Genomic DNA, 108,884 nt, shown 5'->3' with positions numbered 1-108,884 from the left:
TTACAGAATAAAGAATTAAGAACAGAATTAATTTATATATGTTTATAAAAATTTATAACATTATATAGGAAATAAATATTGGTACAGGGGGACAATCTTTTTTATTGTTGATTTTCCTCTTCTTTTCTTTCTTTTTTTATACAGAGCTTTCAATTACATGCAGTTTTTTTTTAATAAAACATAAACAGAAAATGTGAGGAAAGGAACCTTGTAAACTTTAGATTTTTCCACTGAGTCCTGGAAATAATAAATTTTTAATTATAATATGATTGAATAATTCCTATCTCTCTGATTGGCTGAGATCCAACAATATTAGAAAAATACTACGTTATATTTACCTGCACATGACCTTCCAGGTAAATTCTCTATATTGCTCTAAAAAAAAAAAAGATCGGGAAATTCCAAATTGATACAAAGCTATTTCACTTGTTACCAACTTCCACTCAGTGAATATAACATTAGGGAATATATAATTGGGGTGCTGGGATGGTTGGGGGTCTTAATAAGAGTTAATGGAATAATTCTTAACAATATTTGACCGTTTTGTTAACAAAATAGTTTACTTTGTTTTGACATATGGGGCCTAATCCAGCTGCAAAGCAGATTTCAGTCATCTCATTAGTGCTGGTTTGAAATAAAAATTATGCTTTTGGTGTAACTGAGAGGTTACTAGTAGGATTTTTTTTATTAAAATTACTGTACAATATATTGCAAAAGAAAATACATTAAAAATGTAAGAAATGTGCAAAATTAAAAGTGAAAAAAAATGGTGAAATATGTGTTTCTAAATATCCCTCCCCCTTGCCTGAGATCCCATTTTATTATGCTGTAGAAAAAGAGGGGGGGGGATATATTTGTGCTCTAATGATACTAAAAAATGAAGGAAAAGTTTTTTAATGTAGCATATTTGAATAACAAAACTAATTCTTATATGCAGTATTTTTTTTAAAATTTCTTGAGCATTTTTTTTTAATTTTATAATCTGAGTAAATTTTATAAAACATTATTATTTTTAAGCTATCACATAATAAATGCTTATAAAAAAAATTCAAAAGATGGTGTAAATAAGAATTTATTATAATATAAATTACTACATGCATGTATCAGTATGTTTTAATAAAATGTATTTCAGCTATGCATCATCAAGTAGGAGAAGTTTAATGAACCCTCCCCTCTTACAATGAACAACATATGGACACTCCCAGGATGAATACTTTGCATTCATTAAGAGTTCCCAGGTATGGTTTTCTTAGCAAATCTAGTTAATCTCTTAATATTTAAGTTATTTAGAACTTTTTAAAAATTATAAGAATATAAACTTCCTCAGAACTGCAGTTATTTAAGCATTTTGCTTACAATTGAGCCCTGTATTCAGACAGACAACATGATTTATCTGCCCTTGGCATTTATTCAATTTAATAATTATGTCAATAATTAGAAATGATATGCAAATAAATATATTTGCCTTTCATGAGAATATACATATTTAACATTTATTACATGAAATTTCCTATAACAATGGCTAAAATGTAGGTCACCCCCTTCAGAATGACAAAATTTTCAGTGGGGGTGTATTTGATTCTCTGATGCCAGCAACCTTTTCCTGATATATTTTTAAAAAAATCTATTCTTTTAAATCAAACATAATTCTCTTTCTTTTCATTGATTATTTTACCTACATTAGCTTTTCCTCTTTCCATAACTGAGCATTTTCTTACAAAAACCTGCTGATTTTTTTTCATTTTTTCATTTATATCGGGTACCTGATACCCTTATTGATTAACATGATCTGTCTTAAGAGATTATGAGAGATGAGAAGAAAAACAGGCAAAACATATGCTAGATTAATCATTTTATTTCAAAATTTTGAAAGAAAAGTGGAAAAATGCTTCAATTTATAGACATATTTTCTATTTCACAGGTATAGGTCTGATTGACTGGGGTGTGAAATGTAACAGCCAGTGGTGTACTTCAGCTAAGACTGTCAGTCTCTATATTCATGAGGTTAGATAACCTATGGATATGTGTTCTAAATGTACTAAACTGACCACTTTTTACAAGTGTTTTCTATTTCTCTATAAGAAAAACACCTTATACATGGGCGCAGACATTGTAGACACCCAAAGTTGTGCGGCGAAGAAAATGCTACACGGCACATGATTGGTCAGTTAGAGAAAAGACTTGTTATGTAATTGACAAGTGAAATAAAGGTGATAAAAATCTCATATCAAGACTTAAGCTTCTTTGAGATATATAGGAGTTACAGGTAAAAATTTGAAGGGAGGGGTGTACTTTGGATAGAGATTTTCATTTGGTGCTGAACGCACCTAGTTGTAAACAAATGGAATTTGAAAGTAAAAGTGCAACGGCACTGTATATTTTTTCTGGCATGTTTTGTTTTGCAAGATCTTCAACTTTCACAGCAAAAAATCATTTGCCCAAAATTGAATATATGAATCAGTGACAGGGGCTCAACTTTGTATGGAAGTTCATGGGCAAAACATTTGGTGGTGTTTGTCCTATTATGACAAATTTATCCAAATTCTATCAGTTCATCTGAGCTGTTTTCTTCATTAATGAGAAACTAGATATATATCCATAGGACATGAATGCCCCACCGAGGGTATATTAGAAATGCAATATTTTAACACAAATTGAGAAAAGTAAGGTCAAGGTCAAAGGAAAGGTCAAGGTGAAAAAGTATTGCAGTTGAATAGCTTACGTCAGTATGTATCAGCATATAAATTTTGACTATAATTTAAGAAAAGTGAGGTCAAAGTCAAGGTCAAAAAATGTTGATGCAGTTTAATAGCTCTCATCAGTGTATCAGCATATGAAGTTTGATAACACTATCTTGAATGGTATCTTTAAAACTGAGCTAAACACTAATTAAGGAAAAGTGAGGTCAAGGTCAAAGGAAAGGTCAAGGTCAAAAAATATTGATGCAGTTGAATAGCTCTCATCAGTATGTATCAGCATATGAAGTTTGACATTAATTTAAGTCATAAAAATACGATTTGTTTTATTTTTATTGTATATTAAGCAACTGGAATTCGGTGTCACAGACTCACAGCGCTGAAATGAATGGAACTTTGAAAGTCGGACTTGGTCCTGGAGAACCCAGCTGCCTAAATCACAATGCCAGTGGAAGTGGAACACAAAACAGGTATTAAAAAACAAACAAAATGTAAACAATACTCACAGTAAATGTAATGAGAAGATTTACATGCCCCCCCCCCCCCCCCCCAATTACTTTTTAATGTTTTTAATTATGTTGACGTATAGAAACATTTTATTAGCATTATTAGAGTTAGATTTTAACAGAGAGTTACCAAACTTATATTCTCTTCTTTTTTACAGAATAATGCAGATGAGATGTACAAGACATGGATAAAAGAGCAGCTTACAGTCCGTTCTTCCATCCTTCGTCTGTCTTTCCGTCGCACTTTGCGTTTAGCTCTGTTTAAAGTTCAATTTCAAAGAAACTATCCAAGATTTTTTTTTTATAAAACTTCAATGCTGATAGATATTGATGAGAGCTATGCAACTGCATCAACATTTTTTTTACCTTGACCTTTCCTTTGACCTAGACTTCACCTTTCTTAAATTGGTGTTTAGCTCAGATTTAAAGATTTGTTTGTTTGTTTGTATGTTGTTTAACATCCCTCTCGAGAATTTTTCACTCATATGGAGATGCCACCACTTGCCGGTGGAGAGCTGCAAATTTTGTCCTATACTCGGCACTTACGGCCATTGAGCAGTGAGGGATCTTTTTCGTGCCAACACCGGCTGCGACACGGGACCTCGAAGGACCGGTCTCCACTGCACCAGGCGGGCGACCAGATTTAAAGATAGCATTCAAGATAATGTAATCAAACTTCATATGTTGATACACACTGATGTAAGCTATTCAACTGCATCAACATTTTTGACTCTGACCTTTCCTTTGACCTTGAACTCACTTTTCTGAAATTAGTGTTTAGCTCAGTTTTAAAGATACCATTCAAGATAGTGTAATCAAACTTCACATGTTGATACATACTAATGTAAGCTATTCAACTGCATCAACATTTTTTGACCTTGACCTTTCCTTTGACCTTGACCTCACTTTTCTTAAATTAGTGTTTAGCTCAGTTTTGAAGATACCATTCAAGATAGTGTAATCAAACTTCATATGTTGATACATACTGACATAAGGATTTTAACTGCATCAACAATTTTTGACCTTGACCTTTCCTTTGACCTTGACCTCACTTTTCTTAAATTAATGTTTAGCTCAGTTTTGAAGATACCATTCAAGATAGTGTAATCAAACTTTATATGTTGATACATACTGATGTAAGGAATTTAACTGCATTAACATTTTTTGACCTTGACCTTTCCTTTGACCTTGACCTCACTTCTCTTAAATTAATGTTTAGCTCAGTTTTAATGAAACATTCAAGATATTTTTATCAAACTTCATATGCTGATACATACTGATGAGAGCTATTCAACTGCCTCAATATTTTTTGACCTTGACCCTTCTTTTGACCTTGACCTCACTTTTCTTAAATTAGTATCAAACTTCATATGCTGATACACATTGATCATGTAAGCTATTCAACTGGATCAATATTTTTTTACCTTGATCTTTCCTTTGACCTTAACCTCACTTTTCTGTGTTTAACTCACTTTAAAAGAAACCATTATTAATATTTTTATCAAACCTCATATGCTATTACATATTGATGTAACCTTTTCAACTGCATCAACATTTTTTGACCTTGACCTTTCCTTTGACCTTAACTTCATTTATTTTAAATTATTGTTTAGCTCAGTTTTTAAATAAACCACTCAAAATATTTATCAAACTTAATATGCTGATACTTATTTGTGAGAACTATTCAACTGCATAAAAAATGTTTAACCTTGAACTTTCCTGTGACCTTGACCTCACTTTTCTTAAATTTGCATTTTGCTTAATTTAAAAAAAAAACCATTTAAGATATAATTATGACAGCTTATGCACTTATACATCATTTGGTGAGAATTTATCGTCTGTATCCAACTTTTTAGATTTCAATAATTTTAAAGAAACTATTCAGGATATTCTCATCAAATTTTATACACTAATACAAATTTTCATGTTGCATTACTAATATACCCTCGGCGGGGCATTCATGTCCTATGGACATATTTCTAGTTTCAGTACCTTTTAGATACCTTCAGGTTGTAATGTGTTGCCTATGTTTTAAAGTATTTTGTTTTCAATTAATTGTGGTAATACATGTATTTGCCTTTTTCTATATCAAGTTGGGAAAAGAAAGAAGATTTAAAAATTAGCATTATATTGAAGATGCCTGATCAAAAGCATTCATTTTTTAAATGATGTTTCCTTTTTTATTCAGACAGTTTGAAATTGGAGGCAATGTCAGAATTAGGGTAATAAATCTGAAGGTTTTGTTGAAAGAGCTGATGGTGCCCAATGACATCCATTTGGATATATTCATACCGTAAATCTGGAAATTTTTGCTGTAGATAATTTTTTAGCAAATATGCGCATGCATTGCTTTCGCAAAAATATTTTTCTTAAAAATAAATCAACAACAAAAAATGTTTTTATTTAAAGATTACTAAAAGATTACATCGTTATATATATTTTATGTACATGTGTGATTTATGAAAATGTTATGAAAACTTTCAACACTTTGGATGATTTATCTTTTCTAATATTTTTATCTGATTATTGAACATTGGCGTAGTTTAATATTGTATGTTTATTCGTAATTTATTGTATGTACATGCATAACTTACAAATGTTTAAGAAAATTTTAAGAGCTTTTTATATTTTAGTTCAAATTACGATTCGCAAAAATTTTAAACGTAAAAATTAATCAACAGACATTTGACCCAGATTCGCAAAAATAAATCGACGTAAAAATTTCCAGATTTACGGTACTGAGAAAAAAGTTTTACACCTGGGATAAAGTCAACATGCAAGCTTAGCTTGCTACAGTGCTTGAAGGAAAAATGCAAAATTGTTAAGTGAGCTTTTGAGGTAGCTTTAGAGGAACAATGATGAGTACATGTACTTAATCATTTAAGCTACTGCTGTTGAGCAATTACATGTACTTTTCTGGAAGAAAAGTTTCAGGAAAACCCCAAATACATGCACATAATTTTATGCATTTTAATGTTAAATAGGTGTGAACTAATTAATGTTAATTTAACATTAAAATAACATTAGTTTAATGTTAAATATTTAAACGTTAAAATTCATGTATAAGCTCGACTGATGTTAATTTAACGTTGAATATTTAATGTTAAATTAATGTTATTTTAATGTTAATTAACGTTAGGCACAGTAAGGCACGTTAGGCTGTGTATCTACACCACCTGAGGATGCTTGGATATAAAAATTACCAATCATGGCTTTGCTGTTCTTGAAAAGATTTTTGATGAAATTTCCAATATACTCCTATGTAAAACTTTGATCATCCATTGTGGCCCCAACCTACCCATGGGGGTCATGATTTGAACAAATTTGAACCTACACCCCCCTGAGGATGCTTCCATATAAATATGACCAATCATGGCTTTTCTGTTTTTGAGAAGATGTTATAAGATTTTTCCTTTATACTCGTATGTAAAACTTTGATTGTCCATTGTGGCCCCACCTACCCCTGAGGGTCATGAATTGAACAAACTTGAATACATACCACTTGAGGATGCTTTTATATAAATATGACCAATCATGTCTTACCTGTTCTTGAGAAGAAGATCTTTCAAATTTTTCCTATATACCCCTATGTAAAACTTTGATCATCCATTGTGGCCCCACCCTACCCCCCTGGGTCATGATTTGAAGAAACTTGAATATACACTACCTGAGGATGATTCTACATGTGTTTCATCTTTCCTGGCCCAGTGGTTCTTAAAATAAGATTTTTAAAAGATGCCATACATTTTTCATTAATTTGTAATTATTTCCCCTTGGAAGAGGACGGGGCCCTTCATTTAAAAAAATTTGAATCCCCTTTTCCCATGGATACTCTGTGCCAAGTTTGGTTGAAATTGGCCTTGTGGTTCTGGAGCAGAAGATGAAATTGTGAAAAGTTACGAAGACAATGACAAATTTTAATCAGAAAAGCTCACTTGAGCTTTCAGCTCAGGTGAGCTATAAACTCATGGATTCAATAGTTGGAATGGGATGAGGTGTGATTTCATTATCACTTTCATTTTTGATATAAAAAATATTTGGGATTAATAAGGGCATTGTTTTTCTCTTACTACACTATATGGAATGGTTTGAACCACAGATTCATCATTTTTAGGTCACCTGAGGTGAAAGCTCAAGTGACTTTTCTGATCACATTTTGTCTGGCGTCCGTCCGTCTGTCTGTCTCTCTCTCTGTAAACTTTCCACATTTTCGACTTCTCCTCAAGAACCACTGTGCCAATTTTGAACAAACTTGCCTCAAAGCATTCTTGGGTGAAGAGGATTCAAGTTTGTTCAAATAAAGGGCCATGCCCTCTTTCAAGAGGAGATAATTAAGAATTAGTGAAAATTTGGTGTCATCTTTCAAATATCTTCGTCTCAAGAACCATTAGGCCAGAAAAATTGAAACTTATGTGAAACCTTCATTACATAGTGTAGATTTAAGTTTGTTCAATTCAAGACCCTGGGGTTAGGGTGGGGTCAAAATAGGGGATCAAAGTTTTACATAGCAAAGACATTATTAGTCATTTTGATATGGAAGCATAGTCATGTAAAGTAGATTCAAGTTTGTTCAAATGATGACCCCCAGGGGTTGGGTGGGGCCACAATTTGGCCAAAATTTTCTGTTCAAGAACAGCAAAGCCTTTTGTTATACTAATATGGAATCATCCTCAGGTAGTTTAAAATTCAAGCCCCCCCCCCCCTTTTGCAAATTTTTCAATACTGCACTGATTTGTGCTTTTTCCTAGCCAACTCACATAAGCAATGTGGCCCATGGGCCTCTTGTTTGATATTGAAACATCCCCATGTTGTATGGAATCAAATTTGGATAAGACATGTTCTTTTGGCCCTAGGGTGGGATGGGTGGGGACACAATATTGGGGCATATTGTTTTCTTGAGAATAGAGGGGGATAAATATAAAGAAACCAAGGCTAAGAAAGCTTGAATGGACTTTGTGGGCCAGTGGCCTCCTGTTTTATTTGCACACTATCATTCCCCATACAGTATTTTAACATTTCATTAGGCACTGTTTTTAAAGGAGAAAAATGCTAGCATTAATTTCCCTGTGTTGTGTACACCATGGAGTAAATACTTTTGATGTGCATAAGCTTCCATATAAAAAGCCATTTTTAGAACAACAGTGAGTCTCTAATTATATTTAATACACTGGCAAGTGGTTGGGACTACTCTCATGACTAACACATTCTTGTTAAACTGACAAGTATGCATTTAAGGAGGCTGGGGGGGGGGGGGGGGGGGGTCAACAAATTAACCACAAATTAACCACCAGATTTAACTTAATTTTTTAGATATGATATCTTAAGCTGTCAACTATCATTTGGCAAAGAAAAATTTCAAAAATTTTAGTTTTAAAATTTGATCATTTTCTATATCTTCATATGGAGCTCTTCTTCTAAAGGAGATCAATATAGTCTAAAAATGGCCACAACCCCCCAGCCTCTTTAAAGAATTGTACTTGTTACAGTGAGTTTACATTTAAACTTAATGTTCTTCAAAAATAATTGTAGCCACTTAATTGATTTTACTATTTCATAATTTTTTGGAATTTTTGGTGCACTACTAAAGCCTGTGACTGCACAGTCCTGCAGGGGATTTATGCACTTTATAGCAGCAAACTACTACAAGAGACAATTTTAAGGTGGTTTCCATTAGGAAGATGACATGGGTCAGTTTTCAAGTGTTTGCAAGATTTATAAATGAAGATAGTAAGGTTTTTATTTTTGGTGAGTCTCTCATGACTGCACACAAAAACAAACCCTTAAAAATTTTTTTGAAATTGCCACCAAATGTTCACTAGTTCCTTGAAAGTGAGCATAGCACTTTCTGTGAACAAAGTTAATATCCCTTTTACTCATTAATACTTTGTGGCAAGTATGATTGAAATTGGCCCAGTGGTTCTTGCGAGAAGTCAAAAATGTGAAAAGTTTACAGAAGGAGGAACAGACAGACCCAACACACAATGTAATCAGAATATCTGACTTGAGGTTTCAGCAACTAACAGAACTAACAAGAGACCCAGAGACCACAACTTTCATCTGAGTAATTATAGTCTTCATAAGCAGACTCTTTTCCCTACATAATCTAATGCAAGTTTCCAGACACCAAAAGACAGACAGACAGATATCAAACATTTTTTATCATTAAAGCAAAACTGAGCCTTTGGGTCAGGCAAGCTAATAAACATAGTTTTAGAACCTTTTTTTAATTTCTGAAACATGTTTGTAGAAATTGGCCTTTACGACATAATTAACTGCTGAGACTTCTTGTCTTAAAACTAGTTACTACGGTATGAATTTGTTTAAAATGCATCAAAATGATCTCACCATGCAAACTTGTCTAGTTCTTTTTCTCTTTTTGGGTCCACTGGAATATCCAGGAGAACTGGGCAATACAGACACATTTATTTATATATGACCTACCCTGATTGACACTTTTGTCTCCATGTGCAAAATCTGTTTTTACAGATAAAATATTCATTCATATGCTTTTGCTCTCTCATTCTGTCCTGCAAAGTATCAAACTTCATTCATCACAATTATCCTCATCATAACCCCCCCCCCCCCCCACCTTCTGCAAATGACATCTTTGTCTAAGAGTCTTTACCAAGTCACGCTTACGTTATATAATCTGTAGCAAGTTTTTGTGGTACTTGCTTCTTCCAGTGTAAGTCTGCTTACCAATAATGAATTTTTAAATCTAAAACTTTTCATGCATTCACCAAATTTAAAAACACAAGACATTTTGCAGATCTGATATGTTTGATTATTTCATGTAGATCATTGACACTCTAGGCATGAGTCCCCCAGCAGCAAGAGACAAGAAGCTGACACTTTCTGTATGGGTGGGGAAAGATAACATCACAGCAATATCTTAATACAGTAAAATTCGTTTAGTAAGAACACGGATATAGCGAATTCACGAATACAGTGAAGTTTTTTGGAATCCCTGGCTGAATTCTTAAAAAATACTAGGAAAATATTACATTTTTAACGAACTCTGATATAACAAATTAACGGATATAGCTAACTGATTTTTTTGTCCTGTAGAACTTATAAATAATGAAAATTGCATCTTTTATGAAAAATTTTCAATATCTTAAAATTCAAAATATTATACAGACATTATTTTTTATAAAAATTTTGATTTGGAATTTCATTCATCAGAAATATTTAGTACCTTAAGTAAAATTTTGTATTTAATATCTCCCACAACATACTTGATGGTCATACTTGAAGGATGCATATTGCGAATTCGTTATATATACTTTAATGAATTCATTATACGGAGTTTTACTGTATATATATATATCCGCATGGTCTATTGTTCTGAGAAGAACTTGGTCAAATAATTTTTCTTTGTGCTGCGGCAGTTATTTTTCCAGCACCAGCTGTTCATATGCGAAGTTGTTCTAGAAAATCTTCATTTACTTTGTAAAAACTGTAGCTTAAATATCTAATATGTTTTTCTTTCTTCCATAGTGAAACACCATCACTGTTAAGCTTTAGAACTTTTTATTCAATTTATTTTATTTAAGTGAATACATAGCTTATTAAAACGTTCATCAATTTCTTTACTGAAAAAAAAATATTCTGACACAGTGAAAGGATAACAAAATGGTATTCTCACAGCAAAAGAATATCAGAATTGTGCCACAACTTACGATTTTCCTTCCCTTAACGAATAGTGTCCTGGCCTGTTATAAAATAGAGTAAATGAGCCATCCTGACAGAGACTAATAGTTATACTGCCAAAGTTTTTCCAAATATGTTGTTAAAAATCCATGTTTACAACGTTTTTCAATCTCGCAATCACTTAGCTATGACGTCTCAACTGCTCAACTATGACATCACAGCCTATGACACTGTATGTGTTACGAAAAGACAGAGGCGAAGGGAAAATCTAAGAAAATGTAATAAACAGAAAATTCAATGTTTTGCAGATAAATATTGAATTTATTTCTCTTGTGAGATAGTTTTTTTTTAATATTTCCACTCATGCTTCGCACTCGTGAAAATATTAAAAAAATCCTGTCCCACTCGTGAAATAAATTCCATATTCATCTACAAAACATTGAATATCCTCTATTTATCCATTTTGATAATCAGTTCTTTTTACGCTGCACTGTATGCAATTCAGTTCTGCAGAGTGATCTCTGAAGAAACTAAAAATCAAGTGTCAGTTCAAGTTTCCATCAACTGTATTATCTGCTCGAAGGCAGGGGTATCGTCTGGGCCCCCAGACTCATTGTTGCTCAGTTCAGAAGTGTCCATGTTGCCCTACTAGATTTTTATTACATGGATGCACTTACAATGAGCAAAAATGTCTGTGCTGTATTAAAATGGGAAAGTTTGACAGTGAATAGATTTACTGTAATTGGTTTTTCATTTAGATTGATGATAGTTTAAATAATTGATTCAAAATCTTTCAAAAATTTTAGACAACAGCCAAAAAGGCTGAAATTCACAAAAATTTCAAAATAAATAAATACATGTATATATATAAATATATATCTATATATTTTGAAGTATGTCTAATATGATGCAGATGTGAACTTTAACATTAATTTCATCTGATTGGAATACAATGTATTTCACATTTTAATATAGAACAGACATATTTGAACTATCAGACTGTTGCTCTATAATGGTTTGTGCTGTAAATAAAAGAAACGTAGCACGTGAACTTTAAATACTTTTAAGTTTTACTTTTAAATATTTTTGCAAATCTTGCTTGAAAGTGTACACTACAACTGAAATAGTGATGCACTGAGTGATGACACTACTGAATCTGACTAAAATACAAAGATTGTATCTTGGTGAAATACAATTGGAAATTGCTACAAGAAATCTAATTTATAGGTCAGCCTACATATTGCTGAAAATGTGGAAATTTTCCAAAATGGCAAAAAGTTGTGTTTACTGACACAGAGAAAAGTACTGACTTTCAGTCAACAAACCAGATAATACAAGTATTTAACAAGGTATTTACCTTGTTAAATATTTTTGACAGGTGTGGCAAAAACCAGTAAACTTTTGAATAATTCTGATGTTTCACATTTCATAGACTATGATTTTTTTTTAATTACAAGTACTCCAGTATCAGCTTGGTATGCTTTTCAATAATACCTGTGTTTTAAATTTGCTTGAGTTTGCCTACCTAGTGTAATAAAATACTTGTTTACAAACACTTGGGACTAAAACATTAAAAATTTAAGTATGATGAAAATTTGCACAGATTAATCAATTAAAAAAAGACTGAAAATGGAAAATGCAGTCAATTTTTTGCAGAGAAAATCAGCAAAATGTGTATCGTACTATTAGGGTAAACAGTGTGTACTATTTAAATATATACATATACTGTCCGTGAAAAGAATAAGACCTGCAGAAATTAGATTTTATGTTGATGATTTTTAAATTCAAAGTCATAGTCAACCACAGTTAATGGCTAGGACACTTTCCAACTATATATATATGTAATTTTTACTACACAAGATTGGGCGTGCAAAAATCAACAAATTAAAATGCACGTTCTATAAAACCCGTAATTCAATTTGTTCAGTTATCAAATTTAATAGTGTCATCACTCAATGCAGTTATTTTGGTCAAAGCATATACTTTTTAAGCGAGATTTACAATAATCTTGTTCCTGATTTTTTCTAAACTTTATAACTAGAACTATACAACAAATAGGAATTTGAAGGTATTTCCAAATAATTGCTTTTTTCAATAACCAATGCAAATTCATTTACTGTAACCAAAGGACTGATCCAAAGAACTATCTTAGTAAAGTTTACTGAATGATAAATTGTTCATCTAATTTTAAGTACTTATGAAACCAGATTAAAAAGAGAAGCATTTTGGATGACAAACATCTTACCAATGCATAGGCTTTTCCAGTCTTTGACCACTAGAGCCAATAAATCTACAAGCAGCAAGCAAATATAAAGATATATTTCCATTTCTATTTGTTTTCTCTGTGATAACTCTTTGAAAGTTAGGAGAGTTGATTTCTTGATAATTCTAACGGAATGCAAATTTTGCCAAGTGAAAGGTCAGTAGCTAAGAAGGCCTAATATGCATGTAATTCTCGTGTGGCTGTAGGCCTAATATGCATGTAATTCTCGTGCAGCTGTCTTTGCGTTTGACGTCAGTGGGCGGGGACTATTGAAATTGACATGTGAGGCCTCGTGTAATTTAAATCTATTAGTCAACATTTTTAAAATCTAAATTTACAATTTCATTTCAAAATGAAATGGAAATATAAGGAATCACTGTCTAGTGAGTAGAGTATGCCAGGGACATCAACGATAGTTGAAAACGTGGGATAATTTATGCATAACGGGCTTCGCCCGTTATGCAAATTATCCCACCTTTCCAACTATCGTTGATGCCCTGGCATATTCTACTCACTAGACAGTGATTCCTTAAACAAGATAAGTCTTAAAAGAATACCAACAATTTTCAGTTTCATTCCTTTGATGTTCATGGTTTAATTGATGGTTAGTTATATCCTCTGTGTCCACTTCAGAGAGCATGGTTGGTTGCTAAAAAAAATTAAACATTTAGAATGAAGATAAATTCTAATAAACACATCATAATTTTCTCTGTATGTTAAACGTTTTCTTTTACAAGCAAGAGGCCTATGGACCACAATGTTCAACAGTCACTTGGGCCCTGCTGTATTTCATCAAGAAATTTCTCCCTAATCCTGGGGGTCATGATTCAAACAAATTTGAATCTAAACTAGCTGAGATTCCTTCTGTATTAATACAACTTATCATAGCTTTGTTGTGCTTGATAAATTCTACATATTCAGTGTAAATTCTGATTACTATTGTAGCCCCACCACACCCCAAAGTTCCATAATTTGATCTAGAATTCACATTACCTCTGGAAACTTCAACCTACATATCCATTGGTTCTTGAGAAAGAAAGATTTTTCCTTTCATTTCAAAATAGAAAACTTTGATTAACTACTGTATTTTGGTCACATCCTACCCCTGGGGCCATGATTTGAACAGTCAATAAAGAATCTAATTTACCTCAGGAAGAGTTCCACCTTTTCTGGCACTGTTGTTCTTAAAAAGAATATTTTAATTACCCCATCCTTCTTTTTGCCTTTTCTTCCTTACATCCTTTTGAAAGGGGCTTTAACCTACATTTTAAAAATTCAGAGTCCAATTTACTAAAGGATGGTCTGTGCTATTTCTTGTTAACAAGAGGTCAAAGGACCTCAACGGTCACCTCAGTATAAAGTAACACTGTAAAGGAAACCATTTCTTGAATATATATGTTTACTCTGGTAACAAAAAATTCCACTGATAAGAATGAGTAACCACCAACTGTATATTATGATTGTAGTGTTATAATTCACTTTCAAATTCCTAGGTCATTGGCCTTCTGTTCATGCTAGCCGCCCCTGAGTATTTCTTAGAAATACCTCACTTTTCCACACTATATCCTCTAACGTTGACACTGAATTCCTACAAAAATGAACCTCACCATATGGCATGCCTTAATTCATAATCTATGAAAAAAATCCTAACATGTGGCATACCCAAACAAGGAGTGTTCTCAAATTTCAAGCATCAGTGATGAGAAGTTCTTGAGAAAACTGCAACTGCAACAAAAATAAGGTACGGACAAATGCAGGGATAAACAGGAAGTTGATATCAAATTCAGACAAAAATAAATCCCACCATTTGGCATGCTTAAACAATGAGTGTGCTTAAATTTTAAGCATTTGTGATAAGCAGTTAGTGAGAAAACTGCAAAATAATTCCTTTAGACAGACACACACACAGACAAACAGAGAAAATCACAAGAGTAAAACAGTATACTCCCCTCTCCTTTGGACTTTGGGTAAAATTAGATCAAACCTTTCACAGTTCATTACAAACCTAATTGGATTACAAATTGACAATAAAATTATTTCACAATTCTCCCAATAAAGAAATCTTACTGCGGGAAATGATGTGTCGTTCAAATGACCTCAAAGCCTCTAGATTGTGGATTGGTGAAAGTTCCACTCTCTGTTGCAAGGGCCTTCTATCTCGAGGAGTCTTGTAGGGTTTCAAAAAGACATTCACTGACAACAATGGAAGTGCATAATTTCAGGGTCTGAAATCAAATAAAACATACATTTCAACAAACAGTACAAAACCACACAAATGCTATCAATAAACATTTAAACTTTTTCACACTCCTAAGACTAAAGAAATCTTACTGCGAGAAATTATGTGTTGTTCAAGTGACCTCAAAGCCTCCAGATTGTGGGTTGACGTAAGTTCCACTCTCTGTTGCAAAGGGCCTTCTTTCTCAAGCAGGAGCTTTACACAAGTATTCACCGACAGCAACAGCAGTACATCATTTCATGGGTCTGGAAAAAAATAGAACATACATTTCAACATACATTACAAACCCAAACGTGCCATCAATTAATATTTTTATTTTTTCCATTCCTAAAAGTCAAGAAATCTTACAGCGGGAAATGATGTGTCGTTCAAGTGACCTCAAAGCCGCCAGATTGTGGGTTGGCGTAGGTTCCACTCTCTGTCGCAAAGGGCCTTCTCTCTCGAGCAGTCAAGCAGGAGGTTTCAACTAGTGTTCCTGACAGAATAGCAGTACATCATTTCATGGGTCTGAAAAACAATAGAAAATACATTTTAACATACATTACAAACCCACCAGTGCCTGGGAAGGTCAAGCAACAGGTGGGGCCAATGGCCCCAATGTTCATAAAATGATGGGGCCATTTTGAAATTTAAGGGGCCGAGGGGAAATATATTGGGGCCATTTTAAAATAAATCGTAGTATGATGTTATAGGATAATGCAAATATCTCAGACAACAAAATTTGAAAAATTAAAAAGAAAAATGCGATAGGAATTGACAAGTCATATGACATTGACTAGTGCAAATGATTTTTCCGTTTCTAAGAACTTCAGTCAATCGTCATCTAAATTCTAACCAACTAGTACTTAGAAAAATTATATTTAAACCAAAAGCACCATTTTTTAATGATGCCAATTTAGAGATCACGGGACAGGCTAAAATAAGTGGACTTCGTTGTAAAGGGTTTTTGATTGTAAGGTATATATTTTCCATGTGCGTGACTTTTGTAAAGCTGTGGTCAACCATCGAAAATGACTTGACACTTACGAATCGAACAACATGAAAAAAAAACTGTTTCTTTGCCAGTGGATGTCAGTATGCTGAATGATGGTTCCGATTTTATTATATAATACATCACAGATTCCATCTAACTTCGACGAAGAATACAGATAGAGCGGACTGTGATAAACTTACAAAGTAATAAAACATGCATACCCGCAATTTACGGGGCGCGCCGCATGGCACTGCGCACCATTATTATTTTAATGCGCCATTTTTCGACAATATGCGCATATGGCGCATGGCTCGGCCCCTTCCCAGGCCCTGACCCACACATGCTATCAATAAACATTTTAACTTTTTCCATTCCTAAAAGTCAAGAAATCTTACTGCGGGAAATGACGTGTCATTCAAGTGACCTCAAAGCTTCCAGATTGTGGGTTGGCGTAAGTTCCACGTTCTGTTGCAAAGGGCCTTCTTACTCAAGCAGGAGCTTTCAACAAGTATTCACTGACATCAACAGAAGTACATCATTTCATGGGTCTGAAAAATTAGAACATACATTTCAACATACATTATAAACCTACACATGCTATTAATAAACATTTTAACTTTTTCATTCCTAAAAGTCAAGAAATCTTACTACGGGTAATGATGTGTCATTCAAGTGACCTCAAAGCCTCCAGATTGTGGGTTGGCGTAAGTTCCACTCTCTGTTGCAAAGGGCCTTCTCTCTCAAGCAGTCAAGCAGGAGGTTTCAACAAGAATTCTTGACAGCACAGCAGTACATCATTTCATGGGTCTGAAAAAAATAGAACATACATTTAGACATACATTACAAACCCACACGTGCTATCAATAATCAATATGACTTTTTCACACTCCTCAGACTAAAGAAATCTTACTGCGGGAAATGATGTGTCGTTCAAATGACCTCAAAGCCTCCAGATTGTGGGTTGACGTAAGTTCCACTCTCTGTTGCAAAGGGCCTTCTTTCTCAAGCAGTCAAGCAGCAGGTTTCAACAAGTATTCTTGACAGCAACAGCAGTACATCATTTCATGGGTCTGAAAAAAAAATTTAGAACATTTATTTTAACAAACATTACAAACCCAAACGTATCATCAATAAACATTTTAACTTTTTCCATTCCTAAAAGTAAAGAAATCTCACTGCGGGAAATGATGTGTCGTTCAAGTGACCTCAAAGCCTCCAGACTGTGGGTTGACGTAAGTTCCACTCTCTGTTGCAAAGGGCCTTCTTTCTCAAGCAGTCAAGCAGCAGGTTTCAACAAGTATTCTTGACAGCAAAGCATTACATCATTTCATGGGTCTGAAAACAAGAGGCCAATGGGCCACATCGCTCACCTGAGCACACTGCCTAGGTAAAAGCACAAATCAGTTTAGTATTGAAAAGATTACCGGGGGGAATGGGGGGGGGGGGGCTTGAATTTACAACTACCTGATGATGCTTCCATGTCAATAAAACAAATGGCTTTGTTGTACTTGAGAAGATTTTAGGAATTTTTTCCCATATATTACTTTCTAAAAATTTGATCCCCCATTGTGGCTCCTCCCTATCCCAGGGGTCATCATTTGAACAAACTTGAATCTACACTACCTGAGGATGTTTCCATATCAATATGACTAAAATTAGCTTTTCTATTCTTGAGAAGAAATATTTTTTCTATATGTTCTTATGTAAAACTTTCATTCCCCCATTGGGCCCCACCTTCCCCCGGGGGTCATCATTTGAACAAAATTGAATTTACACTACCTGAGGATGCTTCCATATCAAAATGAATAAACATGATTTTCAGTTATTGAGAAGTTATTTTCTTATATCTTTCTATGTAAAATTTTCGATCCCCCATTGTGGCCCTACCCTATCCCGGGGGTCATCATTTCAACAAACTTGAATCTACACTACCTGAGGATGCTTCAATATCAAAATGACTAATCATGGCTTTGCAGTTCTTCAAAAGAAGATATTTTCCTATACATTTCTATTTAAGACTTTGATCCTCCATTGTGGCCCCACCCTACCCCAAAGGGTCATGATTTGAACAAAATAGGATCTACACTACCTGAGGATGCTTCCACATAAATATGATCAGTCAGGGCTTTGCTGTTCCTGAGAAGAAGATTTTTAAAGATTTTTCCTATATATTTGTATGTAAAAACTTTGATCCTCCATTGTGGCTCCGCCCTACCCCAGGGGGTCATGATTTGAACAAACTTGAATCTACACTACCTAAGGATGCTTCCATATAAATATGACTCATAATGGCTTTGCTGTTCTTGAGAAGAGGATTTTTTTAAAGATTTTTCCTATATATTTCTATGTAAAAACTTTGATCCTCCATTGTGGCTCTGCCCTACCCCAGGGGTCATGATTTGAACAAACTTAATCAACACTACCTGAGGATGCTTCCATATCAATATGATTCATCATGGCTTTGCTGTTCTTGAGAAGATTTTAAAGGTTTTTTCTTATATATTTCTATGTAAAACTTTGATCGTCCATTGTGGCACCGCCCTACCCCTGGGGTCATGATTTGAACAAACTTGAATCTACACTACCTGAGGATGCTTCCACATGAGTTTCATCTTTCCTGGCGCTGTGGTTCTTGAGAAGAAGATTTTTAAAAGATGCTATTAATTTTTCACTAATTATTTATTATCTCCCCTTGAAAGAGGTTGTGACCCTTCCTTTGAACAAACTTGAACCTCTTCACCCAGGATACTATGTGGCAAGTTTGGTTGAAACTGGCCCAGTGGTTCTTGAGAAGATGTCGAAAATGTTAAAAGTTTACAGACAGACGGACAGCTTAACAGATGGACAGACAGACGGACGCCGGAAAAAAAGTTATCAGAAAAGCTCACTTGAGCCTTCGGCTCAGGTGAGCTAAAAATTAGAACATACATTCCATCTTATTTAAATATGAATTTCAGGATGCATTGATAGGCACATAACTTCACATATTTAAACTTAGTACATGTACATTATGAAGAATATTGATTATGTCATTATATTTCAACAATATGCAATTAAGTTTATTTCTATAAACTGATTCAGAAGTTAATTTAGAAATCTTAAGTTTTTAACAAAAATAGCAATTCAACTGTGTAAAAGCTCCCTTAAGCAATTGAACTGATAAACAAATTTTAATATATGCTTGAATTTAAAACAGCTAATTTATAATATCTTGAACCATCATTTCATAAAAGATATTTTGATATAAAAAAAACATTTTTCAACTCAAATGTACAGTGCAGGGAACTAATTTTGTTACATAAACTAGCATCAGCATAAGCATTAGTAGCATCAGGATCGAGCTAGCATCAGCATCAGCATTTAAAAAACAGCATTACCAGGATCAGCATCAGCAAGCAAAAGATAAAACCAGCATTGACCTACATAAAATCAGCATTATCCTACTAGCATCAGAAAATCAATGAGTTTTAATTCAGTAAAAAATTAAAAAAGAAAGAAAGAATATTGGTTAAAGTATTCACATTATTGATACAAAGTGAGATATTATGATCAAATAATTGTAAAAGGCACTTTTATTGCTTTAAACGGCAATGCTGAAATTCATTATCTACTTCCGGTAGCATGATGCTAATTCCGGTAGCATTGACCTAATTATAAAACAGCATCAGGATAAGGATTACTAGCATTAAATCAGCAAGCAAAGGAAGCATTCAAATCAGCAAGCAAAGGAAGCATTCAAATCAGCATCGATGCTGTAACAAAATTAGTTTCCTGCACTGTATTTAAATATTTTATTCTTTATCAATAATGTTAACTAAAGGCTTATTTTTACATGAAATATTAATTCACTCCTTATATGTACTATTATGTCCTAAGACTGATTTTAGGCAATAATGTGTAAGACTTTAATAATCAACAAAAGCTATCACTGCAAGTAACAATTTATTGATTCCCTGCACAGCCTTATTTTGATTATCGCAGCTAATACATTATCTTGTCTACCTAATTTATGTTTGCACTGAAGCAACACAAAATTTCCTGTGATATTCATGTTGACTGACACAACACAGTCTGTCTGAACAAGAGGTGCAAGGCCTTGAATGGCTCTTCTGATAAACTGTACAACCTATCACTTCTATTAGATGCCTCTGAGTATCCTGTATATATTTAGATAAAGCCTTGAAATTCGAAAGGTAGGTCATCATGACCTACATTTTAGATAAAACACTCTGAGAACCCAAGATGATTCTAAGCCAATTAATACCTGAGAGTAGGTCATGGTGACCTACTTATCACATGTCATTCTCTGAGGACCCAAGATGCATCAACTACCTAAGTTTGATGATTCTAAGCCAAATAGTACCTGAAATATTTATAACAAGCCATAAAATTTTATAAGTAGGTCATTTTGACTTACTTTTCAATTGATGTACTCCAAGGACCCAAGATGCAACAACTGACAAGGTTTGATGATTCTAAGCCAATTAATACCTAAAATATTTAATCATAACCATAAAATTTCAGAAGTAGGACACTGTGATCCTACTTTTCATTTGACATATTTTCAGGACCCAAGATCAACTGACAAAGTTTGATGATTCTAAGCCAATTAATACCCGAAATATTTAATTATAATCAAATAAATTAGAAAGTATGTCACAGTGACCTATTTTTCAGTCGACCTACTCTGAGGACCCAAGATACATCAACTGACAAAGTTTGATGATTCCAAGCCAAAGAGTACCAAAAATATTTAAATATAGGCATAAAATTTCAAAAGTATGTCACAGTGACCTACTTTTCAGTTTACATTTTTCGAGGATTTCAGATGCATCAACTTACAAAGTTTTATGATCATAGGCCTTAAAATGTCCAAAATATTCCTCTAAACATTTTGAAATTGAATGCTTGCAAAGTTTTAAAAGTAGGTCACTGTGACCTACTTTTTAATAAATATGTTTTATGGCCCAAAGATGCATCATCTTAAAAGATTTAATGATTCTAAACCTCTCAGTATTCGAATTAATGACCTTAAATGTTTTGAAAAAGATAAGCCATAAAACTCAAAAAAGTAGGTCACTGTGACCTACTTTTTAGTTGACGTACTTCAAGGACTCAAGATGCATCAACTGACAAAGTTTGATGATCATAGGCCTTAAATTGTTTAAAATATGCCTCTAAAACATTTTGAAAAAGAATGGCCACAAAATCTAAAGAGTAGGTCATGTTGACATACTTTTGAGTCAACGATATGAGGTCCTTAGATGCATCAACTGACAAGATTTGATGATGCTAGTCTAATAGTATGTAAAATATCAATATGTTAAAGGGTTTTTATCACGTCTCAAAATTTTTTGATATGACAAAATTTATATGCTTTTTAAATCATATATTTAAAATTCTTTCCTAGGAAATTAATATTTTTGATGTTTCAGTGATTCAAAGTTTGAATGTCTCAGTATACATATTTTGATCGCCAATGTTATGCACCATTGCTCTGATGTCATAGGTGTCAATCCTGGTCAAGCGAAGTACTTATTATGTATACAAAATGTCTCATTTGTTGCATCTATTAAACCTGTTAGAAAATAATTAAGTGATAATTGGATAACTGACAGCTAAGAAGGCATAATTTGTGGCTTTAGGATGCACAAATGTGCACAAGAAAGGTTTTAGGAAGATTTTTCTACATTTCCTGGACTTGGAGATGAAAGGGGGGTCCCTTTCCGCAAACTCGACGAGGTTTATCTCCATTCAGAACAATCGTGTATGCTCGATCACAAATTTTCTGTACTATAAAATATTTTAAGGAAAAGATACCTTTCTTGAAAAAAAAAGATAAATTTCCAACATGCATTTTTAAAAGTCACACAGAATCTAGTAGAAATGTTGTGAACTTCGTAATGGCGCATGGCGCCATTGAAGAAGTGTCACTTCTAGTATATGATGATCACTGCTGGAACAGATACAAGATAATCAGGATTTATTTATATATAAATAATTGAAATAATGAAGAAGGAGAATTTAAAATTCCCATATTTATAAATATTTACGAAGTTAAACTATAGTAATTTGTTCTATTCAGTAGAAGTCCTGAGATGTCAATGGCTTCATCTTCGGTGTCCCCTCCTATTGACGGCATATTTTCTTGGTTATTTCTCTGGATCTGCTAGACATTCATAAATAAAATATTGACCGTCCATAACCAAAGGAATATGGCTGATGTCAAAATTTAAAACAGCCATATTGTGTAGTGTATTTATTTAACGTAAAAATCTATTCAATATATTTTTTCTTACAATAAGCTTTATGAGTTCTAACTGACCATTGACACCTATGTCCTTTAAGTACCATGTGACCCCTATCTAATTAGTGGAGATTTTTACTTTAGAATTTATTTATATTATGAATTTACATTTATACAGGCATTTTCTGGTCTGATTATATGACTGTTTTCAAAATTATTTCTTATTAAACGATAATCATGTGTTTCAGGAATACAATAGTGTTTCATTTGAAAGAAATTTAAATACGTGACAAAAACCCTTTCAAAAAATGTAATTTTTTGTCAACTTTGAAGTGACCTCACCCTTTGCCCCAGGGTAAATCCCCGTGCAAATTTTAATCTACAACATATCCTCATCCTTTTGTGCAAGTTTGATTATCTGCCCAGAAGAAGATTTTTTAGCAACCAGTACTTTTGTTTTCTTTTTTACCTTATTATCTCCCCTTGTTTAAGTGTCACAACCCTTGATTTCGTATAAACATAAACGGGAGCCCTTGGGCCAAGGATACCCTGTGACAAATTTCACAATAATTGGCCAAAGGGTTCTCGAGTTTTGGCCCATATTCTAACAAGAGGCCCAAGGGCCTTAGCGGTCACCTGAGTACAATACAACAATTTTGAGGATCCATAAACTGATAAATGAAGCTCTGTTGCCCAAAAGCAAGAAATATAGTATGATTAGCATCAACAAAATAATTGATCTAGTATCTATCTGTCCCCCATTTATTACTATTACCATGCAGACTAATTAACAAAATGTCTATTTTTAACCCTACATTATTACTTCTCACATTGGCCTCTCTTGGCCTTTGAAGAACATTTAAAAAGATAAGTCATTTTTGTCTCATTTTTATTCATTTATTATTTCCAAGTCTACCTGATCATTAAAACTGTGAAAGTACTTTTTGTATTTCACAATAAATATTCTTGCATAATTCTCATATTCTATTAACCTTTCAAATAAATTGTTTACAGTGATTAATTATCAAAGGTGAATGGCAAAGGGGAATAACTTTGCTCAGCAGAATACAAGTTAATAGAGCACTGGGCAGGACCAGAACACTTGACTAAATGGTCCAGGTGTTCAAAATTCTGGTAAAAATACCTTTGCATATTAAAACTTCTACTCTGTTTGCCTCGAATATGCCCAGAAGCATAGAAGATTTTCAAAGAAATGCATTTTCACTATATTATTAAATAAATAAAGCCAATCCCTTACACCAGAACATCTGACGCATGGGCCTTGAACTCATAATTCTGGAAGAAGCACCGTTGCTCATCATAACTATACACTTCTTTCTTTGCTTTATAACCAGTAATAGAAAAAAAAAATTTGAAAGAAATTATGCATTTTCAATATACAGGGTGTCCCAGAATATATGATACCATTTCAAGATTCTGTAAAACCTAATTTAATGAATACTGAATTACAACAAATGCATTATAAACATTGCATATACTGTCCAATTTTATTCGCATAACTAGATAGTCATTAAAAAGAAAACAGCAAAATGAGTTCACTTTGAAAAATGCTATGGTTTTTAAATGATTCCCTCTAAATGACGTTCTATCTGTGTAATGATAATGTCTAGACATAGCACAAAGTTCCTTAACTTGAGACAACAGTGTCTGTCTCGGTAGTAACATCTGGGTTTTCATCAGAGGTAAACCTTTTATATATGTTAGGATTCTGGTTTGGGTTTAGCAGCAGTAACTTAAGACTAGGATTGATAATATTACAGTTTCAAAATAAGGGTAGCTAGCCCTTTTGATAATCCATTTTCATTGAAATTTCAGTTTTTTGTAAAAGTTTGATGTAAATTTGATGCGTTGCAATCTCATAAGAGTGAGAATTTTTTTTAAGAATATTTTGTTGCTAAAAAATTGTACTTATTCAAATATTTTTAGAGACATATATCAAAGAAATTGGCCAAGGGATGTGTTTGTGGTAGGTATTTCAAATGGTATCATATATTTTGGGACACCCTGTATAATCAATAGAGTCCCCCCCCCCCCCCCCTTTCACCTAACCCCTGAGCCAGGGGCCATGAATTTCACTGTTTGGAAGAGGCATTCTTCCTTATCATAACCATGCACCTCCTTTGTTTGAATAATTTCCAGGGAGCAGAGAAGAAGATTTTGAAAGAATTTATGCATTTTCCTTATATAATCAATAGAGCCCCGACCCAACACCAGAACCCTTGACCCAGGGACCATAAAATTCATAATTTTGGAAGAGGCAACCATGCTCGTCATAACTCATTGTCACTATGTACTTAGTTTATATTTAATATCCAGGAGCGTAAAAGAAGATTTTCAAAGAATTAATGCAATTTTACTATATAATCAATAGAGCACTGCCCTAACCAGACCTGGGGTCAATTACTTTGAAATGTAATGAATTAAATTACAATTACTTTGGAATTTTTACCATTACAATTACCACTAAAATTACTCTCATTCAGAAAAGTAATTAATTAAACTACAATTACTTCGTTAAAGTAATCAATTACACTACAGATTATGTTTTATAAGAGAAAAACACAATGATTATTAATGACTACACAATTTAAATCCATAAATTAACTTTCTCACAATTTGTGCTCGGTTAATATGCTTTCCCTCAGGTCTATAAGTCAGGGTGGTATTTGGATTTAGGATTCATTTATCATGTTCATGTAGTTTACCAATCTACAGTTGACAAAGAAAATAGATCAGCTAGAACACTTTCAGTGTTGTAGTTTTCTTCAGACTCTGATGTAAGTTCCTCTTAAGCTATCAAAACTGAATGATGGACAATATCAATATTTACATTTGGCCTTAGTTTCCATTTGTGTCTTCAAGTAGATCATACTAATTATTTTAGCAGAATGGACTTTGTGAAAAGAAAAAAAAAATCAATTTGAAAAATATAGTCTGTATCATAATTTGTTGTCACAGTATAGTACATGTATTAATTAATGTCACTTGTTTTGTGGCTATCATTGAAACCTAAAGTTTTCTTTTAATATTTTTTTTCTGACTCTTTTCAATTGATTTTGATTTTCTCAAACAATATACATTTAATATATTTACGATAATAAGAAATATTCTGTAATTATGCCAAGTAAATGAACCTTTCACCTTAATTACCTCTTTAATTCAATATAAAATTTATAGAACAGAAAAATATGAATTTGTAAAATGTTCCAGTAATTCATTATCTTGTCTGTAATACTGTTTTTTCCTATTTCAAAGGAGTAACTGTCATGGTGTATAAGATGTGCGATGGGTCTATCATTTTTTTTAAATAGGTACTTGTTTTTAATTAATTTACAATCTAAGAAGTTATTTTAAAAATCTTCTTTATAAAACGTGTTCTTAATCAAAATCTTTCTAAATTCACAAAGTTACAGCATTCGTGTGTAACTTGCCTTTTTGTCAGAACAGGATACGAAATGCGCTCTATAAACATCGAACCGTATAAAGTATACATCCGCTATACGGAAAAAAATAAATGTGGATTATTTTTTTCTCTTATTTCATTCAGGAAGAATGTACATTAAAATTATTTTTTAAGAGATTTGTGTATCTAAACTAACGTAGTGATGTTACAGATGCATGGATTACGACTGATTTGGTCAATTGTGTCGTTAATTGGATTGTTTCCTGTTGAATACATTTTATCTACAAAAAATCATTAAAACATCTTTTTATTCCTTAGTTTGAATTGTTCAGTGTGTTTGTTATTCATTGTAATTTAGTTACCTTTTTCTAATTTAAAAGTTATGGTAGGTTTCGATATAAATAACCATCTGTACATTTACGCAGAATCATGTAGATTTAGCAATGATATTACCCAAGCTGAACATTAACCAATTAACTTCTCAAAGATGCCGAGGAGGCTTGGGATTCACCCACAAACACAGTTTATAGAATTAATTAAGCAGCAAGCAGTCAAAACATGGGTGTGAAAGGTGTGAAATTTTGACGTCAAGATACCCGGAGTCATCTGTGCGTGACGAGCGACCCTACCTGACAAACACGTAGGTTCAGTAGAGCAGAAAATTGCTGATGTCAACATATACGGGGTAAATCTTGCTCTTGGGACTGTGAATATACGTCGAGATAACCCGGGTTGTCGACATTATTGAGGTCGACGTATCAGAGTTTTTGCAAATCATTTATATAGTAAATACTGCAGGGACCGCGGAAGGACATTGACATATTCCAGGTTGTCGACAAATCCGATGTCGAGATACTGAAGTTTACCTGTATTATTTATTAATTGTTAAATTTTCAAAAGGGCCGTAGAATGCAGTGGGGCCAGGTGTAGTACACATATTTTGCTATATTAAATTTTCCATAAGATACTGGTTGCCCCCCCCCCCCCCTTTCTTGTCGCTGTAAGGTCGAGCACTGGCAAATTCCATTATTCCATGACTTGGACAGTTGATTAGCTTGTGGACTTGGCAAATAACATGACTTGGACAGTTACTTAGGTTTTTAACATGGACAGTTAATGAAGTTTTTTTCACACATTAATTTGGGAAGTTGCTCCTCCATTTTTGAAGTTTAGGTTTTTTTTTTTGGGGGGGGGGGGGAAGTTGCCCCCCTCCACTTTTTAAACTGTTGCAACGAGCCTCTTCCAGCCCTTTGCCACTACCTTATGTGTATTTAGAATAAGTGAAAGGCAATATGGCTTATATTTAAAGGAAAAATTCTTACAATTCTCCATGCTTAATTTATTCAAATTTTTCGCAAGTACTTGTACTACATCGTTTGGGTTTTAATGTACGATTCTATATCGAAATATCACTATCGTGTACACGTTTATGTTTTTCTAATGTAATTCGTACCCATCAAGACTTTTTTTATCTGAGCATACAAAAATAGTAATTAAATTTTAATGCTTTGACCTTGAAATTACAGATGGGTTTGCGTAATATATCTGTTTAAAAGATGGTGAAGAAAGAAAACATAAAATTGCGCTAATGCTCTCTGTGCCTTACCTCTGTATTTAGGTTTTAGTTTGATATTAATTTGATCCGCCAAATGTAATTGTAGTCTCTAAACCAAACAGAATACAATCTGCGCATGCTTAGTACTCATCGGAGAGGTCTTAGTCTTAGGCCCAGCCTTATGCCGCTTTTTGAAACGGCATAAATTAGTGATGCAAAAACCCACATTAGGTAAATGCACCAATGTTTAAATACTATAAACTTTTTCACATAATCAAGAGTAAAGAAATCTTACTGCGGGAAATGATGCGTCGTTCAAATGACCTCAAAGCCTCCAGATTGTGGGTTGGCGTAAGTTCCACGCTCTGTCGCAAAGGGCCTTCTTTCTCAGGGAAGAGATTTACACTAGTATTCACTGACAGCAACAGCAGTACATCATTTCATGGGTCTGAATAAAAAAATTCAACATACATTTTAACATGCATTACAAACTTACACATGCTATCAATAAACAGTCAAAGTTTTTCACATAACCAAGAATAAAGAAATCTTACTGCGGGAAATGATGTGTCGTTCAAATGACCTCAAAGCCTCCAGATTGTGGGTTGGCGTAAGTTCCACGCTCTGTCGCAAAGGGCCTTCTTTCTCAAGCAGGAGCTTTACACTAGTATTCACTGACAGCAACAGCAGTACATCATTTCATGGGTCTGAAAAATAAATTTCAACATACATTTGGACATGCATTACAAACTTGCACATACTACCAATAAACAGTCAAAGTTTTTCACATAACCAAGAGTAAAGAAATCTTACTGCGGGAAATGATGTGTCGTTCAAATGACCTCAAAGCCTCCAGATTGTGGGTTGGCGTAAGTTCCACGCTCTGTCGCAAAGGGCCTTCTTTCTCAGGCAGGAGCTTTCAACAAATATTCACTGACAGCAACAGCTGTACATCATTTCATGGGTCTGAAAAATAAATTTCAACATACATTTGGACATGCATTACAAACTTACACATCCTACCAATAAACAGTCAAACTTTTTCACATAACCAAGAGTAAAGAAATCTTACTGCGGGAAATGATGTGTCGTTCAAATGACCTCAAAGCCTCCAGATTGTGGGTTGGCGTAAGTTCCACGCTCTGTCGCAAAGGGCCTTCTTTCTCAGGCAGGAGCTTTCAACAAATATTCACTGACAGCAACAGCAGTACATCATTTCATGGGTCTGAATAAAAAAATTCAACATACATTTTAACATGCATTACAAACTTACACATGCTATCAATAAACAGTCAAAGTTTTTCACATAACCAAGAGTAAAGAAATCTTACTGCGGGAAATGATGTGTCGTTCAAATGACCTCAAAGCCTCCAGATTGTGGGTTGGCGTAAGTTCCACGCTCTGTCGCAAAGGGCCTTCTTTCTCAAGCAGGGTCTTCTTTCTCAAGCAGGAGCTTTCAACAAGTATCCACTGACAGCAACAGCTGTACATCATTTCATGGGTCTGAAAAATAAATTTCAACATACATTTGGACATGCATTACAAACTTACACATACTACCAATAAACAGTCAATCTTTTTCACATAACCAAGAGTAAAGAAATCTTACTGCGGGAAATGATGTGTCGTTCAAATGACCTCAAAGCCTCCAGATTGTGGGTTGGCGTAAGTTCCACGCTCTGTCGCAAAGGGCCTTCTTTCTCAGGGAAGAGATTTACACTAGTATTCACTGACAGCAACAGCAGTACATCATTTCATGGGTCTGAATAAAAAAATTCAACATACATTTTAACATGCATTACAAACTTACACATGCTATCAATAAACAGTCAATCTTTTTCACATAACCAAGAATAAAGAAATCTTACTGCGGGAAATGATGTGTCGTTCAAATGACCTCAAAGCCTCCAGACTGTGGGTTGGCGTAAGTTCCACGCTCTGTCGCAAAGGGCCTTCTTTCTCAAGCAGGAGCTTTACACTAGTATTCACTGACAGCAACAGCAGTACATCATTTCATGGGTCTGAAAAATAAATTTCAACATACATTTGGACATGCATTACAAACTTACACATACTACCAATAAACAGTCAAAGTTTTTCACATAACCAAGAGTAAAGAAATCTTACTGCGGGAAATGATGTGTCGTTCAAATGACCTCAAAGCCTCCAGATTGTGGGTTGGCGTAAGTTCCACGCTCTGTCGCAAAGGGCCTTCTTTCTCAGGCAGGAGCTTTCAACAAATATTCTTTGACAGCAACAGCAGTACATCATTTCATGGGTCTGAAAAATAAATTTCAACATACATTTGGACATGCATTACAAACTTACACATGCTATCAATAAACAGTCAAACTTTTTCACATAACCAAGAGTAAAGAAATCTTACTGCGGGAAATGATGTGTCGTTCAAATGACCTCAAAGCCTCCAGATTGTGGGTTGGCGTAAGTTCCACGCTCTGTCGCAAAGGGCCTTCTTTCTCAAGCAGGGTCTTCTTTCTCAAGCAGGAGCTTTCAACAAGTATCCACTGACAGCAACAGCTGTACATCATTTCATGGGTCTGAAAAATAAATTTCAACATACATTTGGACATGCATTACAAACTTACACATACTACCAATAAACAGTCAATCTTTTTCACATAACCAAGAGTAAAGAAATCTTACTGCGGGAAATGATGTGTCGTTCAAATGACCTCAAAGCCTCCAGATTGTGGGTTGGCGTAAGTTCCACGCTCTGTCGCAAAGGGCCTTCTTTCTCAGGCAGGAGCTTTCAACAAATATTCACTGACAGCAACAGCAGTACATCATTTCATGGGTCTGAATAAAAAAATTCAACATACATTTTAACATCCATTATAAACTTACACATGCTATCAATAAACAGTCAAACTTTTTCACATACCCAAGAGTAAAGAAATCTTACTGCGGGAAATGATGTGTCGTTCAAATGACCTCAAAGCCTCCAGATTGTGGGTTGGCGTAAGTTCCACGCTCTGTCGCAAAGGGCCTTCTTTCTCAGGCAGGAGCTTTCAACAAGTATTCACTGACAGCAACAGCTGTACATCATTTCATGGGTCTGAAAAATAAATTTCAACATACATTTGGACATGCATTACAAACTTACACATGCTACCAATAAACAGTCAAAGTTTTTCACATAACCAAGAGTAAAGAAATCTTACTGCGGGAAATGATGTGTCGTTCAAATGACCTCAAAGCCTCCAGATTGTGGGTTGGCGTAAGTTCCACGCTCTGTCGCAAAGGGCCTTCTTTCTCAGGCAGGAGCTTTCAACAAGTATTTACTGACAGCAACAGCTGTACATCATTTCATGGGTCTGAAAAATAAATTTCAACATACATTTGGACATGCATTACAAACTTACACATACTACCAATAAACAGTCAAACTTTTTCACATAACCAAGAGTAAAGAAATCTTACTGCGGGAAATGATGTGTCGTTCAAATGACCTCAAAGCCTCCAGATTGTGGGTTGGCGTAAGTTCCACGCTCTGTCACAAAGGGCCTTCTTTCTCAGGGAAGAGCTTTAAACAAGTATTCACTGACAGCAACAGCAGTACATCATTTCATGGGTCTGAATAAAAAAATTCAACATACATTTTGACATGCATTACAAACATACACATGCTATCAATAAACAGTCAAACTTTTTCACATAACCAAGAATAAAGAAATCTTACTGCGGGAAATGATGTGTCGTTCAAATGACCTCAAAGCCTCCAGATTGTGGGTTGGCGTAAGTTCCACGCTCTGTCGCAAAGGGCCTTCTTTCTCAGGCAGGAACTTTACACAAGTATTCACTGACAGCAACAGCAGTACATCATTTCATGGATCTGAAAAATAAATTTCAACATACATTTTAACATGCATTAGAATCTTACACATACTACCAATAAACAGTCAAAGTTTTTCACATAACCAAGAGTAAAGAAATCTTACTGCGGGAAATGATGTGTCGTTCAAATGACCTCAAAGCCTCCAGATTGTGGGTTGGCGTAAGTTCCACGCTCTGTCGCAAAGGGCCTTCTTTCTCAGGCAGGAGCTTTCAACAAGTATTCACTGACAGCAACAGCTGTACATCATTTCATGGGTCTGAAAAATAAATTTCAACATACATTTGGACATGCATTACAAACTTATACATGCTATCAATAAACAGTCAAACTTTTTCACATAACCAAGAGTAAAGAAATCTTACTGCGGGAAATGATGTGTCGTTCAAATGACCTCAAAGCCTCCAGATTGTGGGTTGGCGTAAGTTCCACGCTCTGTCGCAAAGGGCCTTCTTTCTCAGGGAAGAGCTTTAAACAAGTATTCACTGACAGCAACAGCAGTACATCATTTCATGGGTCTGAATAAAAAAATTCAACATACATTTTGACATGCATTACAAACATACACATGCTATCAATAAACAGTCAAACTTTTTCACATAACCAAGAGTAAAGAAATCTTACTGCGGGAAATGATGTGTCGTTCAAATGACCTCAAAGCCTCCAGATTGTGGGTTGGCGTAAGTTCCACGCTCTGTCGCAAAGGGCCTTCTTTCTCAGGGAAGAGCTTTAAACAAGTATTCACTGACAGCAACAGCAGTACATCATTTCATGGGTCTGAATAAAAAAATTCAACATACATTTTGACATGCATTACAAACATACACATGCTATCAATAAACAGTCAAACTTTTTCACATAACCAAGAATAAAGAAATCTTACTGCGGGAAATGATGTGTCGTTCAAATGACCTCAAAGCCTCCAGATTGTGGGTTGGCGTAAGTTCCACGCTCTGTCGCAAAGGGCCTTCTTTCTCAGGCAGGAACTTTACACAAGTATTCACTGACAGCAACAGCAGTACATCATTTCATGGATCTGAAAAATAAATTTCAACATACATTTTAACATGCATTAGAATCTTACACATACTACCAATAAACAGTCAAAGTTTTTCACATAACCAAGAGTAAAGAAATCTTACTGCGGGAAATGATGTGTCGTTCAAATGACCTCAAAGCCTCCAGATTGTGGGTTGGCGTAAGTTCCACGCTCTGTCGCAAAGGGCCTTCTTTCTCAGGGAAGAGCTTTAAACAAGTATTCACTGACAGCAACAGCAGTACATCATTTCATGGGTCTGAATAAAAAAATTCAACATACATTTTGACATGCATTACAAACATACACATGCTATCAATAAACAGTCAAACTTTTTCACATAACCAAGAATAAAGAAATCTTACTGCGGGAAATGATGTGTCGTTCAAATGACCTCAAAGCCTCCAGATTGTGGGTTGGCGTAAGTTCCACGCTCTGTCGCAAAGGGCCTTCTTTCTCAGGCAGGAGCTTTCAACAAGTATTCACTGACAGCAACAGCAGTACATCATTTCATGGATCTGAAAAATAAATTTCAACATACATTTTAACATGCATTAGAATCTTACACATACTATTAATTAACAGTCAAACTTTTTTATGTAACCAAGAGTAAAGAAATCTTACTGCGGGAAATGATGTGTCATTCAAATGACCTCAAAGCCTCCAGATTGTGGGTTGGCGTAAGTTCCACGCTTTGTTGCAAAGCCCTTCTTTCTCAAGTATTCCATTTTTTAATGCGGACACTGCTAAACCACTAGGACACATTTTCACACAACAATGGTTGAAGAGACTGTTGCATTTGGATTTGTTTTGGATAGAAAAAGCTTGAGCATGATTGATAAAAAATAGGTTTAACTTAATTTTTTTAGTTTATTTCCCTACGTTTTGATCAATAGCAACGATGTGAATTCACAAAATTTGGAGTCATAAAACCTAATATGTGCCATTTTGACCCAAAGTCATGAAAGTAAATTGATGCCAAAATTTCCAGATTTACAGTAGTGTTCCTGAATTTTTTTACAGACAGATGTCAACAAACAAATGATTAACATACACTTTACCTCTGAACTTGAAGCTCTTCATTTACAAACAGTGAAAATTAAAGTGACAAGTAGTTTTTGTCTTTCTTACCTTTTTAATGAAGATCAATAGAGATGTTGGGGAATTATACTCTTCTTTTAATTATGTTGTAACTCCTTCATGTACTTGTAGTATCTCTGCCTGTTCTGCCTTCTGAGATTTATCACTTTAGTGCGAATCTTTTTTACTTTTTCTTTATAGTCATAGTCTTTCAAAACCACTGGGTATTCAGATATGAATGTATGTATTTTCTTAGTCACTATAAAGAAAATAAACTAAATCTGTAGCTCTCTGGTTCCAAATTTTCTCAACCAGAGAGCTACATTTCTCCAGCTTTGAAAATTAGTGATGCAAAAACACATCAGGTAAATGCACCAATGTTTAAATACCTGGTACTATATTGATTATGAAAACCTTTACAGTCATCGTGACAGTGCCTTTTATGGTAAATTAGGATAAGGCTGATATTCCAAAATGTGCAAAAAAAAAAAATTCCAAGCTTTTCTTTATTTTCTCAACAAGATAGACCCAAACCCTATACAACATCCATGAAAGTTTAGTCCAGGTTACTAGTGAATGGACTAAAACCAAAAACTTACATATGGTCATTCATCTACAAAATATAGTAACTTGTAGGATTCATTTATCCACAGATCCATTATCCATGCTAGTTTGGTTCAGGCATAGCTATAATAATTACTTGTGAATTGGTGCTCCATATCTTTTAAAATTGAAAAAAAAGAGCTGAATCTAATGTCAGAATACAGAGTGAAGTTAACCACATGGACTTCAAGGAAATGCGCTAAAAAATACCTTGTAGTTTTCCCTTGTTCCCTAAATTGGAAACATCATTTATTTCACATTTGAAAAAGTTCCGTATTGCCTCATCCTCTTCTAGAAGCCACACATGCCTTGGTCTTTTGACTGCTAAATGGTTAATAATTTACAAGATTATATGAGTCTGTTATATAAATGCTAGTTATTTTGTTAATCATATAAAACACTACAAAAGAGATTCAAATTTAAACAAGAAGTCAATGGGACCTTGATTGTCTCCTTAGTAACTGAATTTCAAAGGTTACATTTGATTTACCCCACATAAAATAGAACGATGACTTCATGTGACAAAATATTGCCTGCTATTGATGTATGTGAGTAATATGGAATACATGTATTGTATATAAGAAATATGACTAAATGTAAAACAAGAGGCCCAAGGGCCTTAGCGGTCACCTGAGTATAATACAACAATTTAGAAGTTAAATACACTGATAGATGAAGCTTTGTTGCCCTTAAGCAAGAGAAGTAGGAAGATCAGGATCAACAAAATAATTAGTCTAGTATTCAGTATCAACTCATAAATTAAGTTCTAATCTGTCCCCCACTTAACACTATCACCATGCAGATTATTAACAAACTATTAGTGCTTCAGTACTATTTTTAAACCCATATTAAGACCTCTAGCATTGACCTCTCTTATGGTCTTTGAAGAACTTTTAATAAGATAAGTTATTTTTGTCTCATTTTTATTTATCTATTACTTACAGGTCAACCTGATTATTAAAACTAAGAAAATACTTTTTGAATTATATGATAAACATTCTTGCATAATTATCTTATTCTATCAACCTTTCAAATACATTATTTACAGTGATTAATTATCAAAGGTGAACGGAAAAGGGGAATAACTTCTCTCAGTAGAATACAAATTAATAGAGCCCTGCCCAGGACTAGAATGCTTAGACAAATGGTCCAGATGTTCAAAAATCTGGTAGAAATACGCTTACTTATATCATTTAAACTTTTACTCAGTTTTCTTCCAATATGCCAAGAAGCAGAGAAGAATTTCACAGGTACAATGCATTTTCACTACAGATTCAACAAAGCCTTACCCTAACACCAGAACCCAAGACCAAGGGTCAAGAAATTTACAAATTTGGAAGAGTTACCCTCATCATCATACCTATGGACTTCAAAGAATTAACACTTTTCCACTATATTATCAAAAGCCTCCCCCCCCCCCCCCTTAGTTATGCCAGAACCCCTGACCCTAGGACCACAAGATTTAAAAATTCTGTTCGAAGCTCACATTTTCATCATAGCTAAGCAATTTATTTATCAGCTCAACGCTAAGGAGCAGAAAGGATTAATTAATGATTAATTAATAGAATTAATGCTTTTTCACTATATAATCAATAGAGCCCCCCCCCCCTCCTTCCTCAAGAACCCCAAAAACTGAGGCCATATATTTGAAAATTTTGGAAGAGGCATCCTTGCCTATCATAATCATGCACTTAGTTTGTTTAAATAATCTCCAGTAGCAGAGAAGAAGATTTTCAAAGAATCAATGCATTTTCACTATATAATCAATAGAGCCCCGTCCTAACACCAGAACCCCTGACCCTGGGGCCATGAAATTCAAAATTTTTGAAAAGGCATCTTTATGCATCATAACCATGCACTTAGTTTGTTTAAATAATCTCCAGTAGCAGAGAAGACGATTTTCAAAGAATCAATGCATTTTCACTATATAATCAATAGAGCCCCGCCCTAACACCAGAACCCCTGACCCTGGGGCCATGAAATTCAAAATTTTCGAAAAGGCACTTTTGCTCATCATAACTCTGTACTTAGTTACTTTATTTAATACCCAGGAGCAGAGAAGAAGATTTTCAAAGAATTAATGCATTTTCACTAGATAATCAATAGAGCCCTGCCCTAACACTAGAACCCCAGATCCTGGGGCCATGAATTTCAAAATTTTTGTAGAAGCACTCTTGCTCATCATAACTATGTACCTAGAATTAATGCATTTTCATTATATAATCAATAGAACCCTGCCCTTACACCAGAACCCCTGACCCTGGGGCCATGAATTTCACACTTTTGGAAGAGGCACTCTTGCTCTTCATAACTATGTACTTAGTTACTTTATTTAATACCCAGGAGCAGAGAAGAAGATTTTCAAAGAAATAATGCACTTTCACTATATGATCTATAAAGCCCCACCCTGGGGCCAGAACCCCTGACCCTGGGGCCATGAATTTCACAATTTCGGAAGAGGCACTCTTGCTCATCATAACTATGTACTTAGTTACTTTATTTAATACCCAGGAGCAGAGAAGATTTTCAAAGAATTAATGCATTTTCACTATATAATCAATAGAGCCCCGCCCTAACACCAGAACCCCTGACCCTGGGGCCATGAATTTCACAATTTTGGAAGAGGCACTATTCCTATTCATAACTATGTACTTAGTTACTTTATTTAATACCCAGGAGCAGAGAAGAAGATTTTCAAAGAAATAATGCACTTTCACTATATGATCTATATAGCCCCACCCTGGGGCCAGAACCCCTGACCCAGGGGCCATGAATTTCACAATTTTGGTAGAGGGCTCACTGCTTATTACAATGATGCCAACAGTTTGACTGCTTGATGTCCTGGAGTAAAGAAGAAGATTTTTAAAGATTGCATTATTTTTGGTGGTTTTAGCCCCACCCCTCAGGCCCCAGGGGGGCAGGGACCATGAAATTCACAATTTTTGTTCCCCTTCACCCATAGATGCTATATGCCAAATTTGGTTGAAATTGGTTAAGCGGTTTCAGAGAAGAAGCTAAAAATGTTCAAATGTTAACACACGACGCACGCCGACGGACGAGAACGGATAGCAATAGGTCACCTGAGTGACTCAGGTGACCTAATAAGGGGGAAGGAGCAGACAAACAGGAATTGTTTTTTCTTAATCTGATTGAAAATAGATTTCAGAAACAATAGTCAGAATCACGAAATGTCTTGATTTAAGTTTGTAGACATATGCATTTAGACTATAGTAAAAATTAGTTATTTCTTTATTGACTTATTTTAACATAAAGTTTGTTCTTTGAGTATGCATAACTTTTTTTTTGAATTTCACATATCCTGAGTATGATGTATAGAATAACCCTTACATGTAGCTACCAAAAGATTTAAACTGAAGAACAAATTTTCACTAGACAATGATTGTTATAAAGAGTAGTATGAACATTCATACTACTTTATAATAACCCCATCCCTTTGAAAAGCAATAAGTATAAAGTGATGGGGGTGTCTGTCCTTATGTACATTTTTCTGTATGTCAGTATTACTTCCGGGAACTCGTTTATTATCCACAACTCCTCTTATACCACTGGATAAAATTTAATGAGATTTTCATTGATTCAATCTTTTTTACATAATGTGATTGTGCCACTCCTATATTCTATTTTTTGATTGGGTGGATAAATAATGTTTCACAATGTGAAACAGAATCTGCCATTCTTTCTATAACAGGGAGTACCCATCTCTTTTCCATAACTCATCCTACACCACGAATAAACCCCCCAAACTTTTGTCTTTATAAGAACACATGACCCTTCACCCAAGGATGCTATATGGTAAGTTTGGTGAAATGTTTAACTAAAGTGGTTTTTGAGAAGATGTCAAAAATGTGAATCATTAATAAATGTAGATGAAAAGACAACTAGACATACAGTCAAACAGTCATACAGAAAAAACAATGGATGACAGGTGATCAGAAAAGCTCACTCAAACTTTAACAATTAGGGAACAAAATACCTGTCAATGATTCAGTTTCTCCATTCTCCGATTCTAGATCATCAGACATTTCATCTTCACTTGAAAATTCCTGTAAATCAGCCACAAACTCAGCTTCTCCCCTTCTTAATACATTGTCATCAATTTTCGAACTAACCACTCTTGGAATTTTCAGATTACTAGGCCCTGGCACCTTTAAACCCAAAATATGCTGAAATTCAGTTCTTTCTTTACATAATTTATCTAAGAAAATTGTATAAATTAGGGATAGCAATCGAATTTAAAACTGCCACTCGGTTAACGGCAACATGTTCCAACTGATTAATTGGCTAATTGTATAAAATTACTTAATGCAGTGATATTCCTATACACGTAGGTTTTTTTAAGTAAAGCTTATTCATCTACACAAATAAAAATGAAGGACCTCAGTAATATCCTCTTTATGTTTAACCAAATTCATTTCAATGTAAAAAAAAAAAAAAAAAGGATACATCACTGATATATCAGAGATAAAAATAATTTCAATGGGTCAGTCGAATCCTAAGCCCAAAAAAAAAACAAAAACAAAAAAAACTGTGACTTCAACTTTTCAATCCTGAACTTCCCTTACTTATGTAGCAACATATCCTTATCACCTGCATATGGGGTTTACGTCTTTCAGTTGATTTGATACGCAAGAGCATGCTTTTCTTATGTACAATTTCTAAAACAAGGCAAACTATTGACATACAAGTTGATGAAACAAGGACACCAACAGTCTGGTTTGAAGTCATCATTTCAAAAGTTTTTTGGTCGATACAATGACCTTGTCAGCGAATACTATCTATCATTGAGTAAAATGCTTACTGATGTTTTTCATATTAATTGTTAGGTTTTTCGCAATCATGAAAAGGAGCACACAGTGTGTGTGACCGGTCAGCAGGGAATGCTCACTCCTTCATGGCACCTGATCCCACCTCTGACGTTTTAGCGCTCTATGATAATTTGCTCTGCTCCTCATCTCTATTGTTTGAATGGACTTTTGAGCTTGAATACTGTTCATTTTCTCCATATATATTCCGTGAAGACAAACCATATAAGACAATTTTTTGTGGCATAGGGACAAAGCAAATTTTCCTACACTTATATATATCAAATTAAAAATACATGCCGCAACACAGGTCAATTCATATCATTTCTTTCCTCCTTGAATGTTAATCTCAAATACCATTTTTACATAAGATGTGATTTCTTTAAGATTTATAAGGAAAAAAAATTCCTAAGAACTGCAACTGAATGAAATAGTGAATGTTGGAAGAAGATATTATGTGGGTATTTCAGTTTTGACCATTTATGAAGAAAGGACCGATATACTTGTACTGCACATATAAACATACTTTTTAGATTCGTGATCATTTACAAAGCATAAATTAATACCAATTTGAAAAAGTACTTTTACAGCATTCAATTTCATCAATTCCCGACATCAGTTTTGATTTTCACCTGGCATATTTCATGCTTTGATGAACTTTCAAAACTGAAATACACTTCTTAGATATATTCTTCTAGTGCATATTAAAATTTACCTCTCCTGCTGAAGCATCAATCTCCATATTTCTTTTTAATCCTTGACCTGAAACATGTTTTAACGTTATACATAGAATTACAAAATATAGCAAACATATTGTGTAATAATTTAAATAAACAATGCATTTTAAGTGAAAAAGGTGAAGATAACAAACAGTGACCGATCTAAACCTTAAAGAGTATTATAACAGGCATATAAATATTCAGATAGGTCCTAGTATCCTATTTTAAAAAGATTTTTCCTCTTTACTTCCTTTGAAATATTTTGAATCCATATTGCTACCAACCCATACAAGCTGCAAGGTACCTTACTAATGCAATAGCTTTTCTGGAATCTGACCATGAGTACAGCTAAAAATGATAAAAACGACCTGGTTTTTCTCAACTCAAGCTTCTTTTCTTCTTTAAAGACCTAGGCTGGTTTAATCAGTTTGTTTTTTTGTTATTTATCGTCCCTCTCGAGAATTTTTCACTCATATGGAGACGCCACCACTTGCCAGTGGAGAGCTGAAAATTTTGACCTTTACTCGGCACTCAAGGCCATTGAGCAGTGAGGGATCTTTTTCGTGCCAGCATCTACTGCGACACAGGACCTCAGTTTATACGGTCTCATCCGAAGGACCGGTCTATATGTCCCACAGTGGGATTCGCACATAACATAAGGATCAATTCCTTACTCTGCGACTCTAGAGCAGACGCTCTACCACTGCCCCACGCGGCGACAGTTTAATCAGTATATATATATACATGTTTACACAGCTAATTGTGCCGCGTATGTGTAACATACAGTAGCACATACCATATGTTACACATACGTAACACATACAAAGTACAGATAACGTGGATGTACATAAAGTACGTGAAATTTGCAGTTAAAATATTTGGATGTGTTACGTATGTTTCACGTATATGTAACATATGGTATGTACTACCACATGTTACACGTACGTTAATAAATGCATGGTTTACATGTGTATTGTCAACCACATATTCACTCACACATTTGAACACTTCTCAGTTTCTCTAAAACTGCTGACGCAGCAGTTGTGGGTGAATGGGAACAAAAATAGTGAATTTCATGGTCCCTGCTCCCCCTGGGGCCTAAGGGATGAAGCTAAAACCAACAAAATTAATGCTTTCTGTAAACCTGGACATCAAGCAAACTGCTAGCATGATTTTAATGAGCATTGAGTCTTCTACTAAAATTATGAAATTTCTTTGCCCCAGGGTAAGTGATTCAGGAGTTAGGACAGGGCTTTATTGATCATATAGTGAAAAGCAAACAAGTCATGGATATGATGAACAAGTTTTAATTTTCTGAGTTCACTCACAATACTTCTATTTTAAATTTGTCATGTAAAGAATTATAAGGCAGATATTTGAGAATAGTGAAAAGTCTAGTTTAAAACATAGGTAATCAAAGATGATGAAGCTCACCTCAACGAATGTTATCTACAAGTAAGAAATTTCACATACTTTTATTTTCTAGTTAGTGTACATGCCAAGATAAATCTCCATGCAAGTTTGGTTTAAGTAGGACTTATAGTTACTTGGAAATAGACCTTTTCAAAAAAACTTTTTACCTGTTTACTATTCAAGAAAATTTTGGTCAGTTCCAACATCCAAAGCAAGTTTGGAAGTTTTCATCCTTAGATGCACCATCTACGCAAGTTTAATCATAATAGGCCATAATATTGTATAGCAACTCCAAAAAAATACCCTGGTCACTCATCTGGAAAATGTACATTAGATTCAGAATCCAAAGTATGTCTGAAAGTGTCCATCCCTAGATACATCATCCATGTTAATTTTGTGAAAATATGGCTAAAATTCAGTCATGTGAAAAATATAGGTCAAATCCAGCATCCGAAGCAGGTTGGTAAGTGTACATCCCTAGATGAATCATCCATGTTAGGTCCAGGTACATGTAGGTTTTATAGTTACTTGGAAATGGACCTGCTCCAAAGTCTTAACCTGGAAACTCTTGTGGAAAATCTAGCTCACATCCAGCATCCAAAGCAAGTATGGTATGTCCATCCCTAGATGCATCATCCATGCAAGTTTGGTCCAGGTAGGGCTTATAGTGACTTGGGAATGGACCTGCTTCAAAAAGTTTAACCTGCTCACTCATCTGAAAAATTTGGTCAGATCTAGCATCCAAAGCAAGTATGGTAGTGTCCATCCCTAGCTGCATCATCCATGCAAGTTTGGTCCAGGTAGGGCTTATAGTGACTTGGGAATGGATCTGCTTCAAAAACTTTAACCAGGTCACTCATACGGAAAATCTATCTCACATCCAGCATCCAAAGCCAGTGTGGAAGTGTCCATCTCTAGATGCATCATCCACGTAAGTTTGGTCCAAGTGGGATTATAGTTACTTGGGAATGGACTTGCTCCTAACATTTAATTGGACACCGACGCTAACGCTGACACCGATGCCAGGGGTTTAGTATAAGCTCATCTCAACTTTGTCGAGGTGAGCTAAAAATCAAGGATATTAATAATAAAAAAAACTGTAGTTATCCGACACCATATTTTAGTTCTACAGGGAATCAACCAGGAGTTTTATGTGGAAAGTAATAATGTTAAAACAAGAAGTCTGTGAGCCAATGCTCACTAGTAATACCCCCGCTTTGATGTGAATATACACTCTGATGTGAATGTACATAAGTTCAGTTATGGACAGACAAAGGGATGAACAAGAAGTTGACATCAGATTCTTACAAAAGTGAATTCCACCATATTGCAGGCCTATACAGAGAGTGTTCTATAATTTCAAGCATCTGCAATCAGTAGTTGCTGAGAAAACTGTGACCAAAAATTGTATGGTATGGACAAATGCATTGAAAAACTGGAAGTTGACATCTGATTTGTACAACAAGAAGCCCAGGGGCCACATCGCTCACCTCAGCACTGTGGCTACGAAAAAAGGAAAAATCAGTTTAGTATTGAAAAGCTTAAATGCATAAGTGGTCCCAACCTACCCCTAAAAGGGAGTGGGGGGTATGATTTGAAAAAAAATTAAATCTACTCAAAGGATGCTTACATAATTTTTTGACTGTGACTTTTTTCTCTACAAGTTTGAACTTTCATTGTGGCCCCACCCTACCACTGGAGGTCATGATTTGAACAAACTTGAATCTACACTGTCTGAGGATGCTTCTGCATAAATATGACCAATCATGACTTTACTGTTCTTGAGAAGAAGATTTTGAAGACTTTTCCTTTATATTCCTATGTAAAACTTTGAACATCCATTGTGGCCCCACCCTACCCCTGGGGGTCATGATTTGAACAACTTCAATCTACACCACCTGAGGATGCTTCCAAATAAATATGACCAATCATAGCTTTGCTGTTCTTGAGAAGAAGATTTTTCCTATATATTCCTATGTAAAACTTTGATCATCCATTGTGGCCCCACCCTATCCCAGGGGGTCATGATTTGAACAAACTTGAATCTACACCACCTGAGGATGCTTCCATATAAATTTAACCAATTATGGCTTTGCTGTTTTTGAGAAGAAGATTTTTGAAGATTTTTCCTATGTACACCTAATTTGTTAACTTTGATCGTCCATTTTGGCCCCACCCTACCCCTGGGGGTCATGATTTGAACAATTTGAATCTATACCACCTGAGGATGCTTCCATATAAATATGACCAATCATAGCCTTGCTGTTCTTGAGAAGAAGATTTTTCCTATATATTCCTATGTAAAACTTTGATCATCCATTGTGGCCCCACCCTATCCCAGGGGGTCATGATTTGAACAAACTTGAATCTACACCACCTGAGGATGCTTCCATATAAATATGACCAATCATAGCTTTGCTGTTCTTGAGAAGAAGATTTTTTAAGATTTTTCCTATATATTCCTATGTAAAACTTTGATCGTCCATTGTGGACCCACCCTATCCCTGGGGGTCATGATTTGTACAAACTTGAATCTACACTACCTGACAATAATTCCACATGAATTTCATCTTTCCTGGCCCATTGCTTCTTGAGAAGATTTTTCAATAATGCCATTAATTTTTTGCTATTTCATAATTATCTCTTGAATAACTTGAATCCCCTTCACCCAAGGAAATTGGCCCAGTAGTTCTGGAGAAGAAGATGAAAATGTAAAAAGTTTACGACAACAACGACAACGACGCCGACAGACAACGGACAAATTTCGATCAGAAAAGCTACTCGAGCCTTCGGCTCAGGTGAGCTAAGAAATAAATCCCACCATAAGGCATGCCTAAACAAAGAGTGTGCTAAAATTTCAAGCATCTGCAATGAGAAGATGCTGAGAAAACTGTGACAAAAATTTGTTACGTATGGTATGGACAGATGCACGGATAAACAGGAAGTTGATATTGGATTGGTACAAAAATAAATCAAACTATATGGCATGCCTAAACAAAAAGTGTGCTAAAATTTCAAGCATCTGCAATCAGTAGTTGCTGAGAAAACTGCAACAAAAATTTGTTATGTATGGTACGGACAGACATACAGATAAACAGGAAGATGACATCGGATTCATACAAAAATTGATCCCACCATATGGCATGCCTCAACAAAGTATGTGCTAATATTTCAAGCATCTGCAATCAGTAGTTGCTGAGAAAACTGTGATGAAAAAGGATGACTGCACTTAACGCCTGTTTTGGGGTCTTTTTCAATTGCTTCTGTTGCTTTTATATCTAAACCTTATTTCACTTTTGTTTGTTTATGAAAGAATCCTGACAATTTGGAACCAAATTTCAATCTTAAAATGATTTTAGACTGTGATACAATAAAATGATTAAATGTTTTTTTGTCCTTACTGCTTTCCAAATATAGTGAATTTACACTTGCCTGCCCTTGATTGAACATTAGATATGCATGAGAGGTGGAGCTATGAGCTATGAGAATGGGTCTAAAATAAGACTTGATAAATAACAATGACATGTTTGAAAAAAAAAGAATGTGATCACTCTTTCCAATCTCCCTCTCCATTCTGTATACACTTCTGACAAAGGTTTCAAAACGAAATTAACAATATGAGCACGTCAATATAATTAAAGCAGACTTTATATCAATGCCAGATAACTTAACGTGTTCGAACACAATGTCCTAGTTAGCACAAAACATGCTACCTTTCAAGTCACGTGATGGAATTTAGTATTCACAAAGTTACCTGAGGTACAAAATCACGTGGTGAATTATAATATTCAACATGTCACAATCCTTGGTTACAACACAGAGAGTGAATGTAAGAAGAAGCAGTTTTTTCTCTTTTTAACCATGAGCGCATGTTTGTCTATTAATCTCCTTTTGACACATTATTATATATGCAAATATACAACTACTGTTAAACGTAGAACAACAGACAAACATGCGCTGACTATGTATAAAGTCAGTAAAAAAAGTGGGCGTCCTCATTATTGAACGGAGATTCAAGAAACTGTATGACCCCTGCCTTTGAAAACAGATTCGAACTTCGCAAATAAACACTTTTATTAAACGTAATTACATAAAGTTGTAGATTAGATGTTGACCATTCATGCAATGAAAAGAAAAATGCTTGTTTTGAAAGTTTATTTTGTCGCAAATTTCGCATGTCCTTAAATGCAGTCATCCTTTGTTACAGACAGACCGACAGACAGACACACAAGGGTAAAACAGTATACCCCCTTCTCCTTCGGACAGGGGTATAAAAAAGCCAGATAAAAGGGAATTACAGAAGAAAGATGTTAAAAAAAAACCGCAACATTAAATTTGGCTTAAATATGAATGTCTTTTGTTGTGATTGCCAAAAGAGCAATTAAGATCAGGAAATTTGAGGTGAAGGATATCCAGATATGTACCTTCAAAATGTGGATCATTCAACAGATGAAAAGAAAATAAGCCTTTGAAGAAAATTATGTCAAATACATCAATTAAATATTTCAATTGCACATCATTTTTGTTTCACCTATCTTTACAATATGTGAAAAAATTTTTCAAAACATATGTTTAACCATGGTTTGGCACATGTATGGTATCATATGAGCAGTGCATTTAACAAACATGTTAAATGCATGTTTCTCAAAATGTGCGTTACAAATATGTTGCAACGTACGTTATTCATACGTGATCTGTATGAATAATGTATGTGTGCAACATATGGTAGTCAATATGTATGTTTAACATATGTGTCACGCATGACATTCATACCTGTGATTAAGAAGGATTAAAGTACATGGTGTTTTTTTCATGTGATACGTACTTGAAGTCACATACGAATTACATACGTTTAACGTACGTGGCACATTCTGCTGTGATATATTGCTTTAGTTTTGTATCATTTTCATATTACATTACATTATAATGTTTATAATATGATTAGTTGTGTAAAGAAATCAATTCATTGTAATTCACAGCTAATATAAATTAAGCATTCTAAGGAATCTACCTCCAAGCATTTGCAGTGTTGTCTTAACAGCAAGCCAGGCATCTTCTGTAAAGAATTGTTTGGCACAATCTTGCAATTTCTTATTCAAAAGTAGACTTTTGCTTTGCATCAAAGTTTCTGGCCTTACAGCTACATCCTCCTCCTGTATCTGCTTTGAAAAATCCAGCAACTGACAAAATGGAATGTCCTCTGCTACTAGGCCTATAAATTCTGTAATATTAGATATGTATATACCAAAAGCTAATTTACATACCAGTTACATACCATTTGTTCATAAAAATGTGACTGATATAAAATGGTTTTTTTTTTCAAGTTTAAAAGTTTATTTCTGAAGATTTCTGTACACTCATATACAGTTCATTATTTTCACACATTTATAATTTATCTCTTATATGAACATGATGAATTACAATAAGTAGTATTAAGAAGAAAAATTAATACCATCACTCCTTAAAAAATCACTTGTCAATTACTTTTTTTTTTTACTCAATCATTTAAAATAACTTTTTTATCCTGTGCATACCTTCTAGAGCATCAAGATCAACATCAGTGATATTTTGATCCTGCAAATTTAAGGTACCTGAAAGATTAAAAAAAAATTATTACATGTATATGAGAACAACATATCAATACAATTTACTTTAAATTAAATCTTGTTCATTTTTAAATTGGATTTCTTTTTCTACATCAATAAAAGTGCATAATTGCATACTGTGGAATTGTGGAATCATCACTGTTTGTGGTAGACTAATGTTTGTGAATTTACATTCACATGAACATTTATTTTACAAACATATTGACTCATTGTAGCAACCATATAAACCAGTAACCCTTGAAATTACATTCGTACGAACAAGTAAAATTTTGCTTGCCCATGAACATTGCCCCCCCCCCCCCCCCCAGATTAAAATGTTCCATAGTATTTTAAATCCTGATTTCTTTGATTGCTTTTGATAACCACCATTTGCCAATTCTTTTAACTTCATTGCAACTAAAATGCTCATCTGTAGATGTTAAGTATACTGTTTCATTTTTATTTGTCAATTTTAAGCACAGAGATAATATCATATGATAATACAGTAAAACTTGTCTAATCCAGACACCACTGGTTCCATAGAAATTGGCCGGATTAGACAATGTCCCAGATTAAACAACATTTTTTTTTAACAATTGAATTTATTCAAAGGAACTTGAAATTGACAAAATATTAGGCTAGATTTCAGAATACACAACATTAGGATTAGATAAGTTTCACTGATTTAGTAAATAATGAAATACCTTCACAATCCTCCATCATATCCACTTGTTGAAGAACCCGTCCAACATGTGTAATTTCCCTCAGTGCTGGGGGGCATTGATAAATATTTTCATTAATTTTTTCGGAGTGTCCCATATGTTTGTAGAATATCTCTCGATCTCTTGGGGCAACATCCAATGCAGCATACTCTGTTGCAATAAAGTGACGCATCCCAGTGGCATTAAGGCTGCGTTGAAGTCCTGCCTCTTGACACATTCTGTGCACGCAATCCCATCCTATCACATGACTCATAGAGGTTTTTGTATTTGGAAAAACAAACTCATTCCTTTGATTGACTCCTGCTGTTTTTCTAACTTCATCATCTGTTATGATATTTAAAGCCTTCCAGCAATCTTTAGGGATTATAACAGGTACAAGTCTTGCAACTTTTGAGGCATGAATGTATGCAATTTTTGTTTCACCAAAAAGCTGTCTTTCAGTTTCAAACTGCAAATTTTCTTTCTTGTACTGGTCAATCCATTTGTCATTCATGGCATCAGATAACTCTGATAACAGCATCCTGCTTGGTTCTCCTCCTCTCCGTGCATTAAATATAGTAAGTCTGCAAACAAGTGCATCCCTCAGTTTGCAAAACTCCGCATTCTCATACAAAGAATATCCATCACCAGTCAATTTTTTAATTAACTGCTTTGTGTAATCCCTGAGCTTAAAAAGATCATGTCTAACAGGAAGGTTAATAGGTGCTCTTAATTCAGCCTGACGTTGTGTTGCAACTGATTCCTCTGCATTTTTGAAAAATGAAGGCCAAAGTTGACGAGAAATCACAACAAATTTTCCCAATTCTGCTGCCAAATCATCTTCCCCTTCAATTAGATAACTTGCCTGCATCACCTCACAGACATCATTTAAAAGATATTTAAGATTCACTTTCAATGAATTTTTTACTTTTTTTGCATTTTCATCCACAGTCATCTTCAGTATTGCTTCTTGTAGCTCAACAATATGGTTTCTACTGAACATCTCACTGCAGCTTTTAACTTGTCTCTTTCTTTTCTCTTCAAAAATCTTTTTAAATGCCAAGAAAAGATGAGCCAGCCTTCTCAACTTTGAATTCAAAGATAATCTTTTCTCCACTTTCTTAATGCTCCCTTTAATATTTTGATACAAATGGAAACCATATCTTTTTATCCAATCATCCTTTCGTATTAATGCCCCATAGTCAGTATCTCTAAAGCTCTCCAAAATCTCTTGTGTATATTCTTTAGGATATTTATCATCTTCAGTCAAGCATCTCATAGAGAGTGATAATGGTGAAACTGCTGAACCTTCAGCTGCCACACAAGTTCTTTTGTGCTTATATATGACTTTAGCGTTGAAAAATCCTTTACACACTGAGCACATTTTCAATGAGGATGGATTACCTTGATTTCTTTCTCTAATAAGTTTTGATACCTCAAGATCCCCACTTTTTATCATTTCACTGTTAGCCTTGAAAATACCCTCTTTTTTCATTTCATCAAATGCTTTATTCCTCAAGTGTTTAGGTAATTGTAATGCATTTTTAACTTGTTCTTCATTTTTATGCTTAGCTTTCAGATGATCAGTTAATCGGCCTTTCATCTCACCACAGAAAGGACAAGGTCTTCTGGGTTTGGCACTTTTAGCAGAATTGTTTTTAGCTGGTTCTAAATATGTTCAAAAGAAATTGCATCTTTTAATTTATTTACGTTTTTTTTACTTTCATTTGATTTTGATTAAATATACAAGCAAAGTCAGAGAATTGTGTTAGGGTCTTTTGAAAAGTTGGTCAAAAGTAGCTTAGGTGAGTTAAATAGTTCTTGAGAATTCGGTACATGTATATAAAATAGAAGCTTGCATTATAATTATTTCAAATCAAGGTTCAACATATTTTATAAAAAAAACAGAAGACTTTTGAAATTCTAACCTTTCTGCAAAGGTGTCACTGGAGCAGGAATTTCAGAATCATGGTCACTTTCACCTGGTGAGTAATCTTTGGCAGGTGGAATGTTCACTATTTATTAAACAAAAAAAGCCATTGAAAATATTGAAAATATATATACATGTAAAACAAATATTTAGCAAAGCATTTATCACTGAACAGGTTTGTGGATGAAATATATCTTTGTAAAATCTTGTCCCTGTAACAAGAGACTCTTAATAACCTGAAGTCCATGGGACCTTTGTAAAACAGTACAACAAATTTTGGTTGCTTGACTGACTGAAAAATTCATTTATTCTTAATTATACACATGATTTTTGACAATGACACTCCTTTGAATTATTTGAGTAAAACAGGGTTCTTTTTAGGAATATGTATAATCCCTATTCTGCCTATTGTGGTCACACCCTAACCCCCAGGGACCATAGTCTGATCAATTTAGAATATACACTACTTCATTTAACTGTCACATAGGTTTCAGCTTTTCTTGACCAATGGTTCTCCATGGCCTTAGGGGCATGCCCTCCCCCCCCCCCCCCCATCATTTTGCCGATAAATAGAATACTATAGAAAACACTCTACTATATGCTTGTGCCCACTCAATAATAATGTCTGAAGACCTTTTTTTCTCCTTGTCAAGGATATTTTGGTAGTTGATAGTGGCCCCAACTGAAAATATATGGCTGTGCCCCCCAAACTGAAATTGCTTCCTACAGGCCTGTTCTCAACATGCTCAAGATGAAGATTCTTAAGGATTTTTCCCTTACATTTCAATGTAAAATTTTGGATCCCTATTGTGGCCTCACTCTAACCCTTGGGGTCATGATTTGAACAATTTAGAATCTACACTACCTCAGGAAGCTTCAATTAAGTTTTTAGCTTTTCTGGCCAAATTAATCTTGAGAAGATTTTTTCATGGCCCAACACTTTTTTTTTTATTATCTCCCCTTTAGAAAAGACTTGGCACTATTATTTATAAATTCAGAATCCCATTTACACAAGGATGCTAGGTATCAAATTTGATTAAAATTGGCCCTGTAGTTCTTGAAAAGAAGTTACAGATGGATGGATGAATAGACAGACAGACAAACAATGGGTAATCAGAAAAGCTCACTTGAACTTTCAGCTCAAAAGAGCTAAAAATATATTGCTCTCCTAAAGCGATGCAGCCATTCAATAATACAGGGTGTTTCAAAATGTCTATCCCCATTACAAACTGGAATAGAATTCAGCATATTATTTTATTTACTTAGGTTTCAATATTCATCAATTATTTTCTTTTTCTTAGATTTTTTCATTATATATTATTTTTAAGTTTTATTTTAGAGGAACTGAGATTCAATTCTACAAGTGATAATCCAACTTTGTCCATAACTCCCTTTCTAAAGAGGAAATTCTTCAAAATCAAATGTCAGTTTTGAATATTTTCAATATTCCCAACAACCAAAAAGAATTTGAATTACCATATCTATATTGGATTCCAAAACTTCATAAAAATCCTTACAAAAAAAAATACATAGCAGGTTCCAGTAAATTTTCCAACAAGCCTCTTTCTTTACTCTTTACTAAAATATTAACAGTAGTGATGGAGAAACTTCAGGAGTACTGTGCAACAATATATTCAAGAAGTGGTGTAAATCAGATGTGGATACTTAAAAATTCTAAGGAAGTTGTAAATTTGTTGAAGTTTTGCTTCATTTAAACTTGGGTTGAAATATTTTTACCCGACCAGTCGGGCTACCAAGAAGCAAATTAAACTAGACCGGACCTAATGTTTACTATTCTGAGTCGTTCGGACATGCCTAAATGTTGAGCCCTGAATGGCCGACAACTTTTGACAAAGGTATTTCTTACGATGTGACTACACAAACATTGAAAAGTTGTACCAAAACTATGTCCCTGTATTAAAAATCATCTGTCTTACCATCAGTAAGCATCTTAGTGAATAAATATGAATAAAAGTTAAGTCCCATGAAGAAAAAGTTGTGTTTTTACAATATATTCGTTTTACCTGTAAATTACCTATTTGTTTACACATAAAATGAAAACTGGCCATCAAAGTATTGAAGTCCTATCTCTGCAGAACATTTTGATGCATGATATGTCTATGTTTTTTTCAATAAATCTGAATTAAATTGATTAAACAAATGCACCCCAACTCAGGCAAAAATATTCAGCTCAGAGCACTAACACTGTGTATTTTATATAGCACTACTAGGGTTAACAATGGTTATTACCATTATCATGCCAATACGATATTTCCTGGTGAGCTTGAAATAAAAGATACCACAGAGTCTGACACATCCCATATCTGTTTCATATTTGGATATTTACTACAAAAAGACATTAATGATAATCTAAAAACCAAGCTTTAAGATAAACGTGATGACTTCGATCATAAACTTCCCTTACTTATGCAGCAATATACCTTCATCACCTGCATACAGGGTTTATATCTCTCAGTTGATTCGATACTCTAGAGCATGCTCTACATATGTACAAAATGAGGTAAATTATTAAATTGACAAACAAGTTGATGAAACAAGAAAATCAGCAGTCTATTTAAAGTTATAATTTCGTAAGTTCTATGGTCGATACAATGACCTTGTCAACAAATATCTATCTTTAAGTCAAATGCTGACTGATGTTTTTCATACTAATTGTTAGGCCATTATTTACCACTGAATTGTCAACAAATTTTTCCATTATTTCCCGATCATGACAAGGAACACACGGCGGGTGTGACCAGTTGGCTGGGGAAGCTCACTCCCCCATGACACCTGATCCCACCTCTGATGTTTTAGAGGTCCATGTTTGCTCTGCTCCAAAATTTGTATTGTTTAATGGACTTTTGAACTTGAATACTGTTTGTTATCTTCATATATTTCATTTCACAATGCATTAATTATAGTAACCATATTAAACTATAAGCATATGGGCCACAATGCTTGCTTGAATCACTTTAACCCTGCTGTTCTTTATCAGATTTGTTTCTCCATATATACATGTATCATCATGAAAAAAAAATGCCTTTGGTAGTCCCACCCTCTAAACAAAGGCCATAATTTTTAACAAAATTGAATCTACACTGCCAGACGATACTATTATATAAATATGACTAACCATCCCTCTGCTGTTCTTGATTGATTGCATGTAGTTTTACGTCCCATTCGAGAATTTTCACTCATATAGAGACGTCACCATATACCGGTGAAGGGCTTCAAATTTAGACCTTTACTCGGCACTCAGGGCCATTGAGCAGTGAGGGATCTTTATTGTGTCAACATCTGCCATGACACTGGGCCTTGGTTTTTATGGTCTCATCCAAAGGACCTGCAACTTTCACTTCAAAGTGCCAAGCGCATGGTGAAGGAACAGTTGCTACCCATTTTTTATCGACTAAGGTCAGTCGCGGCTGAGATTGGAAATCACGACCTCCCAATCAAGGAGCGATTGCTCTACCGACAGAGCTACCATGAACGGTCTGCTGTTCTTGAAAAGAAGGTTGTTATAATATATTCCTATGTAAAACCATGATAAACTAAAATGGCCCAACCCTGATCCTGGCAACCATGATTTGAACAAACTTGAATCTACACTACCTAAGGATATATATAAATGTTTTGCTGTTTTTGTGGAGATTTGAAAAGTTTTCCCCTACATATTTCTTTGACAATTTTAAAATTGCCAAATGAACCCCATCCTATCCAAGGGAAATGAGTGGGTGGGGTCATGTTTAAGTTTTAAATGGCAATAGTAATAGGGACAAATAATATGAAACATCCTGTACACAGATTAGAAAGGATGAAAGAAAGACTTACATAAATCTTCTGAGGTTTCCTGTCTCTCATCATGCATATCTGTTGGTGTAGAACATGTGACCTCAGGAACAGTGGAGTCTTCAGCATAATTCATCAAACTTTTCCATAATATATTTACTAATATTGGGTAAATATCAATTTGTTCATTCCTGCCTGCAGAGATATGCTTAAGATAAGCTACCATCTCTGAGGAATCTCTAAAATGAAAAAGACCTGCAAGTCCGTTTGCATCAATGAAGCCATTTTGGTTTCGTGCATGTGGGTCGAAAATAGAATACTTTTGATGCCCAGTGCATAAGATTGCTATGCTTGAGCCAAACATTCTGAGAATAAAACTTTGGTTTGGTTTGTTAACCAAAGCAGATGTTACCAAAGTGTCAATATATGAAGAATATCCAAATGAACCTTCTTCAAGAACTCCAACACTTGCTTTTATACCAGTCATGCCAATTCGACATTGAATTGTATCCGGTATCTCATCAATATCAAGCCTTGATTCATATCTGTTGAATGGCCAGCCTTTCTTCTGAAGAATATCTAAATGAAGTTGATCACCTCCAACAAGAACTTCGTCTATGAAATCAGAGTTCCAGTCATTTACAGCTCTCAGGGCTGCTGCTACAATAGCTGTAACGCAGATGCTAGTGCACTGACTGCCAGCAGCTGCATGTTTAAACTGTTGTGGTGTACATTGGTGAAAATGTCCCATCACAGCCACCATATTTCTAGTTTCATCTTCCTGTCTACTCTGTTGAAATGTTATAAAATACTATTATATTATTATTGATACTATTTTGAATTGTTTTTTATTACTTTAAATTCAATTGATCATACCTTCAAAATTATAAATTATAAACTAGAAGTGTCAGGTTGTCAACATAAATGCTCCTACTTACATGTACATTTTATTTATGTACAAGGGAGTTCAACATTACTGCTTTATTGCAAAAAATTCTTACTCATTACCAATACTTTTCTTCTAAATTATGGGAGCTCATTACCACTACATCTTATCAAAAACACAACTCATTACCTCTACATACTGGAATCTGCCAGCGATGGCACACTTATACGAGTTCTATTCAATGTATTAAGTCATTTAGCTTGTAGTCGAATTACTAAGACTTCTAAATATTCTAAAGTGTTGACATGTGTAGAAAAAAACACAATTTTTTTTTACAAAATGGCTAGGGATTTGAAATAGTGAAAAAATTCCTGCTCAAGGTCCTACTTTCACCCCCCTGCTGTGATCTGGGGAAATAAATCACATGCATAAACATGTTGTACTTTATATCTTTACCAAGAATGTGAAAATAACAATGGATGAAAATGACAGAAAAATAAAACATCATACTGTTCCTTTTTTTTGATTTCTGGAATAAGATGTCTACATCACAACATACTTAAGCTACATAAATTTGTGACCCCTTACAAGTAAAATAATACTTAAGTCCAAAAACAATGCAAAATAAAAAAAATTAAGGGTCATAACTTCTGTAAGAATTGGACAATTAACATGAAAATCATAGTTGTTATGCAAGTCTTCAATACAGAGAGATTGATTGATTGTTTGCCTCTTGAGAATTTTTCACTCATACAGAGACGACACCACTTGCAGGTGGGGGGCTACAAATTTTTGACCTATACTTGGCACTCTGGGCCATTGAGCATTGAGGGATCTTTTTCGTGCCAGCACCTACTGCAAGACGGGACCTCAGTTTACATAGTCTCATCCGAAGGACTGGTCTCCACGTCCTGCAGTGGGATTCCAACCCGGATGTAAGGATCAACTCCTTACTCCGTGACTCTAGAGCAGACGCTCTAACCACTGTGCCAAGTGGGCTACCAAAGAGACAAATCAAGGATTATTACCTACAAGCATGACCAAGAAAGATCTACAAAATTAGGTATTTAAAAGGTCCCAGGGCATTATAACCCCCAAAATAGGTCAATCATGACAAAACTCTAACTTGATGGGTAGGTTGTCATAATCAAGAGACTTAAGATCAGAAGTCTCTGATGAGACTGTAGCTCTACTGGTCTGTACATATAACAAAGAAGAACTTGGATTTGGGACTTTGCTACATGCAACAATAAATAGAATTGTGTATTTTAATGTAGTCTTCTTCTGTGCCAAGTTATACTGAAATCAAACGAAAACTGTAGGAGGAGTAGCTTTTGAAAGTATTTCACAGAAATTTCTATTTTAAGTAACCATGGCAACACCATTTACTGACATCAAAACCGAAATACATATTATGTATCGTAGTGTATTCTAATTGAGTGTCAAATTAGACTAAACTCAGACCAAAACTGTAGGAGGAGTAACGTTTTAAAGGAATTTCACAGACATTAAAATATTTAGTAACCATGGCAACAGCGTTCATCAAAATCAAAAATCGATATAACAAATAATGTATCTTAGTATAGTCTTTTTGTATGCCAAGTTATATTAAAATCAGAACAAAACTGAAGGAGGAGAAGTATTTTTATTGAATTTCACAGAAATTTCTATTTTTAGTAACCATGGCAACACCGTTCATTAAAATACAAAGATCGATGCATTTAATTATGTTTCTTAGTGTAGTCTACTTGTGTGACAAGTTATATTGAAATCAGACCAAAACTGTAGGAGGAGTATTGTTTAAAAGGAATTTCACAGAAATTTCTATTTTTAGTAACCATGGCAACACCACTCACCCAAATCAAGAACCGATGCACTAGATTATGTAACTTAGTGTAGTCTACTTTTGTGCCAAATCATATTGAAATCAGACCAAAACTGTGGGAGCAGTAGCGTTTTAAAGGAATTTCACAGAAATTTCTATTTTTAGTAACCATGGTAACATCGTTCATTGAAATCAAAAACCGATGCACTAAATTATGTATCTTAGTGTAGTCTACTTGTGTGCCAAGTTAGATTGAAATCAGACCAAAACTGTAGGAGGAGTAGCATTTTGAAAAATTGTTTACAGACAGATGGACAAACTGACAGCTAGACAGACAGACGGACAGACACCGGACACCTTACCATCACATAAGGCTTTCTGGTCTCTGACCAGTAGAGCTAAAAACCAGAGCCCCACCCAAGCACCAGAATCCCTGACCCTGGGGCCATGAATTTCACAATTTAGGCAAAGGGCTCAATGCTTTTTACAATCATGCCAACAGTTTGTTTGATGTCCAGGAGTAGAGAAGATTTTTAAAGATTGCATTAATTTTATTAGTTTTGGCCCCAACCCTCAGGTCCAAGGGGGCAGGAGCCACGAGTTTCATAATTTTGTTCCCCTTCACACATAGGTGCTATATGCCAAATTTGGTTGAAATTGGTTCACTGATTCCAGACGAAAAGTTGAAAATGTTCAAAAGTTTACGACCGACGAATGAGAACTGACGAAAAGAGATAGCAATAAGTCACCTGAATGACATAGGTGACCTAAAAAGATTTAAATTATTGAATTAATAAAAGTCATGGTTTTGCTAAAAGTTTCGGAAAACTGCATCAAACTTCAAGGTCAAAGTGACGAGGTCTAATATGAAAAAAATATTGAATTTCAGAAACCTCTTGCAAAAAATTAATGCTCTTAAAACCAGAAGTCTCTGATGAGACTGTAGCTCTACTGGTTTGTACTTATAACAAAGGAAAAGAAAAGTAGCACTTGGATTTGAAACTCTGCAAAAACAATAAATGGAATTATGTATCTTAGCATAGTCTACTTGTGTACCAAGTTATTGAAATCAGACCAAAACTGTAGGAGGAGTAGCATTTTGAAAGTATTTCACAGAAAGAGCTAAAGCCACGAACCATCATATTTGGCCCTGTGTTTTTCACGAAAATAAAGTTTCGGTTCAAGAAGAGTACTATACGTTAAATATTAGAGGACAACATTCTTCTTTTCCATACATAACTTATATCATTATATAATGCGCCATTAAACACGTGCGACGGTTGGAAAATGCGACGGTTTCATAAAAACGTTAAAAAATGATGTTTTTTCGACAGATTTTCCCAAAGTTAGATGTGGCCACAGTCAAGAGCAACTTTTATACTTCCCATAGATATAGATATTACCGATACAAATCTTTATGTTTAATATTGTTATTGTTCGTGGCTGTGGCCAATATAAAATTTGATTTTATATTTAAATTTTGATGGATCAAATAATCATTAATTTGTAGATCAATCGTTTACATTCAATTCATGTAATAATAAAAAAATATAAATTTCACAAAATATGCTAGAAAATCAGTAAATTGTTCATTTAAAACGCTAAATGTGAAAAATAGTCAACTACATACATTTTCTGAAATAAATGTCTGGAAAAACTTTGTGGTTTTTACTATGACTAGGTCATTATGTATGACGTTACTAGTAATACGTCAGTTGTGATGTCATAAAGGCTGTAAATTATTTGGGATGTTGCTGAAAAGCTTTTAACGCTCTAGATAGTGCCCCTACATGTATTTACATGTATATGATTTAATTACATGTAAACTCAACTGGATTATACCATCAAATTATAAGTTATCAGAAATTCCCACCACGGTGTCTTTCTTTACTACCCCTCCCCCCTCCCCTCCCTGAAATAATTCAAAATACTGTTGTTAATAGTGTTATCAGGCATGACTTAAATGGTAAACAAATTAATAGAGAGTGTAGCAAAGATATCACGCTATACCTTTTTAAAACAAGCGAAATAATAATGATATGGGTTGCTGTCCAAAGTGAAAATAAAAAAAAAATGACAAAAAAGGAATGAAAAAAATACGCATTAAGATAATCCTCTGCATTTCCGCACCGAAATCCACCTTTTTTATGTACATGCAGAAGAATCATCTCAGTTGATTAACAAAATTCAGTTATATCCATGGCTTATACATGCTGATACAAAATAATGTATAGTTATAGTATACAGTTATGTGAGCACCGATATCGGGTTTCTTCAAAACACTTGCACATGACGATCCCGCACCCGTGATCAAAAACAGAAGAATATATCGGTATATTTTTAATATGTCTGTATTTATTAAAATCGAAGTGAGGCTATTAATGCATATGTACATAAAACATATACCCGATCTTGTCATCCATTGTGAAACATAATTCAAATATACCCCCAGTGAGTAAAATTGCATTAAATGCATGTCGTATGTCTTAGACATCAGTATAAAATGTTTATGCATTTTTTGTACTGTGCTCCAAATATTTCATTGTAACTAACACAATTTAATTATTAGTATACAGTGCAGGAAACTAATTTTGTTACAGCATCGATGCTGATTTGAATGCTTCCTTTGCTTGCTGATTTGAATGCTTCCTTTGCTTGCTGATTTAATGCTAGTAATCCTTATCCTGATGCTGTTTTATAATTAGGTCAATGCTACCGGAATTAGCATCATGCTACCGGAAGTAGATAATGAATTTCAGCATTGCCGTTTAAAGCAATAAAAGTGCCTTTTACAATTATTTGATCATAATATCTCACTTTGTATCAATAATGTGAATACTTTAACCAATATTCTTTCTTTCTTTTTTAATTTTTTACTGAATTAAAACTCATTGATTTTCTGATGCTAGTAGGATAATGCTGATTTTATGTAGGTCAATGCTGGTTTTATCTTTTGCTTGCTGATGCTGATCCTGGTAATGCTGTTTTTTAAATGCTGATGCTGATGCTAGCTCGATCCTGATGCTACTAATGCTTATGCTGATGCTAGTTTATGTAACAAAATTAGTTCCCTGCACTGTAGTTATGCTTCAGATCGTCAGTCATTGAAAGGGTAGTGATTATAGGTCTATTTAGACAAAACATAAATTAAATAAATAAGTACACTTCATATAATTTACCCAAAGTTTTTATCCGTCATCATTTCTTCATAATACATTGCAACTTTATTAGTATACAGTTTTATCTAAGAACCCTCAGGTCCAAGGGGGCAGGAGCCACGAGTTTCATAATTTTGTTCCCCTTCACACATAGGTGCTATATGCCAAATTTGGTTGAAATTGGTTCACTGATTCCAGACGAAAAGTTGAAAATGTTCAAAAGTTTACGACCGACGAATGAGAACTGACGAAAAGAGATAGCAATAAGTCACCTGAATGACATAGGTGACCTAAAAAGATTTAAATTATTGAATTAATAAAAGTCATGGTTTTGCTAAAAGTTTCGGAAAACTGCATCAAACTTCAAGGTCAAAGTGACGAGGTCTAATATGAAAAAAATATTGAATTTCAGAAACCTCTTGCAAAAAATTAATGCTCTTAAAACCAGAAGTCTCTGATGAGACTGTAGCTCTACTGGTTTGTACTTATAACAAAGGAAAAGAAAAGTAGCACTTGGATTTGAAACTCTGCAAAAACAATAAATGGAATTATGTATCTTAGCATAGTCTACTTGTGTACCAAGTTATTGAAATCAGACCAAAACTGTAGGAGGAGTAGCATTTTGAAAGTATTTCACAGAAAGAGCTAAAGCCACGAACCATCATATTTGGCCCTGTGTTTTTCACGAAAATAAAGTTTCGGTTCAAGAAGAGTACTATACGTTAAATATTAGAGGACAACATTCTTCTTTTCCATACATAACTTATATCATTATATAATGCGCCATTAAACACGTGCGACGGTTGGAAAATGCGACGGTTTCATAAAAACGTTAAAAAATGATGTTTTTTCGACAGATTTTCCCAAAGTTAGATGTGGCCACAGTCAAGAGCAACTTTTATACTTCCCATAGATATAGATATTACCGATACAAATCTTTATGTTTAATATTGTTATTGTTCGTGGCTGTGGCCAATATAAAATTTGATTTTATATTTAAATTTTGATGGATCAAATAATCATTAATTTGTAGATCAATCGTTTACATTCAATTCATGTAATAATAAAAAAATATAAATTTCACAAAATATGCTAGAAAATCAGTAAATTGTTCATTTAAAACGCTAAATGTGAAAAATAGTCAACTACATACATTTTCTGAAATAAATGTCTGGAAAAACTTTGTGGTTTTTACTATGACTAGGTCATTATGTATGACGTTACTAGTAATACGTCAGTTGTGATGTCATAAAGGCTGTAAATTATTTGGGATGTTGCTGAAAAGCTTTTAACGCTCTAGATAGTGCCCCTACATGTATTTACATGTATATGATTTAATTACATGTAAACTCAACTGGATTATACCATCAAATTATAAGTTATCAGAAATTCCCACCACGGTGTCTTTCTTTACTACCCCTCCCCCCTCCCCTCCCTGAAATAATTCAAAATACTGTTGTTAATAGTGTTATCAGGCATGACTTAAATGGTAAACAAATTAATAGAGAGTGTAGCAAAGATATCACGCTATACCTTTTTAAAACAAGCGAAATAATAATGATATGGGTTGCTGTCCAAAGTGAAAATAAAAAAAAAATGACAAAAAAGGAATGAAAAAAATACGCATTAAGATAATCCTCTGCATTTCCGCACCGAAATCCACCTTTTTTATGTACATGCAGAAGAATCATCTCAGTTGATTAACAAAATTCAGTTATATCCATGGCTTATACATGCTGATACAAAATAATGTATAGTTATAGTATACAGTTATGTGAGCACCGATATCGGGTTTCTTCAAAACACTTGCACATGACGATCCCGCACCCGTGATCAAAAACAGAAGAATATATCGGTATATTTTTAATATGTCTGTATTTATTAAAATCGAAGTGAGGCTATTAATGCATATGTACATAAAACATATACCCGATCTTGTCATCCATTGTGAAACATAATTCAAATATACCCCCAGTGAGTAAAATTGCATTAAATGCATGTCGTATGTCTTAGACATCAGTATAAAATGTTTATGCATTTTTTGTACTGTGCTCCAAATATTTCATTGTAACTAACACAATTTAATTATTAGTATACAGTGCAGGAAACTAATTTTGTTACAGCATCGATGCTGATTTGAATGCTTCCTTTGCTTGCTGATTTGAATGCTTCCTTTGCTTGCTGATTTAATGCTAGTAATCCTTATCCTGATGCTGTTTTATAATTAGGTCAATGCTACCGGAATTAGCATCATGCTACCGGAAGTAGATAATGAATTTCAGCATTGCCGTTTAAAGCAATAAAAGTGCCTTTTACAATTATTTGATCATAATATCTCACTTTGTATCAATAATGTGAATACTTTAACCAATATTCTTTCTTTCTTTTTTAATTTTTTACTGAATTAAAACTCATTGATTTTCTGATGCTAGTAGGATAATGCTGATTTTATGTAGGTCAATGCTGGTTTTATCTTTTGCTTGCTGATGCTGATCCTGGTAATGCTGTTTTTTAAATGCTGATGCTGATGCTAGCTCGATCCTGATGCTACTAATGCTTATGCTGATGCTAGTTTATGTAACAAAATTAGTTCCCTGCACTGTAGTTATGCTTCAGATCGTCAGTCATTGAAAGGGTAGTGATTATAGGTCTATTTAGACAAAACATAAATTAAATAAATAAGTACACTTCATATAATTTACCCAAAGTTTTTATCCGTCATCATTTCTTCATAATACATTGCAACTTTATTAGTATACAGTTTTATCTAAGAATTCAGCGATGTGAAAAAACATGGAGAGAGAGAGAGAGAGATATCTTAGAATGTTTTAAAAAACAAATCAATAAAACGGGAATATGTTCTTTAAAACGTATGGTTGTAAGTTGTTTATAAGTAGATTTTTTTAAACCCAACGAAGTAGTTTTTTTTTTTTTTGGATAATAATTTTTACGCTTTTTTTAATCTATTGTCAGCTTATTCTGGTTAGTACACTTGTACCTCCTCCCTCAGTAAAAACTATTAGTATCATGATATGTAGAATGGTAGATCCAAGACTTCCAGTTGAGATTGAAAAAAAAGAAGGGGGGGGGGGGTGTTACAAACTAATGGCAACAAAATTTTCATTTAATGTAGTTATTTTTATTTTATTCTCTTAGGTTGTCTTGAATTTAACTTTCTTTATTGTTAATTAATAGAAATCAATCTAGAAATTGAAAATTGTTAAAGACTTTCCTACTCCTCTTATTTTTTCCTCAATGAGAAGGGGGGTGGAGACTGGTTTGGCAGCGCCTCTTTTCACGAAAAAAAAAATCATAAAGAAAATTGAAAAAAAAATATGTACGGACAACTCTTATTGCTTCTCCGACTAAAATATTTTTAAGCAAGCTTTTGTTGATTAAAATCAATCTTGTGCTAATTGTGAGACAATAAAACAAGGATAAATGAACACCTGTACATGTATTTCAATTATGATAGTGACCCACATATCAGCAATATCAGTGTAGCTCTACTCTTTTTATAAACCATAAAAACCATAATGTGCAAATGAAATCGAAAGTGTGGATTTTACACAATGGTAACGTGTGATAATAACGAAAAATTCCTCATGCTTAATCTTTTGATACATTTACATGGAAAATAATCATAGAATTTTCGCAGACTCTACCTTTACAAAATCCCTGCAGATATAAAGGTATTTGGAGAAAAAAAATTCGAATATTTTGCAAAAAAATGGGGGTCGGGGGTTCTAGCAAATACTGTTAAATATATAATAATGGACAGTGACGAGTGATTTTTTAACGAATTTATTTTTCTTAAGAATATTTTTTGAAGTGTACTCTACTGTTTTCCATATTAATCCAAAGAAACTTACATTTAGGGCTAGAATGTTTTGATGAGTTCTGTTTACTAATTAAACCATTCTGATAAATTGCGAAATCCCTTTCCAATTAATCTAAAATTTTCCCTGTTTCTGTATCGAAAACAACATTCAAATTATTGTTACAAATGAATAAATGGATTAGAAACAAGTCCTTCCAACTTTTTCCTTCTTCCTCTTGTCCAAATAATTTAGATCTTTTATACGTTAAAATACTCGCAATATCAGGATCTAAGAATTTTGCATTGAAAGTCTCTTTCAATTTAAACAAAACCTTTTTGCAATTAAACTTTTACCTACACTGTAGTTATAGAATTAGCTCTTCAGTTCAGAAACATTCGTTTCAAGATCATTTCAGGTATGTTGTCAATTACTTTTTTTTCCGACTGCCCACTTCCCAACTTTGAAAAACGATACTACGTGCCTGGACGCACATGCCAAAGATCAGCTTAATATCTGCTGGCCTGTAGGGGAAAATCCGGAAAACTTAGTTGGTCAGACTATCGGTATTTGAAGCATGTCGTACATTGCTTATGATGATCTATACACAATACTTCACTAGGAGCGAAGCATCGCTCAAAAATGTGTTGAAGGGATATAAATAGAATGTTCCTTTTTTTAATATTATCATAGGGACCAGGTAGAATGAAAATATTCCAAGACAGTCACACAGATTATTATACTCCCGCTTGAAAAGTTGGGGTATATAGTGATGGGGGTGTCCTTTCCGTCCGTCTGTGCGTCCGTCCATTACACTTTGGGGTACACATCTCTTATCCGCAACTCCTCCTATACCACTCAATAAAATTTAATGATACTTTCGCAGAATCTTTGTAGATAGTTCCATTATGCACCTCCCATTTCACTTTTTGATCGGACACATATTTCAGGTTTACAATAGCAAAACATAGACACTGCCATTCTTTAAATAATATTTAGGGTACCCATCTCTTATCCGCAACTCCTCTTATACGCCTGAATAAATTAAAAATTTAATGATACTTTCACAGAATCTTTTTACATTGTGCCATTGTGACCTCCTATTTCACTTTTGATCAGACACATATTTCGGGTCTCCCATAGCAAAACATGGACTTTGCCATTATAGATATATGATAGGCGGGGTATCATTTTGTGAGCTCAGTGCTCACAGTACCTCTAGTTTTTACTTCATGTATCTATATAATTCAATCAGGTAAACACGAGGTTACCATATAGACGTCAAGTTAAATCAAGTTCCAAATGCTTTTAATCGTCTTAAATTAATTATGATGTTTTTTTATATTATTAATACTAGTTTTAATTCAAAGTCACATATTCATACATGCAAAATCGATCAAGGAAATTTTTCCGCCCTACGACGTTACGTTACAGAAAATGACGTTCTACTAGCATTTTTTTTTTTTTAAACACCACCATACTTCAAACTCTCTTTTTCAAAAAATATAATCGATATCGAAAAAAGAAACGGCAAAGCAAAGCTAAAGGTCTTCACTATTAATTGACAAAAACCTGTTAATTTTTGACACAGGGCCATTTTTGATGGTTCGTGGCTCTTGCTCTTTCTAATTTAAGTAACCATGGCAACAGCATTCACCAAAATAAACAAGAGGCCCATGGGCCACATCACTCACCTGAGCACACTGGCTAGGAAGAAGCAGAAATCAGTTCAGTATATTGAAATCTTTTAAGGGGGGGAGGGGCAAACTTAAATTTACACTACCTCAGGATGCTCCAATATCAATATTACTAACCATGGCTTTGCTGTTCTTAAACAGAAGAATTTTAAAGATTTTTTTCCCATGTATTCCTATGTAAAACTCTGATTGGTCATTGTGGCCCCTACCTACCCATGGTAAACTTAAACAAAGGACAAGGTATGGTAATGGCCAAATTTGGCCCCTTATTTGATGTAAAAATCAGAACCCAGTTAGAACTGTGATAGTTTGTAGTTAAGAACTTAAAATGATGCTTGTTTTAAAACCAGCACTAATTTTGATTCAAAGCTTACACGGAGACCACAGGAGGGTGCAGAAGTAGGACATTTTCCCGAATTTCCTCAATTCTGGTGGAATTTTGTCAAATTTGAGATACTCTTCACTTCGGGAAACATAGAGCACAAGCTTGCCTATCTGAGATTTTTATACACAAGATGCATCTGATACTAGTGTATGAAATATATAAATTTGGTAGATAGGCAAGATTGTGCTCTATGTTTTCTGAAACAAAATGTGTTGCAAAATCCATGGAAATTTGCATAAAAATGAGAAAATTCGTAAATTGACATATTTTCTGACCTTCCCGTGACCTCTGTGTATCCCATAACTTAGAACCAATACTCATTTTCTGACAGGGGTGACAACAGGTTTTTATTGATAAACTGTTGCATCATTCTAAAAGACGCCCCAAACCAGGGGCCAAAAAGGGGTCTTAGCCTATCTTGTCCTTTGAATCTACAATACCTGAGGATGCTTCTATAATAATATGACTAATCATGGCTTTGCTGTTCTTGAGCAGATTTTTCAAGATGATTCCTGTATATTCTTATGCAAAACTTTGACCCTCTGTTGTGCCCCAACCCCTGGGGGATCATGATTTGAACAAACTTGATTCTACAATACCTAAGGTTGCTTCTGTATACATATGAGTTGACTAATAATGGCTTAGTTGTTCTTGAGAAGATTTAAAAGATATTTCCTATGTACACTGTAACATGTATGATCAGATTCTAACAAGGGATATATAGGTTTTCCTTTTACTCTGAGTTAATGATTGGGATGATTATTAAGACTGTAGCTCTGTCTGAGGGTATATCACATAGTACTTAAATTTTCTCTTATCTAGAGATGGGGACTGGGTAAGGTACTCCTTGCACCGTGTTTCTATTCAAGGTCATAAATTAGGACACACCCCACCCTTACATGCTAATAGTAATAAATGGGAATTATGTCTAAATATACTGACTATTCAACACCCACACATCTGTAATGTATTCAATTTCATTGAATCTTTTGCTATTATTATGGAATACCTTAACTTCTTTATTGCTGATTTAACATCCAACTTCTTAAGCTACCTTCTGAATACCTGACTTTACCAAAGCTTTGCATTATATACCCTTAGGTTAGTCCATTCCAAGGGTTGTCATCCCGTTTCTTAAGCTACCTTCTGAATGCCTGACTTTACCAAAGCTTTGCATTACATACCCTTAGGCTAGTCCATTCCAAGGGTTGTCAGGTCATTCCACTATCTGAAGTCTTCAACGCATTTTACTCCAATGCCCCTTACTGTAACCATTACACCTATATATTCATACGTAATCCTCGATCCACTGTTGTGGCCCAGTGGTTCTTGAGAAGTCAAAAATGTGAAAAGTTTACAGATGACAGATGGACACTCTTTGATCAGAAAAGCTCACTTGACCCGAAGGGTCAAGTGAGCTAAAAACCAATTAAAACAACCCTGTTTGTTTAAAACTGAGCTAAGCACTTATTCAAGAAAAATGAGGTCAAGGTCAAAAAATGTTGATCCAGTTGAATAGCTTACATCAGTATCTTTCAGCATATGAAGTTTGATTATACTCTCTTGAATGGTTTCTTTAAAGCTTAGCAAAATATAATTTAAGAAAAGTGGGGTCAAGGTCAAAGGAAAGATCTAGGTAAAAAAATATTGAGTGTTTAGCAAAGCACAATGGAAGGACAGCTAAATGGAATGGTAGAAGACGGACGACAAACTCTATATGCCCCTGCCATATCCATGGCAGAGCAAAAAAAGGGCTTGTTAACTCGAGCTAAGTGTTTTTTGTTCCCAGAAAAAAAAACCACACAACATAGAAGCTTTTTGGGGCATGGACCCCTGAGCCCCTAAGTGCTTTTCCCTGAAACTATTGGGGCCCTTTAGGCAGCCCTAGACCCCTAGCCTTTTTTGGCATACACATCATATTTCCTTCTTGCTACTCTTTTGAAAATCATTATGCAAAGTGTTTACTCATTCAAAACATGCTTAAATAAAATTTCATGAAAATTAATGTGCATAATGCAAACTGTGATGGAAGGACAGAAGAATGGAAGGACAGAAGGATAGAAGAAACATAACAAACACAAATTACACAATATGCCCAATATTCATGGCAGAGCATTAAAATGGTAAAAATATAAAGAATTGTTTTCATTTGAGAAAAACCGTAGAGTAGTAATGAAATCCATTATTTTGAAAAAAAAAAATAGATGAGCCAGACCAAGATTCAAACCATGCCCCCCTGAATCACTAGTCTGGAGCATTACAAACTAAGCTATCTGGCCACCATTAATCATACTAGGCTGACCAACACAGTAATATGGTAATTTGAAGCTCAAATTTCTAAAAGGAATGAAGCATTCATTTACAATGAATCAAGCCTGATCCCTTAAGTCATTAATACTCACCAATTGTACTCCTGACTCTTTGCTTAATATTTGATTGTCTACTCCATCCTGGTCAAGTATGCCTGAACAAATATAAACTGAAGTTGTTATAACCAGTAGTATCTGTCAAGACTGTAGCTTTACTGGTTTGTACTTATATTGATTTTTGTCTACAGAAGGCCCCGGGGAAGAATAGTGCTTGCACTAATTGGGTTACCTTTTTTAAATAAAGTATTATTATTATTATTATTATTATTATAACAAAGGAGGAGTAGCAGCAATAACAAAAGCAATTTGAAAGTATTTTGACCCCATATATTGACCAAACCCTAGACAATGGAAGCATTACTTAAACAAATTTAAAAACAGATCAGATATTTACCTGATGATTCTTGGACTGCTTCTGTTAAAAGTGCTCCTTCATTTATTTCAACACCAACTTCAAAACAAAAGAAAATTATGACTCTTAATCTGCTTTCCCTTTATGACAATGCAAAACAAGGAAAATTCCAAAAATAGAAATTGGGTCAATATACAAACATAAATTTTCATGTTATCCATCATTACCAATTGTTTCTTGAGCTGTTTCTGTTAAAACTGGTTCTTCATCCATTTCAATCACTGATTCAACTTTGAAACACATAGAAAAAATTAAATATAAATCTTGTTAGCTCTAAATAACTTTATTTTTTCCAACATCATTTGAAATCAAACCAGGCTTAATTTTAAAAAACAACAACATATTTTTATGTTTAGATATTCCATCCCAATTAGGATCAAATTATCTCTCCTTAAATATCTATAAATCATACAATATTCTTATATTAGTTAAACACTTTTCAGAGTCAAACAAGATTTACCAAGAAAATTTTTTAAAAAAGTAATTATCTATCAAGTAATAATTAAATAAAGATTGCACTGAGGTCTATTGGGACAAGCAATTTTTTTTTAAATAACAAGAGACCCATAGGTCACAACGCTCACCAGAATCACTTTGGCCTAGCTGTTCTGCATCAGCTTTTTTCCCAAACATACATTTATTCCTCTGTATATTTTATCACCTTTTGTGGCCCCATCCTATACACTGGGGCCACTATTTAAATAAAAATGGATCGATGCTATCAGAAAATGCTTCAACATTAATATGATTCATCATGGATTTGAGGAGTTTCAAGGATTTTTCACTATTTAATTCTTATTATGGCCCCACGGGGGTCACGATTTGAACATTTACAATCTATACTAACTCAATAAGCTTCCACATAAGTTTCAGCTTTCCTGATCCAATGGTTCTTGAGAAGAAGTTTTTTAAACATCTTTCCTATATATTTCAATGTAAAACTTTGATTCCCTATGCCCAACCCTATCCCCGGGGGCCATGATCTGAACAATTTAGAATCAAAACTACCACAAGATGCTTCCAAATAAGTCTAAGTTTTGCTGGTCCTGTGGTTTTTGAAAAAAATATTTTAAAGATTTTTTTTATGCCCCCATATCAAAGACTCTGGGGTATATAGTTTTTGCCCTGTCCATCTGTCTGTCTGTCTGTTTGTCCACAAAAACTTTAACCTTGCTCATAACTTTTGATTGGTTGGAGCTATGGCTTTCATATTTTACATGTGTATTCCTTGTGACAAGACCTTTCTTTAAGTACCATCATATTTGACCTTTTTGGCCTTGACCTTGGATTTTGACCCAGTTTTGCAAAATTTTATCCAACTTTAACCTTGACCATAACTTTCGAACAATTAGTGCTAGGGCTTTCATACTTCACATGTGTAATCCTTGTGACAAGACCTTTCTTTGGATACAACAACTTTGACCCTTTTACCTTGACCCTGGAGTTTGACCTACTTTTGAAAAACTTTAACCTTGGCCATAACTTTTGAACAGTTGGTGCTAGGACTGTCATACTTCACATATGTAATTCATATGGCAAGAGCTTCCTTTGGATACCAACAACTTTGACCCTTTGACCTTGACCTTGGAGTTTGACCTTTTCTTTGGAAAACTTTAATCTTGGCCATATTTTTTGAATGGTTAGTGCTAGGGCTTTCATACTTCATTTATGTAATCCTTGTGACAAGACCTTTCTTTGAATACCAACAACTTTGACCCTTTGATCTTGACCTTGGAGTTTGACCTCCTTTTGAAAAACATTAACCTTGGCCATAACATATGAAAGGCTGGTGATAAGACTGTCATACTTCACATATGTAATCCTTGTGACCAGACCTTTCTTTGGATACAAACAACTTTGACACCTTGACCTTGTAATTTGACCTACTTTTTAAAAAATTTTAACCTTGGCCATAACTTTTGAACTGTTTATGCTAGGGCTTTCATACTTCACATATATAATCCTTGTGACAAGACCTTTCTTGGATACCAACAACTTTGACCTTTTGATCTGACCTTGGAGTTTGACCTACTTTTGGAAAACTTTTGGTGCTAGGGTACATATTTACTTCCTTTGGATATCAACAATTGTAATCGGTTGACCTTGACCTTCAAATTTGACCTTTTTTTTGAAAAACTTTTGAATGATTGGTGCTTCGCATTCATATTTCACCTGTGTATTTCTTGGGAGAAGGCCTTTCCTTGGGCACCATTAATTTTGACCATTTGACCTTGACCTTGATGTTTGACATACTTTTGAAAAAACTTTAACCTTTTCCATATCTATTCAAAGGTTGCTGTTAGGGCTCTCATATTTCACAGGTATATTCCACAAGACAAGACCTTACTTTGGGTAGCAACATATTTGATTTGCATTTTGAGAAAGTTTAACCTTTGCTATAAATTGCCATATGGGGGCATCAGTGTTTCACCAACATTTCTTGTTCTTTATATTTCAATGTTAAACTTTGATTCCCTGTTACAGCCCCCCCCCCCCCCCAGCGGGTCAAGATTTCAAAAATTAAGAATCTACAATATCTAAGGAAGCTTCCACATAAGTTTCCACTTTCCTGGTCCAGTGGTTCTTGAGAAGATTTTTGATTCAGAAGCAAGTCCAGTAGTGTGAATCCTTAGATGTATCATCCATGCAAGTTTGGTCAACAAAGGACTTAAAGTAACTTGGAAATGAGACCTGCTCCAAAAACTTTAATCTGGTCACTCAACTGGAAAATGTAGGTCAGATCCAGCATCCGAAGCAAGTCCAGTAGTGCACATCCTTAGATGTATCATCCATGTAAGTTCGGTCAATATAGGGCTTAAAGTTATTTGGACATGAGACCTGGTCCAAAAGCTTTAAACCTGGTCATTCAACCGGAAAATGTAGGTCAGATCCAGAATCCTGAGCAAGTCTAGTATTGTGCATCCTTAGATGTATCATCCAAGCAAGTTTGGTCAATATAGGGCTTATAGTTACTTGAAAATGAGACCTGTTCCAATAACTTTAACCTGCTCCAAGAACTTTAACCTGCTCCAAAAACATTAACCTGGTCATTCTTCAACTGAAATTCCAGCATCTGAAACCTTGACTGGTACAACGAAACATGCTAGAAGCATCCTTCATGCATTTCTGATTGATATACGGCATAGAAGAACTTTAATAAAAATCTGCTCCAAAAACTTTAAACTTTAACACCAACACCATGCAAGTTTGCTCCAAGTAGGGCTTATAGTTACTTTGGAATGAACCTGCTCCAAAAGCTTTAACCTGGTCACTCATCTGGAATATCTAGGTCAGATCCAGCATCCAAAACAAGTTTGGTAGTGTCCATCCCTAGATGCATCATCCATGCAAGATGATCAAGATTGGGCTAATAGTTATTTGTGAATGGACCTGCTCCAAAAACTTTAACCTGGTCACTCATCTGGAAAATCTAGGTCAGACCCAGCATCCAAAGCAAAGCAAGTGTGGTAGTGTCCATACCTAGATGCATCATCCATGCAAGTTTGGTCAAGGTAGGGCTAATAGTTACTTGGGAATGGACCTGCTCCAAAAACTTTAACCTGGTCACTCATCTGGAAAATCTAGGTCAGATCCAGTATCCAAAGCAAGTGTGGTAGTGTCCATCCCTAGATGCATCATCCATGCAAGTTTGGTCAAGGTAGGGTTTATAGCTACTTAAGTATGGGCCTGCTCCAAAAACTTTAACCTGGTCACTCATCTGAAAATGTAGGTCTGATCCAGCATCAAGGTAAGTATGGTAATGTCCATCCCTAGATGCATCATACATGCAAGTTTGGTCCAGGTAAGGCTTATAGTTACTTGGGAATAGACTTGCTTCGAAAACTAATTGGGGTGCAGACGCTAATGCCGACGATAAAGCATAAGCTCATCTCAACTTCGTCGAGGTGAGCTAAAAATGAAGAGGAAAATTTCTTCAGAAATACCACTTTAGCCTCCTCAAGTTTTCACCTCAAATGAGCTCAGACATATACTGAGATTTAATTCATTGAGTAATATATATATACAGTCTTATATAAATATAATATACATAATACATGTACCTGCACAGTCTTGAACTGCTTTCTCCAAAGGTGTAGCAATACCAATTTCAACTACAAACACTGACTCAACTAAAAAAAAATCTTTGATGTATATAAAAGACTATGCAGACTATACAGCTTGAATTAACTTTGAACTATATATACCTGCAAATTCTGGCTCATATACTCTTGCCTGCTTTGCAGTAGACTCAACAATTGCCTCATCTAAAAATAAATATGACAAGAGGCCCATGGACCATTGCTCACCTGAGCACATTGCATAGGAAAAAGCATAACAGTTCAGCATTGAAAAGTCTACCAGGGAGGGGGGGGGGACGCTTGAATTTTTTTAACTACCTCAGAATACTTCTATATTAATATTACTAATTTTGATGTTCTTGAGCAAAAGAATTTTAAAGATTCTTTCCTATGTATTCCTATTCAAAACTCTGATCACTCATTGTGGCCCCACCCTACCTCTTGGCCCCCTGTTGTGTCTGCGCCCAACCTTCAGGAGTCATGATTTTAACAAACTTGAATCTACACTACCTGAGGATACTTCAGATCTATATTAATATGACTAATAATGGCTAAGCTGTTCTTGAGAAGAAGATTTTATATAAAGACATTTCCTATTTATTCCTTTATGGGAAACGTTGACCCGTGTTGTGGCTCCATCCTACCCCCTAGGAGTCTTGACTGGAACAAACTTGAATCTACACTATCTGAGGATACTTCTATAATAATATGACTAATAATGGCTTTGCTATTCTTGAGAAGATTTTTAAAGACATTTCCTAATATATATTTCTATGTAAAACTTCGACCCCTCTTGTGGCCCCACACTTCCCGCCGGAGTTATGACATAAACAAATTGGAATTGAGTATGTAATGAAGCTTTCACATAATTTTCATCTTTTCTTGCCCAGTGGTTCTTGAGAAGAAGATATTTACAAGATACCACCAAATTTTCATGAATTCTTAAATATCTCCCCTTGAAAGAGGACGTGGCACTTCCTGTGAATGAACTTAAATCCCCAGGGCTGGGTATTGGCTGGGAATTTTGTATTGCAATATATTGCAATATTTAAAACTGTAGCAAAAAAAGTTCTTGCCGATTTCACTTCAGTTTTGCAACAAAATACAAACATACAACAGCAACCTTATTGTTTGGCATGCTTGAAAGCATTTCTGGCATGTTAAATTTCATATTTTACTTTAGAAAATCCAAGCCAAAGTATTTTACTAATATACCGGTACTGGAAAAAAAAACGATATTTTTTGTTACCAAATATACTGGAATATCAATATTATTGCACAGCCCTATTAATCCCCTTCACCCAAGGATGCTTTGTGGCAAGTTTGGTTGAAAATGGCCCAGGGGTTCTGGAGAAGATCAAACTGTGCAAAGTTTACAACAATGACAAGGACAGATAACAGACAAAACGTTTGATCATGCTATTTCAAGTGAAAACAGTATTTGAAATTTATATCTAGTCAGTAGATCACCTGGAAAGGGTATATGACCAATATGATGTCAGTAACTAAACCTTTTCTCTTCATTATTAATAATATCCTGATACTATAATAACAACAAGGTATGTCATGGTCACCATCTTGAATTTTTCAGGTCAACTAAATCGCCTCTGTTTTTGTCTACAACATGTTTTAATCAAGCCATCAAGGTCAAACACTTTACTTTTAATATGTCTCAACTTTCAGATTATTCAACCTTAATCATATAAAATCCATTCTATTAATTCAAATATCTCACCAAACTCAATGTACTCCTCCCAATTCAATAAATCTTAGAAAAGGAAGGTTGTTGCTAATATGTAAATGGGAATTTACTTTACTTATATTTGATTGGTTTAAAGAAAAATTACATTTAAATATCATGGAACTAAAACTTTGTCTTTGAAATAAATATGATACAAATATGTCATCTGAGAAATAATCAAGTTTAATCTTGTAAAACTATGAACAATGATTAACATGTATCAGACGAACTGCTTTAGTTGGGGTTTTTAACTATTAAATTTGTTATATTCTTCTTTATATGCAACTTACTTTTTCTGTCAAGTTTAGCCAGCTGTTTCACTGGAATTCTTGTCAATCTGACAGAACAATCCTTCACCTTAAAAAATTGCATAAAATATGATACAGTCAAGAAAAGTAGATGTAACAGTCGTAATAACACATCATGTCCTAGCATTATACACATGTATATGACAGGTCATAAAAATGGTCCACTAAGAAGAAAAAGATTTATTTATTTACATAGGGAGTGTACTACCATCCCTCTTGCATCATATCAATTTTTTCAAACAAAATCATACAAAATGGTGTCTGGGTACATTTGATTTGTACATATTTAACAACAGGCCAACGTGTCTGAACAATCACCTGAGTATAATACAACAATGTAAAGGATCCATAGAAATACAAAAAAAAAACATTATAAACTAAAAGATGGGGATATGTTGCCATAATGCAAGAAAAGTAGGATGATCAGGGATCAACAAAATAATTAGTTTAGTACCCAAAAACAAATCTTAAAGTAAATATGTGTCACCAGCACCTGTAAGCTAAACAAAACATTCAAGATTTTCAATGAATTAACACATTTTCACTTTACTATCAATATAGCCCCCCCCCCTCCCTTTCCGGCCCGAGAAACACCTGGAGACCATAAGGTTTAACAAGAGGCCCAAGGGCCTTAACGGTCACCTGAGTATAATACAACAATTTAGAGGATCCATAGAGTATAAAATAAACTGATAGATGAAGCTTTGTTGCCCAAAAGCAAGAGAAATAGGATGATCAGAATCAATGAAATAATTAGTCTAGTATTCAGTAACAACTCATACATTAAATTCTTACTTATCCCCCATTTAGCACTAACACCATGCAGACTATCAACAAACTATTAGTTCCTCTGTACTTCTTTTAACCTCACATTGTGACCTCTCACATTGGCCTCTCTTGGTCTTCCAAGAACATTCAATAAGTTATTTTTGTCTCATTTTTATCTATTTTTAGGTCACCTGAGTCACTCAGGTGACCTATTGCTATCCGTTCTCGTCCGTCGGCGTGCGTCGTGCGTCGTGCGGTGTGCGTCGTGTGTTAACATTTGAACATTTTTAGCTTCTTCTCTGAAACCGCTTAACCAATTTCAACCAAATTTGGCATATAGCACCTATGGGTGAAGGGGAACAAAAATTGTGAATTCCATGTTCCCTGCCCCCCTGGGGCCTGAGGGGTGGGGCTAAAACCACCAAAAATAATGCAATCTTTAAAAATCTTCTTCTTTACTCCTGGACATCAAGCAGTCAAACTGTTGGCATCATTGTAATAAGCATTGAGTCCTCTACCAAAATTGTGAAATTCATGGCCCCAGGGTCAGGGGTTCTGGTGCTAGGGTGGGGCTATATAGATCATATAGGGAAAGTGCATTATTTCTTTGAAAATCTTCTTCTCTGCTCCTGGGTATTAAATAAAGTAACTAAGTACATAGTTATGAAGAACAAGAGTGCCTCTTTCAAAATTGTGAAATTCATGGCCCCAGGATCAGGGGTTCTGGTGTTAGGGCGGGGCTCTATTGATTATATAGAGAAAATGCATTAATTCTTTGAAAATCTTCTTCTCTGCTCCTGGGTATTAAATAAATTTACTAAGTATATAGTTATGATGAGCAAGAGTGCCTCTTTCAAAATTGTGAATTTCATGGCCCCTGGGTCAGGGGTTCTGGTGTTAGGGCAGGGCTCTATTGAGTATATAGTGAAAATGTATTAATTCTTTGAAAATCTTCTTCTCTGCTCCTGGGTATTTAATAAAGTAACTTAGTACATATTTATGATGAGCAAGAGTGCCTCTTCCAAACTTGTGAATTTCATGGCCCCAGGGTCAGGGGTTCTGGTGTTAGGGCAGGGCTTTATTGATTATATACATTAGTTAAAATGCATTAATTCTTTGAAAATCTTCTTATCTGCTCCTGGGTATTAAATGAACTAATTTAGTACATAGTTATGATGAGCAAGAGTGCCTCTTCCAAAATTGTGAATTTCATGGCCCCAAGGTCAGGGGTTCTGGTGTTAGGGCGGGTCTCTATTGATTATATTGTTAAAATGCATTAATTCTTTGAAAATCTTCTTATCTGCTCCTGGTTATTAAATGAACTAATTTAGTACTTAGTTATGATGAGCAAGAGTGCCTCTTCCAAAATTGTGAATTTCATGGCCCCAGGGTCAGGGGTTCTGGTGTTAGGGCGGGGCTCTATTGATTATATAGTGAAGATGCATTAATTCTTTGAAAATCTTCTAATCTGCTCCTGGATATTAAATGAACTAAGTTAGTACATATTTATGATGAGCAAGAGTGCCTCTTCTGAAATTATGAATTTCATGGCCCCAGGGTCAGGGATTCTGGTGTTAGGGTGGGGCTCTATTGATTATATAGTGAAAAGGCATTAATTCTTTGAAAATCTTCTTCTCTGCTCCTGGGTATTAGATAAACTAACTTAGTATATAGTTATGATGAGCTAGAGTGCCTCTTTCAAAATTTTGAATTTCATGGCCCCAGGATCAGGGGTTCTGGTGTTAGGGCAGGGCTCTATTGATTATATAGTAGAATTGCAATAATTTTCTCTGCTCCTGGGTATTAAGTACATAGTTATGAAGAATAAGAGTGCCTCTTTCAAAATTGTGAATTTCATGGCCCCTGGGTCAGAGGTTCTGGTGTTAGGGTGGGGCTCTATTGATTATATAGTTAAAATGCATTAATTCTTTGAAAATCTTCTCTGCTCCTGGGCATTAAATAAAGTAACTTAGTACATAGTTATGATGAGCAAGAGTGCCTCTTCCAAAATTTTGAATTTCATGGCCCTTGGGTCAGGGGTTCTGGTGTTAGGGCAGGGCTCTATTGATTATATAGTAGAATTGCATTAATTCTTTGAAAATCTTTTTCTCTGCTCCTGGGTATTAAATAAACTAACTAAGAACATAGTTATGGTGAGCATGACTGCCTTTTCAGAAATTGTTTCATGGCCCTTGGGTCAGGGGTTCTGGTGTTAGGGATGGGCTCCATTGATTATATAGTAAAATTGCATTAATTCTTTGAAAATCTTCTCTGCTCCTGGATATTAAATAAACTAAGTACATAGTTATGATGAGCATGGCTGCCTCAGAAATTATGAATTTAATGGCCTCTGGGTAAGGGGTTCTGGTGTTAGGGCGGGGCTTTATTGATTAGATAGGGAATTGGCATGAATTCTTTCAAAATCTTATGTGCGCCTGGGTATTTTTCAAACAAAGGAAGTGCATGGTTATGATAAGGAAGAATGCCTCATGGCCTTTGGGTCAGGGGTTCTGGTGAGGGGGAAAGAGCTCTATTGATTATATATAGTGAAAATGCATAATTTCTTTCAAAATATTTTTTTCTACTACTGGTTATAAAGTAAAGAAACAAGTGTATAGTTATAATGAGAAAGGGTGCTTCTTCCAGAATTGTGAGTTCGTGGCCAATGGGTCAGATGTTCTGGGTAAGGATGGGGCTTTATTTATTTAATTTTATGGTGAAAATGCATTTCTTTGAAAATCATCTATGCTTCTGGGGATGTTCAAGGCAAACAGAGTAAAAGTTTTAATATGCAAGGGTATTTTTACCAGATTTTTGAACACCTGGACCATTTAGTCAAGTGTTCTAGTCCTGGCCAGGGCTCTATTAACTTGTATTCTGCTGAGCAAAGTTATTCCCCTTTGCCATTCACCTTTGATAATTAATCAATGTAAATAATGTATTTGAAAGCTTAATAGAATAAGAGAATTATGCAAGATAATTTATTGTATAATGAAAATGTACTTTCATAGATTTAATGACTTGGAAAGTCAGATAGGCAGATAGATACTAGACCAATTATTTTGTTGATGCTAATCATACTATTTTTCTTGCTTTTGGGCAACAAAGCTTCATTTTTCAGTTTATGGATCCTCTAAATTGTTGTATTGTACTCAGGTGACCGTTAAGGCCCTTGGGTCTCTTGTTTATTTACAAGTCTATCTGATCATTAAAACCATGAAAGTACTTTTTGTATCATTCAATAATGTTTTTTGCATAATTCTCTTATTCTATTAACTTTCAAATACATTATTTACAGCGACTAATTATCAAAAGTAAATGGCAAAAGGGAATAACTTCTCACATTGAATACAAATTAAAAGAGCCCTGACTAAGACCAGAACACTTGACCAAATGGTCCTGATGTTAAAAAATCTGGTAAAAATATCCTTGCTTATTAAAACTTTTATTATGTTTGCCTTCGATATGCCAAGGAGCAGAGAAGATTTTCAAAGAAATAATGCATGTTCACTACAGATTCAACACACCCCTAAACTTACACTTAAACCCATGTCCCAGGGCTGTAAAATTCATAAATTTGGTAGAGGTTCCCTCATCATCATTACTATGCACTTAGTTGAAGATTTTCAAAGAATTAACACATTTTCATTTTATTACTAAATATTCCCCCCCCCCCCCCTTTGTGCATCATAACCATGCACTTAGTTTGTTTAAATAATACCCAGGAGCAGAGAAGAAGATTTTCAAAGAATTAATGCATTTTCACTATATAATCAATAGAGCCCCTCCCAAACACCAAAACCCCTGTCCCAGGGGCCATGAAATTCACAATTTTGGAAAAGGCATCAATGCTTATCATGACCATGCACTTAGTTTGTTTATATAATATCCAGTAGCAGAGGAGAAGATTTTCAAAGAATTAAATCATTTTCACTATATAATCAATAGAGCCTAACACCAGAACCTCTGACCCAGGGGCCATGAATTTCACAATTTTGGAGAAGGCATCATTGCTTGTCATAACCATGCACTTAGTTTGTTTAAATAATACCCAGGAGAAGAGAAGATTTTCAAAGAAATAATGCACTTTCACTATATGATCTATATAGCCCCACCCTAGCACCAGAACCCCTGACCCTGGGGCCATGAATTTCACAATTTAGGCAAAGGGCTCAATGCTTTTTACAATCATGCCAACAGTTTGACTGCTTGATGTCCAGGAGTAAAGAAGAAGATTTTTAAAAATTGCATCAATTTTGGTGATTTTAGCCCCACCCCTGGGGCCCAAGGGGGGCAGGGACCATGAAATTCAAAATTTTTGTTCCCCTTTACCCAAAAATACTATATGCCAAAATTGGTTGAAATTGGTTGAGTGGTTCTAGAGAAGTAGTTGAAAATGTTCAAAAGTTAACGCATGACTGACAAAGACAGACAAAAACGGATAGCAATGGGTCACCTGAGTGACTCAGGTGACCTAAAAATGGATCATAATCAGCACTTGGTAGGGTATTTGTAAATTAGGAAGCACAAAAATTATTTTTACATAAATTATTTTTACATGGTTTTTGACAAAAATCCTTCGTAGATATATCTTCTTTCACTTATTTAGCTTATGCGTGATGCCATAGTTGGTTTTTCCAGTAAAAGTAAACATGACAGGTTTTTACTGTGCTTATGTCTTGTTTGACTAAGTCCTGTGCAATACTGAAGTAAGCTTCACCTTTTGATATTTTTACAGTTAATCAACAAAATGAAGGACTTCAGTTTCAATGTAAATTTTCAAATATTGAATGATAGGTTTTTTTGGAAATTAAGTTTTTTGTTATTTAAGTTGTCTGAAAAAGTACATAATCTTCCCTATCCAGATGCAGCGTAATTAAAAAAAACCCTGCTTTTTTGAATTTTAAACTTATTCGTATGCTGAAATATTTTAAGAGATACATGTCCACTAACATTTTTTATCTCCAATTAAAAATTCTAATTATGTGCAGAATGATGGATCCCTAAACATGGAGAATCAAAATGCTACTTAGACAAGGTAGGGCATGGTACTTGTTAATAAATATCTCTACAATAATGTAAAAAACCTAATGATATAACTGCTTTAAAATATGTTGGACAAACTAAATAAGGGATATACAAAATTTGAAAACAAGAGGCCCATGAGCCACATTGCTCACCTGAGCACATTGGCTAGGAAAAAGCACAAATCACTTCAGTATTGAAAAGTTTAAAGGGGAGGGGAGTTGGATTTTGAACTACCTGAGGATGCTTCCATATCAATATAACAAATGGCTTTACTGTTCTTGAGCAGAAGATTTTTAAAGATTTTTTTCCTATATATTCCCTTGTTAAAAATTTGATCCCCCATTGTGGACCCTCCCTAACCCCCCCCCCCCCCCCATCATTTGAACAAACTTGAATCTACACTACCTGAGGATGCTTCCATATCAATATGACTAAACATGGCTTTTCTGCTGATGAAAAGATTTTTTCCTATATATTCCTATGTAAAAATTTGATCCCACATTGTGGCCCCACCCTACCCCTGGGGTTTATGAGTTGAACAAACTTGAATCTACACTATCTGAAGATGCTTCCATATCAATATGACAAAACATGGCTTTGCTGTTCCTGAGAAGAAGATTTTTCAAGTTTTTTTTCCCTATATATTCCTATGTAAAACTATGATCCCCCATTGTGGCCCAACCCTACCCCCAGGGGTCATGATTTGAACAAACTTGAATCTACACTACCTGAGGAAGCTTCCATATCAATATGACAAAACATGGCTTTGCTGTTCCTGAGAAGAAGATTTTTCAAGTTTTTTCCCCCTATATATTCTTATGTAAAACTATGATCCCCCATTGTGGCCCCACCCTACCCCCAGGGGTCATGATTTGAACAAACTTGAATCTACACTACCTGAGGATGCTTCCATATCAGTATGACAAAACATGACTTTGCTGTTCTTGAGAAGAAGATTTTTGAAGTTTTTTCCTATGTATTCCTATGTAAAACTTTGATCCTCAATTGTGGCATCATCCTAACCCTGGGGGTCATGATTTGAACAAAGTTAAATTTACACTATCTGAGAATGCTTCCATATCAATATGAGTTAACAAGGCTTTGCTGTTCTTGAGAAGAAGATTTTTCAAGTTCTTTTTTTCTGTATATTCCTATGTAAAACTTTGATTCCTCATTGTGGCCCCACCCTACCCCGAGGGGTCATGATTTGATACAAACTTGAATCTTAACTACCTGAGGATGAATCCACATCAATATGACTAATTGTGACTTTGTTCATGAGAAGAAGATTTTTCAAGATTTTTTTCTACATATTTCTATGTAAAATTTTGATCCCCCATTTAGGCCCCACCCTACCCCTGGGGGTCATGATTTGAACAAAATTTAATCTACACTACCTGAGAATGGTTCCATATCAATATGACTAATTGTGGCTTTGTTGTTCTTGAGAGAAAGATTTTTAAAGATTTTTTTCTATAAATTCCTATGTAAAATTTTGATCCCCAATTGTGCCCCCCCCCCCTGCCCGGGGGTCATGATTTTGTACAAACTTGAATCTACACTACCTGAGGATGCTTCCATATAAATTATGACTAATTGTGGCTTTGTTATTTTTTAAGAAAAACAATTTCAAGATTTTTCCTACATTTTTCTATGTAAAACTTTGATCCCCCATTGTGTCCCCACCCTACCCCTGGGGGTCATGATTTGAACAAACTTGAATCTACACTACCTGAGGATGATTCCATATCAATATGACTAATTGTGGCCTTGTTGTTCTTGAGAAGAAGATTTTTAAAGATTTTGTTCTATATATTCCTATGTAAAACTTTGATTCCTCATTGTGGCCCCACCCTACCCCTAGGGGTCATGATTTGAACAAACTTGAATCTGCACTACCTGAGGATGATTCCATATCAATATGCCTAATTGTGGCTTTGTTGTTCTTGAGAAAAAGATTTTTAAAGATTTTTTCTACATATTCCTATATTCGTGGCTTAGTTGTTCTTGAGGAGAAGATTTTTAAAGATTTATTCCTATATATTCCTATGTAAAACTTTGATCCCCCATTGTGGCTCCACCCTACCCCAGGGGGTCATGATTTGAACAAACTTGAATCTACATTATGTAATGAAGGTCTCACATAAGTTTCAAATTTTACAGCCCAGTGGTTCTTGAGAAGTAGATTTTTAAAAGATATCACTTAATTTTCACTAATTCTTAATTATCTCCCCTTGAAAGAGGGTGTGGGCTTTCATTTAAACAAACTTGAATCCCCTTTACCCAAGAATGCTTTGTGGCAAGTTTGGTTGAAATTTGCCCTGTGGTTCTTGAGAAGAAGATGAAAATGTGAAAAGTTTACAACAACGACGACGACGACAGACAACAGACAAATTTTGATCAGAAAAGCTCACTTGAGCCTTTGGCTCAGGTGAGCTAAAAATTAAATGACAATTTTTTTTTTCAGCCCAAGGTCCTTCTTCCCCTTAAAACTGAGCCAATTTATTGCATGAATTGTTTAACATGAATATTTCAGTAAAATTAAAGTAACTAAATTTCAAAAAAATTCAGAACATTATTTCCAGTTTCAAACTGATTTTTGCACACTTGTCTGATACATGATAGGTATTTTTGGACCATCGTTGATATGGGGTATTGTGATGTCACCCATAATGCATGGTGTGTAATTGGTGCATTTACCAGTAAGTGTATTGAAAATATTTTTATCCAGAGCTCATGACATACAAAGGATGGACACTGAGTGCAATGATCCTGTTCCAAGAATTTGTAAATAATCCAAAAGTAATTATCTAACAAGACAGAAAAGAAAAAGATAGGAGAAATGCTTCATTCAAATTTGATTTTTCAATATGTTTTGATGATTTTGGTAGGGTTAATAGAGGCTCTTTTCAGAATGCATAATATATAATTTGTTTGAAAATTGAAAATATATATTATAATTATTAGTAATATATTTTTTAGACAAATATTGTGCACGTGATATCTCGAGAAATATTCAGTAGTTTTTCATTGAATTTTCAGGGATAATGCGTTTTGAAAAGCCATTGTTACATTTGAAAGAATTTTGAAAAAATTCATTTCCAGTTCCATGTTCCAGGCAATTTCCTGATTTTTAAATGGAATTTTTTCTCCAACAGATCTATAGAACGGCTAAAAATATGAACTCGAGACTTATTAGAGATGATAGAACATGACTTCTAGATTTGCGGAATTGCCTTTTGTGTGTCATCAATAGTTCCAGCGAATTAAGAAAAGTTGAATTTTCAACTTTTTTTGTCTCTCAATATTTTCTATTGATTTTTTACTAGGGATAATAGAGATTCTTATAAGAAATGGTCCCGCTAGCGTAATGCATGTTCAATTTTCAGGTGGGCAACCTGGACTCAATCTCCAGAATGTCTGGATTTTTTGTACTTTTTTTCAGCTGAAATATAATACTGTATCTTTAAAATGATATCTGGTATAATTTTCCATTTGAATTACGCGATATATTTTACAATTTACTTTTTATAGTATTTCATGTATGAAGGAGTTAAAAGGAATGCACAACGTGATACAGATAGTGTTATGAGTGAGGAATCAACTTCTCTCATGATGGAGAAAATATTTATATCTAGAGCTCATTACATACAAAGGATGGACACTGAGTGCAATGATCCTGTTCCCAAAATTTCTAAATAATCCAAAAGTAATCATCTAACAAGACAGAAGAGAAAAAGATAGGAGAAATGCTTCATTCAAATTTGTTTGATTTTGGACATTAATAAGCTTTAAGTTATTCTTACCTGCTCAGCTTTAGTTATCTTTTTTGTTGGTTTTATATGTTCTTTTGGCACCTAAATAAGTAAAATATAAACTATAAAAATAAGAGCATTTAAACTAGAGCAAAGCTTGTTGCCAGAGTAACAAGCAGGTCTTCAGTCCAATTTAGCAAAGAAAATGTGAATTAGTTTTTTATAAGAAAAAGATATTTCTAACAAAAACTTTTATTGACGAAAAATAAATTTAAGGCAGACATCTCCGGCCAAGGACTTGAGTCATTCAATTCCATTGCGATACCTTTAAAAATAAGCCTTTTAAAACTACTTCTGGTTTGACCAGAAGTGATTCCGATCAAAGAAAAATGAGTGTAAAAAGTTAACGACAATGGACAAATTTTGATCAAAAAAGCTCACCTGAGCCATAGGTTCAATCATGATCATCATGAAACTCAAATTTGATCTGTGATTCATCAATATCAAGAGACATACCAACCAAAAATCTCTGATGAGACCATAACTCTACTGGTTTGTACTTAAAATGAAAGAAAAGTCACACTTGAACATGTTGGATTTGACACTATGCAACAGCATAAAATACTGTCAAACTTATTATCTCTAATTTTGATTGGACCGAGAAAAAACTTTGAGATATCAGAGTATTTGAGATATTCAAGGGGTGAAAAAGTTATAGTATAAGTGGTTGGGACTTCCAAATCACTTCGAACATATCCATGGTATTCAAGGTACTGATGTATCTGTGTTCAAAATACCGAAATTCAACAACAGAATAATGTTTCTTGGTTTAGTTTTTTTTGTGGCAAGATTTATTGCAATCAGACTAAAACTATAGGAGGAGTAGCATTTTGCATAAATTTTACAGATATTACAATTTTTAGTAACCATGGCAACACTGTTCATCAATTTTAAAAAAACAGATCGAAGTCACTTCTGGTCAAACCTGAAGAGACTGTAGTTCTACGGTTTGTACTTTAGAAAGTTGCACTTGGACTTGAAACTATCCAACAGCAATATATAGAATATTGATCTTTCATTTATTTTTGTGGCAAGATTTATTGCAATCAGACTAAAACTGTAGGAGGAGTAGCCTTTTGCAAGAATTTTACAGAAATTTCTATTTTTAGTAATCATGGCAACATTGTTCATCAAAGTAATAAAGTGCCCCATCACAGCATGATACATCTGTCAAATATTGTTCAATTATCATAAACAGTTTAGAGTGCAAGAAAATCATGTCAACCTTGATACATAAATTTCAATGATTTTTTTCCATTCTTTATAATGTTGAAATGTCTCCTGTGGTGTAGGTATTAATTATAATTATGCATCGTATATTTCTCAACTGGTTTTGTCCAAGCTTAGAAAATGCCCATCTGCAGCTTTGCTTATTGTATATTTTATGATTGATTAACAATGCTACAACCTAATAAAACATCAAAAAAAAATTTGTTTATTCTTTAGTCTATAAAATTGTCATCTTAGTGAGACATGACACTCTGCAATTTGTTGTAAAGATACAAAATAATATCAAATGTTTTAATTATATTATACAATATCAAATTACTTTAAATTACTTTACACCAACTTTATTTTGAAATTTAAGTATTAAATTTAACAATTAAAAAAAATAAAAGCAATTAAGAGGTCGATTCCCTTGCCCAATTCCCAAGATACAGATAACATCTGCTTGATCAGATATGCTCTACCACTTATCTCCTCACACGAAACCCATCAATTTATTTCTAATTTGACATGCAATTTTCTGTTATCAAAATTTTTCAGGACCAGTGCTTGATAATTACACCCATGGGAGAAGTGGAATTTCTCTTATAACTTTAAACTTGTTTTAGAATGCTGTAAAGAATATAATGGAAAGAAAAGTATATTTTCTTGATTTAACATTTTTTAATAATGATACTGCAATACTTTATCTTTTGGGATTGTGTAATTTAAAAGTAAAAACATAGTTTTTTTTTAATTTCACTAAAATAAAAGGTCACAGTGACCTTTAAGTACAATGTGACACACCTCCTACCTAAATTGCATTAATTGGCAGAGTTCAATGATATTAGGTTTTATAATTTTCTAGTTAAAACCTGGACCAGATTTTCCCAGATTTGACCATAGCATCTTAATTAAAGGCCAGAGTGACCTACTTTTAATGTGTGACACACCTACTACCAAGATGTATCAGCTGACAAAGTTTGATAATTCTAGGCTTAATAATATTGAAGTTATGAGCCCCACACAAAAAAGCTAACAGACAGACAGAAGGACAGATGGACAGACATGAACGCCATAACAAAATACATCCCGTCTTAAGATGGGCATATAAAAACATACCTAATCAAAGATAACGAAGCTCATCTCGATGAATGTTATCTTTGTTGAAAATAAATAAGGCAAATCTCACCCAATATTTTTTTTACTACTTAGTGTGAATTCCAAGATAAATAATATCCATGCAAGTCTGATTTCATTAGGACTTATAGTCACTTGGAAATAGACCTGCTCCAAAAACATTAACCTGTTCACTCATTCAGAAATGTACATCAGTTCCAACATCCAAAACAAGTCTTGTAGCATCCATCCTAGGTCATCATTCATGCAAGTATAATCAAAACAGACCATATAATTATAGAGCTACTCCTAAAATATTACACTGGTTTCTCATTTGGAAACTGTAGGACAGACACAGAATCTGGAGCAAATCTAGAAGTATCCATCCCTAGATACACATTCCATGCTAATTTGGTTAAAATAAGCTTAAGTCCACTCATCTGGAAAACATAGGTTAGATCCAGCATCTTAAACAAGTCTGGAAGTGTCTCTAGATAAATCATCCATGCAAGTTTGGTCCAGGTACATGCAGGGCATCATACTATCACATAATCTCATCTGAGACTTCCAAGTCACCTCGACATACCTATTGTATTCTAAACTGTACTTATATTATATTAGCAGGTAATGATTATATGCAGGCACCTATTACATACCTGTAATATTTTGCTTTTAACTTAACAAAGACTTACCTTTTTACATCTCCAAGGTAAGCCTTTAACACCATAATCATATCTGATTTCTTCTCCTGCATATATATATCGTTTTGCAAAGAGAACCAAGTGATGACGATCATCCACATATATTTGCAACATTTCTGTATTGTTTTCAGGGTCACCACTTGGAGCATCATTCACATACCTCCCCATCCTTGTGGAAAATGTACCATCAATGCTGAAAAAAATTCAACAGAACACACAACTTGAAAAGACCATTTAAAGTACTAAAATATTAGTGATCACAATGACTTCTTTTAAAGCACCAACTGGTGAGGGAGAAAATTTGGGCAGGATGCTTCCATATGACTATAACTAGTCATGGATTTGCTGTTCTTGAGAAGAAGACTTATATGAAGATTTATCCTATGTATTCCTGTTTAAACTTTGATCCCCAATTTTGCCCCATCCTACAACCTGGGATTATAATTAGAACAAACTTCGATCTTCACTGACTGAACATGATTCCAAATCGATATGACTGAACATGGCTCTACTGTTCTTGAGAAGATTTTTAAAAGACTTAAATGGCTCAGGTAAACCAAAAGAAGAGGTTCATGAGCCACAACACTCAACTAATTTTTTTGGCCCTGCTGTTTTACATCAGATTTTTCCCCAATAAATGTATGTATACATGTATTCCTTCATAAGATTTTGATCACTTTTTGTTTCCCCCTCTATACACTAGGGCCATGATTTGAACAAAATGATTCTACACTACCAGAGGATGCCCTCATATAAATATGACTAATCGTTGCTTTGCATTTCTTGCGAAAAAAGGCTTTAAATCTTTTCTTTTAAATTCCTATGTAAACTATGTATATATCTTTTGTGGTTCCACCCTACCCCTGGGGTTCAAGATTTCAACAGAATATGAATCTATGCCAGCCAAGGCACAGCTTCCACTTTCATATAATTCATCATGGCATTGCTCTTCTTGAGAACTAGAGGAGTTTCAAAGATTTTTCCCTATACAATCCTATGTAAAACTTTGATTCCCTATGTGGCCCATGAAACCCCTGGGGACCATGATCTAAACAATTTACAATCTGTACTATTTCAGGAAGACTTCTTCTAAATTTCATCTTTCCTGAAGCAGTGCTTCTTAAGATGATTTTTAAAGATTTATTTATATATGCAGTAAAATTCAGCAAGTTCTGGGGACCTGCATATTTCCTTTGCTATATCAGTAATTCGTTAATATATTTGTATAACAAATTCATTGAACAATATAAAGCGAATAAGTTTTATTTTTTAAAGATTTTCCTGAAGTATTTCAATGTATCAATGTAAAAGAGTAAAAGAATAAAAGAGTGATCCCCTAATGTGGCCCAACCCTACCCCCAGGGGACATTATTTGAATAATTAAGAATCTACACTACATCTGCAAGCTTTCACATATTAAGTTTCATCTTTTCTGATCCTGTGCTTCTTTAGAAGAAGCTTTTAAAAGATTTCCCCTATGTATTTCAATGTAAAAAAAAGTGAACCCCTATTGTGGCCTCACCCTACACTCAAAGGGCATGATTTGAACAATTTAACATCATTACTACCTCAAGTTTTTATTTAAGTTTAATCTTTTCTGATCCAGTTATTTTTTTAACAGATTTTAAAATATTTTTCCTATATATTTCAATGTAAAATTTGATCCACTATTGTGGCCCCACCCTACACCTGGGGCCAAGATTTGAACCACTTAGAATCTACACTACCTTAGGTAACTTCCATTCAAGTTTTGTCTTTACTAGTACAGTGGTTCTTCAAAGGAAGAGTTTTTAATGACCGTACAGGTGACTTTCGATGGCTCAAACTCCGATCTCTCGAAGTGAACCTCCGGTCCCGTTTTTTTCCTCTACATAACTAAGCAAATTTACTCCTGATCTCTCGAACTCCCGATCTCTCGAAGTTCTCTATCTCTCGAACCAAGACCTTGGTCCCGTTACACATATTTCATTGTTTTTTACTCTCTATCTCTGGAAGTTTTGATTGCGCATGTATACATGTCAATCAAGCGTAAAATTAATTCAGCTTGGACTTATCTGGATAACAGTAAACGCCTGGGGCTGGGATGGACGTGTTAATTGGGTGTTTACATAGATGATACTGCACCTCTGAGTCGTCCGAGTATAGATATAATTAATTGGTTAATTGGTAAATTATAAACAAATCGCTTCACAACTTATTTTGATTGGACGAGACGATAATTTTGAGAATATAATTTAGGGACGTGTCAGTAATTTTCCATAGATTATGATTTTAATATTACTAGATTCTACACAATCCCAGTTTTGCAAACATTGCACAAGAAATCCTATCTCAAGAACTGTATACCGATTACGAGCAATCTTGTGAAGGACAGATCAAGCCCGCCCGGGGGTTAGCTAATTGCTATTCAGGTTTCATGTAATCATGAAATGAGAACAAATAAATATTGAAACTTAAATTAATCATTTTATTTAACACAATCACTGCTGTTGAAATCAAGTTGAAATCAAGTGAATTACCTGTAAAATACGAATGAAAAGGTGACATTATCAACATATACTTCCGGTATGTATAATAGTAGAGCAATGACGATCGGAACTGAAAATTCCGGATTTTATTCACTTTCTATCTCTCGAACCCCCTGATCTATCGAACTTTTCTTATGGTCCCTTGAACTTCGAGAGTTCGAGAGTCACCTGTATTATATTTTTGCCTTTTCTTGATTACTTCCCCTTGAAACGGGGCTTGAATTCTACAAACAAGCTAGTGTTTCTTTCTAAAAATTTCATTGTGTGTTTGCATGTTTTATCAATCATAATTTTATTATTTTGTATTTGTATTTTGATCATTCTCATTGTTTGACACTTTGGTTGACTGAAACATTTCTTATACTCTATCAGATTGTTTGTTGGATTTCATAATTATAGTATGTCAGTCAGATTCAATTGAGTTTCAGTCAGATTCAATAGAATTGTCACTCAACGCATCAGTATTTCGGTCATAGTGTATACAGTGGCTGCAACGTTATTGTTGACAAACCAATCGTGTAGAATCGTTCATGTAACGTGCGAGATCATGCGTGTATCAGACTCAATCGTTTGCGCTTTTAATCGTGCGTGATCGTGCGTTAAGAAACATGTAAATTTTGTTTTGTAAGTTTTTAGCGGAATGTTTTTTGTTATACAAGCATTTCGCTTGTCTGTTTTTTTTTTTTTAATCCAAACTAGAAATATGTCCATAGGACATGAATGCCCCGCCGAGGGTATATTAGTAATGCAATATTTTAACACAAATTGAGAAAAGTGAGGTCAAAGGAAAGGTCAAGGTGAAAAAATATTGATGCAGTTGAATAGCTCTCATCAGTATGTATCAGCATATGAATTTTGACAGTAATTTAAGAAAAGTGAGGTCAAGGTCAAAGGAAAGGTCAAGGTCAAAACATGTTGATGCAGTTGAATAGTTCTCATCAGTATGTATCAGCATTTGATGTTTGATAACACTATCTTGAATGGTATCTTTAAAACTGAGCTAAACAGTAGTTTAAGAAAAATAAGGTCAAGGTCAAAAGAAAGGTCAAGGTCAAAAAATGTTGATGCAGTTGAATAGCTTACATCAGTATGTATCAACATATGAAGTTTGATTACACTATCTTGAATGGTATCTTTAAAACTGAGCTAAACACTAATTTCAGAAAAGTGAGGTCAAGGTCAAAGGAAAGGTCAAGGTCAAAACATGTTGATGCAGTTGAATAGTTCTCATCAGTATGTATCAGCATTTGAAGTTTGATAAAACTATCTTGAATGGTATCTTTAAAACTGAGCTAAACACTAATTTAAGAAAAGTGAGGTCAAGGTCAAAGGAAAGGTCAAGGTCAAAAAAAGTTGATGCAGTTGCATAGCTCTCATCAATATCTATCGGCGTATGAAGTTTGATAAAAATATCTTGGATAGTTTCTTTGAAACTGAGCTTTGAACAGAGCTAAATGCAAAGTGTGACAGAAGGACAGATGGAAGGACAGAAGGACGGAAGACGGAAATGACAAACACTATATGCCCTGGCTATATTCATGGCGGGGCATAATAAACCATTCATAATATTTTTATCAAACTTCATACATAATACATTCTGATGTAAGCTTTTCAACTGTATCAACAATTTTTTACCTTTGTTTTGTCATATATGACCTTAACTTCATTTATTTTAAATTAGTGTTTAGCTCAGTCCATTGAAAATATTTTTATCAAACTTAATATGCTGATACATATTTATGAGTACTATTTAACTGCATAAAAAATTTTTGACCTTGAACTTTCCTGTGACCTTGACCTCACTTTTCTTAAATTTGCATTTTGCTTAGTTTTAAAGAAACCATTTAAGATGTATTTGACGTGTAAGCTTATGCACGTAAACATAATTTGGTGAGAACTGATCATCTATATCCAACTTTTTAGATATCAATTTTAAAGAAACTATCCAAGATATTCTTATCAAATCTCATACACTAATACAAATTTTCATGTTGCATTACTAATATACCCTTGGCAGGGCATTCATGTCCTATGGACATATTTCTAGTTACATTTTCATCTTCTTCTCCAGAACCGCTGGGCCAATTTCAACCAAACTTGTCACAGAGTATCCTTGGGTAAAGGGGATTTAAGTTTATATATATATAATTATTATATATTTATATAAAAGGGCCACACCTTAATGGTTTCTCCAAGGGGAGAAAAATAAGAAAAAGGAAAAATTGGGTGGGGTCATTTTAAAATCTTCTTCACAAGAGGCACAGGGTCAAAAAAGATGAAACTTATCACAAATCTTGCTTGAAAGTACAGTGGCTGCAACTTTATTGTTGACAACTTACACGAACGATCACGTTACACCAACGATTCCGCACAATTAACGCACGATAATAAATTAACTGACTGAACTGTAACGAAATCAGATAACACATCATTTATTTCCACAAAAATGGCTAAAATTAACTTGATAAAAGATAACATTACATTAAGTCTAATCCTCTGTTCTCATGAGTGGGTTTTTGTGAATCACAGTGATGTCATAAAACCACAAAATCAAGAATGATAAGCGAGTAAGAAATGTAACTAGTGATATTGTTTTCACCTTTATTTCCCAGTAGAGCAAAGGCCAAAAAATATAACTACTGGTAATTCAACATTCTTTTTTATAGCTTTAGGTCTAAAAGGTGATATCCTAGCATGCGCGAAACTAGAGGGAGGGTCGAGGGGTCCAGAACCACCCCCCCCCCCTTGGAATTTGCAGAGTTATAAAAAGTGTATACTGAAGCAAATAAAAAATGACTTTGGAACATCCCCCCATCACCACCACAAAATAGGTGTTGATCACCTTTGGGCAATGAATTTTATGTTGTTGTTTTTTTTTTTTTGGTTTTTTTTGCCTGTCAAGGAATTTTCTGGGTTTAAAGCATTTGGGAAGGGAATTTAGTTGTTTTGTTTGTTTTTTCTTTTTTGCTTGTCAAGAAATTTTTGGGTTAGAAATATTTTTTAGACTGGGATGGACCCCCCCCCCCCCCCACACACACACACACCCCAGAAAAACATAGGTAATCAGAGATTACAGAGCTCACCTCAACGAATGTTGTCTTTAAGTAAGGCAAAGTCCCACACTAAACCAATAATCTAGGAGTGTGCATCCCTAGATGCAACATTTATGCAATTTTGGTCTGAGAGGACTTGCAGTTACTTTGGAATAGACTTAACTGAAAACTTAAAACTAGTCACTCATCCAGAAAATGTAAGTCAAATCCAGCATCCGAAGCAAGTTTTGAGATTGTTCGTCCCCTGATGCACCATCCATGCAAGTTTGGTTCAGATAGGCCTTATAGTTACTTGGAAATGAGATCTGCTCTAAAAAACTTTAATCTGGTTCCTCATCCAGAAAATATAGGTCAGATCCAGCATCTGAAGCAAGTCCAGTAGTGTGCATCCTTAGATGTATCATCCATGCAAGTTTAGTCAATAAAGGGCTTACAGTTACTTAGAAATGAGATCTGCTCCAAAAACTTTAACCTGGGTACTCATCCAGAAAAAATATAGGTCTGATCCAGCATCCGAAGCAAATTCAGTAGTGTGCATCCTCATATGTATCATCCATGCAAGTTTGGTCAATATAGGGCTTATAGTTACTTGGAAATGAAATCTACTCCAAAAACCTTAACCTAGTCACTAATCCGGAAAATGTAGGTCAGATCCAGCATCCAAAGCAAGTCCAGTAGTCTGCATCCTTAGATTTATCATCCATGCAAGTTCAGTCAATATAGGGCTTATAGTTACTTAGAAATGAGATCTGCTCCAAAAACTTTTACCTGGTTACTCATCCAGAAAATGTAGGTCAGATCCAGCATCCGAAGCAAGTCCAGTGGTGTACATCCTTAGATGCATCATCCATGCAAGTTTGGTCAATATAGGGCTTTTAGTTACTTGGAAATGAGATCTACTCCAAAAACCTTAACCTAGTCACTCATCCGGAAAATGTAGGTCAGATCCAGCAACTGAAGCAAGTCTAGTGGTGTGCATCCTTAGATGTATCATCCATGCAAGTTTGGTCAATATATGGCCTATAGTTACTTGGAAATGAGACCTGCTCCAAAAACTTTAACCTGCTCCAAAAACTTTAACCTGCTCCAAAAACATTAAACTGGTCATTCTTTAGCTGAAATTGCAGCATCTGAAACCTTGACTGGTACAATGAAACACACTAGAAGCATCCTCCATGCATCTCTGACTAATATAGGCCATAGAAGTACTTGAAAAGAAAACGGCTCCAAAACCTTAACCTGGGACGCCGAAGCCGACACCATCACCGACGCCGAGGGTATTACATAAGCTCCCCCAACTTCATTGAGGTGAGCTAAAAATTCATGGATCTGCACCTGCCTAGTGTTAACTAGAAATATGTCCATAGGACATGAATGCCCCGCCGAGGGTATATTAGTAATGCAACATTTTAACACAAATTGAGAAAAGTGAGTTCAAGGTCAAAGGAAAGGTCAAGGTGAAAAAATATTGATGCAGTTGAAAAGCTTACATCAGTATGTATCAGCATATGAAGTTTGACACTAATTTAAGAAAAGTTAGGTCAAGGTCAAAGGAAAGGTCAAGGTCAAAAATTGTTGATGCAGTTGAAAAGGTTACATCAGTATGTATTAGCATATGAAGTTTGATAAAAATATTATAAATGGTTTCTTTAAAACTGACACTACTGGACGAAAAGAGTGCTGAGAATCCCAAATTTTACTGATAATGTTTGATAATTACTGATACTGTGCTGTTCTTGCTGATAAATACTGATATTTACTGTTATTCTTACTGTTGTTGCTGATAATTTTAGTTGTTTCTGATAAATACTGATAATTACTGTCGTCTTTACTGTTGAGTCTGATAAATACTGATAAATACTGTTGATGTGCTGTCGATGCTGAGATTTACTGATAATTACTGTGGTCATTGTTCTTGAGTTGAGAAGGTGCTAAAATAGAGCTTAGGGTTGTAAACACCTTCTTCAATCATTAATTTACTTTCTTTTTTATTTAATTTTCACAACAACATTTTCATGTTTCTTTATATTTACTGCTTGTGACAAAAATTATGACACTGATCTCGATTATAATACGGTTGTGAAAATCTTGACAATTATAATCAAAGGTAACCATTAAATAGAAATTGCAAGCGTAAACGGAAATGTTTTCCAAGAATCTATGAAAATAGTACTTGTATGTCTGTAAGCAGAATAAATGGAATTTTCCTTTTGCATGAAGATTTCATTTTAACATAAGTCACTGTAATACTAAAACATTAAGGCTCTTTGAAAAAAAAAAAAAAAAAGGATTGATAGCCCGACTCAAGAAATTTGGGTAAGGAGGTTGGTGAATTTTTTCATTAAAAAACACTGAAGTGGAAATAGTTATTAATTATTAATGGGTGGGAAAAAATCGGGATAAAAAAAATTCCAGCAGAATAGAACAATAATTTTATTTTTAAAGATGGCCTTACATGATAGCAATTTTTTTTAATTCTTTCCCAAAGATATGCATAGTTTTTAAAAAAAAATTTTAATGTTCGGTTTTTCTGACCCCCCCCCCCCCCCCCCCCCGAAAATCTGCCCGAAACTGATAAATTTTATGCTTTTCTTTAAAATAAATTGAGAGATGAAAACAGGGGTGAATATGTTCCGTCTGGAGGCACATTTTTTTTAATTTTTTTTTTTTTGTAGGAATACGTAATGCAAGCATTCGTAGATCGTCCCAGAATATATCTCTGCTACATATTTATACATGTGCAACAGGCAGATGGGGGCTGATCAAAAATTATTTGTCAGAATTAAAGTGTAAGTGCAATGGTACACACGTGTACATGTAATTTTGATGTTGGTCTCTTACACTTTCACAAGTCACCACATAAAACATTTTTATTCAATAAGTTTTAAAAATTTCATTCATTTAATTTAATTGATTTTATGGAATGGAAAATAAAGAAGTGGGACCTACTAAATGTAAATAATGGATGATTAAGTTGATCGATTTTAGTATTGTAAGGTAACAGATCTGAATGGAATTCACGTTTAAATTGATTTGTATTGATCAGAAATCGAAGATCAACCTGTGATTTGGCTTTATTGTGTACATTTCTTAGGCACTGGGGCAGAACAGGGTACAACATGTATATTCCATGTAAGTTGTAGTGGTCAGCTTAACAATGGGCACTTATTACCTATTGTTCTGCGTCTGCTGCCAGCTGTGTTAATAAACAAATGAACCTACACTGTACATGTACTTGCTACTTGGAGCAGGAACAATCTTTATGATTGCACAAAAAAATTAATACATATGTATTTATTATCGATTTTGTTGACAAATTAAATTGATAGAAAAATATTTAGCAAAATAGGTCACAGTACAAAATAAAAAAAAAAAAAAGAAAAGAAATGAAGTTATATACATTGTACAAACTTATTAATTAAATGTAGTAACTTGAATATGTTAAAATAAAATAAATTTATCTTAATTCACGTAGATCTTTGCTCAGTCTTTTTTAAATTTCATTTGCTAGTTTTACGTACATTTCTTGAGATAAAGTTTAAAGAATATCCGGGGGGAGGGTGCTACATGTAAATTCATTTGAATCTCTCTTAACAGTGTTTAAGGGCCTGTAAAACGGAGACGAGAAATTGATGAGGAAGATTTCGACTTTATCTAATAATTAATTATGCAAATTTATACGAGATTTTTTTTTTTTTTTTTTAAAAATGGTTTAGTGATTTAGCAATCTGTGTAATGATATTAGCACCAACGGTTCACAATTCAGAAACACGAAAACTCCACATCGCTGAATCCGAGAAAAAAATCTGTTACATTGTATATGAATTATGAATGTCAGTTAACATGCTGATCGCACTCATGAATAAATGTTATTATAATAGCTGAATTTTATATTGTTCCTTGATTCTCTAAAATAATTTATTCATGTATATTATAGATATTAAGTAATTATTACATGTATAACTTATGGAACTTAAAACTAAAGAATCAAGCTTTCAGCCTATCAGCCTATCAGCCTAGTTAACAGTCTTTCACCCCCTCCTTTTTTTCCTGCTACAGTCTGAATAACTAATTGAATCATGTCGCGTGTACTTTGAGTACATTGGTCTTGCACAACGAGAAATGGAATGGACAACAAATATTATACTCTCTGTACAAGGTTATTTCTAATTTTATTAATTTTACTAAATGCATATCGTAAGACGTACAAAATGTACTAATATTTGACCCGATTCTCAAAACGAAAGTAGAAACTTCTACACATGGTGGACATGTGAATAGTTAACACGCTGTTTTAGAACAACCGAGTAATTTCAAGTTTTGTTTTATTTTGTGTTTTAACTGACTGACCACGTATAAGGAGGTTATTATTTTTTTTTAAATTGATCTAGCTGTTACCAGTAATTACGTACATCATACTAACGAAGAAAGAAAGATGCGTATTTCATTGAATGAAAATCACACTGCATAAGATTTCTAGTTCCTGATGGCTTGAAAAATAAAACAAAAATAAAAACAACGTAAGATAGGTAGCTTGATATCACAAAATGATATTTAAAAAATTGCGAGGAGGACATAAATTATAAAACTATCTAGAGCGCACTAGCCGAGTAAAAGAGATAATTCAACAAATTTAAGATCATGATTAAATCTTATCATTTGAACTTGTCACATTCTTCATTAAAGGGCATAATATATGTTATATGAATAGATTTTTTGTGAGAAATATTTAATACTGCGTTGTTAAAAGGAGAATATGGTTTGTAAAAGGGGGGGGGGGGTCAAATAACAGAGCAGACGGAACCCATGTTACTTGTCAAATATTCAGGTTCTCTACATGAAAATATATATTTAATTGCAACCATTGACTGTTTTAAAGATGCTTCCTAAAAATTTTTAACGACAGTACAAATACACTCAGAAAAAAATATGAGATGGGATTTAAAAAAAAAAAGAAAAAAAAAAGAAAAAAAAACCTTTGTGAATAAAAAAAATTATTCTAAAAAGTATCTCATGTATCTGTATAGATAGAGTAACCACTGCATGAACACCCCCCCCCCCCCTTTCAGATATTGACAACAAAGGAGACATATAAGGATAAAGAAAAACATAAACATATATGATCTAATTTTAACATTAAGATGGAAATAAAAATAACAATAATAAAATAAAAATAAATAAATGAATAATGAAAACAAATAATTCATGTGACATTTTCATTTAGAATTTAACTAGTAAGTAGATTGTAATGAATTTTGTTGATAAAATACTTTCTTTAAAATAATTAATCATCACTCAAGCTTTTTTAGCACCTTCTCAGCTCAAGAACAATGACCACAGTAATTATCAGTAAATCTCAGCATCGACAGCACATCAACAGTATTTATCAGTATTTATCAGACTCAACAGTAAAGACGACAGTATTTATCAGTATTTATCAGAAACAACTAAAATTATCAGCAACAACAGTAAGAATAACAGTAAATATCAGTATTTATCAGCAAGAACAGCACAGTATCAGTAATTATCAAACATTATCAGTAAAATTTGGGATTCTCAGCACTTTTTTCGTCCAGTAGTGTGAGCTAAACACTTATTTAAGAAAAGTGAGGTCAAGGTCAAAGGAAAGGTCAAGGTCAAAAAATGTTGATGCAGTTGAATAGCTCTTATCAGTGCATATGTATGTATCAGCATATGAAGTTTGATTACACTGTCTTGAATGGTATCTTTAAAACTGTGCAAAACACTAATATAAGAAAAGTGAGGTCAAGGTCAAAAGAAAGGTCAAGGTCAAAAAATGTTGATGTAGTTGAATAGCTTACATCAGTATGTATCAACATATGAAGTTTGATTACACTATCTTGAATGGTATCTTTAAAACTGAGCTAAACACTAATTTCAGAAAATTGAGGTCAAGGTCAAAGGAAAGGTCAAGGTCAAAAAATGTTGATACAGTTGCATAGCCCTCATCAAAATCTATCAGCATATGAAGTTTGATTAAAATATCTTGGATAGTTTCTTTGAAACTGAGCTTTGAACAGAGCTAAACGCAAAGTGTGACAGAAGGACAGACGGAAGGACAGAAGACGGACATGACAAACACTATATGCCCCTGCCATATTCATGGTGGGGCATAAAAACTGTTTCCTAACATGTCCTTTAATAATTCAGAATGTCATACATAATAATTTTTATGTCAATTTTGGCTACTATTGACCTAGTCATGATTAAAGAAGACGATATTGTGAAAAGACGGAGAGACAGCTAGACAACATATGATAAGAAAAGTTCAATTGAACTTTCAGCTCATTTGGGTTAAAAAGTTATGTGTGGGCAAAATAAAAAATAGCAATAGGTCATCAATGTCCAGGGCTGGAAACAATTTTTTTTTTCACTGGTCACTCAGGCTATCAGCAATAGGTCATCAATGTCCAGGGCTGGACACTATTATTTTTTTTTCACTGGTCACTCAGGCTATCACCTTAAATTTTTACAGGTCAACTCAGTATTTTCACCATCCTACTGGGGCAGTAGATTTTAAAAAGACTGGCCCAAAATAATAATAGTAATATTTTGTTAACATTATGATACTTAATAGTACTTAATAGTACAGCTTAACAAAACAAGAAATGACAGAATTTGGACTCACAACCCTGTCAAGTTAACTAGCCTGACCATGAACGAATTTGTAATGCATAAAAAAATACTGACCTAAAGGGCACACGCCCTCTACAATGTACTAGCCATGATTAAAAATTCACTGGCCCCATACCAGCAGGCCATCAATTATTTTGAGCCCTGAGGTGACATAAGTTGTTAGAATTTTTTACTCTTTTGAAAGAAATACATGCTTTGTAAAAAATTGATAAATCTTACCAAAACTTTTTTAAGAAGAATATATAACTTCCCAATGAAAGTGGGTAAGCTTGTTCTCTTTCTTTGCCAACTTCGTTGGTAATGTATTCGCCATCATACTCAAGGACAAACTCTCCTTTTTTAAAATCCTTTACTGCAAAGACTCCTTTTCCTAGTTGAGAAAAGAGTCAGAAAACATGATAAATACATAAAATTATAAAAGGTTCAGTCTCAATAAGAATAATCCAAGTCCTACTCTATATTATATACTTTACTCTGCCCAGAATATGGTTTAATATAAACTTTAAAGGTCTGCCCATAAATTTGGAACCTGGAGGACAAAAAATGTGAAGTTTTACATAGAAATTTATAGGAAATGTCTTTAATAAAAATCTTCTTCTCAAGAACAGCAAAGCCATTATTGGTCATATTATTACAGAAGTACCCTCAGGTAGTGAAGATTCAAGTTTGTTCCAATCATGCTCCTAGGGGTAGGGCAGGGCGGCAACAGGGGGTCAAAGTTTTACATAGGAATATATAGTAAATTCAGTTTGCCCCCCCCCTCAACTTTCCAATACTGTACTGGTGTCTCCTTCTTCCCAGCTTAATTGCTGATTCATCATCCAAATTCTACAGCTACCTTCTGAATGCCTGACTTTCCCAAAACTTTGCCTTACTATACCCTTAGGCTAGTCCATTCTAAGGGTTGTCAGGTCATTCCGCGATTTGAGGTCTTCAATGCATTTTACTCAAATGCCCCTTAACCATTGCAGCTATATATACCTTTGTCTTGACCCACTGTTGTGGCCCTGACCTACCCCCTGGGGTCATGATTTGAACAAACTTGAATCTACACTACCTGAGGATACTTCTTTATTAATATGTCTAATAATGGCTAAGTTGTCAAGGACAAGATTTTTAAATATATTTCCTATATATTCCTACCCCCTATTGTGGCCCTGTCCTACCCCCAGAGGTACAAATTTGAATCTACACTACCTGAGGATACTTTTGTAATAATATGACTAATCATGGCTTTGCTGTTCTGAAGAAGATTTTTCTTATAAGACATTTCTTATATATTCCTATGGAAAACTTTGACCCCCTCTTGTGGTCCCTCCCTATCCCCGGGGGTTATGATATGAACAAATTTGAATCTAGAGTATGTAATAATTAAAGCTTTCATATAAGTTTCATCTTTTCTTCCCCAGTGGTTCTTGAGAAGAAGATTTTAAAGGATGCCACAAATTTTTTACGAATTCTTAACTAACTAGACCCCTTGAAAGAGAGTGCGACACTTCCTGTAAACAAACTTGAATACCCTTCACCCAAGGATGCTTTGTGGCAAGTTTGGTTGAAATTGGCCCAGTGGTTCTTGAGAAAAAGTTGAAAATGTGAAAATTTTACATACAACAGACGGATGCCGCACACTCTTTGATCAGAAAAGTTCACTTGAGCCCTCGGCTCAAAAACAACAACAAGAGGCCCAGGGGCCACATTGCTCACCTGAGCACTATAGCTAGGAAAAAGCAGAAATCAGTTCAGTCTTGAAAGGTTGAAAAGTTTAAATATAAAAATATAAAAGTGGATGTGGGGGTTAACTTGAATCTTTACTTCATAGGGATGCTTTTGAATTAATATGACAAATAATGGCTTGGCTGTTCTTAAGAAAAATTTTATTGATATATCCTTTGTATTACTATGATTCCCTGTTATAGCCCCTCTATTTTCCTAGGGGGTCATGAATTGAACAAATTTGAATCTACCTTACTTGTGGATGCTTCCATTTAAATATGACCAATCATGGCTTTGCTGTTCTTGAGAAGAATTGAAAAGATTTTTCCTATGTATTCCTACGTAAAATTTTGATCGCCCATTGCAGCCCCACCCTACCCCTGGGGGTCACAGTTTGAACAAACTTGAATCTACACTACCTGAGGATGCTACCATATAAATATGACCAAACATGGCTTTGCTGTTCTTAAAAAATTTTTAAAGATTTTTCTTATGTATTCCTTTGTAAAACTTTGATTGCCCATTGTAAGCCCCACCCTACTCCCAGGGGTCATGATTTAAATAAACTTGAATGTACACTATCTGAGAATGATTCCATATAAATATGACCAATCATGGCTATGCTGTTCTTAATTGAGCAGAAGATTTTTAAAGATTTTTCCTATATATTCCTATGTAAAACTTTGATCACCCATTGTGCCCCCCCCCCCCCCCCCCCGGGGGTCATGATTTGAACAAACTTGAATCTACACTACCTGAGGATGCTTCCACATAACTTTCATAATTTCAAGCATAGTGGTTCTTGAGAAGATTTTTTAACAATGTCATTAATTTTTAACAAATTCATAATTATCTCCCCTTGGAAGAAGGTGTGGCCCTTCATTTGAACAAACATGAATTCCCTTTACCCAAGAATATTTTGTGGCAAGTTTGGTTGAAATTGGCCCAGTGGTTCTGGAGAAAAAATCAAAAATGTGAAAAGTTTACAGACGGACAGACAGCTAGACAGACGGACAGACGGACTACAGACAAAGTGTGATCAGAAAAGCTCACTTGAACCTTCAGCTCAGGTGAGCTAAAAAGAAACCCATAAATTTAAAGTATATCCCCCAGAGGCCGACAGATCTACCTAAACAAAAAAAAATGATAAAGAGAAAAAAATTAAAGATCTGCCCTAACACAAAACCAATAAACTAATAGGGGTGTCAACACAGTTCATAAATACACAATCCACCCTAAGTTGTTAGGAAGAATCTGAGGTCTATGTTTCTTGGAGGGGGGTGTCAATAGTCATTCTTAGTCTCTTAGATTACTGTATAAATTTAAATATATTACTAAAAATTTTAGAGACAGGGGTCTCTACCATTCTGTTAGTTTATTTATCATATCAAAATACATGCAATAAATAGGCTATATCATCATAACCTAACACGTAAAGCTTTAGATCTGTTGAGTACATATGCTGTCATGACATGCGAGTTTACAGCATCACTGCTGTCTGTATGATGTCATCTCTTTCAAGAGGAGTGGATCAAAGTTAATGTACTCAATAAAATATCCACATAACATTTATAATATAGGCAAAATCATATGGTATACATTTAATGTTAAAATAGACCAATGCTCGCACTACATCACCAACGAATAGTAAAACCGAAACCACACTTCTTATTTCCGAGATGTTATTTTTGAACTTAATATTGGTTTGACTTTTGACCCATCTCATTTAATCACAATGCAAAATTATCTTTTATTAGAATTCTTGAAAATAGTTGATTCACTTCCAGCACACTTACTTTCTTTAAACAGATCATCCAGTTTGTGAGAATCAGTCAATCACATTCTAATTTATTGTCTCTAATTTACCAACAATTTTTTTTTTTTTTAAATTCTTTTAAACAAATTTAAAACAATAATCACAACCACAACCGATACTTTTTGTCCCTAAAATTTATCTTGTTTTACATATTACTTTTGGAAGAGTAATTGTTGTCTCTCAGTATTTTTTATTGGATTTGTTAGTGAGATTTTGGCATTTGTCCGTAAGATTTCACTTTCCATCGAGTTTACATATATTACTAGAGAACAACTACATTTCTGATTACCAAAACATTGTTTACTAACAAAGAAAAACATCATACCTTGCTTTCTTTCGAGGGGTTTCTATCATTTTTTAAACCACCCTGTTTTGGCAACCCGACATCACATTAGTGTTTGAAATCCTTCTCATTTTTAGTGATTAAAAAGCGTCAAACTGAGACGGATCATAACGAAAATTAACTGCTAAAATCCAAACGAACGAATTTCTGATTTCCGTATTTCCATTAATTAAAGCAAAACGTTAGATATATTTTGGACTTAAAATCTACAAAATATGGTGAAATCGTAAGAGTAAACAGGTCTGGAAAACTGTCATCCCAGATATCCAGACAATTGGGGAACCCTATATGCAATATTTTGCAATGACGAAGTTCAAAAGCTGGTATTTTTCTCCTAAATTATCAAAAATAAATATTACCACTTATACGAGCCTGGTCTCGGATAAGTGAGTTTATTTCAGTAACCCTAGTAATATTTATCTATTCCGGATAAGTTACGTACATTCGGATAAATATAAATTTTCACCCTTAGTCACAAGCTATCATTCCGGATAATTAAGGTCCATTTGTATATAGTCTAATAATAAGTTCGTTTCTACCTCCTTTCTAGAAGAATCGATTAAACGGTAAGGTCATGGAAAATTTTTGGGAGTTAAATTGTGGCAATGTTTTAAATTTTTTAAATCAAATAAGTTTGATTTTTAGTATAACTATTGAGGTTTGTAGTTTCAAAGCAAATTAGACGTATCGATGGCGAAGTTTGACTTTGGATTTGGCCTGATTGGACATTTTCGTAAATTGAATTGATTTTACGCGATGTTGTAATTTGTGAGACTTTACAGGTAACAGGAATATATTAAGATCAGTTTGGGGGTCAAATGATTGTTTAACTTGAGTTATTATTTTTAGGAGCGAAATGTTAAACTTCGAGTCCATCATAGCTATAACGGGGGGGTGGGGTGGGGGGATAATTTCATAAAACACGGAATATTCTCAGAAGCTGGGCTTACTAGAAGGATTTTAGTTTGTTTTCTACATAGATTTATCGTGCTCGAAGGAGGTATATTGATTCGCATTTTACAAAATGTAATCGTCGTTAAATCGGAGAAAGCATTCACGAGAATTTGTGCACTTTCACTTTTCAAGTAATCAAAGTACTGTGTGTACTGAGAGGAGGTTTATTAAATTGTGTAAGTGTTATGCTCTATTTGCAGACTTGTATCATTTCATTTGTTTGTTGGTCTTTTGAAAAGGTTTGGAACAGTACTGTTTGTTATCTTTTCCTATTTTTTTTTTTTTTTTTTTTTTTTTTTTTTTTTTTAAGAAAACAAAAAGGTGTAAGGTTTTATGGATGATATTGTATGAACTGATTTTCCTATTACATAATGGGATGGGAGTTACATGTAACTTGTATATTATGTTACACAACATATGGGAGCTCATTTGGTCCACATGGTCAATTTCTGCATAAAAATCCAACTAATGAAAGCAAAATCACAGTTTATTGAAGTAGGATGAAAACATTTCTTATTAATTTTGCAAGCATTTGTCTCGCAGTGAGCAGTCAAACTGCAGCAAAGCTGTGGAAAAGTATTTTTCATATGCATTAGAATAGGTAGGCAAATTTGCAGGGTTCAGGCACAAGCAAGGAGCAAATTATATTGGTACAAAAGGCAGTAAGTACATAAAAAACCTTAAGTAATTGATAGTGATTACAGATGTATGTTACCATGATTATTTATTTTCAGGTACATTACCAAAAACAGGTCAACATTTTTAATTTTATTTTTTTAAGACAGCTTTATCAGTGAGTCAACAGCTGCAATTGGCACAACATTCCTTTCCATCAAAGCATGCCCTTATCACTTCCCCAATAATTCATTAGAATAGTAATTAAAGATTTGCAAAAAAGAAACAAGTAGGAAATGTTGCAGTTGTGTTAATACTAGATATAAAAGTGGAATTGGCAAATGATATAGATCCTAATCCAGCTTCAATTAATCGCAGCTATTAGATTACATTCTTACATTCTAGGGAAAAGTATAATTTGGTTAAGCGAGTCTTTGTGTGAAGGGGGGGGGGCATATTTCAAATAAACTGGTAATTTTTTTTAAAAAAGATGGTCAAAATCAAATTGGTTCCTCGTCTCCGTCGGATGGACTAGTTCTGATATTTAGTTAAGCTATTAGTGCACTGTGATAGGCAGATTAATAAAAGTGATTGGTCAGGAGTCTCACTAGGATAAGCAGCACCCAGTACTTGCTCCGTATGTTGCTTATCAGGCTATCTTTGAATGGATAAGCTGCTAATGTGTTCGACGAGACGGGGAAACAAAGCTTGTCAAATAATCAGTTAAATTATATATGAATCAATTATTATTATTATTTAAAGATTTAATAGGTTGATATGAAATTGCAATATTGAATTTACTAGTACATAAGAAAAGTCAAAACCAAGGAGTTAATAATGTGTTGTCAAAACAATATTGATCCATTTAGTTAAGGTACACTGACATTCAATTTTAAGCTAATCTGGTAAGGGATATCCAAGATATGTCCAGAAGTATGCCTTATAAAGTATACCAGTTTTTTTCCACCGCACATACCCATGGACAAAGAGTTGCAACGTACTCAAGAATTTGTTTTCTCGGATATTTTATTGTGTTTATCTATTTTATTGCACACCTATGTCAGTGTCTAATGGGGATTTAAGCCTTGAGACTAATTTTATCATTCTGTTTAATTTTTACCAAATACATGTATAATTGTGTGTAATACACAATGGTCCACGATTATACCTAAATTTCCCAGAGATAAAACTACTCCCTTACAGATATTTTTTGAATACTCAGAACACTTAGTATCGCAATTACCTCGAATTGTATAACTTACTGCGGCTGTTTTGCAATAAAGTCAAGAAACTTATAAATCTCCATTTATTTTCGGAGCATAACATGTTGTTTACATATATTGTTTACGCTAGTGACAATTGAATGATACGAACAATAAGTATGCCGAAGGTGCAATGTAATGCCGATGGTTGCACTTCAGAAAGCAAGTCAAAGTGTTCGGAATATTTAGACTTCCAAAATAACGTTTATCAGAAAGAAAATGATTAAACTTATTATTAGAATAGTCTACTTAGCGGGAAATATCCACAAAAAATTAACACAAGAGAGCTAGCATTTTAATTTCATAGCGTGGTGCAACGAACATTTAGCTAGTTATTTCACCAGGGCTTCTTTCTTATATTATATGTCCCTTAAAAATCTGCAGTGATCGATCTCATAGTGTAGTCAATAGCTATAGCACATTGTCCTCAGCTATTAATCAACGTTTCCTACCTTCAACGCAAAAGAGTTTCATTACGTTAAGTAATAGCGATATAAAGTATTCTTCCTTTTGTTTGAAATAGGTTAAACTACCCTTATGGCATGAGGTTATATAAAACTAAAATTAATCGTACTTTAAAACACTTAATAGGTGATGATTAAATTAATAAGCCTTGCAGTTATTTTTAATTAAAACAGTTTAACGATTCGAATGTAGTTGCAAGTACTTCCATGACCAGTCATAAAAGGTGTTTATCCTTTTTTTCAGGGAAACTTCGAGCAGGTTTAGTCAGTATTGGATACGGAATATCATGCCCATATGTTTTATTATTTGTAGAATACAAAATTTAAATCTCATTCACTACAATTGGGGAGCAACTGCTAAAGCACATTTGCCACCAACATGCAGGGGGGGGGGGGGTATTTTAGCTTTGAAACGCTGGCTATAAAATGTACATGTTTAGGCATCCATTAAGTAGTTGTTACAAGGCTCACATATTTTTACTTTCTTTCATTTCAATGATTTATTTATTTATTTTTTTATTTTTACTATGGATTATAGTTGTTTAATAAATTGTGAAGAGGAAATATGATTTATGCAGCTAGGGAAATGAGAAGGGGGGGGGTTAAGTACACAAATATTGTTTTTAAAAGTATTCTAAGTTGAGAGATGACGTAAATATCTCGTTTTTGTTCAATTTGGGTCTGATACACTCCACACTTTTTAGTACAACTATAACCAATACTTGCAAAGATAGTTTAAATTTTTATAAAAGCCATAAAAATGCGTAACAGGAGTAACAACCTAGTAGGTAAGTAGTTACGATAAAATAAACCAACGGGACAGGGAATAGAGTGCAGGTATGGATCCACAATTTTAGATTAAACGGGGAGTTATTTTATTCTCACAAGTCCATAATTGCATTTCAACACATATAACGGAATAGGTGAATGACCGTTGACGATTTAAATTCATATTTTGCTTTAATGCATTGAATAGTAATTGACTAATAAGTCACTTGTTTTATAAGTTGTATTGGTGAATGAGCAGGCCCTGGTCGACGGTGACCATTTGCGTTGAGGTACTGCCGCCGTCACCATGGTTCTTGGCACCCCCATTGGTGGCGGTTGCAGTTCCATTTTTACTCGTGGTAGACACGAGTATTCATGGCCCTTGCAAGTGGCGTATTCCGTCGCACCTCAACGCAACTGGAGGAGTGCAACACATATTCTGACGCTCATTCCATTGTTTATCCTATTGCACATGTAAATTGAAATTCAGGATTTGAATTTGTGCATTGGCTTGTAATTGACAAGCAGTTGACTTGATTGATATTGAATTGATTGATTGAATGATGATTGATTGATTGAACTTGATTGATTATTGATTTATTGATTGAACTTGATTTATAATTGAATTGGTGACGTTCATGCACTTGTGACCTACCCAGTGCATGATCCGCCCGATTTGGGTCGTCACATTTGTTGTATTGATTGTTATTGTGGGGCAGCCCTGTGGTAGCCCCAGCAAATTGATCACCGCGGCCAGAAGCGCCACATTAAACAAGCAAAATAATATCTGTTGTTTGTTTGATTAATAGGGAATCTGCAATAATACCACTTATACGAGCCTGGTCTCGGATAAGTGAGTTTATTTCAGTAACCCTAGTAATATTTATCTATTCCGGATAAGTTACGTACATTCGGATAAATATAAATTTTCACCCTTAGTCACAAGCTATCATTCCGGATAATTAAGGTCCATTTGTATATAGTCTAATAATAAGTTCGTTTCTACCTCCTTTCTAGAAGAATCGATTAAACGGTAAGGTCATGGAAAATTTTTGGGAGTTAAATTGTGGCAATGTTTTAAATTTTACCCACCCACCCTCCTCTTGTTTTTAGAACAAATACTGCTGCTTTTTGTTATGTCATTGTAGCTGAAGACTGCCTGCTTCGCCCAGCTTCCACAACAGCCTATGTCGCGGTGGTGGATTATGTGTGTTCGGATATTATATGTACGTAGGGACGGCTTGCTTGGTCCAGCACCTACATCAGCCTATGTGCCGATGGTGAATTTTGTGTGTTTGCTCATTCCGTAAATACAGCCTGATTGGTCCAGCGTCCACATCAGCCTTTTTCAAGGTGGTGAATTCTGTGTGTTTACGTAATCCGTGATGACTGCCTGCTTGATACAGCGTCCACTTCAACCGATGTCGCGGTGGTAATTCTGTGTGTTTGCGTATTCCGTCGCACCTCAATGCAACTGGAGGAGTGCAACACATATTCTGACGCTCATTCCATTGTTTATCCTATTGCACATGTAAATTGAAATTCAGGATTTGAATTTGTGCATTGGCTTGTAATTGACAAGCAGTTGACTTGATTGATATTGAATTGATTGATTGAATGATGATTGATTGATTGAACTTGATTGATTATTGATTTATTGATTGAACTTGATTTATAATTGAATTGGTGACGTTCATGCACTTGTGACCTACCCAGTGCATGATCCGCCCGATTTGGGTCGTCACATTTGTTGTATTGATTGTTATTGTGGGGCAGCCCTGTGGTAGCCCCAGCAAATTGATCACCGCGGCCAGAAGCGCCACATTAAACAAGCAAAATAATATCTGTTGTTTGTTTGATTAATAGGGAATCTGCAATAACCAAGTAATATGCACATCTCTGATTCATGTACAACTGATCTTCAAAACAAAAAGTTCCTAGCTTGAAAACTGAAGAAATACCCTTTTGGCAGTCACCCGCTCACCATTTTCACCAACTGGGTTTTTCCTTCAGAAAACAGCTGACAAAGTCCTAATAATCTCAAAGAATCCACCTGAGGCACACATCAATCAAACTTGTAGCAATTTCATTGGATTTAACCTTAATTCTAGGATAAAATAACTTGTGTTCTTCTGTGTACAACCATACAGGTGGTTCTATGCAATAACAATATTTCATAAGTGGTTCTTAAGCCTAGCAAATTGTTTAGTCAAAGTTAGGCAATTCCAAATTTTATCTATATTTAGCGTCCGCATTGAAACCCCATAACGGAAAAAAAAAATAACAAAATCAGGAGTCCTGAGAT

At 34.4% G+C, this 108,884-nt stretch overlaps 1 protein-coding gene and 4 long non-coding RNA genes across 5 annotated transcripts; all 5 read right to left on the bottom strand.

The window, feature by feature from the left end:
- Window positions 1–27,959: 27,959 nt before the first annotated feature.
- LOC133190135 (uncharacterized) lies at window positions 27,960–28,483 on the bottom strand. Its single transcript, XR_009721572.1, has 3 exons — window positions 28,370–28,483; window positions 28,111–28,263; window positions 27,960–28,004 (listed from the first exon to the last, which is right to left on the bottom strand). It is a non-coding gene; the product is annotated as an uncharacterized LOC133190135 (long non-coding RNA).
- LOC133190134 (uncharacterized) lies at window positions 28,480–28,982 on the bottom strand. The gene is made up of 3 exons (XR_009721571.1): window positions 28,888–28,982; window positions 28,629–28,781; window positions 28,480–28,522 (listed from the first exon to the last, which is right to left on the bottom strand). It is a non-coding gene; the product is annotated as an uncharacterized LOC133190134 (long non-coding RNA).
- Window positions 28,983–30,024: 1,042 nt separating this feature from the next.
- Window positions 30,025–30,885, bottom strand: LOC133190133 (uncharacterized). Its single transcript, XR_009721570.1, has 4 exons — window positions 30,739–30,885; window positions 30,480–30,632; window positions 30,221–30,373; window positions 30,025–30,114 (listed from the first exon to the last, which is right to left on the bottom strand). It is a non-coding gene; the product is annotated as an uncharacterized LOC133190133 (long non-coding RNA).
- Window positions 30,886–31,521: 636 nt separating this feature from the next.
- LOC133190132 (uncharacterized) lies at window positions 31,522–32,387 on the bottom strand. The gene is made up of 4 exons (XR_009721569.1): window positions 32,293–32,387; window positions 32,034–32,186; window positions 31,775–31,927; window positions 31,522–31,668 (listed from the first exon to the last, which is right to left on the bottom strand). It is a non-coding gene; the product is annotated as an uncharacterized LOC133190132 (long non-coding RNA).
- Window positions 32,388–46,062: 13,675 nt separating this feature from the next.
- Window positions 46,063–86,574, bottom strand: LOC133189860 (uncharacterized). The gene is made up of 14 exons (XM_061325254.1): window positions 86,398–86,574; window positions 86,027–86,145; window positions 83,762–83,807; window positions 83,372–83,422; window positions 73,752–73,818; window positions 71,703–71,771; window positions 67,809–67,871; window positions 67,624–67,680; window positions 67,263–67,324; window positions 53,134–53,881; window positions 49,298–49,384; window positions 47,373–49,037; window positions 46,618–46,674; window positions 46,063–46,304 (listed from the first exon to the last, which is right to left on the bottom strand). Exons 1-14 carry the CDS (start codon window positions 86,572–86,574, stop codon window positions 46,063–46,065), a joined length of 3,510 nt encoding a protein of 1,169 aa, XP_061181238.1.
- Window positions 86,575–108,884: the final 22,310 nt, after the last annotated feature.

This window comes from Saccostrea echinata, unplaced genomic scaffold, assembly GCF_033153115.1.
Source record: "Saccostrea echinata isolate AGI-Se365-2 ecotype Australia unplaced genomic scaffold, CSIRO_AGI_Sech_v1 ptg000020l, whole genome shotgun sequence".
Classification (NCBI taxonomy): Eukaryota; Metazoa; Mollusca; class Bivalvia; order Ostreida; family Ostreidae; genus Saccostrea; species Saccostrea echinata.
Note: the sequence above shows the minus strand (reverse complement) of the source record. Positions and strands in the feature narration are given on the sequence as shown.

Bases quoted from the DNA above. Each gene is read 5' to 3' on its own strand.
- LOC133189860 (XM_061325254.1), bottom strand. From the start codon at position 86,574: ATGGGGAGGTATGTGAATGATGCTCCAAGTGGTGACCCTGAAAACAAT. The intron at 73,819-83,371 runs GTAAGAATAACT...CAATTTTTTAAG, and splicing joins AGATAACTAAAGCTGAGCAG to GTGAAGGATTGTTCTGTCAG. The intron at 67,681-67,808 runs GTAATGATGGAT...TTTGTTTTGAAG, and splicing joins AACAGCTCAAGAAACAATTG to TTGGTGTTGAAATAAATGAA.